Source organism: Antennarius striatus, chromosome 22, assembly GCF_040054535.1.
Source record: "Antennarius striatus isolate MH-2024 chromosome 22, ASM4005453v1, whole genome shotgun sequence".
In the NCBI taxonomy this organism is placed as follows: domain Eukaryota; kingdom Metazoa; phylum Chordata; class Actinopteri; order Lophiiformes; family Antennariidae; genus Antennarius; species Antennarius striatus.
Genome location: NC_090797.1, coordinates 12821119 through 12963666, shown reverse-complemented (window position 1 = coordinate 12963666; position 142548 = coordinate 12821119). Strand labels below are relative to the sequence as shown.

General features: G+C 43.1%; 13 protein-coding genes and 1 non-coding gene across 15 annotated transcripts; 8 read left to right on the top strand and 6 right to left on the bottom strand.

The window, feature by feature from the left end:
- Window positions 1-6224: 6224 nt before the first annotated feature.
- LOC137589072 (neuroepithelial cell-transforming gene 1 protein-like) lies at window positions 6225-12967 on the bottom strand. Its single transcript, XM_068306522.1, has 9 exons — window positions 12688-12967; window positions 10240-10347; window positions 9989-10153; window positions 9439-9501; window positions 9055-9228; window positions 8685-8942; window positions 8421-8591; window positions 8084-8270; window positions 6225-7988 (listed from the first exon to the last, which is right to left on the bottom strand). Exons 1-9 carry the CDS (start codon window positions 12778-12780, stop codon window positions 7519-7521), a joined length of 1689 nt encoding a protein of 562 aa, XP_068162623.1. The 5' UTR covers window positions 12781-12967; the 3' UTR covers window positions 6225-7518.
- Window positions 12968-33751: 20784 nt separating this feature from the next.
- On the bottom strand, window positions 33752-37496 carry asb13a.1 (ankyrin repeat and SOCS box containing 13a, tandem duplicate 1). Its single transcript, XM_068307203.1, has 6 exons — window positions 37432-37496; window positions 36409-36596; window positions 36059-36215; window positions 35836-35970; window positions 34594-34785; window positions 33752-34511 (listed from the first exon to the last, which is right to left on the bottom strand). Exons 1-6 carry the CDS (start codon window positions 37472-37474, stop codon window positions 34363-34365), a joined length of 864 nt encoding a protein of 287 aa, XP_068163304.1. The 5' UTR covers window positions 37475-37496; the 3' UTR covers window positions 33752-34362.
- Window positions 37497-38178: 682 nt separating this feature from the next.
- gdi2 (GDP dissociation inhibitor 2) lies at window positions 38179-49929 on the bottom strand. The gene is made up of 10 exons (XM_068306524.1): window positions 49795-49929; window positions 43867-43974; window positions 42413-42512; window positions 42093-42227; window positions 41648-41846; window positions 41408-41539; window positions 40586-40685; window positions 40251-40422; window positions 39816-40015; window positions 38179-39172 (listed from the first exon to the last, which is right to left on the bottom strand). The coding sequence occupies exons 1-10, from the start codon at window positions 49837-49839 to the stop codon at window positions 39026-39028; spliced, it is 1338 nt and encodes a 445-aa protein (XP_068162625.1). The 5' UTR covers window positions 49840-49929; the 3' UTR covers window positions 38179-39025.
- Window positions 49930-50636: 707 nt separating this feature from the next.
- ankrd16 (ankyrin repeat domain 16) lies at window positions 50637-57094 on the bottom strand. The gene is made up of 7 exons (XM_068307280.1): window positions 56653-57094; window positions 54113-54333; window positions 53738-53780; window positions 53274-53379; window positions 53018-53179; window positions 52315-52393; window positions 50637-51807 (listed from the first exon to the last, which is right to left on the bottom strand). The coding sequence occupies exons 1-7, from the start codon at window positions 56988-56990 to the stop codon at window positions 51653-51655; spliced, it is 1104 nt and encodes a 367-aa protein (XP_068163381.1). The 5' UTR covers window positions 56991-57094; the 3' UTR covers window positions 50637-51652.
- On the bottom strand, window positions 56127-56214 carry trnay-gua (transfer RNA tyrosine (anticodon GUA)). The gene is given in 2 exon segments: window positions 56127-56162; window positions 56178-56214. It is a non-coding gene; the product is annotated as a tRNA-Tyr (tRNA).
- Window positions 57095-57828: 734 nt separating the features above from the next.
- Window positions 57829-65380, top strand: glt8d2 (glycosyltransferase 8 domain containing 2). Of its 2 annotated transcripts, none has more exons than XM_068307281.1 (10): window positions 57829-57951; window positions 59346-59389; window positions 60547-60639; window positions 61658-61856; window positions 62096-62213; window positions 62315-62399; window positions 62971-63083; window positions 63411-63574; window positions 64624-64736; window positions 64865-65380. In XM_068307281.1, exons 2-10 carry the CDS (start codon window positions 59371-59373, stop codon window positions 65029-65031), a joined length of 1071 nt encoding a protein of 356 aa, XP_068163382.1. In that variant the 5' UTR covers window positions 57829-57951; window positions 59346-59370; the 3' UTR covers window positions 65032-65380. The 2 variants fall into 2 exon arrangements, with proteins under 2 accessions (XP_068163382.1, XP_068163383.1); XM_068307282.1 differs by having other exon boundaries at window positions 57874-57951; window positions 60547-60581.
- Window positions 65381-71030: 5650 nt separating this feature from the next.
- LOC137589681 (serine/threonine-protein kinase pim-1-like) lies at window positions 71031-71927 on the top strand. Its single transcript, XM_068307542.1, has one exon. It carries the CDS (start codon window positions 71031-71033, stop codon window positions 71925-71927), a length of 897 nt encoding a protein of 298 aa, XP_068163643.1.
- Window positions 71928-87268: 15341 nt separating this feature from the next.
- On the top strand, window positions 87269-88095 carry LOC137589680 (serine/threonine-protein kinase pim-3-like). The gene is made up of 2 exons (XM_068307541.1): window positions 87269-87356; window positions 87455-88095. The coding sequence occupies exons 1-2, from the start codon at window positions 87269-87271 to the stop codon at window positions 88093-88095; spliced, it is 729 nt and encodes a 242-aa protein (XP_068163642.1).
- Window positions 88096-95105: 7010 nt separating this feature from the next.
- On the top strand, window positions 95106-96020 carry LOC137589679 (serine/threonine-protein kinase pim-1-like). Its single transcript, XM_068307540.1, has one exon. The coding sequence runs from the start codon at window positions 95106-95108 to the stop codon at window positions 96018-96020; it is 915 nt and encodes a 304-aa protein (XP_068163641.1).
- Window positions 96021-104410: 8390 nt separating this feature from the next.
- On the top strand, window positions 104411-105238 carry LOC137589677 (serine/threonine-protein kinase pim-1-like). The gene has a single exon (XM_068307539.1). It carries the CDS (start codon window positions 104411-104413, stop codon window positions 105236-105238), a length of 828 nt encoding a protein of 275 aa, XP_068163640.1.
- A 1612-nt stretch (window positions 105239-106850) lies between these two features.
- On the bottom strand, window positions 106851-119982 carry LOC137589197 (piwi-like protein 1). The gene is made up of 21 exons (XM_068306768.1): window positions 119791-119982; window positions 113954-114035; window positions 112168-112282; window positions 111928-112056; window positions 111612-111826; window positions 111404-111525; window positions 111240-111320; window positions 110130-110327; window positions 109941-110049; window positions 109737-109860; window positions 109535-109652; window positions 109313-109427; window positions 109054-109241; window positions 108889-108961; window positions 108589-108789; window positions 108350-108453; window positions 108074-108144; window positions 107719-107872; window positions 107513-107638; window positions 107165-107312; window positions 106851-106989 (listed from the first exon to the last, which is right to left on the bottom strand). Exons 2-21 carry the CDS (start codon window positions 114020-114022, stop codon window positions 106873-106875), a joined length of 2577 nt encoding a protein of 858 aa, XP_068162869.1. The 5' UTR covers window positions 114023-114035; window positions 119791-119982; the 3' UTR covers window positions 106851-106872.
- On the top strand, window positions 118253-119107 carry LOC137589676 (serine/threonine-protein kinase pim-3-like). The gene has a single exon (XM_068307538.1). The coding sequence runs from the start codon at window positions 118253-118255 to the stop codon at window positions 119105-119107; it is 855 nt and encodes a 284-aa protein (XP_068163639.1).
- A 6139-nt stretch (window positions 119983-126121) lies between the features above and the next one.
- Window positions 126122-126949, top strand: LOC137589675 (serine/threonine-protein kinase pim-1-like). The gene has a single exon (XM_068307537.1). It carries the CDS (start codon window positions 126122-126124, stop codon window positions 126947-126949), a length of 828 nt encoding a protein of 275 aa, XP_068163638.1.
- An 11347-nt stretch (window positions 126950-138296) lies between these two features.
- LOC137589672 (serine/threonine-protein kinase pim-3-like) lies at window positions 138297-139145 on the top strand. Its single transcript, XM_068307533.1, has one exon. The coding sequence runs from the start codon at window positions 138297-138299 to the stop codon at window positions 139143-139145; it is 849 nt and encodes a 282-aa protein (XP_068163634.1).
- The last annotated feature ends 3403 nt before the right edge of the window (window positions 139146-142548 follow it).

Below are 142548 nucleotides of genomic sequence, written 5' to 3'. Positions count from 1 at the left end.
CACAGCTCCACTGAAAGGACTCCAGCTTGCTTTGATATTGGAAAGTGGAGCAGCCGTCTAGCAATGGATCATAAAGTTTATGTAACTCCCAGTCACCTCATTTCACTTAGAGCAGGAGTTAGAGTGGGAGGAAGGGGGGAGGGATGAAGACCATCCAAACACTGGTCTGATCTGTATTCCAGCTGTTCCACCGTCTGATGGTCAGGGGGGAAAACAGGGGACAAAACCTCCCGTGTACCTTTGTCCTTAACGTCATACTTGCATGCTGATAAATACTTTGGTTAAATTATTATTAAATTATTTCAATGTCTTATTCTTATTTTCTCCACACAGAAAGCTTGTCCCCTTACACCAACAAACTGTTTCCTGCTCAAACCGTCCAAACTGAACTGAACCCCATGAGGTGCTGATGGAGACGGACGAGACATTCCGTGTGTCAAAAACAACATGAATCCTCCAGGGCAGGATTCCAGGTGACATGGATCTGTCCTCTAACACCAGCTTGGACTACTGGGTGGTGGTGGGGGGGGGTCACCACAGGGATCACTGCTGATGATGATAATCAGCCCTGTTTTGGTTATAGATCTGGGTGTTTTGAAGGACCACACAGTTTGGAGGAGAAGTATTTTGTAAATTCTAAAATTATGTTCTGGGTTATATAAGATGCCCTTTATTTCCCCACGGACACCATTCGCTTTGCCAGTTTGAACAATCCCTACAAGGAAATGCTTTTCTTTATTCTCACAAACTTGGGTCCTTTTCCAAAAAGATAAGAAATGTCAGCCTCTGCACGAACGGGAGAGGCTGTAGAAGCAAACACGCAGCTCTCGCAGTTTGATCAACATTACCTGGGAGTGTTGCTGCTTTAATTCCCACTGGAGCAATGAAAGAGTATTTATGGAAATCATACTGTGGCAATCATACTGTGATTGTCTCACATGGAAAATGAACTGTGTCCCCTGATGCAGACATGCGGGGGGGGGGGGAATGCCAAACCATTTATGGGTTGTGGTGCAATAAAAAAAAAAAAAAATAGAGAACGAGCTCTGCAATCAGAGATAATCTGAGATTCTCAGGTTTCCACGGGAACAGAGGCCTTTATTTCTCAGCTGATTTCATCTGGAAAATTTGGAGATTTGGAAAGAAAACAGCAAACAAATCCGGTGGCGGATTTTAGAAGGAAGCGCTCAACCGAGCTGCCTTCATACCTGACAGAGTGAGTCAGTCTGACAGCATAGAGATTGGCCAAGCCGCTATTTTCAACTCGACATAATCTGTTAACGTATGATATGTGGAGCAGATTCTTGTTTGATCGCTCTTGTGACTGAGAGAAAGGGGAAAAAAAATCAAAAGCTGAGGCCGTTCTCCTAAATATAACCTGCCTGCGCGCTCGCTCCAAGTAAAATGGAAAAAAAAAAAGCATCCCTTGCATGATCACCATCTCTCTTTGTGAGTTATTACACCATTCTTAGCAGGCCACGAATGCTCAAAGCATCTTTGCTGTCCACTGAACTTTACATAGTCAGCACAGAGGCTGATTACACTCAGCATGAGCACGCAGGAAGAATTTGGCGTCAGTGATGTCCAGTAAAAGCCGTCTGTGTGTCACAGCGCCAAAGCCTCCGGATATCCTCCGCAGGAAATGAAAGCAAACCTGAGCGTCCTTCTGACACAGAGGTTGTATCTGCACTAACACAGAGACACCACAGTTTCACAGACGCATTCTGCTCTCATAGGGATGATTGAAGTACTGTTAGAGGGCTTTTACGTTAGGCTGGCTATAAGGCACACCTTCAATGAATGGCCTATTTTAAACTTTATTCACAAAGAGTTCCCACTGGATTGTAACGCACACTGTCGGTGTTTGAGAAAATTAAAGGCTTTTAGGTGCGGCCTTATAGTGCGGAAAATACTGTACACATCCTATGTGTACTGAGTGGTGCTTCTGTGATTAAACAATGATTAAATCATTATGGAAATGAGGTTTTACGCAGATAAAAAATTGGCACGGAGAACTCAGTTTTTCTTCAGTGAAATACACGTGTGGCTTTTAGGTGCGGCCTTATAGTGCAGAAAATACTGTATTTGCTATATATTGCCGGGAGAGACTCCAGCAACCCCCGTGACCTGCAAAAAGTGGAAAAAGCAGTCAAGAAGATAAATGAATGACTGAATATTGACTAATGAATGAATAATGCTGTAAATTAAAATAATGTCCAGTGATGATTTCACGTTGGAGGATGTGACTTTGTCATTATGTCAGTTTAAAAAACACGCTCCAAATTTTTTGCGACAGACTGAAATGTACCAGCTTGTGTTTTGTTCATAACATCCCCTAAGGGCAAGATTTTGCCATCATCTTTTTTTCAAATACGTGCCTATTGAAATGAGCGTTACTCGCTCTTCAAGTTTTTTTTTTTTTCTTCTTTTCCAGCCTCACGTGTCGTCTCCTCAGGCAAAAGGAAATCCAACAGACGAGGTGCTACTCGCCTGAGAGCAGACAGCTCCTTTCAGCAGCGTGTGAGTGATGACTGAGACTAGTTCCTGGTTTTGTCAGGACAGAGAGAATAGAGTGTATTTTGACAAAAACATGCAGTTGAGCTTTTGATGGCGGCGGGGGGGGGGGGTGCTGTGAACCCATTTGACCTCCAGTCTTCTGATTCCCCCCCCCCCCCCCTCCGAGCATTTACTTTGGTGTCTAGCTTTTGTCTTGAGGGTCGTTCACGTTTTTTTCTTGTGGGTGTGAAAAAGTGATGTTAGATATTTCCAATGCAGGGAGATTCCAAAGCCTCTATAGGATCTCAGCCACCAAGTGATGACAGACTGACACAGAGGAGCTCATATGCATTCACGTGTCGGCATGCTAATCTCACAGACAATCTCTCTGTTCCAGAGTCTCCACTCTGTGTGGGGCTGGGGGGGGGACTTTTCAATGCATAAGACATGAGTGACTGAGTTCATCACCCACTCACTGAGGGCCTTCACCAGTGGCACTAGCCTGTTGTACGACTTTATATGCTGCAAGTGGGTGTTTGTTTTATGTTTTATTGTTCATCTGTCTAGTTATTGCACGCTGACCTTTTTCTCAACAATTTCTTTCACTGGTGACGACGACGCTTTCAGGCAAGTTTAGGCCGGTCGTTGTCTCAGCTGAATTCTTTCTTTTATACTTCCACTAACACCAAGCCTTTTGTGACAAGGCTGAAAAATTGTCTTTCTAATCCTCTACAGGTGTACAGAATGCAGCCAGGTTCTTATTTATATGGTTTTCCATGTTTGAAAATGCTTTCCAAAATGTGCTCACAAGCATTTTGGTAGAAGTTCAATAAGAAGATTGATCCCTTTCTGATGCCAGTATTCTATATATGAAACTAGCCATCAAGCATAGCATTAATATCCATAATCGAGGGTGAAGGCCACCATCCTACGCTAATACGCTTAGAATATTATCGGCCTTTGGATGGCGTTTCCATCTCCATCCTAAATAAATGAAATTTGCTATGAGAAAAGCAAAAAGCGTCTCAAGGGAACACAAAAAAAAAATTTTTGATGAAAATTCAGAAAGTTTCTTCAAATACTTGAACTTTTTCAAATGTGAATACTTCTAATTCGGCAAAAAAGACACAAGACTAACTGTTCTTGGCACATTCTCTCCTATCCGGATTTAGGTGTCACCTCTTTGTACTACAAGCATTCCAAAGAGACTGAGTCAGACCGGTCGGAGAGGTTTTTTTTATAGTTTATGTGATCCTCTCTGGTGACTCTCCTCCATTGGCAGCAGCAGATATTGAAGTTGAAGGCAGGTTGTGGTTGTCGGGGTGAGTTTGTGGAGGTTTGAGGTGGATGGAGATGAGTACGGACAGATGAGGCGGTGAGGGATTTGTGACGGGAGGCTCAGCTGTCTGTGTCCGTCAATAAACTCGTCCCACAATTCTTTGAATAGCACACATGAGCCGCTGAGAGAGATGTTTCTGGTACACTGGTCCTGATGTGTTTGTGTCTGGACTGGTTCTCAGCAAAAAAAAAAGAAGTAAAATTAAATAAATAAATAAAGTTACTGTTCAAAATAGCCACACGCTGTTAAATAAAGACCTCAGAGAGACACTCTGCTCTGTTACAGCAGTTAAATCAACCGGAGCCACTTCATTCGTCTGTAGATGAAGGCAAATAAAAATAACATGAGGTTTAATTTAAGCAGCATGAACTCTCAGCACAGCCCCCCCCCCCCCCCAAATCTGTCATTAGTTCAAGCTTTTTGGTGGTCTCAACAAAAATACTGTAAAGCAAGAGTCCGATGAGCAAACTCTGGGATGAATGTTTCGGAGAGTTGCTGCATGTCTAAAATTGGAGAATTCTCCATGTGATGCTTTCATAATAATCATTGGTGAATAGTTCTGGATGTCAAGGGTTGTGGCTAAAATTGGATTCCCTGTTACATGTCTGTTTGGCAATAGCTCAACCGTTCTCTTCATTTGACTTTTATGCCTCATTGGAGGCTTTTCTACTTTGTCTCCTTTTTTTAAATTGTTACATGATCGTAAATGATCTTTTCTGCTTGTGCTTCATGAACCAATCAATTATTGCTTCTTCTTTAAATATCTTTTTGATCCTGACATTCTGATCCCATATTAGGGAGGTCAACACCTTCTCAATGCTCTCTCATACTTCAGATCATTCCAGAGGATTTCTCTTCCACCCTGTGGTTTTTAGTCTGACCCATCTGTGGTGTAACCGAGGGCAAAAGACGAGCACCATCCAGTGCTGGTCTGTCATTACACCGTCACTCGGCCGCAAATGAATAAAACACATCTGCAGATTTGGAACGCTAAAGCACAAAGGCAGAGAATTCTTTACCTTCAGAGGAGAGGATGAAATCAGCCACCAAATAACAGGTTATTTCGTTGTTAAAGAGCTGCTCTGTGAGCATATTACAGCACCCCCATCAAACAATGTTGATGGGGGTGTTTTAAAAAAAGGGCTTGGGATTAGAGATGGAGGCTGTTACCCATCCAAACTGATGGCTCCTCCTGTTAACATAACACAAATTTAATAGATCACTGTGATTTACTACAACTTAAAGTTTATTCATTTATCTTTTCTGCAGCATTTCAGTCTTTACCAACCGAAAGAAATTGTAGTTAAACCACCATAGCATAAAAATAACTTGAAACCCAATGGTTTAATGTTCGGAAAAATATGTCCAGTAAGTGTTAAATGATCGAGTGCCCAGTGGTTTGTGTCCAGAGTGTTTAACAGCTTCTCTGTTCTGAGGGGGGCTACTTTCCTGCCAATGGAGTTAACAGCTTCCATATCACTGTAAACCTGGTGCATGTTCAAATCCAATGAAAGTAAAAGGAGACTGCATGGAGAGCATGAGCAAATGTTTGGAGAATGCTCTGTTTCTGAGGCTTGAAGCCATTACACACATCTGCCAAGCACACAAAAGGATATCAAAGCCTTTGTTTCACAGTGACGGCTGATAGGAAGCAGTCGCTTCTTTGCTTCTCTCTACGATCTCTTCATTTATCTCGCATCATCACCAAACTGCATACCAGCATGAATGGAGTAGCCTTCTCCCTCCTGAAGCCTTTAAACCCATTGTATGTATTACAACAAGTGAGGAGCTCTTGTGGAACACTCGTCAGGTCTTCCAAATGACCTGACGGGATGAGGTGTCTCCTTCAAAACAGACTCTGATAATTACAGTCGTTCAAACAAGGACCAGGCAGGGATGTTACAGATTTAAAAAAAGCATTCCAACTAATTCCTACATTGGAAATGTTTCTCTTGGCAACTACATGGAACCCACTGTTTAGTTAAGAGCTGAGCATAGCCATAAATCAATGGGTATCTCTTTTTCCTGTCTTCATATGGGACACTCCTGTTTTTAATTCCATGTGAGCCGTATGAGAAAGACACACACACACACACACACACACGCACGCACACACACACAATTTTCCACACTATAAGGCGCACCTAAAAGCCTTTAATTTTCTCAATTTCTTATAATCCAAAGTGTCTTATACATGAAGACAAGTTTTAAAATAGAACATTCATTGAAGAGGAGTTCTCAGATGTTTTTTTAGAATCCAGAGCGCTTTATGTATGAAAAAAAATGTTTTAATAGGCCATTCGTTGAATGTACGCCTTATAGTCCAGTGTGCTTTACAGTGTGGAAAACACTGTAGTCAGGGGAGAAAAAATAACATGAAACTTAAAGGTCAGATGAAAATCTTCCACAGATCTTTATTGTTCTTTTAATTACATACAGTTTGGGACAAACAAGTCACCCTTTATTTTCCATCTTCTTGAAAACACTTACAAAAACTTTGCTCTTCCTCCCTTCCCCTACATACTTATTCCGTACTTTTTACTTGATTTTACCATCTTCTCTGAGCAAGATATCACATCAACTTCTAAGGAAAAGCTGATGGAGTTCCTCATCTTGCATTGACGCTACATTTCAGTTCACTCTCAGCTTTATCCATCATTTGTCTTTCTCTCTTCCACGTTCAACAACTTTCTCTTTATCCACCAGTTTTTCTCGTTCCACGTTTAACTGCCTCGTCCTTCTGGACGAGTGAATACATCCTGTTGCTTCTACTGGTACAAGCAGTGTCCACAACTAAAGCCCCATGCAAGATGCTACACTGAAAAGTGATGTTTCATTCTGAAAAGTCAGCTCTTTTTTTAAAAAAAAAAAAAAACCAACATGGCTCAGTTCAAAATTTTGTTTCAAAACAAAACCCATCTCTTCCGACATCAGATGATTTGCCAACTTTAAACTTCATTGCAATGTCTCTGCTCTTTTAACCGAGAGAAAATACAATCTCATCTGTTTATGGATTTAAATTAATGCCTCTGACTGCAGTATGTGAAAAAATAAAAGCGTTGATCCCAACATCTGTCGTAAAAGGAATGTATAAAAATAAGACGCATTTTTCTGAATGAAAATCTGACTTCAACAGACATTTTTGTCTCTGTGTTATTTGTATGAAAACCTCTGTTTAAGAATTCTTTTCTCAAAACCTGCCTGGATTTTAGAATGACTTCACCAAATAACTAAAACAGTGCTGCTTTATTACACCTAAAAAATACTACAATCATTTTTAGAATATAAAAATGTAAATCTTTTTTTTTTTTCAACCCCCACAAGATCTAAGAAAATAATGCTTAAATATCAATTTACCAGTAAACAAGGTTGAATGCACCACCTCTAGGAAATCAACAAGTTTCTCACACAGATTCTCGTGTGAAAGGTGTTTGTCCCTCGTTTTGCTTCCCTTTTTAGAGGTGGAGGAAGTCGTGCACTCGTCTCCAGAATACTGTGTCTCCGTGGGACACGCTCCGATGGAGGGGTAAAGTAAATAGCTGCCAGAGAGGACAGTAACACAGAACACTGTTGTAATAATAATACGCACTCACGCATAAATAGTCCCAGGCTTCTCTGTGTTGTTATGACACTTATGTACAAAAAAAAGTCTGAACAGGAGTCCGTCCCCCCCCCCCCACAGTTCACACCATCGTCTCTTTTCTCTTCCCTAAAGAATACAGGGACTTCTTGTCCTTTTTGGTTTTGTGTGTCGCGGGCGTGGAGAGTGACGACGATGAAGACGACGTAGACGACGTAGACGACGACGACGACGATGATGGTGATGTTGATGATGATGAGTGGGCTGGGGTGGAGATGGGGGTTGTGCCGCTGCAGGGTGAGCTGGGGGCGGATTGTGAGGTCGGCTGTGGGCAGTTCTCGTCCGCTTCCTCCATGTGGATGATGGCGGAGACGGAAGAAGGGCGGCGCTTGGACCGAGCGTCGCCGCTCGCCGATGGGATGGGGGTGGAAGGCTCGCTGAGGGGCCGGTGGACGGAGATGGCGCTGCGGAGGCAGTTCAGCCATTGTTGCTTGTGGAAAATATCGTTGACCTGCAGCGTATGGGACTGCGTCTGGCTCAGGTCTTGGGATCTCACACGGAAAATGTTCTTTGCTGTGGGCAAAGTGGAAAAAAAGTAGGATGAGCAATCAATACCTTTGACTTTTCTCCATCGGAAACGTCATCAAACACTCAAACACGAGCCTCACCTTTGTCAGCGTTGCTGAAAGCGCCTCTGAAGGAGCCGCCCATTCTGACGTCTCCATCCTGCAGGTCTTCCAAAACCAGCCCCTGCACCGGGATTGGCTGCCGGTAAACCTGGAAGCAATGGCGCTCGTTTCTGGTGACGGGACGGGTCAGAACCAGCAGCTCGGTGAACAGGAACACATGCAGCTTCTAGAAGAGAACAAATAATAGAGACAAAAAAAATATTAAAAAACTGAGGATTTATATTTTACAGAAAACTTTGCTATCAAAGTTGAAGCTGAAAAACGAACCGGCAGCCAAAGGAGGAATGTTTTAATGATAGGAAAGAGTTCTGCTCACCGTGCCGCTCTTGTTTCGGAGTTCTCCGTGACACAGCAGGCTCTTGCACTGCTCGATGAGAGGGTCTCTCTGCCTGTCGTCAAGATACTCCAACTTGTCGATGTAGTACTGGCACTCGGACTCTCCCTTCTTCATGTTGATGTCAGACAGCACTCTGTGGATGATGGCGATCTAAAAAAAACAATCACAGATTGAGCTTCAGCCACTCTTTAAAATCACAAATCAAGATTAAGTTCTGTCCAACGTTAACCAGTTTCAACTTACTGCTTCCTCCAGGCTGGCGGCGTCCGGGTGCTCCGTCGGAGTGTGTTTCAGGATCTCTTTGAGCAGCAGCGGATACTTGACCAGACGAGAGCGTGGGATGTCCAGGAAGCTCCACAAGTCCAGCTTCCTGCTGAAAGGCGACTCCAGACAGCGTTGCAGAAAGTCCTGCACCCGCGGGTCCTGTTTCTTCTGATCCAGGAGCGCCTTGGCTGCTAGCTGGTTGCTGCAGTAGTCTTTGTAGGCGTTAAGCCGAGGCAGCTGCGTGGGAGACGGGACACTTTAACTAATGTTTCCATGCTGTTTTCATACCCATTTATGTTTTAACCACAACCAAAAAACGGTTTGAGATATTTGGAAACGTGACATTTACCCAGCTCACGACAATCTGTCCGATTTGACCAACGGTGCCATCGGGCCCTGTAGCTTTGGAAAGCTTGGACAGGAGGTCCTCATGCAGAGGGATGTAAGCATCCAGGTTTCCAAAGATGTGTGTGAGCTCCTCTTCAGACATAATGGAGAGCTTCAGCATGGGATCGTGGTACGCCTGAGCAGGAGGGAAGAGAAAGAACAGTCAACTAACAACATTCCATCAGTGGTAGATGCTAAGAATAACTATCTTTAAGGGAAAGACACAGAAATAATTCCTGTCTTTTAATAGTTTCTGGCTTGGCTATGTGAAAAGCCTGCCAGAGTTCAATTCAATCTGTTTGCTTTGTATGCACTCCCTCTGCCACATAGATCTGAAAGCACAAACCTTGCGTGCGAGCTGGAGGTCCTCAATCAGGTCCTGTTCTCCACGAGACAGCTCAAATATGGCCTGAAGAAAGGGAGGAACGCGCACGGTAAGATACTGTTTTCAGGATGTCATTACATTTTTACCATTAAAAGTCAATTTAAAACCTTGCGGCTGCAAATCAGTGAGGTAAACTTCTCAAAACTGAAACCTATCTGGATGTATTCTGCCTCTCCTTCTGGCTTTCTGAGATTAAAACTGGACACACTGTTTACAGCGTCAGACCGTCGGCCCAGACATTCTGACACATACAGGATGAGTGGGGTGGGGGCGGGAGAGTTTGTTCATTGGCTTCTCAGCCCTGTGTTAACTTAACCAGACTGGGAAAAGGCCTCTGGATGGCTTTTGGTCCCATTTAGACTACTTGACTCAAATGCTACATGGGTATGTGAGCTAGTCTGTTAGATAGGTGTAATTCACCGCTGTCTGGATTCCTAACACATGACTCTGCAGCTGCGCTGTGCTGACAGCGTCGTCTACGACCGTCTCCTTTCTCTTCGCTGAGTCTCACCTCCTGCCGCTTGATCTCTTTGGTGGAGAAAGTTCCTTTCTGGCGGACGTCTAGTGTTTCAGACCACAGCGTGCTGTTCCTCCTTTTTGGCGGTGTTGGGGCCGCTGCCTTGTTGCAAGGCTTCTGGGGCACGCCCGGCGCCTTGCCATCGCCCCGGAATGAGGCCTGCGGACGAAGAGGACGCCCCAGATGTCAGACATGTTGCAGTTTGAAACCAAGAAGCTGTTTCTCAGGAAATCGCAGGAGCTCACCTGGATGGTTTGGCCGAAGCGCCGGACGGCCCCATTCTTCACCGGTGATATGAGGCTGGCTAGCGACGTCACCCTGCCGAGAGAACGGACACGCTTGTTGCTGGGTTCCTGGAGAAGCAAGAGGGAAAAAATGGACTAGTTAGACAATTTGTCCAAAAAAAAAAAAAAAAGAGAATTCTTATTCTGCAGACCACAACACAGAACAAAATTAGTATGGTTTTCACAGAGACCTCAACAGTGAGTCCAGGCACTTCCTTGTAACAGAACACAACAAATCACATCATAAATCCCCATCATTGACTCTAGTTTAGAGTTGATGGAAAGTTGATGGCGCTTAAGTCAATCCGCCGTCAGACAGACTGGCGGAGCAGCAGACAGACGAGCAGGAAGCAGCTCCAGCAGCTGTTGGCTCCATTATCTGAAGTGTGTTGAGCCAGACTGGCCCACAGAGCACAAAAGAGCCATTCTGGATGTCCATCAGCAGGGGAAAGGGGTCTGGAGGAATGCCAGGAATGCACGAGACCCAGCTCTCAGCTGTTCGACGCCCCTCCCTGCTTCACACCGCTACTATCTCGCCTGACAACAAATACGACTCCAGGATGGATCTGCGTCATCGCTCAACCACCGTACGATGAATGCGTTCTCTCTGCTTTCCTAGATAGATTAAGAAGTACAGACAGTCTGTCAGGACTGAGACGGACAGACAGTCGGAACCTGAGCAGCAGTCGTTCACAAATGTGCTGACTTAGTGCCGTCACAGTGGCTGAACCGCAGTGTTAATGACTGCAAGTCGAAACAGGCTTCAAGCAAACCTGACGTGAGAGCAGCCCTACACCTGGCCAAGGTAACCCCCCTCCCCCAGGGATGGGATGAAGGAGAGAGCAGCTTGGCCTTGAGCCAATCACAACAATTCACACAAAGACAGACAGCTAAAAATCTGAGGTAATGCTTCCAAACAGGATAATAAGGGGTCCATCATGATCAGAATAATGATTTGTAAATTTGCACGAAATCTGAATGAGTTTACAGCAATACAGCCCCCCCCCCCCCCCCAACTAAGGGCTGCTTGTGTTTTCGCCTGACTCAGGCCAAAAGAGATTTTTTGCTTTGGCTCAGCAAATCTGGGAAACAGGGCGGCTTTGAGGCTCCAGGCTCTGCAGACACAGCTGTGGAACAGATCCACACAAGATCGAGTCACATCTCCCCATCGGACCCCAACACCCCGAGTTCCTTGAGATTTTCCTAAGCCCTCTAGTGGCAGGGAGGAGTTAATAGACGCCACATGTTAACTGAGTCCCACATGCACAGACAGACTAGTCTGACTCGGAATTTGTGGTCATGCAAATTTAAATGAAGAATAAAGAAAGAGAAAAAGTTTCCAATGGGGAGTGGGGTTTCCAATGTTGATACTGGAAACCATTGTCACCTTCCTGTCCTTTGAAAACCTGCCTATGAATAACAAAAGAACAGTAGAACCCCGGTTTCTGTTAATCAGTCTGAAAGGGAACAGACAGGGAAAAGTTTCTGTTTCTTGTGGTTTGTAGAGTCTTGTTCACTTCAGGAAACCAGATGGATCCAGGCTCTTATCAGTGGAACAATGACCCCTCGTTGTACTTGTGCAGTGTGCTACTTAAACCTTCTCACAACCTCATAAACATCAAGTGCTTTTTCAGGGACGTGAGTGCGCACGGCTAATGCTCCAAACAAGTCAATAAGATTGAAGGAAAGGACAGCCAGACCTCAAATAATGAAGTCATAGTCATCAGAAAATTCACAGGAATGTCACAAAACCTGTAAAGCTAAAATGGAGTTTCAATTGTGCAATTCAGGGAGAAAAAGGAATGAATTAATCTATAACTTCTCCTTTATTGAGTAGATTACCGTAAAAGGCACCACATGTTCCTGATATCTCCCGAAAGAGAAGCCAAAAAAAGAGAAGCAAACATAGACACACAGGGCAAACTGAGGTTTCAGTACCTGTAACCCCTGAGTTTGCAATTGAAAGAATCCTCTCCTGTTGCTTTTCTGAATTAGCATCAGAGAAAACCTGATTTAACTTCAAATATCAGACGGCAAACAAATACTAGACGAGACTGAACAGAACAGAGGTTGGTTTGTTGACTGGGGGTTCATCGCCTGCTGAGCTACCTGCTGGGATGCATATTTGTCCACAGACGTGCAATACACAAAGACGGTTCACTGTTAACAATGTCATGGGTGCAGTGGAATACAATCATTAACTTTTGCAGGTTAGGCAGTATCACAGACATATTTAGTGCTCAGGAGCGAAGTTCACCGCTGTAAGAAGGTGAGATAAAGACAGGGTTCGGCACTGATTCATTCACTATCTGAAACCAAGGTATGACCTCACCTTAATGAGTTCCTGTCAAATATTTGCTCGAGTACATTGGTAGCAGAAAAACAAAGTAGAATGTTTTCAGATCTTACCTCTGACTCTTTGTTGGCTTGGTTCTGGCAGTCTATCACTTGCAAAGTCCGTTTGATAGGCACCAAGCTACCCAGTTCATCGTAAGCCACCATAGCTTACAATAAAAACACGATATCCTTTTTTTTTAATCCTCGTGAATCAGCTCCAAGTAATCCACAGCAGAGAAAAAAATGTGACCAAAATCAAAGGTTGTGTATGAATAAAGGAAATAAATTCAATAAATAAATACAGTGTCCCACTAGGAGGCTTCTCATTCTCTAGTAGGACTCACACACCCTCTCCTAACTTTGTTCTGAGGTTGAGTGAGGGAGGGAGGGCTTTTATAGCTGTGGGACAGACAGGGAGGGGCGAGCTGGAGATGAGGCGGTATCGGTTTACTTGGAAACCAGCGGAGGCAGCCTGCGGGCTCTGCTGAGTGAAAACAGTAGTGAGAATTTCTAAGATCACCTGCTTCTGAGGTGAGTTGACAGTCAACAGTCAACATTAATGTAAATATTTGTTTGTTAGAATTTAAATCTAAAAATATTATTTTGAAGAAAAGTGATAGATATTGTCTTCAGGATTTTCATTTTTTTGATAACCGGTTCATTGGGAAAAAACCCAACAGTCATTATGTACGATGCTGAATTTTAAGCCTTGTGACAAATAATGGACATAAACAGAAATAAGGACAAAATATGCCTTGACAAGCAGCAAGCACTGACATGTAACATAAGTTATAGCATGTTAAATGTGCCATGAAAGTTCAGGAATCAGTATAAACTTTGATTCTAGTTTTAACAGGTTATTGTGATGATTAAGTTGAAGTACAGTCAAATATAAAAATATTCAAATTGGACTTAATGCTGCAATAACCTAGATTATAAAAAAGTCTAGTCCAATCCAAGTGAAATGAATAAACCAGTTCTGATATCAGGCACCAAACAGTTCAATACACTCTAAAACAACAAACAACTAATTATTAATTTGACATTTCTTCTTAGTTTTGCTTTGTGCTGCAGTGCTTTAGGACCACAGTTTCATGGGGCTGAACTGGGGTGTGTGATCAATTAGAATATCAATAGCAGGGGGGACTGGGACACTTTCAGTCAGATGTTTCAAGTGAAACCTGCATATTGACTCTCGGGGGGGGGACTACCATCAGTATGTTGATTGGTGTTTAATGGGTAACATGTTTGCTAGTTTCAGGGTAGGTGAAGGGCATGTCCTGACTGTTCCTCATGCATGTGTTCAAAGTCACATGAGGGATTCACCCAGACAGGGATATAGGAAACACATGGCTGACGGACAACTACTCCTGACGCTACACACTCTGCACACCTATACAGCTGGTGCAAAGCTGATGGGGCGACTAATGTGGGGGAGACTTCACAACTGGGTGTTCACATTATGATGGTGTTTTAGGGCAAATGGGAAAGCCTGCTTGGGGCTCTACTTAGTCTTCATGGATCCACACAGAAGTGTGAAAATGAACACGTTTCACGCTGTTGCTCGTGTGTGCATGAGAAGACACAAGCTTTTCGACACCTTGTTCTATAAATTCACTGATGGAGCAGTTAAGACTGTCATCTGCTACGACCCCAAGGGGGCACTCAGTGCAAATTACCCCATATGCCCCTAAAAGCAGGGGGTCGTTGATGAAGTCATCCTAGAATCAGAACGAGATGAAAAACTATTCAGACAGAGGAGTCAGAGAGGAGTCTGAGCACTCAGAGGACACAGCCTGAAGTCCTCCTGTTACTCACCCTGAAGTCTAGCTCAGGTACTATAAAAACCAAAGCCAACATGGCTCTGCCTGCCTGGCCCTTCTGCCAATCATCACACTATATTGCAGCTGCAGCACACTCCAGAACACAGACACGCAACAGTCTGCGCTAAGATTGGCGGAGTGTGATGAGTAATGAGCATTAAGGCTTCATTTGACATTTCACACACCCAGAGCCACCCCCTGGTTGCTACCAAACACAGCGAGGTAACAACGACTCAGTCAGACTGCTGCATGATGTTCTGACAACTGATGCTAATACAACGATAGATTGTTCTTCTTGACTCAATTCAATTCAAGACTATAGAATTGAAAACAATGTTTTATCTCATCCTCTTCATTAGTTTGTGTCAGGAAAGGGGTGTCAATGAATCTGGAAAGTTCAAAGAGATATGATTGGATAGCTGGTAAAGAATATCAATAGGAACTGGTGATAACATCATGACTGAAGTGAAAATTATCTAATAGGGCTCGTTTGTTCACAAGAATGAAGTGAGATTCCTCACTTTAATAGTCACATGACTGACTGAAGGATTTGACTGATGGGGCTCAGAAGCACATCACGAAACTTCACTTCGAATCCTTTCTGTGTGGAGTTTCTATTTTTTCCTCATGTCTGTGTGGGTTCTCTCCAGGTTCTCTGGCTTCCTCCCACCTCCCACATGCAGCTGACACCAAATAGGTTTGAGTGTGTGTGTGTGTGTGTGTGTGTGTGTGTGTGTGCTTGTGTGTGTGTGTGTGTGTGTGTGTGTGTGTGTGTGTGTGTGTGTGTGTGTGTGTGTGTGTGTGTGTGTGTGTGTGTGTGTGTGTGTGTGCGTGCGTGCGTGCCTTTTGCACGTAGCCAGCTGGGAAAGGCTCCAGCACACCTGTGAACCGCAAGGCGGATAACGTTCTAAAGACATGACACGATCACAGAGGTGTCGGTTCACCTCCTGAGCACTGCTAGGGTGGGCACTGAACCCCACTTCATCAGCTGTCTCTCTCGTGTGTGTGTGTGTGTGTGTGTGTGTGTGTGTGTGTGTTCCAGCCTGTATGTGTGCAAATGCATAAATATTGAGTAAAAAAGAATTTTCCCACGGGGGACTAATAAAAGAACTTTCGTCTTTCTTCTTCAAGTAGCCACATCTTTTTTGGGGTTTGTCCGTACAAAAAAACGTAAATCTACATAACTTTGTCACGGTGCATTTGTAGAGACTTATGAAACCAGACATGGATATTCTGTCATCACAGCCCAGGGCCGACAGAAGCTCTGTAAGGTCTGACGTTGGAGAACGGTTGACATGCACATCTTTATTTGCCCTCAAAACTCAAGTAGTCGTACTTCTGTTTTCAGCAGGAGGGAAATTTACAAAGGTTTCATTTTCCATTTCTAAGATTTTCAAAGAATTCACGGCTGAGTTGCAACTGAAATGATGAAAGTCAAAATAACATGCGTCATTGAGAGCGAAACTGTTATTGTGACAAACAAACAGCATACGTGACTGACCCGGACCTCGTGAAGCGGGCAGCAGACATGTGACACAGGATGGGTTAGACGGACACACCGTAGAGTACAGGGATATATTGTCACATCATGAGGAGCGACAGACTACATTACATGTCTAATCATAACCACACACAGAAATTTAAAGAACATTTGTTATGGTTTATTGTCTCGGACATCAAGATAAAGCTTTCAATGTTGCATCAATTCCAAACAGTTGTTTCCATACAAACAATTTGGACCAATTTGTATTTTAACCCCCACAGCTAGATATCTTTATTGAAATCCGTCTTTGACCATTTGACTTGTCCATCAAAACAATATTAAATGAAATTATTCACATTCTTGTATTATCATGTACACAATTGAAGGCCCAAGAAACAACGGATATTAGAGTATATAAAAACCTAAACCCGCATGACCTTTCATACTCTGTCCTCACGTTCTTACCAATAAACTTTTAGCACTTTTCAGAGCTAATCAAATTAAACATGAAAAACAACATCATTGCAAAGACCTGATGTCTAAGAGCAGAGGAGGAAGTCAAATGGTTAACAATGGATTTCTACCACGACTGCCTCTGAGTGTGAATGTGTGAGGATTAGTCTGCCTGAAAACAGCTCAATTAGACAAGAAGCTAAAATCAGTGGGGACCTCTGAGGGCTGCTGTGATCCCAGTCAAGGAGTGGCCGCAAAGACTCTCAACGATACAGAGCGAACCTATCCAACTGGTTACAGAGGTCCAGGCCGTGCTGCTCTGCTAAATCCTTCTTATGTGGGCGTAGGACAAAAACAGCTTGCATGGAAACAGCATAGAAGGACTAATTACATACAGTTTGTCTGTTGACGTTAAAATCAGCAAGAGAAGGCATTGGTGTATGAATATTGCAAAGAAGTAAAATAGCCACGCAAAGCAGAGATAGAAAATAAAACTAAAGTGTTGTCAGTGATAAGATCATCCTGCATGCAACGGCACTGACAGAGCTTTGTACGCAAAAATGTAGGTGTGCTCATTTGACACCCACACACCAAAAGAGGTAGACTTTCCAACCCGGCCAGTCCTGCCACTCATGTCTCTGAATCACCCAACACGCTCTGGGGGGGGTAACCTGCAGCAGACGAACGCAGCTTCTACGCTGAACAATAACAGTCTTTATCTGGAAGTGTTTCTCTGATAACTCATTTTGATCTTATGAAGAACCAGAAGAACTCACCGAAGCAACAGATCAGTTCTTCAGTTAACATCAGAAGTTTATGTCACAGCAAACAAAAGCAGCAGAGATAAAGCTATAACAGGCTTGGAATTGCTTTTATTTTACTGTTTGCTATAAAACCTTTACTGTATTGTTGCTGTGTTAAACTAAAATACACTTTATTTATTCTTTTTTGTAATTTTGTAACGGTTTCTGAGTAAACATGCATCAATGTGATGTTTTCAGGCTGCACAGGAGGCTCACACCAAACAAAATGTTCTTTAACAAAAGCATTGGTTGCTCATTCCGTGCTGTGATTCACAGTTGTAAAACACAACTGTACGACTGCAGCCGCTTATTAGTTCAGTAAAATGACTGGATAAGATGATTCTTTTTTTTGTCCTCATTTTAAAAAGCAACAATATAATTAAACCAATAAAAGTTGTGCGTGCGTATGCTTGCGTGTGTGTGTGTGTTTGTGTGATCTGCTCTGTGGATGCACAGGTTCCTGAATGCTACGGTTTAAAAGGTTGTTGCACTGAAGAAGTACTATCATGATATATAAATTTAGTTTGACAGAACAGACACAAAACTGTGTTTTTATTCGTGGTGATCCCACGCTTTGGACTTTTTGTTTTTTCTTGTTTATTGTTTGCCTCAGCATTTTCCTAACTCATTCTATCCTGTAAATGAGGTCAGATTTATCACTTGTTGATAATGGAAGCAGCAACAGGCTTGTATAGAACTAGAATAGTTTCATGTTTTCAAGGCAGACATCTCATCTGATTCCAGCAGAAAAGAAACCAGTTGTCAAACTGCTGTGGGAGTCAGAGATCTGACTGCTGGGTTCATTTGATAAAGTATAAATGTCTGTGATAATAATCCAAACCATAACGTTACTCATTTACTGATGAAGTGACAAGGAGTTCCCATTTTCTAGATTTCAACCACTACTCCATGTCACTGTGTTTACAGGGGCAGGTCAGAAGGGGTGGGGATTGAGCCTTACTGTGCAATCTGCACCTTATGGTGATGATCTTAAGTCATCATGGCACAAAATTATTTGAAAAATCAGGACATAACTCAGATTCAAAATAAAAACATTGATCGCTTGCCAAAGGTGTCAATTAAAATCCATATTTTGTCTCATTCGGTGAGAGCATGGAAATCCAGTTCTGATGAGGTGTGTTACCTTAAAGTCGAAGCTGCACAGGCTGACGGCATCGCTGTCATCCTTCTCTCTGAGCTTCCGTTTCTGTGGAGAAAGGGAAGACATCAGTGGAACACACAAATATAACACATCACATCGGTGATACTGAATGTGAGGGCTCCTCTCAAATATCGGGGTTTACTCAAATCTATACAGAATAGCAGCATAGCCTGAGTCAGACACAAACTGTCTCAGATTGGGGTCTTCATGCCGATACGTGCAGACTTGTGTGAAATTAATACAGAATTAATAAAGTTGTTCTTCTAAAGACTTTCACGTATTCTTTAAGTTTGAAGCAACAATCTGGAGTCCCTCCTGAAAAAAGACTAGTGAGCTCCTGCATAAGAAAACAGTGGATGTTTGCTTTGCTTGGTGTTGTAGTATACGTCCATCTCTGGGGGCCATTATGAACAGGGCTTTGAACTGGAATTGTTTGCCGATCCGTTTGTTTCGAACAGAAACAGAATTATAACGTTTCCTGTTTTACGTTCCACCCATGAACCGGCATTCCTGAATCACTTAGAATAAAAAAACAAAGTTTCCAAACCGGTTAATAACGTTCCTTGTAAGTATAAATAGGTAGGCAGCTTTAGGACTTTTAAATTGGCAATCAAAGCAATTAGTTTTACATACTGTAGATATGTCCCTAAAGTAAACGGAACAACAGCACTGATCCAGTTACGGAATAGAAGATGGAGAATCAGAGGAAGATGGAGAGGCTGCGGCAGCTGATGATGCAACAAAGTTTGTGTGTGTCAGAGCTCACTGGGGAGCGAACACGTGAAGCTATGAACGAAGCATCTTGCGATTGGTCAAGAACAGAAAGAACACCGATAAATGTCTGGAACGTCGGGGGAAAGTCCACCGAAAGAGATTAATTGTCACAAAGCGATGGGAGTACGGGGAACTCTGCTCTGAAAATGACTGGCAGCCAATGAGTTCATGTCTAAATCAAACATGTTTTCAGATTGACAAGACTGCAATGAATATAATCTAGATTGAGAGACTGTCTTTTCCTTGACTGCTGGTGATGTGCCTCATCTGTTCTCTCTCATCACGCATTGAGTGAATGATAGGAAGGGAAACATGAGGTCAGATATTGAGGTCATGAGGTCAGTGTTCCTTCACCTCAAGGAAGAGGGACACTCATTTCAGGATACTGATGTTCAGATCTTGGACGAAGAAGACAGATGGTTTAAGAGAGGAGTGAAAGAAGCCATCTCTGAAGGGGGGGGGGGGTCTGCGACATCACCTTTCGCCCATTTACAATCATGTCCTTTCGAAACTCCCTAAAAAATGTCTCAGCAGATTAACCCAGGTGATGTGTCTCATGCTACTGACCCTCATTATTAAACAAAGGCTCGGTGAAACTCGCATTTCAACGACCCTCCCTTTGACACCCCCTGGCCATCAACCACTATTGAGGAGCCAGACGGGTTTCAACTACAGTTGTTGAAATGTCAATAACACTGACCACATCCCACAGGGTTAATAAGTTGGGACAAGACCAGACACCACCACAACTGAAGAAACTTCTTGGATGAGAGGTGAAATGTCTTCAAGAAACTTTGATAAAGTGCAGTAGATTGACTTAAACAGTTGTGGACAAAAAAAAAAAAATTAACCGGTAACAATTATTTTCTGTTCCCATTTCTGTTCAGGAACATTAAGAAATTTAAAGTTTTTGTTTTTGTTCCTGGCAAAATACCAAAGATTTCTATTTTTTGTTTTCATTCCATGAACCATTTCAAAGCTCTGATTATGAACCAACATTCTGAGAAATTTACAGCCCCTCCATTCAAAGCTACCACTACATTTTGTTAACTGTAACTATTGTAAAGCCACCATAGACATTCTACTGGAAAAGAACCAGATCTATTTGGCAGTCGGGCACTTTGACACCTACGCAGTGACAGTCCATCAGTCAGTCAGCAGGTGAGAACAGAAGTATGGCCTGTTGGCTGGTGGTCTCTGCCCCCTCCCTCCCCCCAGACTAGGTTATGAACCACCAAGGCCAGACTGCTTCTGGCTGGACACAGGTTGTCAAGACCTGACTGACCAGTGAGGTGAGGAGGGCCAAAATGGACACACAATGTCAGGGGTGACTGATAGTGAACGCCTGAGCCGTGTGTTTGTTTGTGTTGAAGCACAGGAATTTCCTATATGGTGGCTGAACCTCTTTGTTTCACCAAGCCCATAAAAATAAAGAGCTATTTGAACAATTCCTACTGAACTACTTAGAATATGTCACCCTGCAGGGATTTTAGGTGTTGTTGTCACTGACTAGTAGAATGAACATAGTATTTGCAAACAGAAAAAGGTAATAATAGTCCATGAACAGATGTGCACATTGAAGTGTAAATAAATGTCCAATAAAGAGAAACAAATCACTTATGAAACATGAACCAGCATTGATAACATGTCAAATTTATCATATTCACAGTCTTTCACAATGTATCTGACTGTTACTACATAAAAAAGGAAATTCTATGACAACCCTGCAATCCATATATTGTACTTCATCATTATGAGTATCACCATCATGACATTCAAAAAATAGGAATAGTGTGCAACACATTTGACCTTTTCTGGGGAGGTTTAAAAAAAAACGTGTCACATGATGCACCTCATGAGAATAATGCTATGATGCTGGAAGCAAGTTTAATTCTCCACTCTGCAGAATAAGTACAACTAGATGACATCATCATTGAGGATCTGTTTAACAACCTGGCAGAAGATGTAGGTACAGTGAAGGAAATATGATATTTTTGTCTGATTATGTGGCCCTATCGTGTGCTGGTGATAAGTCTGGGCGTACTCCGCCTCTCGCCTGTAGTCAGATGGGATAGGGTCCGAAAAAGTTGAGCAAGACGAGATGATTGTGGTTATGTTGTCTTGTGGTATATTACGTTTAGAATATAGGATGTGGTGTCTTTTTAACACATTTTACTACTACAGTCCAGACATGCCTACTCTGGGTAAGCTTCATGCTTTATGTTGGCAGTACATCAATTCCTCACACATCACTGATTGGACTGTGTGTCTGCATGTGTGTGTGTGTGTGTGTGTGTGTGTGTGTGTGTGTGTGTGTGTGCGTGCGTGCGTGCGTGTGTGTGTGCAGATCAGCAGGTCGGCTGAAATCTGCAGCTCATTGTCCGTGGGTGTGCGTGCTAACTGTGAATGCTACGTCCAACTTCAATATTGCCTTAAGCTCTGCTCCTACTCATACGGTAAAAAACATGACACTGGAGTAATCTCTGTGAAAAAAAAACAGACATGACTGGCAACTGAGAGAACAAAATTAGCCTCTCTGTCACTGCCACCTCAGGAAATCCCTCCATCATCAGCGTACAGAATAATAACCCAGTTCAAGCAGTGACTTGTTCAGATGGCGGGCTGGAACCAGCATGAAGACTGACACAACAAACATCACCCCACCTCTGTTACACAAACACACACACACACACACACACACACACACACACACACTGAAGTGATAGAAAGTGGAGCACACTGGGTCTGCACACTTTGTTTCTCACCTGGGGAGACAGATGTACGTTACATAAAAGCTTGATGACGTGTATAAACAACAGACACAGCCATAATAAACAGCTTCTAAAACTACAAATTCCAACACCTAGACAGTAACAAGAGTTTCTGTTTTAAGGACACCGACCTTCAGAATGAGGTTTACTGTGATGTCTTCCAAGATTCAAACAATACAGCAGTTTCACGTAACCATAACATGTTAAAAACACACACCCCCTGATTGGACAAATGGACCATTCCAAGCCAGGCCTCAACTTGATAAGAGCCAAACTAACCAGGAACTATTGTACAGTTTGGTGAAAGGGTGGAACAATATATATTGTATGGACAGGAAGTGGTGGAGGGACAAAGACAGAGATAGAAAATGGAACGGAAAAGCAATCACTTAACTGTAACGGTTAAAACTAGTTTGCTAGTAAATGTGTTTGGCTGTGTAATCTCCATTACAACATCAACATCATATTCACACAGCAGTCGCTGGCTGTGCAGCCTCCACAACAACTTTCCTACTGGAAAAACAAAGTTTGCAGGAACTGCAATAGTCCTCCAACTGCAAATATTTGAGACTAGTTTCATAATTATTTAATATTTCTAGCGTTATGTGATAGTCCAACATTTTTTAAATTTCTATTGATACTTATGATGTTGACCTAGATCTTTTAGCTCAACACTTAGATTGGATAAGATTCATCTTTATTGTCAGTGCACATCACAGGTACAAGGGAACAGGTGTAGTACATGAGGTAAGAGGTCATGAAAAATCTCAATCTAGATAACTCTGAAAAGTACATTCTAATCAAAACCTTCATTTTAAACTGTCAGCTGGTACACTCCAACTTTTATATGGACAACTTCTCACTATAGCCATCAATGTTTGCGTGAAAGCCTGCCATGACTAAACAAATGACATCCATATTAAATCACATCTGATTCAAGCTGGAATGCTCTCTATCAGACAGGTTTCTTTAACACCAGTCTGGAGGCTGACATCTCTGGCCGTCTGAACTTGTTGCTTGAAAAGTCTCCTTCACATTCCACCAAACTACAGTCTGGTTTGATCTGCTCCATCTTGGCATTGGGCTGGAAACCTGACTCACATTCTCGCCATGGCAGAGACCTCGACGCCCCGTACCTGATGCAGTCTGACAGAAATCACTAAACGCCAAAGGAATGCTTGCCTCGCCTGCTTCCAAGGTCGCCCGAGGGCCAACACCCCCTCCATCCATACCTGACCATCACCCAGCCAAGGGATTAAAAAAACTTAATTCATAGCCTTGGCAAAAACTTCAATCCTCCAAGTAGCAGGGTCAAGATAGCAACGAGAAAGAGGGGTTTTTTGCTCATTGTTTGGTAGATTTGTAAATGACATAAAATGGTTAAAGGGGGGAGTAGATTTAAAGACTGAAGATTTAATGAGGTCCACGTGGTTTGGATGACCTCAGCGAGCTATATTTGTGAATCAAAGGCAGTAGGCTGGCATGAGATAAAGAGCTGTTGGCCTTCTCTTTCCAACCCTGCTTTTACTTTTCTTCAGATGAGATTATATTACTTCACGGCTGTAAACCCTGGAATGCCTCCACACTCTTCATTCTGTTCGCTGTTTTCTGTTACTAATCACATCGTCTCATTTAAGGCCTGTAAATTAAAGGCAGCAGCTGTTAGTAGGTTCTCTTAGCGGGGGGGGGGGGGGGGGGGGCAAGAAACTGGATTTCCTTTATCAACATTTGCTTCCTGGAACATGAACCGACTTTGTTTAGTCACATAACAGAAATCACAGTTCCTCTTTGAGGTATCAGATGAAGACATGGGCCTTGAATCTGCCTCGAATGCAGTGTTTACAGTTTTTGATCCATTGAAAGTAGTCTGGAACCAACTTGCAGAGGTCGAGGCTGGTCACGGCTCTGACGGCTGAGAACAAATCTTAAACAGCCATAATTCAAACAATACCACATTTAAATCAGGGCTGCATTTATAGTAACAGACATAGAACATGCAGCGTGGAAAACAACCAAAGCTAGTGTTATGATGTTTACACACTACGAAGAAAATCGACAGGAAAAAGTTGCATTGGCATAATTTGGCTGTGACAGCAGTCAACGGCAGTCAACACACACCTTGTTGAACTCCTTTTAAGTTGTCTGTATATCTTCTTTTGTAAAGGTAATTAAATTATTTTCTCCAACTCCAACATAACCATGTTGGCTCCAATCAGCTGATCGTGTAGCATCAGGTGGAATTCTTTTCACCAGACCTTTTTTCTGCAACACATTTAGATGATCAACTTGTGTTGAAAAAAAAAAAAATATGACAAGATAAAGTAGAAAAATAATTTGGAAATGTGGCTGAGTACAAATCTTCATCAGGACCGTGTGGTGTGATTGGATTGCATTTGAATGATGACACAGGTTAAATATTGTTAAACTGGAATGATACAAGAAGATACAACTCCTTTTTTGGCAAGGGTTGGGCATTGTGAAGAACCCAAATTACATTCAAGTATCTTAAAGGTTTCATGGTATTTAGTGTAATGCTCATTAAGAATATGTGTAAAGCATCAAGAAGCCAAAGAAATGCATCTGTCCTTCAGTCTGGATGGTTCATCTGAGTTTTAGTGGCTGCAGGCCAACAAGAAGCCGCCTCAAATCAGTGAGACAGTGAACAGTGCTGCCGTGTCTGAGACTTTGTTGAAAACTGTGAGGTGAGATTTAAGGCCAGAACACATAGCCATGATGGGAAACGTGGCTCTGTTTGCATGAAGTGTGACAAGTCAGTCAATAGACAGCCTGAAGAAATATACAGATGGTAAATACATGTAAAAACACACAAACCTTGGGAGTAATACCTGTTAAATATAAGGTCAATAAAACGGAGAAGTTGTTTTCAGTCTTTTCTCTGTTTTAGGTTATTGAGATTAGATGTAAACTCTCCAAACTGTGAAAATACAAGGCCTGGACTCACCAGACTGAAGTCCCACTGAGGTCCTGGGGCGAGGAAGGTGAAGGACCTCCGTGTTCGCAGTGACCTGCGAAACGACAATACCAGAGAGGAGAGCCATGATTGCAACAGAACTACAATATATCGTCGGCTACACGGACCATTCAGCATGGAGCACCAAAGAATTTCATTATGCATGCTGATCGCTCAAAATGCACCACTGTGAAGAAACATCAGTCAGAACACCATAGGGTCACGATACTGACATAAACCGCCAGATGCAGAGTAACGCAAATGTACTGATTGTGTGATTCAGGGAATACAAGTGCAGTAGTGGCGTCCTGAGAAACATTCACACCCAGTTACCTACCACAGCCTCAGCATGGCACAGCTGCAGTGACGCCCTCCACCTCAGACCAGGAATGACAGTTAAGGATCCTCACTGTCTGAAACTTGATGGTGACGTGACCCAGGCCCCATCAAACGCTAAGATGTCCATAGACTTTAGACCCTGGTGAGATTTGGAGTAGTCCTTTATCCCACACCTTAACCCCACCCAAAGATTTGGACATGGCCCAAATGTCTCTTTTGTTGTTGATTTTCTGGCAGGAGACAGCTTTGCCTTTTTTGGGACTCCACAAGGGGATTGCCCAGAGAAGACACTCCCCCGAACTGGCAATGTACACCATAAATCCTTCTCATGTCAAACAACTCATCTTCAATCTGTGTGATGAGTATTACAACAAAGTCTGGATAAGGTCACACTCAGGAAACTTACATAACACTCAGAAAGAAGGAAGAAATCAAAGCATCTGTCTCATACCAACAATAAACAAGACTTTTTTTTTATTGAAGCACTATTTCACATTAATGAAATATATCCCAAGTGACATGTTTGTCTACCATATGCTGTACAAGGGTAATTAAACAGCTTTATGAATTTATTTCACAAGACTGCAAACGTTTGCAGATAAAACCATAAAGCTTCAACCTCTAAAAATATTTGATTTGGAGGCTACTAGTTTGAAAAAACTAAACTTCTACTAAATTTAGACATTTAAATGTGTTGAAAACATAAACAATGAAATGTTAAGACAGTATAGAGTGTGTTTAAAGGAACTATCACATAACAATAGTGCATCACACTCAATATACATGACAGGACGTTGAATCAAAACGTCCTGCATAGCTCAGCTTTCACAAATCCAATTTGGGAACTAACCCATGAACATTAATGGTGTCACAACAGTTGATATTAGCGAGGATGAATAGGTAGATGACCAGACCTAAAAAAGGCATCGGCATCCAGAGAATGCTGTGCTAAGTCATTCCAGTCATGCTCGGGTTCTACTACTGTTGCTACAGGTGGCATTTCTGTAGAGACACAATCCATCCATCTAAGTGATCACAGCAGGCAGCTGATGCTAAAGCAAGTCATTTATTAGTCACAAAAATATATCTTTCTATCTTAATTGCCTCCAGTTTAAGTTTCCAAAATGTTAATTGGATTCTTTTCGTACAATGGCTAGATACAAAGAAATCGTAGCCTCCACCCTCAGTGGTTAGCAAGTGATTTATAAATTATGACAAACCAAAGATTTTAAATGATATCGTGGCAGATAAGAAAAAAACAGCAAAAAAACAATCGTTTTGGCTGAACAGCCTGTAAAATTGACATTGACAAGCAGAGGAGAGAAAATAAGTGCAGGCTGCTCCTGTGGAGCTTGATGGACTGAATCAAGTATCAACATAGACTCATTAGTTCGGTTAGGGTTGGAGGCTCTCCCCGACCACCCATGTTGGAAATGTTTGCCCAGATGCTTCTGTAAAGAGTTTTGGATAAACATCATGTGCTGTGGAATACCAACAATAATTACAGACTCTAAATAAGGATAATGAGAAGCTCCCTGGGTGTCTTAGAGTCCAGTCAGGGGTCAGCGCTACACTACAGGTGTTGTTCCAAGTTAACTCGACACTCCTGTACAGCACAGTTTGTCCTGTTAAAGTGCCTCACCCCAACAAACCCACCATTTGGCTACTAGCAAAGAACCTTTGTAAACCTCTAGAGAAGGTGTCAAGATTTTTCTGATTCAGTGTAACAGCATAGAACCTGGTTGCTTCTGAATGTCCCGCAGTTCTTGATAGATCAGGGTAAAAGAACATTTTCCAATTATGCTCCATGGTCACGGAATATCCTTCAAAAGTCTCTCAGGATACAAACACTCATCCCCTTTGAGGAGTTAAAGAGAATCGTAAAGAATGATCTAAAAGAACTTTTTGACTTACATGGCGGCCACCTTGGCCTGGTCTCTCTTGTAAAAGAGATTTTTAATAACAATGGGACCGCCTGGTTACATAAATGGTAAGACAGAAAGAAGAATCTGACGCCCCTCTTCTATCACACTCCCCTTCACTAAAATGACCAACAGATGAGTGTACAGGAAGCAAATATGAGCAGACTGACCAGTAGTGGGAAAAATAGTTAGGTGCACATTGGTGTGGTTCTTATGACAAATATTTTCAAAGGTCAAGATGTATTTATACATATTGTCTGCAGTAACTAAAATCAATGTGGGCTGTTCCACAATGGCTGTGTTCAGACTTGTTGCCAAATTTTTTTAGCTCATCCAGATTTAAAGCTGATGTGTCTTTTGTAGTTTGAACATTCACATATCACATTGAATCAAATTTTTGCAAGATGGATTAAAACCACTTTTGTGAGGTAGTTTCAAATCGGATTTGGACAGATGCCTCTCAGTCTGAACAGCTCTAGACACACCAATCGGTTTTGACTCTCTGTGACGTCATGCTACCCAACGCAAGAGCCAATGCGCCTGAACAAAGAGCATCATGCCTTACGGAGCAGTAAGAAATGGAATTTGAGAATTTCTGAGAATTTCTGTGCCTCTACTAGACAGTGATAACACCAATACACTAAGGTTACCAACCTCCAGGGTTTGTGCTTGCCGTTATCGCCGCTGACGCAATTATATGACCTCACACACTACATGTGCTAGACGAACCCTCCACTCCAATGTTGTTGCTACAACAACCTGTCAGATCGGCCAATAATGTGGCCAAGTCTGAACAGAAGAAGATCCCATTTGGACACTTATTGTCTTCCAGAACCAAATATTGATAACCCTTTCCAGTTATTATGTCATTTGGAATGGCAGCATAGAAGTCAATGAGACTGTCAAGCTTGTATGCGTTTTCCAGAACGTCATATTTCTGTTACTCAAACTGATGAGAAGGCTGGACTTCATAGATGTCGGCAACAAAGGCGTTCTGGAAAAGACAGACTTCTTTAGCATTAGCATACAGTTCACAGAATCGCACATGGAACTCCGCCTTCAGCGTTTCCAGTGCTTCCAGACACCTTTCAGCTGGGAACCGGACTGCTGGGTTCTCTGCAGAGGTTTTGGGTAGCAGAAAGATCGATAAAGTTGTGTTTCTTCACTTGTTCCAAAACCAACACTAGTTTTACCTCACATGCTCTTTGTGAGAATACACGTCGAAAATGAGTTTCCCCCAGTCTTGTAGCTGCAAGTTAAGGCTGTTCAGCATTACTGTCATGTCTATAAAAAATGTGACCTGCCATTTCCATTCTGGATCAATCAGCTCTGGAACTGTTTTTTGGCGGGGGTTAGGGTTCCCCTGCCTCATGCCCTGAGTCAGCTGGGATAGGCTCCAGCTCCGCGCGACAGTGGATGAAGTGGTATAGAAGATGAATGATAAAATGATAAAAACTTCAGGTTATTCAACTTATGGTCTTTTATCAAGAGAATTAGCCCCCTCCCACCGTACAGGAACATTTATTCCCCTTCATGATTGCCGTGAAGCTCATCATTTCCAGACACACTCCAAAAACAGGGGGTGATGGGTGGTGTCACCAGATAGAAACCACCAAAAACATCTCAGCAGATTCCACAGAACAGTGATGAACGGATGCCAAAACAGACGTTGGGTTCCAAAGAACTCTATTTTAGTCCCTGTATGAAACTGCAGACAGGAACTGTTATGACATTAGGAAAAAACAAAACCAAACCGTAATTGGACACTAAGACTAATTATGGACATTAGAAAGTAACATTTGATATTTTTTTGTTATTGTAGTTATAATTTATTTTATTGTAATGGAATTTCCCTCCGGATCAATAAAGTATGTATGTATGTATCTATGTATCTATGTATCTATCTATATATCTATCTCTATCTCTCTATCCCCCCTCCCTCTCTGTCTTTTACAGTAATGTCTCTAGTTCCACAACTTTCCCTTCAGCAACATCAAGCAAATATGTCATTTCAAGGGAGACTCATTCAAGCCCAAGCTCTTGTCCAGATCTCCTAAACTGCTGGAGCAGAGTTTCTTGGCTCCTTTGAGCCCATCATTTACATCAGTTACTAAGTAGATCTTCAATTGTCACAACTGCGTCAATCAACATGAAAGAACCATATGAACAATAATAAAGGCCTGAAACATGACAAATATTACTGAATGCTGTTGACTTCCCAGCTGACAGTAAGCCAATAGCTTCTTTACTAAAGGAGAATTTACAGAGAAGGCGACACTCCTTCTTGTGTAATGATGTGACACTGAAAAATTACCACCTTTGGCAAGATTGTTAACTGTTACATCACCAGGTATTTTTTCACACTGGTGTAAAACCTGAACAATCTGAGTGGAGTTGGAGCTGACACGAATATCTGTAATACTAATGGTTAGAGGAAGTGAGTGCAGCACCAGCTGAACGCTTTGTTTGAGCTGGTGACAAATCTGAGTTATTTTATCACATTAGATTTTCCCCGACAACAGAGCAATATTTATTTCTTTTATTTTATTTTTGCAAGACCACATCATTTTCATGCCTGGGCATTGCTAATCTTTATGCATACATTATAATAATATAGAATCTACACTGTAGATGATATAAAAACATTCATGTAGCCTCACGTTTTTGTGTTTTGTATTTTGAGCGGAGCAACGAAACAGCTGTATCCTTCAAATGCACCTGTAGAAATAAGATAAGAAATAAGAATCAGGTTTTAAAATAACTTCCACATGTTTTTTTCACTGTTGTTCCTCCGCTGTTCATTTTGATGTTATGGGTGTTGTAAATGGCAAGTCTGGTGTAATGTCAAATAAATAAATAAAAAATTCCACAACAGCATTGTTTTAGCACTATGTGTGACCATCATGCAGCAGATGCACGTAACCGGCACAGGACAGACATTCTGAGACTGCTTGGCTGGTCTAAGGTCACACAACAAGAAGCTTCCTGGGGACATCAAATAAGATGGCTGTTTGACATCATATTCCTTGTGACTCATTCAGTAATCTTTTTTGTCAAGTGGGAAAAAGTATGTGTTTGTTTGATTGCATTACTTTACCACGTATGTGCTGAAATGTGGTAACTCTCAGGTACATTATTACGTACTGTAAATGTTGGAAAGATAGTGTATTCCTAATCATATTTCCCACGCCTGTTGAAAGCTGGTAACTCTGTGTATGTAACTACACACTCACCTCTGCCTCTACCCAGGGGGACAAAGGTCCCTTTCTTCTCCTGTTCGGCTTAAGCGCAGAGGGACGTGTAGCTTGTGACTCAGTGGATTATCATACTAGTGTGCCCTGCCCTTGTTTGCTGAAGCTGGGTAACTGAAACTAAACATTTCATTGCCGGCCCCACCTGAGCCCACCATCAGTGTCTTCACTACTGATCCCACTGAAGATCTGCATAAGGACACACAAAAATTACCTTCTTCCTCTTACACTGGAAGTTAAAGCTGCATCCATATGAGAACATCTCACATGGTTCATCTGCACGCTGTTATTACATAAAGTGTTGTATGATATGAAGTCTATTAAATATTCCAGTTTTTGTAGACACAAAATCCTCACCCGACATGTTATTGCCTCTACCTATTAAACCTGATTTGGTAACCAACACAGTCTACGTGCACACTCACACAAAAAGATCAGCAGACAATCTATTATTTAACACCAGTCTCACTTGTGAAATAAAGCCTCATGTTCACTCACTCAACACTCAGGGTTTTTTTTTCCATAAACCTTGTTATGGATGTCAAATATTAGATTTTTCCATGTTTGTCTGCAGAGCCAGTTGGCTATCGGGTGGGCCTGGGGCACATTGGCACAAAGCATGGAAATCCTTTCTAAAGAGTCCAATGCAAACACTCTCCAACATCCATTATCCCAAAACATTCAGCCCGCTATTGTTGCATGCTAGTACCAGGGTGTTAATGGATAAATCTTACTGTATTGATAAAAATGACCCCTGCTACAGTACTCGAGCACTTGTCACATTTATGGCCGACCAACTGAAGACGATTCTTCGAAATACTTCAAAGTACTTGTGTTGCCAGGCTCCAGACCAACAGTGTACATTCCGTGTTCCATATACAAAAGTCAGGCTGGAAAAATCTTACATGAGACACACTCAGGACCATTTAGAGAGCTGATAGGAGGTATTTAAGCCAATTAACACGGTTACAGGTAGTTCTCAACTTTGACTTTTGACTTCCAAGCAAACGCCGCCACATCCAACTATTGTCCTGCAGTTCTGCTTTCTGCCACAACCCCATCGGGGGCAGTACCGCTGCATTCGCACATTTCCAATCCTCTTCTCCCTCTTTTGTTGTTGTTTGTTGTCTCTGTGAACATCTCAGAGTGTCAGTCTTCATACCCACTTGGATACTTTACTGTGTATCATGGTGATGAAGCAAAGGCTAGTTGAGATAGTGCTAATGGTGATAATCTCTCTGATGACAACTCTGACTCTGACCAACATTAATTAAATACCCTTAATAAGTACCCTTAATATTTAGCCCTGCTGTCACTCACAACCCCATCTTCATTGCACAACTGGTGTGATTCAGCGCTTTATAAATAAAGTTGATTTGACTCTGGCTTTTGTTGTTGGACGTGCTTAAAAACTGGTTGAGAGTTCCTTGTATCTTATTCTTCTTCTCCTCAAGGATCAAATTATAAGGCGCAAAAGTTTACCGGAAACTAATCTGAATTCAAGTGACGCTTAACAGTAGATATTGGAACTATACGTATGCATTTTAAATACATTATTAATTTTTATTCTTATTTACTGTACACATTATTGTTACACATACTGTAAATTGTGCTTTTAATGGTTATATAGTGATTTTAAGAGTCCAATATTTGTGGTGGACAGACATTAAGTTGTGTGAAATGACGTAAATTTGTTTATTGTTTTTCTGTGTACTCTTTTAAACATATAATCGAGAATGACTCAAGTCAAGGTGACCATAAAGTGGCGCGCTGGAGCTTTGATTACCAGGAAGTGCGTAAGTGGTGGAATACCTCAGAGGATTCAAGCGTGACTTAGCCTCTTCACCCCTGAGGATAAAATTCAGAAGTAGAGATACACAAGTTACATCATGGTACTACAGTATTTTGTTTCATTTATGTGTTGTTTTTATGTCCTGTAATTGTTTCTGGTCAGTTTTAGCGACTAGCACTTTTGTATTTAGAGTAGTAATGGAATTTAACTACCCTCTCTGAACCAATTATGTTCATACGTTGAGGGCAACCTGTATACCTGGAGGGTTCTGTTGGGTTTCTCTGTCTGTAAAAGTCCTTTGAAATGTCTGTTGATGTGATTAAGCACTTTATAAAATGCTGATTGATTGATACCAAAAACCATGTATTTTGTCTGTAGACAAAAACAATACACTATTTTGAAGAATTCATTTTGCAGCAAAGTTTGGAATCTAAGCAACAAATTAACCCTTTCTTTCTCTTGTCACATGCTAGGTTTGCATGACTGTGATTGTTCATTGTCAGTGTTGTTTGTGATGTGATCCCTTGTATGTAAATTCTAATGTAAGCACAAAGGACTTTGTCCCCCCAAAATTTATCAAATGGATAACACTGAAAAACAGGAACACACAGAAATACAAATTCTATCCATATACTAGAATGTTATAGTAAAACATTTGCACTTGTCTGTATCAATAATGAAATACACGTTGTGACAACACAGACCCAAAAAAAAAAAAAGTTAGCATCGTAGGAGCCAGACCCTCACATCTGGACATTCTTGTCTACCTGAGGAATCATGGTGGCGCTTTGCTGCCACCTTGTGGCACAAAACGCAACCAGCATCATCTTCTGGCAGGTTGTGACACTTATTTGATATATTAATGGTATTTGCTAGCAGTCACAGTATTAGATAAATTCATGTGGCCTTTATAAACCATCTGTAATAATTAACATGGTGTTTACAGTCGCAGTTTCAAAGCTATTACGATTCCAGCTTCCTAGCCACTGTTAGCACAGCTATACTCTTCAACCGGGACTGACAGCCAAGACCGGTTTAACCCAAGTGTTCGCACTTGTTTATTATTATTTTTACGTGGTTTTAGTGAGTTTAATTCAGAATAAGAGGTGAAAATATGGACTTACCGTCTCAAGCTCCCCGTGTTGTAATGGAAGCGAGTGTCATCTTCATCAGCCGTGAGCTTCCTCTCCGGTTGTCTTCTGGTTTGTTCTCCGGTCACAATGGAGGTTTGAGTGTCAGCGCTCTCTCCCATCTGAAACCTTTTCCTCTATTTCCTGTGCATTACGGAGGAGTACACATGTAATAACAACCACTATACTGTAATAGTTAGCGGGTCGAGTCCGCTTTTGAACATGGCGGAAGTCCAAACGTCGACCAATGACGAGAAGGCGCTCGTGGCGGAAGTCAATTATGGACATATATGGTCATAGTCCGGAAGTTCGAGCCTTGGTACTTCAATACTGTATTAGAAGGACTTTGTTATAGTTATATAGCAGTTTATGAAATTTCAATCAATTGATTAACTACCAATAACCTTTCAGTTCAATCAATGGACGTTTATTGATATAATAATATGTCATAATGATATAATCGTGAGAGCCTGTCAATAGAACACAGCTACAGAGATTTCATTTTCACATTTTTGATTACATTTTTTTTGCAATTCAAAATAATGATATTCAAGTAGCCATTATGTAAATACTGGAAAACACTCCCATAGAGTGTAACTTTAATCCCCTTTGATCCAACGTTACTCAGCTGATGCACATCAACATTTGTGGATGTATTCTTTTAAAATGTTTAAAATAAAAATATCATTATTATCATTAAAAACATCTTTTTTTATACATGACTAATTGAATCAACGTCTTGCAGATGGCTAACCACATAATATTGTACATTTTCATAGAGAATAAAGGACAAAAAAAACCACACTTTCCATTAATTAGACCTCTGAATCTAGAAAGGACTAGTTTTAAAGGACAAATAATAAATTATTTTAATTATACATCTCGGGATTTTTTGATAACAAATTACTTCAAATCTTTCATATTTAGAGTTTATAATGGCTTAACAGAACGATTGGCTCCAACAGACAGCAAAATTTAAATAGGACTAGTGATTGGTTATATTGTCCCTGTTATTCTAGCAATGTGGTTGATAAGATATATTTATAAAGCAGATTTTAATGTCAATTTGTGTGTCACTTTAGCGATGTAGGATGATCACTGTACTGGAGGTAGCTGTGGATGCGGTGGGAAATATCCATCTGACTTAAGACATCTGAGGCTCTGGTCCCCAGCATCATCCTCACGGTGATTCTACAAAGCTGCTGCAGACTCAGAGGACAACCTGTTGAAATGAAAATGTTTTAATTAGCCAAGTTAACAGGAACAGACCTCTGGTAGCTCACCGCAGCAGTGCATAAACTCACTCTCATAAAACGTAAGGCAGGAGTGTGCAGGAGATGTTGGAGTTGTGTAGTCTACAGCCTTTTTTCCCACGTTGTCGCTGGCATACACACGAGCACCATACTCCACCAACAGCTCGATCATGGCCACCATATCGACCCGTGCTGCATGATGCAAAGCTGTGTCATGGAACTTAACCGAATTCACATTGGCACCTGCAACAAGATGTGAAACATATTTATTATTATTCACTCATGCATTCGTCTTCATGACCCACTTGTTCTGCTGTTGCAAGTCGAAGGTGCCTATCCCAGTTGGCAGGGGGCGTGTCACTGTGAAAGAACTCTTGCATCGTGCCTGTGCCCAAGAAGAGATGCCCCGCTGAGCTCAATGACTACCAAACGGTCGCTCTTACTTCCCACATGATGGAGACCCTGGAGCGACTGGTCCTGGAGCTCATGCATCCCCAGGTGCAGGGCGTGATGGACCCTCTGCGCTTCACCTATCAAGCCCAAGTTGGGGTTGGATGACGCCATCCTGTACCTCCTCCACCGTGCACTGACCTTCCTGGACGTCGAGAGCTGTGCCTTCAGGGTGCTCTTCTTGGACTCGAGCTTCTTCATTACCATCCAGTCCCGGCTCCTGCTGGAGAAACTGGCTTCCGTGGAGGTGCACCCCTTCCTCGTGAGCTGGATCACCAGACCCCAGCATGGTTTTGTGGAAAACTCCTTGTCATCAGTGGTAACCAGCAGTATGGGGGCGCCACAGGGGACAGTGCTCTCCCTCTGTTCTTCACCCTCTACACCACAGACTTCCAGTATAACTCAACTACATTCTACAGTGCTTCAATGACACTGTCATTGTGGCATGTATCAGGGAGGGGGAGACATCGGCAGTGGACTCCGTGCAGGGGAAAGAGGTGGGGTACAGCCTGGATACGATGCCAGTTCATTGCAGGGCCACACAAAACACAAACAACCACTTATGCACACATCTACTAAAGATTTAGATTGACCTATTCACTTAAGCTGCATGTTTTTGGTGGTGGGAGGAAACCGTAGAACCAGGAGAAAACCCATGTAGACACAGGAAGCACATACAGAGTCCAAACAGAAAAGACTCAAACCGGGAACCTTGTTGCTGTGAGACAACAGTGCTACACCACCCTCCCGCTACCCTTGCGGAAAGACAATCTCCCAGCTGTGGACAAAAACAAAATGGAGCATAGCTGGTGCAAAGGGCGGCCACATATTCTTCACACTGACCTGCGTGGAGCAGCTCCTTGACACAGTCCACATGTCCTTTAGCACATGCGATGTGAAGGGGTGGACCAAAGTGGACGTCATATGCCTCCAGCTGAGCACCGCTGGCTATCATCAACTTGACTATCTCAATATTACCTGTGAGAAAGGTAGATTTTTTTTCTTTAACTGATGTCTAATTAGGTATGACTAGCTGACTGGTGACTTATTGCTGCTGAAGGTAAACCTTTTATGCAGGCTTCATGGAGAGGTGAGGCCGTGAGGGCTGTGAGAGACGGATTCACTTTGGCTCCATAGTCTAAAAGCAACTTGACACACTCCACGCTGCCAGAAGCACAGGCGTTACACAATGGAGTACTGCCATGGATTGTCCGTACATCCACCTGGAAGAACCACAGCAAAAAATTCCAGTTTAATGTTTTCCCACCCTTTTAAGGGCATATTTAAAATGAGAAAAAGTGAAGAGAACTATTTAAGACAATCAGAGTAGCTAGTGGTACAATATATACTCTATTTTGCATTTCATTTTTTTTAATAGCTGAGAGCTGGATGGCAGCACATGTAGGTTCATCTCACCTGGGCTCCAGCCTCCAGCAGCAGCCTGGCGCAGTTAGGATGAGCTTGTATGCAGGCTTCGTGGAGTGGAGTGATGTTGTCCACTGTCACCATGTTGACCGATGCTCCGCTGTCAATCAGCTGTTTGAGCTGCAGGGTCCTGCCATGGGAAGCTGCCTCATGCAAGGCTGTACGGTCTGCCCAGAAACCTTAAACACAGTAACATATAAACAGCACTTCAACATTGTAGTCAGATGCAATAGTATATAACTAACATTCTATATTGGGTTTACTGATGGATATTGACCAAATACTCCATCCACGATTGTTATAACCAAATTACACAAGAATGATGGTGCTTTTTTAATGTATAATGTTATTTATCAGTAAACATTGTCAAGATTAATGTAATTTCCAGACTATTGCGTGCACCTGAATATAAGCAGCACCAACTTTTAAAAGAAAAACTTTGTACATATTGTAACACCCCTGGTGTGGTCTAATGGTGGACAAAGATGACACCCAAGACACTTTCTTTAGCAGGCTTTTTTCGGCTTCCTGCCACAACCACCATAACTCAGAACTCTCCTGTCGGTTCCTGCTCGCTGCTTGTTCACTCACTCACTTAACAGTCACTTAAAGAGGTAAAATGCAAATTTCCTTTGTGTACACAAATTAGTTTTTTTGTGGTAGAATGGTTATTTAACTTGTTTTCTTTCATTTATTATAGACAGACTACCACTGCTGTTTTGTTTCCATTGTTTCATTCCTTTTTGGGGGGGTTTATCTTGTTTGATTGGTTAGTTTAGTTTGTTCTTTTGTTTTTTAATTAGTTCAGTATTATTTTCCTCTGATATTAAATGGACTCTATTGGCTTGGCTTTGATTTATCCTTCTCCCAGACAATAATACTGTACTTGACTGTGGCAACGGTCCTGTTGGTTTTTAACACTTTTTTTTTTTTAAATTGTCTGCAATTATTCTCTGCAATCTAGTGATCGTTAACATTTTCTGCTGTTGGTTGTTGTAAAAATGAACAACTCACCAATGTCGCAAAGGAAAGAACGGCGCGCAGCTGTCATCTCCATGTTTCACCGGTAAACAAGTCGGACCGCACTTGTTTTTTTAAATTATCTTTATTGACAACAAATACATTTACAAACATCTACTCCACCTACTGGAGAGTTAAAGTAAGTCACCGTAATATTGAACGATTATAGACTGTAACTACTGTACTGTATATTCGGGGGAAAAACAAATTTTAATAAAAAATAAGACGAACCTTTCTGTTCGATCTATTTCGAACAGAAATAATAAACACAATAGTCTTATTGCTTGTTTTGCAGTTTAAAAATATTAAGATGTTATACTGTAGTTTAAAAATTCATATAAAAACCTGTAGGGTTTGGAAAACTTTTGATATTTGTGACATCCAGCGTACATAATAAATTTACAATGACGTATTATGTATTATCTCGTTTTGTGTTCAAAATGTTTTGCATTAACTTTTTCCAGAGTACTGTGAAAAGTAAAATATATGCAGTCAAGATTCTGGTTGTTTTATATAAAAATTAATTCAAGCTTTTTAATATTCTATCCTACCCTGGGATCTGGGCGTTGTTGGTCATATCAGGATAGAATCCAGGGATGATTCTTATTCAGCCTCACCATTAACAAAATTCTGCTGTGGGTCTATGTCTCTGTTGCACATTTCCACCAGTACATTAAAATCAAGATTTGATTCAAGGTCAAACTCTACAGGGAAGAAAAAAAAGAATCAAACAATTCAGGGTTCTGACAAAGTTGTTTTTACTTTTCATTCAAGAAATCAAGCTCAAGATGTAATAAAGTTGTTAACAGTGGATATGAAAGAGCTCTCATCAGTTCAATACTGCTGTACACATTTGGTCCTTGAGCTACCAGTCAGCCACATCTTCCATTAATCTGTTCGTGCTCTCAGATCATCTCTCTTTGCATAAAATAACTAATACATCTCTTCTGCTGCATTTAAGTAAACTAACTGTTAACCAGGTTCAGGTGGTTTATTTGTGGAAAATGGTCACAATATGGCTTGTCTTACAGTACAGATATGGCTGTGCTGAGTATTCAACAAGGGCTTCTAAACACAAACACCAAGACCTCTCACCACTTTAATTCCAATGAGTGTGACAGCCGAGGTGCCACCTCACATAATTGTGTGCACTTTTATGCTTCAAAGACACCAAGCTACCCACCCATATGATTTAAGACACACCAAACAGTGACCCCTGTAAATACCTGCAAAGACAAATTAAATTTTTATACAATGGCAAAAATTGGACTGCACAGCCTCAGAGATCCTGTTATTATGAATATCAATAGATTTGGCATCTTTGGATTCTGAATTGTCTTTATTTGATGACCCAGAACAAATCTGGGTTGTATTTATTGGTATAAGTGCAAGAAACATCTGAGATTTGAAAACTTCCTCCCTGAACCCTTTCCAACAACACTATGTGATATGTCTATATATTTATAATGATCTTCCTCAGTAGGCAATCCATATGCGTGATCATCAACCAGCCCACTGGTGTATTCATTTCTCTTTAGGCTTTCTATTTCAGCTGTCGGTAACGTCATCTGATAAACTGAGGCCGGATCTACACGTCACCAACGATGTCCAGCCTCGTGCGCTCCATGTCAGCAAAGTCCAAGTCTACACCCATCATCCTCTTGTAGATGGACTTGATGTCGTCACAGGTCGTCTCAAAGTGAGTCGTAGCATCGTATGAACGAGAGATGAAAATCTACAAATGAAAACAAGAGGGGTTAACAAGACTTGCAAATCAAGTTCTCTCAGTACACACAGGAAATAAACAGAAGATTAGAAATCATGGGTCTGATTATTAAATGATGGCTAAAGGGCAGAAGTGTTGTTCCCACTGTAAAGATACAGTAATCGCTCGCGCATTCACGCATCAACACGCGCAGCTTCACCTCATTGCTGATTTTTATGCAGTCAGCGTGATTCCGTACACACATTCTATTGGCTGATGGCATCCGGAAGTACAGTACATTCCATGAGTCTCGGAACGCAGCGCATCTCCATGAGACACAAAAGTGCTTTAAACAGTCGATAAGAGTGTGGGAAAAGGTCATACAGATAGATGGTGGTTTAATATCGTTATGGGGATAAACGTTTAAATTACTGTAAATAATAGTTTGGCGCTTTATCTCAGAATTCTGTTTTTGCGAGTGGTTCCTGGAATGCACTAACTGTGAGTAACGAAGGATTACTGTATATGCATTTTCTTTAAAATGAAGTTCTACAACATTCTACTACATGCAACATTACTTGAAAGTGAATTGAAACAAACTGCTCCTCAAATGAGGGGAAAAAAGACGTTTGTGCTGGTTAAAACTTGATCCATGTCATCATGCTGATCATACTTTGCTGTCAGTGCCCATGTCAGTGGGCTTATACAGGTCACTGATGCTGATAAACTTTTGCTCAATGGGCTCCAGGAGCTTCAAGGGCACTTGGATCTCTTCCTCTGGCTTGCTTGTCTCCACTGTGGTGCTGACGATGGCAACGTATTTCCCCTTTGCTGCCACACAGTGAGCAAAAGAGATCATGCAAATGTAGATATCTAGAAAGAGGAAAAGCAAAGTTATTGTACTGTGGTTTTTCTGTGGATGTGCAGCACAGCAATGCAAGTTCTGCTTACACGTAAAACATATTTCTGTTGGTGATCACCGCTAATTTAAGATGAAAAAAAAAATTTATTCTAGCTTTCTTTCACCACAATGCTATCCTTGCTGTCTTAAATTTAAGATGCATATCAAGCATTATTAAATGCTCTACAGTCTAACTGATCTGCTCACCATGCTTCCTATTCAGCTGCTCCTGGGGGATGATGATCTGGCAGGACTCGACGTTGCCAGTGTTGTTAATGGGGTGGCTCAAAATGCAGATGGCTCGGATCACCTGACCAGTTTTTTCGACACCATCCATAAAGTAGCTGGGATCACAGATCAGCTGTTTGCAGCGGGCGAGCTACAATGGGAACAAAGTTCATTCATAAAGAAATGGAATAACACAACAGGTGACTACAGACCAGATTAACATGCGTGTGGTGGCTCATAAACTGATGCTCCAATGTTCACAATTTAAAACAATTACAGGGAAATTGCATACATCATAGTCAATAACAGCTCACCTCTCCTTCAGACCTGACTCCCACCACTTTCCCATTCTCCACCACAATCTCCTCTATGGGTTTGTTCAACATGTACGTCCCACCATAGATCGCACTCAGCCTGCAATTGAAACAATGCAAGATTTTCCAATAAAAATCTGTGTTCTGATGGCCCACAATCCTCTGAGGTCTGAGAAATTCAGACAACATGTGGGTCTGTGTGATCTTTTAGCGTGGCCTTATCATAAGGGCAAACGCTTTATAAGAAAACACATCTCATTCCTTTTTAATACGCATATTAGCATCAGTAACAAAGACATTCTCATACTAACAGAAGCTAAAAGGCATCTTTTAAGTATTTCTTCATTGCCACTATTTTAAAAGGTAATTGCCATGGTAGTAACTGATGCAAAAATAAGTTTGCCTGTTGTCTTATCTTGAATCTACAAATGCGGTTAAAAAAACATGTGTCACAACCACCATGAGCCTCCAGGATGAAATATACTGATTCTTCTGTTCAAGGAAATAGGTTCTGTGACAATCTTCAGGTTTATTTTAGCAATCCTTCAGAATCTGAGGCCTTGTACTTTTATAAACAAGTGTCTGACAAATATAGTAGGAACACTGTTGTAATTACTTGAATCATTGAACAAAACTTAACCAATAAAAAATCCCTGAGAATAGTTACATGAATAAATATTCAAACATCAACTACTACAATGGATAACAAGAAGAGCCTTAGTTGCAGTCTTAGAATGAATCAGAGCCATCACAGTTGACACTCATTCCGAAGGTATGACAGTTAGAACTAATATTAGGTACTTGCACACAGGAGTTTCTTACCTGGCAAAACCTTGTGGGAGTTCCCCAAGGCCGTACAGGGGGTATAGGTATGGACTTTTGCCATATCTGGCCAGAGACTCAGTGTAAAGCTTGATCTTGTTTATTGTCTCAATGCAGCTACGATCCAGGTACCTGGGGAGAGCAGGGGGACCCATTTAACACGCAAAACACTGTGCAACTGAAAAAGGAACAACTTTCTACAAAAGTAGCATTCATAATACAACTAGTGGGAATACTGACTCATCTGTGCGATAAAGGGCAAGGGCGTGCCCAGTGAATTCCTGAACTTCACGGCTGAGGCCAAATTTTTTGTACAGGTCCCTCATTGTCGTCTTTATGGGGTCAACATCTTGCTTGGTCTTGGGGTTGCACTCATCAAAATGGGCAATAAATTGCAGGAAACCCTTGAAGCGTCGCTTCTCCAGTAACCCCATCAAATCTTTGGAAGACAGAAAAGCAAAGAGAGTAAGTGAATCCTTGCAATAGCAACATCCATCCAGTCAAACACGAGCTTTACAATGTCAATGCTACATACAATGATGGCGCAAAATGCAACAGACAAGTAAAAAATGGTACGCGAGTGTGTTTCAAATGAAATAAAGACATTTCCTAGATGGATTCAAGCCATTTAATCGTTATGAAAACACCTGCTTAGCCATTTCCACTGCATCCTCACGTAACTTACTTGACGACAGAGCCTCGGTTTCTGTACAAGGGACTTTGTAGACTTTGCCACCCTTGTACACAAAACTGCCTTCTACAACTTTAAATTCCAGATAGCGAGTCACCTGTGCGAGCAGCAGTATGCTGACCAGCTGACCTGAGAAAAGACACAAAGGGGCTCAGAAGGACTTCATTCAAATTTAGATATTATCACAACCTTGTGATGCAGCGTTTGTTCACTTTCAACACAAATTTGTTGCTCACTCTGCAGCAAAAAGTCAAGAGTTTTTTAATATCGAGCTACAGACACATTTAATATTCAGGTGGGTGATCCAAATATACCATTGGCCATTAGGAATTTAGGGATGAGGTCCACATTCCAATCCCGGCCCTTTCCCAGCGACTCAGGAGGTTTGCCAGGAAGCTTAAAGCGCTTGTAGAGCTGTAACCAGAACACAGAACGAAAACTCAAGACAGACACCAGGAGAGCTTAAAAAGTCAACAAACCCACAATGGTTCACACATCAAAGTCTGTTCAGTGTTTCCACCAACATAATAATTTCAAATATTTTAATCCAGAAATGTAAAAAACCACTGGCAAAGACTCACAGATTCCATCATCATAGAGCAGTGGTTCTTAACCTGGGTTCAATCGAACCCGAGGGGTTTGGTGAGTCGGTGTCAGGGGTTCGGCGGACACTGAGGTCAAGACAAAACACCCGACACGATGTGTCGAGTGTTTTTGCCGAACATACACGAATCACTGTGTACGTTTGACACATGTCAATTCGTGATGACACGCCCCCCTTAACCATCACTGGCTGCAGGTGATCACGCTACATCCATTAGCCCTCAGGAAGGAGATACAAGGTATCACCTTTCAAGACAGACTAAAGAAGTCCTTTGTCCATCAATCCACTTTAATGCTCAACCGGAGCAAAACCGGAGATAGGCTGAGTGGAGGACAAGTGCTCTCGACTACTATGTTTCCATGTTGTCAATATGTGTCATGTCAATGTAAGTGATATGTGTGTGATGTATGTTCTTCTTTGTTGCATAAAACGGCTGCTGGGTTGCAAGACAAATTTCAGCACTGCTGACAAATTCATGTTATGTTTTATGTTATGTTAATATTTTAATTCATAGTAACTATGTTGAGCAAAAAAAGACAGTGGTCAGACAAATATGTGCAACGTGAATTTACATGTACTGTATAACAGATCGTGATGGGAGTCAGCGTTCTGCATGAATTGCAATGTCAAGTTGAGCAACTCGCAAAAACAAAGGAACACTTCCTTAAGCTGCATGGAAAACAAAAGAAACAGACTTTGCTGTGAAAACGACAAGAGTAGCACTTGCCAAGGTGAAGCCATGCATATCTGAACTGGTCTCTCAATAACAACAGCAGAAGTCACACTGATTTACAGGTAGGCAATTTCATGTGAGTTCATGCACTGTCTTGGTTTTGTTCTTTGAAAAAGGTGACCTCAATGCACAATTCATTAAATACACCAGTAAAACATGTACTTATGTCTTAAATTTGAAAAAAATAATAATATTTTTTTAACTAAAGAAGGGTTCGGTGAGTGAGCATATGAAACCGGCAGGGTTAGGTACCTCAAACAAGGTTAAGAACCTCTGTCATAGACCAATAGACATCAGATAAATAACTGTGTCATAACCTAAAAGCTTTTGATCAATGGACTTGGTTATGACCCCTAATATCTACTGTACATGTCAGTGTGACCCCAGCAGCAGTACATTGTTATATCAGATGGACAACAAAAAGATCTCACCTCTTCCAGAGGCGTGATGGAGGCACTCTCAGCGCCGTAGTAGGAATTGCGGTCCATGTGCAAAACCTTTTTACCCTTCACTGACATGATGCCAGATAAAATGCATTCCTGTTGGGAGAAAACACAACACAGAAGGAATCAGTGTTTCCATCTCCTTTTAAAAAATACTGCCTTCTCTGCACAATCATTGGATTAATTATACAGATGACTCCCTGAATCTGTTCAAAACATTGAACAAGTCTTTACAAGGTAAAAAACATTTCTAACAAGAGGATTAAAGCTTAACTTTCAAAATAAATGGATGAATGTTGTCCCTGTATGACCTGACTGTCACTTATCCTCTGAACTGTACAGTAAGTTGGTTTGAATGCATGCTGGTCTGCAGGAAGACAGCAAAGCTCACATGCCACTGCTCACAGGATGAACACAATATTCACGTGTCTTTAGATTATTTAACAATTATGAAGATGGTTTTTTCCCCCTGACCCCAATAAAGTAGTATCTAAATTCAGTCTACCAATTCTATTCATGAATGTACAATCTAAACGGAAAAATCTAAACAACCTACATAATGAGAGTATCTAAACTTAACACTAAAAAAGGCTTCACTACTACATGAAACACAGCTCAAACTTGTACAAAGAATAACAATTTACTCATATAACAAAAATAAATTCATCAGAACTTTGATTGAATCTGTCTGATGGCTGCACTCCTGTTGTATTACATGTCTGGGCTTGCGCTAGCTATTCGCCACTTCGCCATAGGAGAAGTAAATTCCATATGGCTACAAGGTTTTTAGCTTGTGTAGCCACAGTGGTGTTCTTATTTTTAGGAAAAAAAGTCTAAAACTTACAACTTTTTTGGACTCGCGAAAATCCCTGAGCAATAACATAAAACAATAGCATGCCGCTATTTCCGAATGCCAACGCAAATAGCCGGAGTGACCCGGACGCTCCCGATCAGATACACACTCGGGTCATGACCGCCTCTCACCCAATAAAAAAAAAAAAACTAGCGATGTCACTTTAACTCGTTAATTAATTAGGCTGCAAATTAACACGCTACAAAAATTAACGCAATTTATCATGAGTGGCAAGTCAATGTGCAAGCATTTTAAATTTGGCCCATTGAGTGACCCGTGCAGCGGCACGTCACTTCCTACCTGCGCCACTAGTCAAAATGAGAGTGACTGACAACAGAGATGGTTGCGACACAGGAGATTTCATGTATAAAGCACACTTAACCAATAAAAATGTGGATTTCAAATCTTCTCGTCTTGGTGCATTCTATTGATTAGTCAAGCACTACAATTTTGTCATGTCCTAGAATTCAAATTCGTTATTTGGGGGCCTTTAGCAGGTATGAGATTAAAAAGCGATTAATTAGATTAATTAATTACAAATCCTGTAATTATTTTTTTTATCACCTGACAACACTAAAAAAAAAAAAAAAAAAAGGATTCTTTTTTTACAAGCTAAACCCGCGAATTGGTGTACGACAAGGCGAGGACGATCGATTGAAAGAAAAAGAGAATAGAGTGTTTTACAGTAGATTTTGCGTTAAAATTCTAATTGAACAACAAATGGTGAATGCTGAGAGGGGGTAGGAGTGGTGACAGACTGATCAGAAGGTAAATGAAAGATATTATCAATACTTTTTGTAGTCTTAGACTTTTGATCTCTATGACAGGCAGGAATAACCAGCGATGCATGTCATGTGTATTCACCTCGCTTGCCATTTTTCATGCCTTTTTAAATTGAAATGAAAAATTATATTATCGAATTCAAAAAAACAACAACTATGGCATACCAATGGTGTTGTTTAAGTCAAAGTTAAAATGTATTCTAGTCCAAGTAAAACTAACAAGTAAACATTGAGTAATATTTTGTATGACTATCTTAACATAGTGAATACAAGTTTTAAATTGCTGACTCTCACATTTATACCTGCATAAAGTAGAATAGAAATAAAGTGTTAAGCTTGAACTGTTGACTTTAGTGCATTTTTGTAGGTAAACTGAACTGAAGTTTTTGCCCTCAGAATGCACCAGAATGCAGGAAAACCCCATTTTCTAAAAAATTTCCCGTGGGGGGCCCCCTGGACCCCCCCTGTGGGGGGTATCCCTCCCACACACCCTACGATGAGTGTGGTTTTACATTCCCAACAATGGAAAACTTGCATTCACCATGTGAAGATACAGTCATTCAAAATATTACTCAATGTTTACTTGTAAGTTTTACTTGGACCAGAAGACATTTTAACTTTGACTTAGACACTTTGGTTTTAATAAATTTGATTTTTGGTATTACTCAATGTTTACTTGTAAGTTTTACTTACTATTATAGCAAGCCGCTGTTTTGGCCACAGAATGTGGCTTTTTGTGGCTTACTAAATTCTTTTACACGGAGCCACAGTGGCTTAGTCATACTACCTCCTAGTGCAAGCCCAGCATTTCTATTTCTTCCTTTCAGTATAGATATTGCTTCATACTTTACATTGTATGAAAACAGGTAATTGGAGGTTAACACAAGCTATCAAACAATTCAGACAACTGAGTGCAATCACTTTTAGGGGTTAAAACAACTGACCACACCTCAAGAGTTTACTGGTGACAGATATATTTACTTGTTGCTAATATGAGTGGTAATGGCTGCCAACTGCCTGCTGCTGTAACACCACAGTGTTTGACCACCAGAAAGAAATGTCAGGGCTGGACAGCTAAGCTTGTAAAAACATTTTGAAAGACTGGGAGGCAGGATAAGCTTTGTTGTAACGGTCACTCTTTCCAAGTAACATGTGACTGGAGACGACGTGCTGCCAATTAATTAAAAAAAACAAAAAAACAAGTTATGACACAGAGCCATGGGCAGCACAGGCCGTGCTGACAGAGGAAAAAGGCAATCCGTGTACAATCAAGCAAGTAGAAATCAGTCGAAAACATGGTGACCATCAGTTCCAGCTAGATGTCAGGCAGACCACTAGAAGCTAGGCAGCAAAGCCTACAGACAACACTAAACCTGCACTGATCTCTCAGTGACAATACCCCAATCAGACAACAGCTTTGACACTTAACATATATATAGTAAATTTCTTTCAAGACCATGAAATCTGTAGAATTTTAATCCACTTAGCTCACAGGATCAACAGAGCTCTAAATATGCCATAATCTTCAAGGTTTTCTCAGGGGATCTGCTCCTTGCCTCCACTTTTATAGAAGTGTAAACCAAGTATCTTTATTGGTTGTACAAAATGAGACATGAGAAGACATCGACCAACACAGACAACTGTATAGTCCCATATTCTATAAGCTTCAGAAACAACAATTTAGTTATTTTAAAAAAATATTAAAATTAATAATATTGCTGTTTATAACTAAGGAATATCACTCACTGCATATTTATGCAGAATGGTTTAGTATGAAAATAAATTGCAGTTTACCACACTAAACATTTTACTGCCTTCCACGCCTGGTCACACAGCGGATTAAAGGTCAACATTTAAAACATGATTTGCTGACTTCAGACTTCAGAGAAATGATTTTTTTCAAGACTACATGAAAGGTATGTTTTTCTAAGTTGGTTTAACTTTATCAGCAGTGCTCTATTTTTTTACACATGCTAATCTTCCTCTCTCATTGTATTGTGAGTGAAAGCAAACTGGTGCCCCGTCAAAATGATGGATTTTTTTTGAAAACGCAACTTTTGAAAAACGCATCGAAAACGATTGGCGTCCACACAACAGCGTTTTCAAAAAAATCTCCGTCCACACGTAAACACATCAGTGCGTTTTCGAAGACGGCTATAAGCATGCCAAACCTTGTGGTGGCAGTATTGAGTCAGATTTTATCCAATAGGAATCCTCCGTGTTTTATCGTCACAAAATGCCTGTCAGAATGCTGCCATCAACAAGGTTCGTACATCCATCATGTTTGTACACACGGGCCCATAAATATGATGTCACAGCGGTTTTCGTCGCAGGCAAGACGTCAGCGTTTCTAAAAAGTTGCGGACACACCATCCACACAACAACGAAGACCCAGCGTTTTTAAAAAAAATCCACCTAGGCCAGCGTTTTCAAAAAGTTGCGTTTTTGTTCCGGATATCAGCATTGTCGTGTGGACGGAAGGCGTAAACGCAACAAAAAAGATGCGTTTTCAAAAAGCTCTGGCATCGTGTGGACGGGGCCTGTGAGTCTATTTCCTTTCTTTTACACTATTTCCTGCTTTAATGAGAAATAAAAAGTGAACACTACCTTACTTCATACTATAGCATGCATGGTGAAGTGAAAAGAATGTTTTTTTGATTATGGTATACAGTATACTTATCAGTGATATTTTTTCATTCATTAGATGAAAGTTTTGTCCATGGCTAACAGTTTCCACACTTCCACTGGTGATTAAGCATCTGTCACTGACAATGGAGTGACATAGAACCATCACTGCTGTAAATTCCTGAACCCACAACATCCTCAACCCCTGAAACACTTCCTTATTCACTTCACTGTTCTTAAAGAAAAAAAGTTGTACATGTTGTCATACAGGTTATAAAATTGACTCATTGAAGCAAAGTTTAATATTTTATTACCAAGCTACTCTGTGTCATAAATGTACCAAAATCCTTTGGATGGCTTCAGGCTAATGATCTCAATGTTGAGTAATTAAGGATGAAATTAATTAACTTGATATTTTGCATGTTACTATACATTGAAAGATTTTAAGACTGATTAGATATTTTAGAACACCATTATTTGAATAAGAACTGCATGACCGCTTGTCACTATTTTAATTATAGGTTTGCTATTAATAGTCTGTTCAGTGGGCGTGGCAGTGTAATATAACTGGATGCTTTCAGGTTTGAAGCACAGAAGCCACAGATTTGAAAACTGGAACCACAATCAGCTTTAACCTGGACTGTTTGGGGTTTTGCATGCAGGTCTGGACCTCAGTTAGCAGGCTTTCACTTCTCCGGTATTAGAGGAACCAGACCCAAATGGAACTAAACCGGCTGCAGGCTGTCCACTAGTTTAACATCTACTTAACAGAAGTGTATAAGAAATGTGCAGAAGTTGAACAAGTGTGTGTGGCGCATAAGACAGTATCAGCATTCAAACTCAAGGGTTTTCTAGCGCTTCACTTTAACCTGACAACAAGACATAAGGTCCGGCTGCTCCGTGGTTTACCCCACCGTGGGACGCTTACCTCGGATACACAAACCCCACGCGTACGGGGAAACTTATAAATCACCTCCTCTCAACAGGTTGCATCATCTTTATGGGGTTTTTTTGTGTTGCTATTATTACCGAAATTAAACTCCCAAGTTATCAAAAGTTCGTCTACACAATCCCATAATGCAAACAAACCCAACAGTCAGTCCGTTATTTAATACCAATGCAAATGTTGTCTTCTTCTAAAGTTACACAGAGACTGAGAACATGTCAACGGTCTAACATAACCATAGAACGAACTAATGTGTTCGTGGACACGTCGTTACTCAGCTGTTAGCACCAGGCTAATTACTTAGTTGTTAGCGTGTTCTAAGGAGGCTAATGTTAGCAAACTAGTTATCTGCGTTTAGTCTGAATTCTTACTGCCCGGACTGACGCAAAACTTCCAAAAAACCTGTTAAAATTGTTAATTAACTGTTCAATAAGGACTGTTTGAACACTAAGCGATGACAGAAGAAGCAGTTTCAACTTGTGGTTCGTTCATGACTATGTCTCGTTAATCCTTCGCTAACGGCACACGTAGCGTTAGCTAGCTTATTCAGACTCCATTAGCACTCGTTGTCGGTTAGCGGCTAAGCTAGCTACTTAGCGCTAGCCCTGTTAATTAGGCCGGTTAGCCCAACGACCGGGCGGCAACTGCGTTAGCTAACAGGTTGCAAAAAAAGTTCAAAACCTTAGACTTTATTGTTTCCCTTTTCTCACCGTGAGTCCGGTGCCCAGGACGATAACATCGTATTCTTCATTCATTTTTCCAAATTTCGACTTCTCAGTTCGTTGACACCGTGGAAGAACAAAATGGAGACCTGCGGAGCTCGAATTGTGAACGGGTGGTGCCCGGTGGTGTGGCCCGGTGGGGGCGGGGATTCCCAGCTGTCAGTCATTTGGGAGAAGGCGCAAAATGTCTGGTTGAAAAGTTCATAAGCGAAAATATTATGAAAGACATTTAAGGGAGCAGACATTACGAATTTACTTATAAGTAATATAACTTTTATGTGAGCTCTCCCCCCCCCTCCGAAACTATTTGGTATGTCTCATAACTTTTCCATATTTGGACCTACAGGTCGTCGCACCATTGGTTGTAGTCTCAAGTCAGTCACGTGCAGGATTGATGGCAGGCTATAAAGGCAGGAGCAGGACATCCGGCAGAGAACAGTACAGTACTATGAGACTGTTTACCTCTTTAGTAGAAACACACATGAAAAAGGGAGATCTTAGAAAAATCCACAGTTTGTTTTAATAAAAAATAATTCCTAATTAATGTTAAGAACAAGCTACAGTTCCCTAAATGTAATGAGGATCTTGTCTGGCCCTAGGTCCCAATCCGCCATAAAGCTTGGTCAAACTCAGTTAATTGGTTTTAGAGTCATTTGTGAAAATGTTATAAAAATGTCTAATTTCACAATATCCAAGAGAACAGACAAAAAAATATGGATCTTTATAGGAATCTCATGAAACGGTGTAAGGGTGGGAAATGAGTGGGAAATGTCCCAAAGACTGGAAACACTGAATTTAAGAGTAGGCCTGGATAAAGTAGTGGATCAATGATTATTTTTTAATTTTCTTTATCTTCACAAGAACCCTGAGGGCCGTCGTACAACACAGAAATCACAGTCATCTTTAAATGAAACTTTAATTCCATACGCATTGTGGGATTCAGAACATTTCATTTAGGGTGGAATCCAGGAAGCAGCGGAAAAAGAAATGCAGGCAGCTGTGGAAATGAGCCGTTTTCCCTGTAAATAAACATTTCTGCAGATCCAAGTTCTATGTGAATGCCTCATGGCGAAAAATCTAAATCTTTCATTTGTTGCCTAGATAGCAGCCCAATCTGAAGGGTGTGGACCACAATGTGCACTGTGGATTGGTAGCTGGACAGATTCCAGTTCACCTTCTGGATTCTGTATGTATGTGAAAATACACTACAGTGAAAAAAAAAATTCCCCAATTGAGGGATCAACAACAAATAATAAGTCATTTGAGACAGAGGAGGTTAGCATGTGGTTGGTCTCCAAACAGGATATTATTCGCATGCAGGACTATGATCATTTGCTACAAACAGCAAGTTATTTTAATGTCATTTATTGCAGTGGAAGCCATGAGCGTAGAGGTCAGGTTTGATGTAAGTATAACAGACCATAGATCTGTCACAAACGCAGACTGACTGTCACCCATGCAAACCAGACTACTTGATTGTATTCACATAAAATGTTCCAGACCGTTTCCTCCACTTTAAGTCTTTGTGTGTGTAATTTTTTTGGCTTGACTTGGTTTGGCTCAGAGCATCAGCCTAGGACAGAATACCTGCATGAATATGACTAAATGACGACACACCATCAGCTACTCTTCTTAAAAATTCCACTTGTTCTCTACTTCTCTGCAGGAGCAGAGAAGAATCCACTATTTCATGTTAATCATGTTTCATTTCGGATAAATTCTTGATACCAAATTATTTTTATTTTGTGAAACATCTATAAAGCAGCAGATCAGGCAATGTTGGGCTAGATAATACTTTATTATACTCTATTTCCACCAGTCTGTCCTCCACAAATGCTTTCATTTGTCACTGTAGACCGCTTTCAAACAGTCGCACTGCATCTGGTTTCTTGGCGAGCTGCTGTGCTGTTGTGCCAGAAGCGTCCTCTGAGTCTTTGAGTCCCAGCTGCATGAGCGCCATGGCTGCATCCACATGCTGCCCGACGGATGCCATATGCAGCGCTGGGAAGAGAAAGGAGGTGGTGGTGAGGGTGGGGGTGGGGGGGGTACCAATCAGCTGACTGACTAGGTTCATTATTCATTTTCATGTACCGCCGCTGTATCCGCTGTAGCGGGTCACGGGAAGCTGGAGCCTATCCCAGCTGACATAGGGCGTGAGGCGGGGGACACTCCAGGCACGACGCCAGTGCACCGCAGAGCCACATACAAAGACATACCACACACACACACACACACTCATTCACTCCTACGGGCAATCTGGGACCAGCCAATCAACATGAAGCGCATGCTTTTAGAGGTGCGAGGAAGCCGGAGAACCCGGAGAGCTGAGAACCCACGCGGAGAGAGCATGCAACCTCCACACAGAGCGGGACTCGAACCCGGACCCGCCGGGTTGTGAGGCGACAACACTGCGCCACCGTGCTGTCCTAGGTTCATCTCACTTTCTATTTTCGCTTGATCCATAATGAGTAATTTGTGTGTGTGTGTGTGTGTGTGTGTGTGTCTTACCACTTCTTCCCTTTCCGTCCCGAGCATGGAGATCAGCCCCCAGCTCCAGCAGTGTTTTTATTGTGGAGGTTTGGCCCTCCTGAAAAACACAGATGGAAATGGGGCAGAACTGACTTTAATTTTTATTTTGTTTTAACCCTGGCTTTAAACACCACTGTAGTTTTATCCTAAATGACTGATAAATTTGTTGCGTAAAGGGGCAGCAAAAACTGCCTCCGTCAGGTACAATGTTAGATTTTTGGAGTTTGCTGAGTTAGCAGATTTCTCTGAAAGGATTTCCTGTTGATCTCTCTTAGCAGGCCAAGTAGACACGCATCCGCCTCAGACGGAGGGGGTTAACTATAGTTTTCAGCTTAGAAAAAGGTTGTAAATAAAATATTTTCATTCTTTTTTTGGCATCTTTGGACATAAAACAAGGAACGCCTCAACAATGCTTTTCTGTAGAGACGCATCATCGGTCTTCCTGTTGGCACGGACGTACATAGATAATGTCTGACTTAATTTTGTGTATTCTACTAAGTTTACTGAATTAATTAAATCATTTATCCACTATTTCTGTCTGACTCTGTGTTCCTTGCTTAGTGGTCTCCACATATTCTCAGTAAGTAGATTTCAGGACTAAACCAGTTAATCAAAAACCTTTGCACTTACCCCCAAGCAGCTGAAATATGCATCCTTTATTGTAGAAATTCCCTCATCTCACCTTTGCTGCATAATGCAGGGCAGTGAGCTGGATGCCGGTCGCCCTCTGGTTCACATCCACCTTTAGTTCTCTCACCAGGAACCGCAACGCCTCGTCCTGGCCGGTGACAGCAGCCTGGTGCACCGGCTGGGCCCCAACATTGTCGGTCGCTGCTGGAGAAACCTACACACACACACACACACACACAAGTCAGATCCGGATAGCACACACGTTCACATCAGCTGAAAAGTTACTGAGCTGAAATGCCATATTTTACCTGGTGCGTCTCCAAAAGCAACCTCGCTACAGAAACGTGTCCATTCCTGATAGCATCCATGAAAGGAGTGACTCCACAGCTGTCGATGCTATCGGGGGGGCAACATCTGGAAGAAGGCCGGCAAATAAGGATCACTAAAACACAGCTGTCTGTGAACTGCAAGTCACCATCGAGCTGAAATGTGTGGACCGATACCTCTACCAAAACAAGAGAAAGTTTCATTATAAGTGCTGGAGGCTGGGAAGTACAACCACAGTTCCAAAAGAAATTAAAACCAGCAAGAAAAATTATTCATTTATTGTCCCTTTTATTATTTCAGAAGATTATTAAGATGGAATTTCCAGGTTAATCTACTTTAATGATGGAAGAAATGCTCCGTAATCTGCATCCTTCTTAAGTGATATGTTCTGTTTCACATTTTCCATAAAAAGAAATTGTATTCTCGGCAAAAAGAAATGATTTACCTCTCAAGCAATATCCTGACAACGTCCTGGCACCCATGCATTGCTGAATGACAAACAGAGAGAGCAGAAGGTGTTACGTGATAATGAATACAAAATGTTTCTCACAGAATACAGCAGTACCTCGAGATACGAGCTGCTCAACATACGAGTTTTCTGAGATAGAAGCTGTTATAACTTTGGCTTTTCTTTTCATACTTTATCAATGTTTACGTAGCTTATATAAAGTATGCTTATCTATTGGTTGATAGAAATTTGTTTTCTGGGGGTTTTATTGCAAGGCTGGAATGGATTAAAATGATTTTAAATGGGGAAAATTTGTTGGAAAAGAATTAAAGAATTAAACTCGTACCTCAAGCATTTAGAGATACATCTTACCTGCAGTGTGCAGCGGTGTCCTGCCGATCTTGCTTTCCGTCCTCCAGATGTCTGGGGCAACATGAAGCAGGTGTTGCACCACCAGAGGATGGCCCTCCCTGCAGGCGATATGGAAGGAGTTCCATCCGTCTTTATTTTTCAGAGCGGGATCGGCACCGTGGGACAGCAGCTCCTGAATCACGTCTAAGTTCCTCCGAGTACAAGACATCATCAGCGGAGTCCTAACAGGGACAACACAACACTGACAGCTACTGATGCTGAAAATCAAATTAAAAGCTTCAAATATACAGTGGTCATTTTTTAATTAGATATCCTAATTTTTAAAAAAAAATAGTAACCATTTTATCATATCATTTATTATCACATGGCTACATAACGCACAACCTCTGTAAACTAGTTTCAACAACCTTTACTTGGTAAACTTTGCCTGTCAATATTATTTGTCTGCAAATAGTTTTTGATCAGGGATGGCAGCAGGAAAATACTTTTTCTGCTGAACTATTAATGTTGAACCAATGATTGGATTGTTTAGAAGGTGTAGCGATTCAGTCATTTAGAACTGATTTATAGTCAAATTATTGACCAGGAAAACAAAAATAGACTTAAAATATGCCAACATAATTAATGAAAGTAACTTTTGAAAATATATTCAGTCACAGTTTTCCTTTAATGTTTTCCTTTGTTCTAATCAGAACTCTTATAAGAAGACTTCATCTATCTTCAGTTGTTTTGTATCTTTAGGTCATATTAACATTTACACTATTTACACTTCGTCTAGTTCAGGGGGGTCAAACTCATTTTTACCAAGGGCCACATGAGCATAATGGCTGTCCTCAAAGGGCCAGATGTAACTTATAAATGTAACTAAATGTAACTCAATGTAATGTAAAATAAATGTAACTACTCCTTGTAACTAACTACTCCTTGAAGTTAAATAACTTAATATTACTTATTCAAGTTGCAAACATTACAGAAAAAAACATGTTTCCTTGTTGCTCTGTTATAACATAAATCATTTTAATTTGTCAGGTTATTAAGCTCACAGAACTCCATCAATCAAGGATCAAACTATCAATGAAAAAAGGAAAAATAACTTTGCTCAAAACGAGTTAAAATGGGCTGAATTATTGTATTATGGTCAAAACACATTTTTGACCTACAGTATTTATTTTTAGACACACTAACCTTTCATGCTCTCGCTGACCATATAAAATGATGTGGGGGGCCACATTTGGCCCCCGGGCCTTGAGTTTGACACGTGTGGTCTAGTTTGACAACTTTCCCTTTCTGCATTAAGTTCTACTAACTTCTGCATTGCCTTCCTCTTTAATTCCTTTTTTTTTGTGGTTACCCTGAACTTGTGAAGTGAAATGCTACGAGGATTCAAATTTGCTTGAATTGTTTAATATTCATCAAATCGCCAATCCGTTAACAAACGTGCTTATGTTATTCATTTTTTTCTGTTTGTGGAAAAGACATTGTAAAATTTAATTGACAAAATTAGTCACAAAATTCACAAAATAAAAGACTTTTCCAAAAACTTTCTTAAAGTCCAGTGAATTGATTTTAACAGCTTTAAATAACCAATCTACAGTATTTTGAAAACATGCTGTTGACTCTTTTAGTAATAAAATAGTAACAAAATAAATAAATAACCATGAATAAAAAATAGTGATGGAGGATATTTTCTTATTTATACACAAATATTGAATTATCACGCATAATATAAAACCTACATTTGACTGATTTTGTTGCTGCTAACTTTAATAGTGCAGCAGACATTGGTACATTTTTCTCTGCGTGGCCCCCCAGGAAAAACATTTTGATCACCCGCTGATGCAGATGAACAACAGATTCTTTTCCACGGATGTACCACGGAAATACATGAATATGTGAGTCCATCCTTTTGAACACATGGATTTAGGTTCTTTTCATTCCTTTTCTTTTCTCTCTTCATTGTGTTGCAGGAGAGCTTCACAGGATCAAGTTAGCGACCGATTGATAAAAAGAATTCTCCTTCGAGCCGGATTCGAACCAGCGACCTAAGGATTTCAGCTGAGCGCCTCTACAGTCCTCCGCTCTACCAACTGAGCTATCGAAGGGAACTGGCAGCACACCGCCACACAGGGTATATGAAGTATCACTGCAGGACTATGGCAACTAACAACCGTCGTCTTATTTAATCACCAACATAAGTTTTCTTTCCTTTTTAAAACTGTCATTTAAACACAGTCATTACCGACTTCACTTAAAGTACCAGAAATAAAACATTAGTCTTTATTCTTCTAGTCCAACAACCACCAACTCTGATCAGGCTGAAAAACATTTAAAGGGGAAAAAAACCCTCAAACTTAACACTAATGACGGGTGTTTTAAATGTCAGTGTGGATAGCAGCGTGTACACGGATTACACAGAATGTTTTCACATATATCACAGCGAGCGCTCTCCCATGTGTACGTAACACTTTCAATTTACTGGAGGTGACGTATTATTAGCAGATAAATCGATAGGAGGGCTGTGATCACGTCCACAATCTCACCAGTCCGCCTTCTTCAGACAGTCCACCGTGGCTCCTCGCTGGAGCAGGCAGCGAACACAACTCTGATGCCCCATGGACGCAGCTTCGTGAAGTGGCCTCTTGTAGTCGTTGTTGTGCACCTCCACATCCATGCCCACCACCCCGACGAGATACTCCACAATGTCCGAGTGTCCCTGTCTGGCGGCGTAGTGCAGCAGCGTGTCTCCGGATCGTCCGAAGTGTGTGATCCTGACGCTCTGCGCTGCAGCCGAGCCGCCTGACGTGATCCGTTTCTCCAGAGAGCTGAATTGTCCTTCCTGAGTCAGCTTCATCAGCTGTTTTAAAGCATTTTCATCCATGCTGGGTGGAGATTAAAGGCAGCTACAGGAACCCTAAAGTACTATATCAGTTTAAAGCACAGATGAAGCGCTCTATGACATGCTACAGATTGTTTACCATGTATTTATAGGGGAAACTTAAGTGGCCAATCATGACCTTTCACTGGAACGGTCTCGTCTACGATATATTCAAGGAAAATATGCTATAAATTTAATTTAAGTGTATTTTGTGTGTTTCACATAAAGACAATAAAAGCCTGACGTATGTGTGCGAAAATACTAAATATAACTCAACGAAACCTTTGTCAAATAAAACAAGACAAAAAATGTTTTATTTCTAACATCTTCTGACAATTAGCTGGTTGGTATTAATAAAAACACATTTCCACAGAGCAATAGTAATAATATCCATAAGAACAAATGAAATCATGTACTGAAGAAATGTGGAGAACCCAAACTTTTGTGGAAGAGTTTTAAAGGGCGTTTTAACCGTCCTTCCAATACATAGACGCCATAAGCATTATGGGTAATGTAGTTCTTTCGTTCGCGATCGCAATTTACAGCAATTTACAATTCATTTGCTCAATATCAACAAATTAAATACAGTTAAATAAAGTTGAAATACACATAACATTCTTTTCCCTGGAAAAAAGTTAGTGTCAAAGTTACTTTAGTTGTTTGTTTTGTCAAACTGAACCGAATACTTCCTTAAAGGGTATGAATTACACGATCACTATGTCTCATTGGTGATCCATTGTCTGGATAAATGACAGAATGATCTGATCGGGGGTGGGTGGGTGTGAGGAAGATGAGTCCCAGCTGGATGGATGGAGGGAGGGAAGGGGGGGGGAGAGAAAGAAGGGATGGGAGAGAGGAGAAGTGGTGGGGCTGTTAGAGAGAGTGGGTCTCAGTGTCCTCACAGGCTTTACAACATGTTTGACTCACAGGAATGACTCACACCACATCAGCACCGCTAAACCTGGTGAGACAGTCTATTCCACACATTTTCAATGTTCTTTTGCATGCACTACACTTTTAAATAAGTGATCATCTATATTACCTGCAGGGGCGCGCCTCTTTACTTTATATCTGTGTTTAAGGCCGTGTTTGCAGTTGATCATGTTTTCGCAGATATGTTCCTGAGTTTTGTGCTATTTGTACCCTCCTGTTCTGTCATTGTTTATCAGAACTGTTTGTCCCACGACACATAGAAAATCACATCTCTTCAAAAAGAAGAGATATGAAGTTTCCTTATTTAAAATGTTTGGACAGTGTCCCAAACAAAAAAAGAAAACGCTGGACAGTTGATTGTTTCAATATGTTTCATGACTCTGCAAGTCATGGTCATAGGTTTGAAATAGTTTATCTGTTTGTTGATTCCAAATATTTATTCCCCAGATATTTAAATCCCAGACTGAAGAACTAACTCTGAAAACCCTTTTTTCTTTTCTTTTTGGTGATGACTTCTGTGGTTCAGACTGGATCCCCACCCCCCACTCACTTCACTTGAAACACACACAGTTACAGCACATGCCCACTTTTTGGAACTTCTTTGGAACTGTGTGTACAAAGTAGTTTCCTAAGTGCCAAATGATCAGAAACCATTCATATAAATCACTTCCTTGAAGAAGATATTTAAGAGAGATTTGTCATACATGTTATCAAAATCAATCATATATATAACATTGTGACACGATATTTCTGATGGTACAGTTCTGCAATCTTCATTGCATTAATAACTGTTGAACAAGCGCATTACATTGTAGTCATGGGTGGATAGCCAGTTGCTCAACTGCAGGCTGGAGACAGTATTTAAGCTGCTCTGCCTTCTGGGAAAAGTATCCGAGCTAAACAGCTCCAGATGTGTTGTGCTGCACCAAACAAGGACAACGACACACCTCAAACAAATGTTCTGCACAGCCTATTCCATTTCAGCTGTCTGTTAATATAGTAGTTAGTGTCAGATGCTGTTCTGTATGTGTAACAACTAACCTGATGAGTAGCTTAAAGCATGTCATTTCCTGCTGAGGCTTATCCACTTCATACCAGAAATGCAAATAACGGGGTCAGTTAAAGCCACCGATGACAATAAGAATAATAAATAGAGTTTGAAGCAGCAAAGAAGTCAAAAGCCATTTAATTGGTTGGCTTGTGAATAAAAATTTGTCATAGTTGGAAAAGCACAATCTTAAACATAATGAATTAAATATGTAAATACACCAGTCAGCTATTATGATCTCCACCCAGAGGTGAAGCGGATATTATCGATCATTTCACTAGAATGGGCATTTATCATGTACTAGTCAGTTGTGTGTCTCTGGTGACAGAATTGAGTGTCTCTTAGGTCTTCTGTTTTCTTCCTGTCTGTTTTTGTAGATGTTGCTGAAAGCAAACATGAAAAATGTCTCTCCTGAGAAAAAGTAAGTGAAAATTAAGTCATATGTAAAGGTGATAATGGTGATTCCAACTTTAGTTTGCATTCTAACCAACTAACCTTTTACAGGTCTCTATACAGGTAGTCCTCAAGATATGAATGTTCGACTTATGAACATTTGTAGATATGAACATGAACGTGCCTCCGTATGCAGAGACTGTAGTTCTCCTTTCTGTCACAACCCCTGCCGAGCAGCGTAACATTAACACCTCATAGATTCAGATTTCACATCACATCAAAATAACTCAGCAGATATCGGACTACGTTAAGCCAGAAATGGAAATATTATATGTGTCATGTGACTTTGAAACACCTCAGGATCCAAGAGGAGTTGGAAAGTGTTGCTGGTGATGGTGATATTGAAAACCATCTTTAGCTTGCTTGTTCTCAAAGTGGCCCTTTATACTATGACTGTGTCCCCTGAGAATCTGCCAAATTCAGTTTCATTGCCTATGCCAAACATCAGTTCTGGAGCCGGTTTTGGCTATCCCCATCAGCATTCCTACATTCTCATCCCAGTACTCCAAAGTTCCTTCAGCAGCATAACCTCACTGCCAATAGTTCCCTGATGCTTCAAGGTCCAAGACTTAGCAGTCAGTGAGCAAGACCAGAGACTGGACAGCAAACTACCTCATGGGTCCCCTGGTGATACGCCTGCCTTAATTTGTTTCAATAAAGATTTTCACAAGTGACAAATTCTTACAAAAATACTCAAATTCATCAAAAGAGGTGATTGATAAGTACACACACCCTTTTTTCCCCCAACATAGTCACCTCTAACATTGCTAATTCTGAGTGACCTTTTTGCAAGAGGAGCTTAAAAGGCAAACATAATGAAATTAATGAATGAATTAATAAATAAACTCATCGTTTCAAACACAGGGTTGTTGAATGTAACAAATTGAGTGAACAGTAATTTACGACATTTGAGACGGATCCAAAATGATAAAAGTATTTTTAACTGGTTGCAGATGAGTACTGGTGTGGCTTTTCTGCAGCCATTATAAGGAAACATGACAACCAAAAATGTCATGTCACATTTTATGCACATTTTTATTTCTGTAGTATATAATTTATCAGCAGAAAATGTAATGAGGGTTTGATTGGCTAACACTAGATGGGCCTCTCTTCCATGTGTTTCAGTTAACCGGATCCTCCTGGTGCTGCTGGTGCTGATGGTGTGTTACCTCATACACAGTACACTGTACCGAGCCCCCCCTCCACCCAAACCACTAGGTACATCGACACAGGTTTCATTCATATCTATAAAACATTAGAGCAGTAAAGTAGGCTTGTCACATGTTTCGCAGTAGATCCCAGGCCTTTGTCCTCTTCTTCTCTAGGTCTCCATTGTACTCTGAAGTTGTGAATCTTCCTGTTATAAATGAGTACTAGAACTGTGCATTACTTCTAGTAATCAAGTAAAGTAATAAAGTCAAACCCATGACATTTACTGTAATGTACGTAATAGTAGCAGCATATCAACATGGATTCTCTCTATCTATCTACAGAGGTATTAAATGTAGTTACTGGGCAGTTTGAGTTTATTTTCACCATATTGTTGCCTTAATACTCAATTCCTTACTGTATTTTATAATTTAACAATTTTACTGCAAATAAAAGTGTAGTTCATTAATGTATTCTTGTGTGTAGTAACATTAACAATAAAGTCTTGTCAATAACATGAAATTTCTGTAATCACATTTTTTTTCATAGATTGTATTGCAGTGTACAGCATAGCACTGTCAAGATCAATATATCAGATCACTTAACCAACTTACATGGAGATTGACTGCAAAGATTTACAGTAGAGGGAATGTATCCTTTATTCGTCAGGAAGTTTAAGAAAAGCTTCTGTAATCCAGCTGTTTTAGTTCACGATGGAGCATTTTTGTAGAAAACCTTTGAAAAAAGAGCTCATCTGTAGGAACCAATGGTGTGAGGCCCATCATTAAGGAATAGATTATTATGTTGCTCATTTAGATTTTCTTTTTTCTGTGGGATTTGTTGTGCAGCAAAGATCGTGTTAGAAATGTTCAGATATTTCCCAGATACGCAAGAATGTCTGTCTGGGTGGCATGAGAGTTCCTAGAATGCATTGGATGTGAACTGAACAATTAATGTTCTATTTCATCACTAAATTCACTTGTAATAATTACCTAAATCTAAATAAATCCTTGTGTGGCCCTGCAAAAAACTGGCAACTTACCCAGGGTGTACCCCGCCTTCTGCCCTGTCCTCTGATTCCTCTCAGGACGCTTGAAGAGTGTCAGGAAAGAAGCACATGTTCCTACGGTGACAGCGCCAAAGGACAACACCATCCCCATCATCATCTGTGCATCAGAGGAACGCATGGGTGCAACCATGGCAACCATCAACAGCATACATAGCAATACAGATGCCAGCGTGTTCTTCTACATTGTTACTCTCCGTGATGCCATCAAACAGACCAGGTTCGTCCTGTTTTTAGGGATTTGATGAATGACATGTCTGCAGGAGTTCTCTTGTTGTGCACATCATCTGTCATTCAATGTACTTTTACTCATTTTTGCATTTACTCCAAATTTAAGGCTTTTTAATATTTTTTAGCATTGTTCTCTGTGATTGTTGAGCACCATTAACATTGAGCCATGATATATTGATAGGTGTGGTTTGACGACTCTTGTGTTCACTCACCTTGACCTCCTTCCAGGCAGTACATAGAGAAGACTAAACTGAAAGGCATCAAGTATAAGATTCTTGAATTTAACCCCATGGTGCTGCGAGGAAAGGTGAAACCAGATTCTTCTCGTCCTGATCTTTTACATCCAGTGAGTTCTGGTTTTGGACCTGTTGTCCTGCTGCAGCTCTAGATTGTGTGACCCCACAGTCTAAATGCATCAGCTAACAGTCAAATGCTTTCGTTCCGCAGCTCAACTTTGCACGCTTTTACTTACCTCTACTTGACATCAACCATAAAAAGGTGATATACTTGGACGATGATGTCATTGTACAAGGTATGTATCTGATTTATTTCATACATCCGCCGGGGTCAATGGAGTGTGTGTGAAACCAACCAAGTCATCAATGACTTCCTAGATCTCACTACATCATTTTCATGTGTGAACTGATCCCAAGAGTAGTTTCATGTGTACCATGTGGGGGTTTTTTTTGTGTCTGCAGCAGACACCACATTGCATTTTGTATATCATTGTTGCAGCAGCACAGGCACAGATTAAGAACTTACTTCCACCAGAGCTAAACACCTGTACATACTATACAGCCACCAAATAGAGATGACAAATACTGTACTGTATCTGACAGTGCGCCTTATAATCCAGCACGCTTTATATATGAAAAGAGATTTAAAGTAGGCCATTTGTTGAAGGTGCACCTTATAATCCAGTGCACCTTATAATGTGGAAAATACTGTAATTGCTTTGATTGAGGAGATGTGGATTATCGTGGTAAAAAGTTCTGCAGTAGAATAAAGTTTTTAAAAAAACAAGAACAGCAATCATCAAAGAAACTAATGGGAACTGGAATGCATGTAAATACGATGCGTTATTCTGTGTTCATGCACTGCAGGTGACATCAAGGATCTGTTTAGTGTCAAACTGAAGTCGGGTCATGCTGCTGCTTTCGCCACTGACTGCGACCTGCCCCCCACGCATGACATGGTGCGCACCATCAGCATGCAGGTGGATTCAGCTTTCTGTCTGTTATCACATCACTGTGTGTTTTCACATGCTTTTTCTGCATACATTCATTTTCATTGAGGTTCGTTGCTGTAAAGTCAGAACAGTCCATTAGTGACACTGGCTCTAAAGGAAACTCAAGGGCTGACTGATTTGTTTTTGGCCTTATTAAACAATAGTTTACTAAGGCCAAAAATAGTCATCATTTATAGTCAGCTGATTTTATACAGGTACAGTACAACACTTCAAATGCAGCCATCAACATTTATGCTATATGTTTCTTTGCTGATCATTGAAACATGGCATCCTCTCCTCTGAGTTTTCCCTTAGACAACCTACATGGGCTTCCTGGACTACAGGAAACAGGAAGTTGTAGATCTGGGCATCCATCCCAAAGATTGTTCTTTCAATCCTGGGGTGTTTGTGGCAGATATTGGTGAATGGAAGAAACAGAAGATTACCAAACAACTGGAGAAATGGATGGAAAATTTCAGGTGTGCACAGTGATCAGCAATTTCTAGAAATGTTCATGACCAACTCATGTCTGATGCTCAGGATAAACTTAAACACAAGTTTACTTGGAAAATTTCTCTGAGGCTTAGCACACAGAACAGAATTTTAATAAGTAGAGTGAGTTGGAGGAGCCGGTGCTATAGAATAGAGATTCCCTGATCCGTTACTCTTCTTTTATCTGAAAAATGTAAAAAATCCTTTGGTTAGCACTCCCTTAGTTTTCTATATGTGGTATTTCAGTCTTTTAAAATGTTAATATTTCATTTTTTAGTCTTTGGCAGTTTTCTTTTCACTGTTAACTATTTTCAATTGGAATGCAATTTAACATTAAAAGCAATCTTTATTGCTATGTAAGACTTTCATGACATCAAGGGGAAAAAATCCCATATTTTGAAAAATCATATTACAAGAAATGAAAAAAGCTCTAAGGCCATGATTTTAGGGGAATAATGTCATATACAAATTCTGTCAGAATAATTTTTAAAGTCATTGCAGGGAAAATATCAGACAAGTTTCAAAATGAAGAACATGGAGTTGACTCTTCATGTTCAGGGTAGGTTTAACACAAATTTTTATATAACATTCCATCTTTAATTTTGACTTCTTTCCCTGTAATCTGTAAGATTTTCTTTACCAAACTATTGGCTTTATTCTCATGATATTGCTTGTCAGAAAAAATAACTGCCATCATTATCGTTTTCTTAATTTTGACCTTGTTTTGCTAATTTAATTTTATGTCTTGGAAATAATTTTTTTCTCAGATTTTTTACTCAGTGTGGTCCTAATACAGTAATTTTCGCATTATAAGGCGCATTGGATTAAAAGGCACAACTTCAACAAATGCCCTATCCTAAAACTTTTTCCATATATAAGGCACACTGGATTATAAGGTGCACTGTCGGTTTTTGAGAAAATTCAAGACTTTTAAGTGCGCCTTATAGTGCGGAAACTGTACTTCAGCATAGTTTGAAGAGCTGCGCAGCAGTCAGAGCTCCACCTGATCAGAAACCCTCTTCCTGTTCTCCACTAGGCTGAACTTATACAGTAGCGCCATGGCTGGAGGTGTAGCCACTCCACCGATGCTCATTGTGTTTCATGACAAGTTCACAACACTGGACCCACTGTGGCACGTCAGACACCTGGGTGAGGTCATCACTGTTAATATGTAGAATCAGTTCAAGCTCTCCAAAGTGGAATGGTTACCACTGATACTTACACAGGTAAAGTCAGATTCTGCAGCACTGACCTCAGCTGAGTTCCTGTTTGTCCAGGATGGGGTCCAGATGCTCGCTATCCAGAGAACTTCATACAGGATGCACAGCTTCTGCACTGGAATGGTCCGTTCAAACCGTGGAATTACCCGGCTGTTCACCTGGATCTGTGGGAGAAGTGGTTCATCCCAGACCCCTCCAAAAAGTTTTCATTGGTACGACCTTAGATCGACCACTGACAACTTTGGAACCTACCATGTTAGACCCACTGGGGATATGAAGCGTGTGAGGGGCAAGACTTTCTTAAACAATAATAAATTATGTAACAAAATATTAATTTTTCATTCACTACAGGAGAATGTTCTTGAGAAGTTGTCGGACAAACTGCTTGAGAAACCATTTGTGCTGTTTGTCAGGTCAATTCAGGAACTGCGACCCTTTCTGTTGTAGCAGATAAAGCCACCACATTTGTACTTGTATGAATGTGCTCCAAGTGAAAAAAACTCCCATCTAGACACATAGACACAAAACTCAAAAGTATTCTGACATGCAAGATTAAACGTGTTTGCACACTGATGTATTTAGTCTGGTTTATTGAGTTGATCAACTGTCTTATTCTTTAGATATAAGTCAAACTTGTCAATTAAACTGTGAATAAACATTTCCACTTACATTCTGTTGCCTACACACCAGATTACCACAGCAAGGTAATGTCTCTACTCAGCGACAGCAGCACTGATGAGACCCTGAAGCACGACCCAACCAGCAGCTACAAAAACAACGTGGTGGAATGCCTACAAATGGAGGAAACTATAAACCACCTGCTATACCATTGCCTGTACCCTGGGGAAGCCATTCCATGCATATATGGGCTCCACAAAATCATAAAGAAGGAGACCCTTCTGCATCACATACGACATCGCCAAGCATGTTGCCACCATCTTGGCCCCATTCGTAAGGAAGAACCACTACCAAATACAGAACTCCATGGACATTGTGGAAAAGGTGAGAGGACTGAGATTGGATACAGATGAGACCATGGCATCCTATGACGTCACCTCCCTGTTCACATGTGTTCATGCAATGGAGGCAGTGGAAGCAGTAAAGCAACGGCTTTCACAGGACAACACCCTCAGCGACAGGACAAACTTCAACCCTGACTAGATCTGCCAACTTCTGGACCTCTGCCTAAACAGCAACTTTTTCCAGTACAGAGGGAGCTTCTATAGGCAGAAACACGGATGTGCCATGGGCTCTCAGGTGTCTCCTGTTGCGTCCAATCTGTACATGGAAGAAGTGGAACACATGGCCCTGACCTCGTTCAAAGGAGCAACACCAAGCCACTGGTTCTGGTACATGGACGACACAAGAGCAAAATCCACGAGGTGCAACCTTTCACCGGACACATCAACTCGGTGGACAGCAACATCAAAGATGACGGAAGTGTGAGTGTTGGGGTATACAGGACTCCAACACAAACAGACCAACACCTGTTTTTTGACTCTCACCATCCATTTGGGCACCAGCTTGGCGCCATCAGGACACTGACAAACAGGCCTGACAAGTCACCAACCAGTACCCAAGACCAGGTGAAAGAACAGGATATCCTGACCGGACCTTTGTGAAGGCTCACAGAAGATCCAGAAGAATAACACAGTGAGGACAGAAGAGAAGGAGAGCAGGCGTAACGGTACAGTGATCCCATGTGTGTCTGGAGTGTCTGAAAAACTGAGGAAGATTTTTGACAAACACCAGATTCTTGTGTATTTTAAGTGTTTTTGGAGACGCTGCCCCTTCATCCAGTGCTGTCCACCCTCCTGTGTGGTGTGGTCCAGGAATCTATTTTCTTACGGTTAGAATCAGGAAATCCACTCAATTTATGCCATTCAGGAGACTTTGACAATATTGACAGGCATTTTTCATCATTTTTGTCAGTATCTTGATTCATCCGTCAACTTTGTGTTCCGCTGATCATGTTAAAAGGAGGCTGGAGAGTTTGGAGCAGGCTGGGCAGGAGGAGTATGGCCTGGACAAGTTGGCAGTTTGTCGTACATGAAGAACAACCAGTCACACTTACATTTATGCCTCTGGGCAAATAAAAGACACCAGTTCATCTTTACACGTGTTTTTGTGGTGACAGGAAGCTGGAGAGATCCGACACCAAACTCTACCTGGAGAAGATTTTTATAGAGACAGAATTATGTTTTAACGCTGTTTTATTTTAATTAGTTAACAGGAGAACCAGTGTGTCTTAATGGAGGAGTGAGTTCTACAGTGTTATTTAGTTTACAGTGAATTAGATAGATAGATAGATAGATAGATAGATAGATAGATAGATAGATAGATAGATAGATAGATAGATAGATAGATAGATAGATAGATAGATAGATAGATAGATAGATAGATAGATAGATAGATAGATAGATAGATAGATAGATAGATAGATAGATACTTCATTAATCCCGGAGGAAATTGCATATATCCACTGCTCAGGCATTAAATAACAAATAATACTGGATAAACACCAGGAGAAAAGGAAACACTGACATCACAGGACATACCACAAGACATACATTACACTAACAGACAGACACATGCAGCACTAACAGGACTTATATACTAAACTATAACTAAAATATAAACAGTATAAAATTTAAAAATATTACAGTATTAAAATATAAACAGTATAAAATAAAATCTAAACAGTATAAAATTGAATTAAAATATAAAACAGTATAAAAAATAAATAAATTATATATATATATATACAACAGTATAAAATTAAATTTAAATTAAATTAAATCCATATTCAACCCCGTGCTGACCTCGCCACCTCCCCCCCGCTCCTCCTGAGAGAGTCATTGTACCCCCTGATGGCACGGGGCACGAAGGAGGACCTCAGCCTCTCTGTGGAGGCGCTGTGTGACAGCAGTCTGCCGCTGAAGGTGCTTCTCTGCTGGGAGAAGGTGGTGTGTAGGGGGTGCCTGGTGTTGTTCATGATGGCCTTAATTTTAGACATGGTCCTGCTCTCCAGAAGCGTCTCCACAGAGTCCAGGCTCAGCCCGACCACTGAGCCTGCTCTGCGGATGAGTCTGTTCAGACGGTCCATATCTCTTTTCCTGGCCCCCCCACCCCAACACACAATGGCGTATGACAGCACACTGGAGACTACGGACTGATAGAACATGAAAAGGAGCTTAGGACAGATGTTGAAGGAGGCCAGCCTCCTTAGGAAGTACATCCTGCTCTGCCCCTTCTTGTACACACAGTTGGAGTTGAGTGACCAGTCCAGTCTGCTGTCTAGCTGCAGTCCCAGGTACTTATAGTTTTCTACCACCTCCACCTCACTGCCTTTGATGATCACCGGCTGTGGAGAGGGAGGTGCCCGCCGGAAATCCAGAACCATCTCCTTTGTCTTGGAGACGTTGAGCTGGAGCTGGTTCTGTTGGCACCACTCCACGAAGTCAGCCACCAATGCCCTGTACCCCCCCTCATCACCCTCCCGGATACATGCCACTATCGCGGTGTCATCGGAGTACTTCTGTATGTGGCATGTATCCGAGTTGTGCTTGAAGTCTGATGTCTGATGTCTGATGTCTGATTAGTAAGAGTTTCTGCCCCCTCCACAGGCAGTAAAGACTGCAGTGAAATGTCCTGTTTGGAGATGAAGTGATGTTTGTGTTGTGGTTCAGTGACTTCACAGCTGGATGTTCACTGACGCGGAGCTGGACAGACAGAACCTGGACAGACAGACAGATGAAGCTGCTGCTCAGTTCTGTCAGACCTTCACCTTCATAAGATTGTCTGACTCATATGACCGGAAAGAACACAGTCCGCTCTGTTTCCTCTGAGTTCATATGAACGGGTCTGAATGGACGGGGCGCCACCTGCAGGCAGGAGGCTGGAAAAACAGTTCAAAACGTAAAGGAATCAAAAACTGCTCAATTCTGTTGCCTGTGGCAACGCTCAAAGACTGCACAAGTCCAGACCACATGTTCCAATACATTTATAGGAATAAAACCTGTAAAATCTGCCTTATCTGTTTGGGTTGTGGGTTATTCAGTCGGCTTAACAAATTTATTCCCAGGTTGCAGACTGTAATTTCATCTGTGCTGTATGTCGTGCATACATGGTACAATTGAAAATAAAGTTGACTATGTTTTTTCAAATATAAATGGGTCTTCTCTGCTGCAGGCACCCATTGTTTTTCATCATACATAATATTCGGAAAATTTCACATTAATTTAAGAAATATTGTACATTATTTCATATCATTAAATATTAATCAATAATGTAGAAAAACAAATCTGCTTTCGTTAAATTGTTATTAATAATTTTTTGTTTGTGCTTTAACGCAAATAATAAACGAGATGAAGCTGCTTGATTTCTACTCAGAATTTGAAGGATCTGGTGTTTAATTCTTATTAAAATGAGAGTCGGAGGCTTTTAAAGTCATATTTGTCGGCTTTTTAATATTTATTTCAGATGCGAAAAACAATGAGCCAAAGTTGCACATGAAGCTGTCAGATAGCGTCACAATGTTAAAGTGTTTCCACAATTTTTATTTTTATCATAAAAAATTTTTTAAAATCATAATTGCCTGATGTAGTATTAAATATTTCCTCATAGTCCTTCGTTTCTGGTCTGAATTATGAGATTATTTTTTTAATTCGGACCCAGCGGGTCCCAAACCGGTTCGTTTTCCAGACAACGGCTGAGTCCATAACGCTGCTGCAGCCGGTGACGTCACAAAGACCCTAACTTCAAAGCCAAACCGCCTCAGGTATCAACACCTGTGTAACGTTACTGAGACAGACCCTCACAGTTACACTACAGTCAGCACCGAGATCCGAGCAGCACTCAACTTGTTTCTGTCATCGATCTGCAGCCATGAAAGGTAAATCCACCAACATTTAATTCAACCCGTGGAAAACTGTTATTCAGTGTTTAATCAAGAAAAAATAGAAACACACGTAGAAAATTCACGTTTGTGGTTCATCATATCAGAGGTGACTTCAGGGATTCGAATCATTATCAAAAAATTTGGATTACAAGTATTGCAAAATGAAATTTGAAAATTGATGATCTCTAATTACATCCCATGAAGCGATGATGTCAGTGTTCGTGTGTCCGTCCTTCCATCCACTAAATATCTTTTATCTTTCTATCTGTTGCAGATAGAAAGATAAAACAAAAAGCACAATCCTCGGGCAACAAAGGGGATGAAAATGAGATGATGACCTTGACCTTGAGAAAACTAGGTCAAGGTCAAATTTCAACTTTTGTTCATTTTTTGCACATATCTTAGGAACCGGATGAGATAGAAAAACGAACCAAAAGGCGTTATATTCAGGGAGGCAAAAGGATAAAAATTAGATCACAACCTTGACCTTGAAAAACTAGGTCAAAGATCAAATTTTTACTTTTATACCATTTTCGGAACACCTCTCTGATACCTGATGAGATTTAATCACAAAACGAAAAGCAACATATTCAGGAAGCCAGAGGCACAAAAATGTGATGATGACCTTCACCTTTGGAAAATTAGGTCAATGTCATACTCGATAGAACATTATAGAAGTCATTGCTGAAAGTAAGGAACATTATGAAAGTCAGGGTAAAATTTTGAATTCAGGGATGTCGGTCTCTGACTGCCTTGTTTAATTTGTCTTTGTCAGCAGTGTCTGTATATTAATAATATACATATAATATAATTGTAATGAGATTTCTACAATGTCTCCGACAGTTTTTAAGCGTTTTTGGAGATTCACAGCTGACTACAGACTTCAGCCTCAGCCTCTTCATCAATGGAAGACCTCTGATGACCTCAGAGACCCCACAAAGATTCAGGGGGCTGAACAACAGACGGGTTTATTTTCAAGTAAGTCTCTGGAAATTTAATCCACTACTGTCTATAACAGGAGCATCACAGTTTGCGAACTTTTGCAAACAAGACAACAAAAAGTTTGTCTTCCTTTCTAACATGAAGTAGAAGTAGCTCAGAATTCCACTTCAGTACAATACATAAGACAAACCTGCTGTCAGCTTAAACCAGTAGTTGTAAAATTAAATTTATAATGTATTTTAAAAACATTTAATTTCGATTTAAATATTTAGTTGCTGCTTTCCTGTGGTTTAACGTAATTTAAAAGCTTTAAATTACATTGTAGAATAGTAACATTGTAATCATGGAGTGAAGGTACTAACTCAGTGTTTTCTGATGCCAATGACAGGACTAAGAACGTTCCTGAGGAAGAAAATCCACACCAGGAGACGTGGGTCTCAATCTCAGTCCATGGAGACACAGGAGCCGGACAAGAAAATCAGTCCAGTGAAGAAGAAGAAGCAGTTTGAGGATAAATATTGTCAACTGTACCGACTCGGTGATGGAGGCCATGGATCTGTGTACATGGGTTACAGGAAGGAAGATTTTGTCCACGTAGCGATCAAGCACATTCCCCAGACCCTTGTTTTCCGTGAAGACGACGACAGGAGCAAGATGCCTCTTGAAGTGCTTTTCATGAAGATGAGTCAACAAGCAGGAGGATCGGTTAGCCAGTCAGCATCCATTTCCCTCCTGGACCACTACGACCTGGAGGAGGAGCTCATCATCGTCATGGAATGTCCATTTCCAGCGGTTGACCTCTTGAATTACAGCAAGTCCAGAGGAGGTACTTTAGAGGAAGAGGAGGCCAGACTCTTCTTCAAGCAGCTGGTGGAAGCTGTCAGAGAACTTGATGCCAACAAGATTTTCCATGCAGACATCAAAATGGAAAATATCTTGGTTGACATCAGCAGCGGTGTTCCACGTTTGAGGATAATTGACTTTGGTCTAAGCATGTTTATCAATGACGGGGACACAATCGAAGGTATATATCGTGGAACCCCTTCCTATTACCCACCAGAGTGGTCCTGGAGTTCAGTGTACAGTAGCAGGCCTGTTACTGTGTGGCAGATGGGAGTGGTTCTCTATAACATGCTGCACCAACACTTTTTGAAGAGCCTCTGCATCAGTCAGAAGTTGTCTCCAAACTGCCAAAACGTGTTGGGTCTGTGTCTGGCTGAGGACCCTCAGCAGCGTCCCACTCTGGAGCAGCTCCTGAGTCATTCCTGGCTGGAATGAACCATAAGTCAACCCCCTGCTGGCCCATCGTCCCTGAGCGAAACTGAATCAGTGCCTGTATCTTTTCTTGTATATAACATGTGTATTTGTTTAGTAAATCTTTTGTCAATAAATTTGTGTGATAATTTTGTGTCCGAGTTCATGTTTTATGTCAGCACAAATACTACATGAGGGATGTTAAAAGCTGATTCAGTAATTTCGGTTGCATGTCATAAAATGATCCAAAGTAGGTTATCATGTCACTCATGAATAATGGGAGAATGAAATCAGGAAGCACACGAACACAAGTACAGCCCACCGTAATGATGGAACTGAAGTGGCTTTTCACTCTGATATAAACCACAAAGGAAAACCACCATGGACCCTGACAGTAAAGGAAAACGTTCCCAGGTGTTGAAAAGTGAAAATATGTAACTAGCATCACTGCCCGCTAGATGGCGCTTCAAGCTAAATCTGAATCAGAATCAGAATCAGCTTTATTGGCCATCGTTTGTAAAAAGCAGACGAGGAATTTGTTTCCGGCAGGTGGTGTCTCAAACTGTTCATTCATAAGTTAACTATTATAAATACTTAAATATTATAAATAACTATACTAAATACAAAATGTAGGAAGCAAAAAGCAGTAGGTGGGGGGGGGACACGATGTACAGGTGCTGAGTGCATGTTGCAGGGGTTTGGAGACAAATAGTTAAAATTTATTGTTCAAGTGTCTTATGGCTTCGGGGAAGAAACTGTTTTTGAGTCTGGTTGTTTTTGAGAGGAGGGCTCTGTAGCGCCTCCCAGAGGGTAGCCTTTTGAATAGACGGTGTCCAGGGTGTGTTGGGTCTGAGATGATCTTCCCTGCCCGACTCCTAATTCTTGAGGAGTACAGCTTTTGGAGGGAGGGCAGGGAGGTCCCAGTGATCTTCTCAGCAGACCTGATTGTCCTTTGTAGTCGTGTCCTGTCCCTTTGGGTGGCAGCACCGAACCAGACTGTGATGGAGGAACACAGAACCGATTCAATGACTGCCGTGTAGAACAGGACCAACAGCTCCTGTGGCAGACCGTACTTCCTTAGCTGCCTAAGAAAGTACATCCTCTGCTGGGCCTTCTTGAGGATGCAGCTGATGTGGAGAGACCACTTCAGGTCCCTGGAAACAGTAGTCCCCAGGAACTTGAAGCTCTCCACAGAGTCCACAGGGCTGTTTGCAATGGTGAGGGGGAGCAGAGGGGAGGGTGACTTCCTAAAGTCCACTGTCATCTCCACAGTCTTGAGCGTGTTCAGCTCCAGGCTGTTGCGACTACACCAGTCCACCAGCTGTCTCACCTCCTGTCGGTATGCGGACTCATCCCCGTCCTGGATGAGTCCAATGACAGTTGTGTCATCTGCAAACTTCAGGAGTTTGACGGCTGGGTGCGTGGATGTGCAGTCGTTGGTGTAGATGGAGAAGAGCAGCGGAGAGAGGACGCAACCCTGGGGGGCACCGGTGCTGACTGTCTGAGTGTCTGAGGTGATCGCCCCCAGCCTCACCTGCTGTGTCCTGTCTGTCAGGAAGCTGGTGATCCACTGACACATGACAGAGGGGACTGTGAGCTGGTGAAGTTTGGAGGATAGCAGCTCAGGGATGATGGTGTTCCTCTTAGCTACTCTGATCTCCTTAGTCAGTGTGTTCCTGGTCTGCCGGTACAGAGCCCTATCCCCAGATCTGTAGGCCTCCTCCTTAGCCAAGCGCAGTTGTCTCAGCTTGGCTGTGAACCATGGCTTGTTGTTGCTGTATGTGCGGAAGGTCTTGGTTGGCACACACAGGTCCTCACAGAAGCTAATGTAGGCTGTCACAGTGTCCGTGTAATCATCCAGGTTGTCCGTAGCAGCTTCAAAAACACTCCAGTCGGTGCAGTCAAAGCATTCCTGCAGTTCCTGCTTTGCCTCGTTGGTCCACTTCTTCACCGTTTTCACCACAGGCCGAGATGTTCTCAGTCTCTACCTGTAGGCTGGGATGAGGTGGACGAGGCAGTGATCGGAGTTTCCCAGAGCTGCGCGGGGGACCGAGCGATAAGCGTCCCTAGTTACCGTGTAGCAGTGATCCAGCGTGTTGTTGTCCCTCGTCGGACAGGTCACATGCTGCCTGTATTTAGGGAGCTCGTTGTTTAGTTCCGCTCTGTTGAAGTCCCCCAGGATGATTAAAAATGAGTCTGGGTGTTTCCTTTCAATGTCCGTGATTTGTTCCACTAATGTATGGAGTGCAGCATCCACATTAGCTTGCGGTGGAATGTAAACACCGACGAACACGAAAGAGGAGAACTCCCGCGGGGAATAAAAGGGCTTGCAGTTGATGCAGAATGTCTCAATGTTCGGTCCACAGAACCTGCTGAGCACTGTGACATCCTTACACCAACCTTCGTTGATGTAGAAACATATTCCACCACCCTTGGTTTTCCCCGACCGCTCCTTGACGCGGTCCGCTCTGTGAAGTTGGAAGTCCGGCAGATGCAGAGCGCCGTCGGGGATCGATTCACTGAGCCAAGTTTCAGTGAAACACAGGGCAGCGGAACGTGCAAAGTCCATATTTTTCCCGCAGAGGAGGTGCAGCTCGTCCAGTTTATTGGGTAGTGAGCGGAGGTTAGCCAGATGTATCGATGGCAGCGGGGTCCTGAATCCCTGCTGGCGGAGTCTCACCAGCGCGCCAGCTCTCTTACCCCGACGTCTGCGTGGCCGCAGCCCATAAAGGGCCGCAGCTCCGCCGATCAAGATCTCCGCAAAACTGCTCGGATCTGACGCAAACTGCGGAATAAAATTACCGGGTAAGAACTGTCTGATGGCCAGCAGTTCCTCAGAGGAGTAGGTGATGGGATAGCACTCAGAAAAAGACGCGAAGGTCGACAAAAAACACAAAATAAAGTAGAAAAAGAGAGAGCTCCGTGCCGAGGCGTCCATCCGCGGCGCCATCGTAAATCTGAACAGAAAGGTTTAAACTTGTGAAGTATCTGCGCCCTAGATGAGGGAGTTTATTACTTGAAGTAAAAAAATATTTCCAATCCTTTCTAACTTTCTAACAGGGACAAAGCGAAAGGTTTTTTTTGTGTTGGCTATGTCAGTCAGAGAAGGTACTCTGATCAGATCTCACCTGTAGATGGAGGCCCCGCCTCCGCGATTCATGTCAAATTAAGTTGAATAAAAACAAACCTTTTGGAGGCCACGCCCAGCAGCAAACTGTCGCCATGGAGATGCACAAAAACAATTGCGTGTAAAATGACATAAATTCTCGAGTGGTGAGACTGACTCGTATTTCAAGCTCGAGTCATTTTTTGTGGTCTCCGTCTCCAGTCACTGAGGACAGAAGTTCTGCTCGATGTGAAGATCCAGAAAGTTCTGCAGACGGTCAGTTTAAAACGACTGTGGTCCGGACACAGGTTCCACCTGAGAACAGGGTCCATGAAGGTTCCACGGTTTCTGGATTCAGACTGAAAAGGAAACAGATCGGAACCTTTGACCCAGAACCAGCTGATCCGGGTCATAACCTCTTCCCCAGTAGTGACCAGTGATAAAGAAAGCTACCTCAGCCCCGCCCCTCCACCCACCTGACATTTAGCCCGGCCAATCAGTCATCCCTGTCTCAGCAAACATGTCCACCTTCATGCTGGTCTGTGAATGTACCGCCCACTGAACACCAGCGTGTGTGTGTGTGTGTGTGTGTGTGTGTGTGTGTGTGTGTGTGTGTGTGTGTGTGTGTGTGTGTGTGTGTGTGTGTGAACCAACCTTCGTCACACCCTGAGGGGTTGTGTGAGTTCTCAGCCTGTTGACTGTTCGTGTGTGTGTGCGCAATATTTTCTAAAATATCTAAATAAATTTGATATTATCTATCAGTTGCGTGACTTTTTTTTAGTCCCGTTCAGGAATCACAAACATTTAAGGGACTTAAAACCTTTTGAATCCGGTGACCAATCAGAACCAGGCATCAACATCTGGACGCAACGGTGAAGCTAACTAAATGTTAGCAGGACAGCTGTCAGAAACAACTTCTTCACACAGATCTTTATGCTGCTGGAACTCTATTTGTCTTTTTAAAGAAGGAAAACAGGACTGAACAAAACCCTGAACAAAAATACTTGAGCGCCCCTAACCCTAAATTGCCAGCGAGAACAGCCGGCAGCAGGAACGTGGGTATTGGGTTTGCGCCGGTCCTCACAGATAGAAGAGGAGGTCATCCAGCTTCATGTTGGGCTCCCTGTGGAGGCTCTGGCCCACCAGGAAGGCCAGCTTGTGGGCGTACTGGCAGGGAGCCGGCACCCGGATCACCCCCTAAAGCACCAGAGGGAACAGGTCAGAACCCCAGACCTCAGTGACCTCTGCTAAGGGGTCAGGTCAGGACCAGGGTTTGTTCTGGTCATGTGATCAAAATCAGTTTACAACAAATGCCACTTCCGACTGATAGAGACTGGTTAGCTTGTGTTTCATGACAAGTTCACAACACTGGACCCACTGTGGCACGTCAGACACCTGGGTGAGGTCATCACTGTTAATATGTAGAATCAGTTCAAGCTCTCCAAAGTGGAATGGTTACCACTGATACTTACACAGGTAAAGTCAGATTCTGCAGCACTGACCTCAGCTGAGTTCCTGTTTGTCCAGGATGGGGTCCAGATGCTCGCTATCCAGAGAACTTCATACAGGATGCACAGCTTCTGCACTGGAATGGTCCGTTCAAACCGTGGAATTACCCGGCTGTTCACCTGGATCTGTGGGAGAAGTGGTTCATCCCAGACCCCTCCAAAAAGTTTTCATTGGTACAACCTTAGATCGACCACTGACAACTTTGGAACCTACCATGTTAGACCCACTGGGGATATGAAGCGTGTGAGGGGCAAGACTTTCTTAAACAATAATAAATTATGTAACAAAATATTAATTTTTCATTCACTACAGGAGAATGTTTTTGAGAAGTTGTCGGACAAACTGCTTGAGAAACCATTTGTGCTGTTTGTCAGGTCAATTCAGGAACTGCGACCCTTTCTGTTGTAGCAGATAAAGCCACCACATTTGTACTTGTATGAATGTGCTCCAAGTGAAAAAAACTCCCATCTAGACACATAGACACAAAACTCAAAAGTATTCTGACATGCAAGATTAAACGTGTTTGCACACTGATGTATTTAGTCTGGTTTATTGAGTTGATCAACTGTCTTATTCTTTAGATATAAGTCAAACTTGTCAATTAAACTGTGAATAAACATTTCCACTTACATTCTGTTGCCTACACACCAGATTACCACAGCAAGGTAATGTCTCTACTCAGCGACAGCAGCACTGATGAGACCCTGAAGCACGACCCAACCAGCAGCTACAAAAACAACGTTGTGGAATGCCTACAAATGGAGGAAACTATAAACCACCTGCTATACCATTGCCTGTACCCTGGGGAAGCCATTCCATGCATATATGGGCTGCACAAAATCATAAAGAAGGAGACCCTTCTGCATCACATACGACATCGCCAAGCATGTTGCCACCATCTTGGCCCCATTCGTAAGGAAGAACCACTACCAAATACAGAACTCCATGGACATTGTGGAAAAGGTGAGAGGACTGAGATTGGATACAGATGAGACCATGGTATCCTATGACGTCACCTCCCTGTTCACATGTGTTCATGCAATGGAGGCAGTGGAAGGAGTAAGGCAACGGCTTTCACAGGACAACACCCTCAGCGACAGGACAAACTTCAACCCTGACCAGATCTGCCAACTTCTGGACCTCTGCCTAAACAGCAACTTTTTCCAGTACAGAGGGAGCTTCTATAGGCAGAAACACGGATGTGCCATGGGCTCTCAGGTGTCTCCTGTTGTGTCCAATCTGTACATGGAAGAAGTGGAACACATGGCCCTGACCTCGTTCAAAGGAGCAACACTGTCACAGTCTCCGACTCTCATTCCCCGCCTGTCACACCCCTGCAGTATTTTTCCACTCTCCCTCACTCTGCTCCACTCTACCTGCCGGCCACGCGTACTGCTTCAGCCCATGCTGCTCACCTGCTTCTGATCACTGCAATCAAGCCTGCATTTAGTCTCTCCAGCACCTTCACTCCTGGCCAGATTGTTCTTCAGCGTCATGCGAGACTTTCCAGCGTTTTTTCCCTGTCTGATTTTCCGGTACCGACTCTGCCTGTCCCTGACCTGCCATCCTCGTCTGCCTCCCGGTAAACCCACCTGCCTTCTGTCCCTGACCTCGTGCTTCGCCTCAGCACCTCTGGTATCTGCCTGCTCGTTTGGTTTCGACTCCTCCGCCTGGCCTCGTCTCTTCTCCTGCCTGTTCCTCAACGGTATCTCTGCCTTCACGGACTGTTCACCTGGCTTCGACCTCCCTGCCTGCCCCGACCTCTCTTCGGCTCACTCCTCGTCGGTCTCAGTTCGTGCTGCCAGCTCTCCAGAACTCAGGGGTTCCTGCCTCGGCTCAAGTAAGCTTCATCTTATCTCCTCTACAAAAGAGTACTGCATTTGGGTCCAAACAACACCCGTTACAGTACAATCTGGCCAGAAATGGACCCAGCAGACCCCACATCCCCCCAGTCTCGCCTAGCCCTCGTGGAGGCAATGCTTCAGCAACATGAGTCTCTGTTAGTCTCCAACGCGGCAGAGGCTCGTCAGTCTGCATCATCCCTGGAACGAGCGCTAACCTCGCTAGCTGCCCAGGTACAGCAGATGGCAGCTTCCATGGCGCAACACGCTGCTTCGGTCCCCGTTCCGGCCCCTCCTGCTCCCACCCCTGTGCCAGCATCAAGTTCCACATCTGAGCCCCGTGTGGGGGCACCAGAGCGCTACGATGGGGATCCTGAGGGTTGCAATCCCTTTTTGACGAACTGCTCAATCCTGTTTGCCCTGCAACCCCATACCTTCGCCACAGAGGGGGCCAGAGTCGCCTTCGCCATCAATCACCTCACTGGTAGAGCACGTCTGTGGGGGACGGCGGAGTGGGAGAGAGGCACGCCTGCCTGCGCCACATTCCAAGCCTTCGGTGAGGAGCTTCGCAAGGTGTTCGGACCCGTTTCCCTGGGTCCTGATGCAGCAGGGGGACTCATGAGTCAGAGGCAGGGAGATCGGACAGTTTCGGATTATGCCATAGACTTCAGAACTCGGGCTCGTCTCAGCGATTGGAATGCTGCTGCCCAATGTGACTCCTTCCTAAATGGGCTGGCTCCTTACGTAAAGGATGAGCTGGTTCCGTTCGACCTTCCCAATTCCCTGGACGGTCTCATTGAGCTGACTACGAGGCTGGACAGGCGGATACAGACGAGGAGGAAGGAACAACGCTGTGAGAGAGGTGATCCCCGGCGTTCTGCTCGTTCACATAGGGTCCCAGTCATTCCTGTTCCCTCTTCTGAACCTATGCACGGGGGGGTGGAACCCATGCAGGTGGGGCGAACCAGCCTTACACCAGAGGAACGAGAACGACGACGCCGGAAAAATCTCTGCCTCTACTGTGGCCAAGCCGGCCATTTTGTCTCCCGGTGTCCAGTAAAAGGGAGGGCTCAGCAGTAGAAGGGGGCATTTTGCTGAGCCGGTCCCAGAACTCTGCCCCTAGCCCACGACCTCTGTTTCATGCCCAGCTCCTGTTGGTAGGGGGGTCCCACACCCTCGCCACCTTCATCGACTCGGGGGCAGACGTCAACCTGATGGATGAGGACCTCGCCCGTCAACTGGACATCAGTCGAGATCCTCTCCCTCGCCCCATGCCAGCCAGCGCTCTGGACGGTCATCTCCTGGGAACTGTCACCCATCAGACTGCCCCCATCTCTATGCTCCTGTCTGGCACACACCGTGAAACCATCCGGTTTCATATCCTGAGGTCTCCCAATCTTCCCCTCATCCTCGGCTACCCCTGGCTTCGACGCCACAACCCCCATATAGACTGGTCCACGGGGTCCATCCTGGGATGGAGTCCCTCCTGTCAGCAGATCTGCCTCAGACCTGTGGGGGCCCCCACGCCGTCTGCCAGCCCCTGTTCCATTCCTGATCTCTCCATGGTGCCTTCTGACTATCACGACTTCCGGGAGGTGTTCAGTAAGGCGAGGGCCACCTCTCTACCTCCTCATCGGCCCTACGACTGCGCCATCGACCTCCTTCCCGGCTCTGTACCCCCCAAGGGCCGTCTCTACTCGCTGTCCGCACCTGAAAGGGAGGCCATGGAGACCTACATCAGCGATGCCCTGGCCGCCGGAATCATTCGACCCTCCTCGTCACCTGCTGGAGCGGGGTTTTTCTTCGTCGACAAGAAGGATGGGTCTCTGAGGCCGTGCATCGACTACCGAGGTCTGAATGACATCACTGTGAAGAACCGCTATCCTCTCCCCCTCATCGCCTCAGCTTTTGAGCTGCTCCAAGGGGCCACCGTGTACACCAAGCTGGATCTCCGCAACGCCTACCATCTGGTGCGGATCCGAGAGGGAGATGAGTGGAAGACGGCCTTTAACACCCCTACAGGACACTACGAATATCTGGTGATGCCGTTTGGGCTCACCAATGCCCCGGCTGTGTTCCAAAACCTCATCAATGATGTGCTGAGAGACATGCTAAACAAGTTTGTGTTTGTCTATCTAGATGATATCCTGATCTTCTCCCGGTCCAAGCAGGAACATATCCTCCATGTCCAGACGGTGCTGCAGCGCCTGCTAGAGAACTCCCTGTTTGTCAAGGCCGAAAAGTGTGAGTTCCATGCCTCCTCCGTGTCCTTCTTAGGTTACATCATTGGCCGGGACCGCATGGAGATGGACCCCGCAAAGGTCTCAGCTGTCGCCTCCTGGCCTGTCCCTGACTCTCGCAAGCAGCTGCAACGCTTTTTGGGGTTCGCCAACTTCTACAGGAGGTTTATCCGGGGCTACAGCACGGTGGCAGCACCTCTCACCGCCCTCACCTCCTCCAAGGTCCCTTTCCACTGGACTTCGGCCGCCGAGGAGGCATTCCAGCTCCTGAAAGGGCGTTTCACCTCGGCCCCCATTCTCCTGATCCCTGACCCTGAGAGACAATTCGTTGTGGAAGTCGACGCCTCTGATGTGGGGGTAGGGGCCATTCTCTCTCAGCGTTCTGCCAAGGATCAAAGACTACACCCTTGTGCTTTCTTCTCCAGGCGTCTGTCCCCAGCAGAAATTAATTATGACATTGGGAACCGAGAACTATTGGCGGTGAAGCTGGCTTTGGAGGAGTGGCGCCACTGGTTGGAGGGAACCAAGACCCCCTTCCTCGTCTGGACTGACCACAAGAATCTGGAGTACATCCGCTCAGCCAAGAGACTGAACTCCCGTCAGGCCCGGTGGGCTCTATTCTTCGCCAGATTCCATTTTACCCTCTCCTACCGGCCAGGCTCCCGCAATGTAAAACCTGACGCCCTATCCCGACAATTCATGGGCGGGGAGGAGGCCCCCTCTAGTCCTGACAACATCCTTCCTGCTTCTCATCTGGTGGCTGCTCTCACCTGGGAGGTGGAGGAGCGCGTGAGAGCTGCTTTGGAGGACCAGCCGGGGCCCAGCTCCTGCCCCCAAAACCGCCTATTCGTTCCCCAGCAGCTAAGGTCTGAGGTTCTACAGTGGGCCCACGCTTCTCGACTCACCTGTCATCCCGGAATACACCGCACCAAGGAGGTTCTGCAGCGGCGGTTCTGGTGGACCTCCATGGATGATGACATCAAAGACTTTGTAAACGCATGTCCAGTCTGCAGTCAGAACAAGGCTCCTCGCCGGGCTCCCGCCGGGCACCTGCATCCTCTGCCTGTGCCCCACCGACCCTGGTCCCATATCTCTTTAGACTTTGTCACCGGGCTGCCACTGTCAGGAGTTTACACCACCATCCTGACAGTAGTGGACCGGTTCACCAAGATGGCCCATTTCGTGCCCCTGGCCAAGCTCCCCTCGGCCAAAGAAACCGCTGAACTGGTCCTGCAGCACGTGTTCCGGCTCCACGGCCTCCCATCCGACGTGGTCTCAGACCGAGGACCCCAGTTCACCTCTGCTTTCTGGAAAGAATTCTGCCGCCTCCTGGGAGCCTCCACCAGCCTGTCCTCCGGGTTTCATCCTCAATCCAACGGCCAGTCCGAGAGGATGAACCAGGAGATGGAGACAGCGCTCCGCTGCATGGCTTCAAAGAATCCTGCCTCCTGGTCCACTCAACTGCTGTGGGTGGAATACGCCCATAACACCCTCATCAGCTCTACCACCGGCCTATCCCCATTTCAGTGCGCCTATGGCTACCAACCACCCCTCTTTCCTGCACAGGAGAAAGAGACGGTCTGCCCCTCCGTGGAGGCCTTCATTCGCCGTTGCCGTCGGACCTGGACGCAGGCTCGGACAGCTCTCCTGCGAGCCATTGACCGGTACACAACAGCCGCCAACCGCCGTCGATCCCAGGCTCCCCCCTACCAGGTGGGACAGAAGGTGTGGCTGTCGACCCGAGACCTTCCGCTGAGGGTGGAGTCCAAGAAATTGGCCCCCAAGTTTATTGGGCCATTCTCCATCGAGAAGGTGGTAAACCCTGTGGCTGTTCGGCTCAAGTTGCCCCGCACCATGCGGATTCACCCCACCTTCCATGTTTCCAGGGTCAAACCGTTCCAGGAAAGTCCCCTGCAACCTGCCTCCCAGCCACCTCCGCCGCCTCGCTTCATTGACGGGGCCCCTGCTTACACAGTGCACCGCCTGCTACGCTCTCGTCGCCGTGGGAGGGGCCTACAATACCTCGTCGACTGGGAGGGGTACGGTCCGGAAGAACGGTCATGGGTCCCGGCCCGTCAGATCCTGGATGCTAGACTCATTAAGGAGTTTCATCGCCTACACCCCGACCAGCCTTCCAACACTGTCTCTGAACGAGGGGGTCCCAGCGGCAACACTCGGTCTCCTCCTGCATCTGGGGCATCTACAGGGGATGACGTCAGCTCAGCCTCGGAGGGGGACAGTTCTCTCTCGGCGGACGACGAGACTAGGACAGAGGCCTCTGAAGAATTCTAGCCCTCCACCTGGCCCCCTCCACCCACCCGGTTCCTCTGCGGCAGTTTTGGGACGTCAGGAGCCGTCCCTTGAGGGGGGGGTTCTGTCACAGTCTCCGACTCTCATTCCCCGCCTGTCACACCCCTGCAGTATTTTTCCACTCTCCCTCACTCTGCTCCACTCTACCTGCCGGCCACGCGTACTGCTTCAGCCCATGCTGCTCACCTGCTTCTGATCACTGCAATCAAGCCTGCATTTAGTCTCTCCAGCACCTTCACTCCTGGCCAGATTGTTCTTCAGCGTCATGCGAGACTTTCCAGCGTTTTTTCCCTGTCTGATTTTCCGGTACCGACTCTGCCTGTCCCTGACCTGCCATCCTCGTCTGCCTCCCGGTAAACCCACCTGCCTTCTGTCCCTGACCTCGTGCTTCGCCTCAGCACCTCTGGTATCTGCCTGCTCGTTTGGTTTCGACTCCTCCGCCTGGCCTCGTCTCTTCTCCTGCCTGTTCCTCAACGGTACCTCTGCCTTCACGGACTGTTCACCTGGCTTCGACCTCCCTGCCTGCCCCGACCTCTCTTCGGCTCACTCCTCGTCGGTCTCAGTTCGTGCTGCCAGCTCTCCAGAACTCAGGGGTTCCTGCCTCGGCTCAAGTAAGCTTCATCTTATCTCCTCTACAAAAGAGTACTGCATTTGGGTCCAAACAACACCCGTTACAAACACCAAGCCACTGGTTCCGGTACATGGACGACACAAGAGCAAAATCCACGAGGTGCAACCTTTCACCGGACACATCAACTCGGTGGACAGCAACATCAAAGATGACGGAAGTCTGAGTGTTGGGGTATACAGGACTCCAACACAAACAGACCAACACCTGTTTTTTGACTCTCACCATCCATTGGGGCACCAGCTTGGCGCCATCAGGACAGTGACAAACAGGCCTGACAAGTCACCAACCAGTACCCAAGACCAGGTGAAAGAACAGGATATCCTGACTGGACCTTTGTGAAGGCTCACAGAAGATCCAGAAGAATAACACAGTGAGGACAGAAGAGAAGGAGAGCAGGCGTAACGGTACAGTGATCCCATGTGTGTCTGGAGTGTCTGAAAAACTGAGGAAGATTTTTGACAAACACCAGATTCTTGTGTATTTTAAGCGTTTTTGGAAACGCTGCCCCTTCATCCAGTGCTGTCCACCCTCCTGTGTGGTGTGGTCCAGGAATCTATTTTCTTACAGTTAGAATCAGGAAATCCACTCAATTTATGCCATTCAGGAGACTTTGACAATATTGACAGGCATTTTTCATCATTTTTGTCAGTATCTTGATTCATCCGTCAACTTTATGTTCCGCTGATCATGTTAAAAGGAGGCTGGAGAGTTTGGAGCAGGCTGGGCAGGAGGAGTATGGCCTGGACAAGTTGGCGGTTTGTCGTACATGAAGAACAACCAGTCACACTTACATTTATGCCTCTGGGCAAATAAAAGACACCAGTTCATCTTTACACGTGTTTTTGTGGTGACAGGAAGCTGGAGAGATCCGACACCAAACTCTACCTGGAGAAGGTTTTTATAGAGACAGAATTATGTTTTAACACTGTTTTATTTTAATTAGTTAACAGGAGAACCAGTGTGTCTTAATGGAGGCGAGAGTTCTACAGTGTTATTTAGTTTACAGTGAATTAGTAAGAGTTTCTGCCCCCTCCACAGGCAGTAAAGACTGCAGTGAAATGTCCTGTTTGGAGATGAAGTGATGTTTGTGTTGTGGTTCAGTGACTTCACAGCTGGATGTTCACTGACGCGGAGCTGGACAGACAGAACCTGGACAGACAGACAGATGAAGCTGCTGCTCAGTTCTGTCAGACCTTCACCTTCATATTATTGTCTGACTCATATGACCGGAAAGAACACAGTCCGCTTTCTTTCCTCTGAGTTCATATGAACAGGTCTGAATGGACGGGGCGCCACCTGCAGGCAGGAGGCTGGAAAAACAGTTCAAAACGTAAAGGAATCAAAAACTGCTCAATTCTGTTGTCTGTGGCAACGCTCAAAGACTGCACAAGTCCAGACCACATGTTCCAATACATTTATAGGAATAAAACCTGTAATCCTTATAAACTCTGCCTAAGCCTGTTCTAATTTTTGGAATGTGGGTTATTCAGTCGGTTTAACAAATTTATTCCCAGGTTGCAGACTGTAATTTCATCTGTGCTGTATGTCGTGCATACGTGGTACAATTGAAAATAAAGTTGACTATGTTTTTTCAAATATAAATGGGTCTTCTCTGCTGTCCAGGCACCCATTGTTTTTCATCATACACAATATTCGGAAATTTCCATATTAATTTAAGAAATATTGTACATTATTTCATATCATAGCATTAAATATTAATCAATAATGTAGAAAAACAAATCTGCTTTTGTTAAATTGTTATTAATAAGTTTTTGTTTGTGCTGTAACGCAAATAATAAACGAGATGAAGCTGCTTGATTTCTGCTCAGGATCTGGTGTTTAATTCTTATTAAAATGAGAGTCGGAGGCTTTTAAAGTCATATTTGTCGGCTTTTTAATATTTATTTCAGATGCGAAAAACAATGAGCCAAAGTTGCACATGAAGCTGTCAGATAGCGTCACAATGTTAAAGTGTTTCCACAATTTTTATTTTTATCATAAAAAAATTTTTTAAATCATAATTGCCTGACGTAGTATTAAATATTTCCTCATAGTCCTTCGATTCTGGTCTGAATTATGAGATTATTTTTTTTAATTCGGACCCAGCGGGTCCCAAACCGGTTCGTTTTCCAGACAACGGCTGAGTCCATAACGCTGCTGCAGCCGGTGACGTCACAAAGACCCTAACTTCAAAGCCAAACCGCCTCAGGTATCAACACCTGTGTAACGTTACTGAGACAGACCCTCACAGTTACACTACAGTCAGCACCGAGATCCGAGCAGCACTCAACTTGTTTCTGTCATCGATCTGCAGCCATGAAAGGTAAATCCACCAACATTTAATTCCACCCGTGGAAAACTGTTATTCAGTGTTTAATCAAGAAAAAATAGAAACACACAGAGAAAATTCACGTTTGTGGTTCATCATATCAGAGGTGACTTCAGGGATTCGAATCATTATCAAAAAATTTGGATTACAAGTATTGCAAAATGAAATTTGAAAATTGATGATCTCTAATTACATCCCATGAAGCGATGATGTCAGTGTTCGTGTGTCCGTCCTTCCATCCACTAAATATCTTTTATCTTTCTATCTGTTGCAGATAGAAAGATAAAACAAAAAGCACAATCCTCGGGCAACAAAGGGGATGAAAATGAGATGATGACCTTGACCTTGAGAAAACTAGGTCAAGGTCAAATTTCAACTTTGGTTCATTTTTTGCACATATCTTAGGAACCGGATGAGATAGAAAAACGAACCAAAAGGCGTTATATTCAGGGAGGCAAAAGGATAAAAATGAGATCAGAACATTGACCTTGAAAAACTAGGTCAAGGTCAAATTTTTACTTTTATACCATTTTCGGAACACCTCTCTGATACCTGATGAGATTTAATCACAAAACGAAAAGCAACATATTCAGGAAGCCAGAGGCACAAAAATGTGATGGTGACCTTCACCTTTGGAAAATTAGGTCAATGTCATACTCGATAGAACATTATAGAAGTCATTGCTGAAAGTAAGGAACATTATGAAAGTAACTCAGGGTAAAATTTTGAATTCAGGGATGTCGCAGTCTCTGACTGCCTTGTTTAATTTGTCTTTGTCAGCAGTGTCTGTATATTAATAATATACATAAAATATAATTGTAATGAGATTTCTACAATGTCTCCGACAGTTTTTAAGCGTTTTTGGAGATTCACAGCTGACTACAGACTTCAGCCTCAGCCTCTTCATCAGTGGAAGACCTCTGATGACCTCAGAGACCCCACAAAGATTCAGGGGGCTGAACAACAGACGGGTTTATTTTCAAGTAAGTCTCTGGAAATTTAATCCACTACTGTCTATAACAGGAGCATCACAGTTTATGTGAAGTTTTGCAAACAAGACAACAAAAAGTTTGTCTTCCTTTCTAACATGAAGTAGAAGTAGCTCAGAATTCCACTTCAGTACAATACATAAGACAAACCTGCTGTCAACTTAAACCAGTAGTTGTAAAATTAAATTTATAATGTATTTTAAAAACATTTAATTTCTATTTAAATATTTAGTTGCTGCTTTCCTGTGGTTTAACGTAATTTAAAAGCTTTAAATTACATAGTAGAATAGTAACATTGTAATCAGGTAGTGAAGGTACTAACTCAGTGTTTTCTGATGCCAATGACAGGACTAAGAACGTTCCTGAGGAAGAAAATCCATACCAGGAGACGTGGGTCTCAATCTCAGTCCATGGAGACACAGGAGCCGGACAAGAAAATCAGTCCAGCGAAGAAGAAGAAGCAGTTTGAGGATAAATATTGTCAACTGTACCGACTCGGTGATGGAGGCCAGGGATCTGTGTACATGGGTTACAGGAAGGAAGATTTTGTCCACGTAGCGATCAAGCCATTCCCCAGACCCTTGTTTTCCGTGAAGACGACGACAGGAGCAAGATGCCTCTTGAAGTGCTTTTCATGAAGATGAGTCAACAAGCAGGAGGATCGGTTAGCCAGTCAGCATCCATTTCCCTCCTGGACCACTACGACCTGGAGGAGGAGCTCATCATCGTCATGGAATGTCCATTTCCAGCGGTTGACCTCTTGAATTACAGCAAGTCCAGAGGAGGTACTTTGGAGGAAGAGGAGGCCAGACTCTTCTTCAAGCAGCTGGTGGAAGCTGTCAGAGAACTTGATGCCAACAAGATTTTCCATGCAGACATCAAAATGGAAAATATCTTGGTTGACATCAGCAGCGGTGTTCCACGTTTGAGGATAATTGACTTTGGTCTAAGCATGTTTATCAATGACGGGGACACAATTGAAGGTATATATCGTGGAACCCCTTCCTATTACCCACCAGAGTGGTCCTGGAGTTCAGTGTACAGTAGCAGGCCTGTTACTGTGTGGCAGATGGGAGTGGTTCTCTATAACATGCTGCACCAACACTTTTTGAAGAGCCTCTGCATCAGTCAGAAGTTGTCTCCAAACTGCCAAAACGTGTTGCGTCTGTGTCTGGCTGAGGACCCTCAGCAGCGTCCCACTCTGGAGCAGCTCCTGAGTCATTCCTGGCTGGAATGAACCATAAGTCAACCCCCTGCTGGCCCATCGTCCCTGAGCGAAACTGAATCAGTGCCTGTATCTTTTCTTGTATATAACATGTGTATTTGTTTAGTAAATCTTTTGTCAATAAATTTGTGTGATAATTTTGTGTCCGAGTTCATGTTTTATATCAGCACAAATACTACATGAGGGATGTTAAAAGCTGATTCAGTAATTTCGGTTGCATGTCATAAAATGATTCAAAGTAGGTTATCATTTGTCACTCATGAATAATGGGAGAATGAAATCAGGAAGCACACGAACACAAGTACAGCCCACCGTAATGATGGAACTGAAGTGGCTTTTCACTCTGATATAAACCACAAAGGAAAACCACCATGGACCCTGACAGTAAAGGAAAACGTTTCCAGGTGCTGAAAAGTGAAAATGTGTAACTAGCATCACTGCCCGCTAGATGGCGCTTCAAGCTAAATCTGAACAGAAAGGTTTAAACTGGTGAAGTATCTGCGCCCTAGATGAGGGAGTTTATTACTTGAAGTAAAAAAATATTTCCAATCCTTTCTAACTTTCTAACAGGGACAAAGCGAAAGGTTTTTTTTTGTGTTGGCTATGTCAGTCAGAGAAGGTACTCTGATCAGATCTCACCTGTAGATGGAGGCCCCGCCTCCGCGATTCATGTCAAATTAAGTTGAATAAAAACAAACCTTTTGGAGGCCACGCCCAGCAGCAAACTGTCGCCATGGAGATGCACAAAAACAATTGCGTGTAAAATGACATAAATTCTCTTGAGTGGTGAGACTGACTCGTATTTCAAGCTCGAGTCATTTTTTCTGGTCTCCGTCTCCAGTCACTGAGGACAGAAGTTCTGCTCGCTGTGAAGATCCAGAAAGTTCTGCAGACGGTCAGTTTAAAACGACTGTGGTCCGGACACAGGTTCCACCTGAGAACAGGGTCCATGAAGGTTCCACGGTTTCTGGATTCAGACTGAAAAGTAAACAGATCGGAACCTTTGACCCAGAACCAGCTGATCCGGGTCATAACCTCTTCCCCAGTAGTGACCAGTGATAAAGAAAGCTACCTCAGCCCCGCCCCTCCACCCACCTGACATTTAGCCCGGCCAATCAGTCATCCCTGTCTCAGCAAACATGTCCACATTCATGCTGGTCTGTGAATGTACCGCCCACTGAACACCAGCGTGTGTATGTGTGTGTGTGTGTGTGTGTGTGTGTGTGTGTGTGTGTGTGTGTGTGTGTGTGTGTGTGTGTGTGTGTGTGTGTGTGAACCAACCTTCGTCACACCCTGAGGGGTTGTGTGAGTTCTCAGCCTGTTGACTGTTCGTGTGTGTGTGCGCAATATTTTCTAAAATATCTAAATAAATTTGATATTATCTATCAGTTGCGTGACTTTTTTTTAGTCCCGTTCAGGAATCACAAACATTTAAGGGACTTAAAACCTTTTGAATCCGGTGACCAATCAGAACCAGGCATCAACATCTGGACGCAACGCTGAAGCTAACTAAACGTTAGCAGGACAGCTGTCAGAAACAACTTCTTCACACAGATCTTTATGCTGCTGGAACTCTATTTGTCTTTTTAAAGAAGGAAAACAGGACTGAACAAAACCCTGAACAAAAATACTTGAGCGCCCCTAACCCTAAATTGCCAGCGAGAACAGCCGGCAGCAGGAACGTGGGTACTGGGTTTGCGCCGGTCCTCACAGATAGAAGAGGAGGTCATCCAGCTTCATGTTGGGCTCCCTGTGGAGGCTCTGGCCCACCAGGAAGGCCAGCTTGTGGGCGTACTGGCAGGGAGCCGGCACCCGGATCACCCCCTAAAGCACCAGAGGGAACAGGTCAGAACCCCAGACCTCAGTGACCTCTGCTAAGGGGTCAGGTCAGGACCAGGGTTTGTTCTGGTCATGTGATCAAAATCAGTTTACAACAAATGCCACTTCCGACTGATAGAGACTGGTTAGCTTGTGTTTCATGACAAGTTCACAACACTGGACCCACTGTGGCACGTCAGACACCTGGGTGAGGTCATCACTGTTAATATGTAGAATCAGTTCAAGCTCTCCAAAGTGGAATGGTTACCACTGATACTTACACAGGTAAAGTCAGATTCTGCAGCACTGACCTCAGCTGAGTTCCTGTTTGTCCAGGATGGGGTCCAGATGCTCGCTATCCAGAGAACTTCATACAGGATGCACAGCTTCTGCACTGGAATGGTCCGTTCAAACCGTGGAATTACCCGGCTGTTCACCTGGATCTGTGGGAGAAGTGGTTCATCCCAGACCCCTCCAAAAAGTTTTCATTGGTACAACCTTAGATCGACCACTGACAACTTTGGAACCTACCATGTTAGACCCACTGGGGATATGAAGCGTGTGAGGGGCAAGACTTTCTTAAACAATAATAAATTATGTAACAAAATATTAATTTTTCATTCACTACAGGAGAATGTTCTTGAGAAGTTGTCGGACAAACTGCTTGAGAAACCATTTGTGCTGTTTGTCAGGTCAATTCAGGAACTGCGACCCTTTCTGTTGTAGCAGATAAAGCCACCACATTTGTACTTGTATGAATGTGCTCCAAGTGAAAAAAACTCCCATCTAGACACATAGACACAAAACTCAAAAGTATTCTGACATGCAAGATTAAACGTGTTTGCACACTGATGTATTTAGTCTGGTTTATTGAGTTGATCAACTGTCTTATTCTTTAGATATAAGTCAAACTTGTCAATTAAACTGTGAATAAACATTTCCACTTACATTCTGTTGCCTACACACCAGATTACCACAGCAAGGTAATGTCTCTACTCAGCGACAGCAGCACTGATGAGACCCTGAAGCACGACCCAACCAGCAGCTACAAAAACAACGTGGTGGAATGCCTACAAATGGAGGAAACTATAAACCACCTGCTATACCATTGCCTGTACCCTGGGGAAGCCATTCCATGCATATATGGGCTCCACAAAATCATAAAGAAGGAGACCCTTCTGCATCACATACGACATCGCCAAGCATGTTGCCACCATCTTGGCCCCATTCGTAAGGAAGAACCACTACCAAATACAGAACTCCATGGACATCGTGGAAAAGGTGAGAGGACTGAGATTGGATACAGATGAGACCATGGCGTCCTACGACATCACCTCCCTGTTCACATGTGTTCATGCAATGGAGGCAGTGGAAGCAGTAAGGCAACGGCTTTCACAGGACAACACCCTCAGCGACAGGACAAACTTCAACCCTGACCAGATCTGCCAACTTCTGGACCTCTGCCTAAACAGCAACTTTTTCCAGTACAGAGGGAGCTTCTATAGGCAGAAACACGGATGTGCCATGGGCTCTCAGGTGTCTCCTGTTGCGTCCAATCTGTACATGGAAGAAGTGGAACACATGGCCCTGACCTCGTTCAAAGGAGCAACACCAAGCCACTGGTTCCGGTACATGGACGACACAAGAGCAAAATCCACGAGGTGCAACCTTTCACCGGACACATCAACTCGGTGGACAGCAACATCAAAGATGACGGAAGTCTGAGTGTTGGGGTATACAGGACTCCAACACAAACAGACCAACACCTGTTTTTTGACTCTCACCATCCATTGGGGCACCAGCTTGGCGCCATCAGGACACTGACAAACAGGCCTGAAAAGTCACCAACCAGTACCCAAGACCAGGTGAAAGAACAGGATATCCTGACTGGACCTTTGTGAAGGCTCACAGAAGATCCAGAAGAATAACACAGTGAGGACAGAAGAGAAGGAGAGCAGGCGTAACGGTACAGTGATCCCATGTGTGTCTGGAGTGTCTGAAAAACTGAGCAAGATTTTTGACAAACACCAGATTCTTGTGTATTTTAAGCGTTTTTGGAAACGCTGCCCCTTCATCCAGTGCTGTCCACCCTCCTGTGTGGTGTGGTCCAGGAATCTATTTTCTTACAGTTAGAATCAGGAAATCCACTCAATTTATGCCATTCAGGAGACTTTGACAATATTGACAGGCATCTTTCATCATTTTTGTCAGTATCTTGATTCATCCGTCAACTTTATGTTCTGCTGATCATGTTAAAAGGAGGCTGGAGAGTTTGGAGCAGGCTGGGCAGGAGGAGTATGGCCTGGACAAGTTGGCAGTTTGTCGTACATGAAGAACAACCAGTCACACTTACATTTATGCCTCTGGGCAAATAAAAGACACCAGTTCATCTTTACACGTGTTTTTGTGGTGACAGGAAGCTGGAGAGATCCGACACCAAACTCTACCTGGAGAAGATTTTTATAGAGACAGAATTATGTTTTAACACTGTTTTATTTTAATTAGTTAACAGGAGAACCAGTGTGTCTTAATGGAGGCGAGAGTTCTACAGTGTTATTTAGTTTACAGTGAATTAGTAAGAGTTTCTGCCCCCTCCACAGGCAGTAAAGACTGCAGTGAAATGTCCTGTTTGGAGATGAAGTGATGTTTGTGTTGTGGTTCAGTGACTTCACAGCTGGATGTTCACTGACGCGGAGCTGGACAGACAGAACCTGGACAGACAGACAGATGAAGCTGCTGCTCAGTTCTGTCAGACCTTCACCTTCATATGATTGTCTGACTCATATGACCGGAAAGAACACAGTCCGCTCTGTTTCCTCTGAGTTCATATGAACGGGTCTGAATGGACGGGGCGCCACCTGCAGGCAGGAGGCTGGAAAAACAGTTCAAAACGTAAAGGAATCAAAAACTGCACAATTCTGTTGCCTGTGGCAACGCTCAAAGACTGCACAAGTCCAGACCACATGTTCCAATACATTTATAGGAATAAAACCTGTAAAATCTGACTTATCTGTTGGGGTTGTGGGTTATTCAGTCGGTTTAACAAATTTATTCCCAGGTTGCAGACTGTAATTTCATCTGTGCTGTATGTCGTGCATACATGGTACAATTGAAAATAAAGTTGACTATGTTTTTTCAAATATAAACGGGTCTTCTCTGCTGTCCAGGCACCCATTGTTTTTCATCATACACAATATTCGGAAATTTCCATATTAATTTAAGAAATATTGTACATTATTTCATATCATAGCATTAAATATTAATCAATAATGTAGAAAAACAAATCTGCTTTTGTTAAATTGTTATTAATAATTTTTTGTTTGTGCTGTAACGCAAATAATAAACGAGATGAAGCTGCTTGATTTCTGCTCAGGATTTGGTGTTTAATTCTTATTAAAATGAGAGTCGGAGGCTTTTAAAGTCATATTTGTCGGCTTTTTCAATATTTATTTCAGATGCGAAAAACAATGAGCCAAAGTTGCACATGAAGCTGTCAGATAGCGTCACAATGTTAAAGTGTTTCCACAATTTTTATTTTTATCATAAAAATTTTTTTTAAATCATAATTGCCTGATGTAGTATTAAATATTTCCTCAGTCCTTCGTTTCTGGTCTGAATTATGAGATTATTTTTTTTAATTCGGACCCAGCGGGTCCCAAACCGGTTCGTTTTCCGGACAACGGCTGAGTCCATAACGCTGCTGCAGCCGGTGACGTCACAAAGACCCTAACTTCAAAGCCAAACCGCCTCAGGTATCAACACCTGTGTAACGTTACTGAGACAGACCCTCACAGTTACACTACAGTCAGCACCGAGATCCGAGCAGCACTCAACTTGTTTCTGTCATCGATCTGCAGCCATGAAAGGTAAATCCACCAACATTTAATTCCACCCGTGGAAAACTGTTATTCACAGTGTTTAATCAAGAAAAAATAGAAACACACGGAGAAAATTCACGTTTGTGGTTCATCATATCAGAGGTGACTTCAGGGATTCGAATCATTATCAAAAAATTTGGATTACAAGTATTGCAAAATGAAATTTGAAAATTGATGATCTCTAATTACATCCCATGAAGCGATGATGTCAGTGTTCGTGTGTTCGTCCTTCCATCCACTAAATATCTTTTATCTTTCTATCTGTTGCAGATAGAAAGATAAAACAAAAAGCACAATCCTCGGGCAACAAAGGGGATGAAAATGAGATGATGACCTTGACCTTGAGAAAACTAGGTCAAGGTCAAATTTCAACTTTTGTTCATTTTTTGCACATATCTTAGGAACCGGATGAGATAGAAAAACGAACCAAAAGGCGTTACATTCAGGGAGGCAAAAGGATAAAAATTAGATCACAACCTTGACCTTGAAAAACTAGGTCAAGACCAAATTTTTACTTTTATACCATTTTCGGAACACCTCTCTGATACCTGATGAGATATAATCACAAAACGAAAAGCAACATATTCAGGAAGCCAGAGGCACAAAAATGTGATGATGACCTTCACCTTTGGAAAATTAGGTCAATGTCATACTCGATAGAACATTATAGAAGTCATTGCTGAAAGTAAGGAACATTATGAAAGTAACTCAGGGTAAAATTTTGAATTCAGGGATGTCGCAGTCTCTGACTGCCTTGTTTAATTTGTCTTTGTCAGCAGTGTCTGTATATTAATAATATACATATAATATAATTGTAATGAGATTTCTACAATGTCTCTGACAGTTTTTAAGCGTTTTTGGAGATTCACAGCTGACTACAGACTTCAGCCTCAGCCTCTTCATCAGTGGAAGACCTCTGATGACCTCAGAGACCCCACAAAGATTCAGGGGGCTGAACAACAGACGGGTTTATTTTCAAGTAAGTCTCTGGAAATTTAATCCACTACTGTCTATAACAGGAGCATCACAGCTTATGTGAACTTTTGCAAACAAGACAACAAAAAGTTTGTCTTCCTTTCTAACATGAAGTAGAAGTAGCTCAGAATTCCACTTCAGTACAATACATAAGACAAACCTGCTGTCAGCTTAAACCAGTAGTTGTAAAATTAAATTTATAATATATTTTAAAAACATTTAATTTCTATTTAAATATTTAGTTGCTGCTTTCCTGTGGTTTAACGTAATTTAAAAGCTTTAAATTACATTGTAGAATAGTAACATTGTAATCAGGTAGTGAAGGTACTAACTCAGTGTTTTCTGATGCCAATGACAGGACTAAGAACGTTCCTGAGGAAGAAAATCCACACCAGGAGACGTGGGTCTCAATCTCAGTCCATGGAGACACAGGAGCCGGACAAGAAAATCAGTCCAGTGAAGAAGAAGAAGCAGTTTGAGGATAAATATTGTCAACTGTACCGACTCGGTGATGGAGGCCAGGGATCTGTGTACATGGGTTACAGGAAGGAAGATTTTGTCCACGTAGCGATCAAGCACATTCCCCAGACCCTTGTTTTCCGTGAAGACGACGACAGGAGCAAGATGCCTCTTGAAGTGCTTTTCATGAAGATGAGTCAACAAGCAGGAGGATCGGTTGGCCAGTCAGCATCCATTTCCCTCCTGGACCACTACGACCTGGAGGAGGAGCTCATCATCGTCATGGAATGTCCATTTCCAGCGGTTGACCTCTTGAATTACAGCAAGTCCAGAGGAGGTACTTTGGAGGAAGAGGAGGCCAGACTCTTCTTCAAGCAGCTGGTGGAAGCTGTCAGAGAACTTGATGCCAACAAGATTTTCCATGCAGACATCAAAATGGAAAATATCTTGGTTGACATCAGCAGCGGTGTTCCACGTTTGAGGATAATTGACTTTGGTCTAAGCATGTTTATCAACGACGGGGACACAATTGAAGATATATTTCCTGGAGCTCCATGCTATGACCCACCAGAGTGGTACTGGAGTTCAGTGTACAGCAGTAGGCCTGTTACTGTGTGGCAGATGGGAGTGGTTCTCCATGACATGCTGCACAGAGACTTTAATACAACGTTTTTCTTGGAGAATGGCCTCCGTATCAGTCAGGAGTTGTCTCCAAACTGCCAAAACGTGTTGCGTCTGTGTCTGGCTGAGGACCCTCAGCAGCGTCCCACTCTGGAGCAGCTCCTGAGTCACTCCTGGCTGGAATGAACCATAAGTCAACCCCCTGCTGGCCCATTGTCCCTGAGGGAAATTGAATCAGTGCCTGTATAATATTTTTTCTTGTATATAACATGTATTGTGAATGCATTTGTTTCGTAAACCATTGTCAATAAACTTGTGTGATTACTTTTAAGTCATTTCATATCAGAGTTCATGTTTTACATCAGCACAAATCCGACATGAGAGATATTAAAGGCTGATTCTGTAATTAACAAAATAACAAAGCAGGTTATTATTTGTCAATGTTAAATAATGCCAGTCAGAAGGTCGGACAGCTGAGCACTTTTGGAGTCCCGAATTTCTTTTTACTCGTAAAACACACAATGGGTGTACAAATTCAGGCACAACACAAAGAGGTTGTACTCAGTCACTTGATTTTAATGTGTTTCATGTGGTTCGGGCATAATATGAAGTACATGTTGTTTTGCCACTGTGTTCATTATGGAGCAAATAGCTACTGTTTGTAAAATTATTATGAGCAAAAATGTAAAATAATTGATTGCGTACACGTGACTGTTACTTTTGAAAAAGTTCTAACTTGAGGTTTAATGTCTCCCTACTGTGACCTGTAGAGGGAAGTAACGTCATGAAATTCCACACAATGAATGGCAAAACTCAGGTTTTCAACCATTGAGATAGATCTGAGAAGATTGGCGTCTTTCTTAACACTGGAAAAATACTACTACTACTACTACTACTACTACTAATAATAATAATAATAATAAAAACAGAAACAACAACAACAACAATAATAATGATAATAATAATAATAATAATATTATTAATAATAATAATAATAATAAGGAGTAATACAATAATAATAATATAATAATACAGTAGCAGGCCTGTTACTGTGTGGCAGATGGGAGTGGTTCTCTATAACATGCTGCACCAACACTTTTTGAAGAGCCTCTGCATCAGTCAGAAGTTGTCTCCAAACTGCCAAAACGTGTTGCGTCTGTGTCTGGCTGAGGACCCTCAGCAGCGTCCCACTCTGGAGCAGCTCCTGAGTCACTCCTGGCTGGAATGAACCATAAGTCAACCCCCTGCTGGCCCATCGTCCCTGAGCGAAACTGAATCAGTGCCTGTATCTTTTCTTGTATATAACATGTGTATTTGTTTAGTAAATCTTTTGTCAATAAATTTGTGTGATAATTTTGTGTCCGAGTTCATGTTTTATATCAGCACAAATACTACATGAGGGATGTTAAAAGCTGATTCAGTAATTTCGGTTGCATGTCATAAAATGATTCAAAGTAGGTTATCATTTGTCACTCATGAATAATGGGAGAATGAAATCAGGAAGCACACGAACACAAGTACAGCCCACCGTAATGATGGAACTGAAGTGGCTTTTCACTCTGATATAAACCACAAAGGAAAACCACCATGGACCCTGACAGTAAAGGGATAACGTTCCCAGGTGTTGAAAAGTGAAAATGTGTAACTAGCATCACTGCCCACTAGATGGCGCTTCAAGCTAAATCTGAAAAGAAAGGTTTAAACTGGTGAAGTATCTGCGCCATAGATGAGGGAGTTTATTACTTTAAGTAAAAAAATATTTCCAATCCTTTCTAACTTTCTAAAAGGGACAAAGCGAAAGGTTTTTTTTTGTGTTGGCTATGTCAGTCAGAGAAGGTACTCTGATCAGATCTCACCTGTAGATGGAGGCCCCGCCTCCGCGATTCATGTCAAATTAAGTTGAATAAAAACAAACCTTTTGGAGGCCACGCCCAGCAGCAAACTGTCGCCATGGAGATGCACAAAAACAATTGCGTGTAAAATGACATAAATTCTCGAGTGGTGAGACTGACTCGTATTTCAAGCTCGAGTCATTTTTTCTGGTCTCCGTCTCCAGTCACTGAGGACAGAAGTTCTGCTCGATGTGAAGATCCAGAAAGTTCTGCAGATGGTGAGTTTAAAACGACTGTGGTCCGGACACAGGTTCCACCTGAGAACAGGGTCCATGAAGGTTCCACGGTTTCTGGATTCAGACTGAAAAGTAAACAGATCGGAACCTTTGACCCAGAACCAGCTGATCCGGGTCATAACCTCTTCCCCAGTAGTGACCAGTGATAAAGAAAGCTACCTCAGCCCCGCCCCTCCACCCACCTGACATTTAGCCCGGCCAATCAGTCATCCCTGTCTCAGCAAACATGTCCACCTTCATGCTGGTCTGTGAATGTACCGCCCACTGAACGCCAGTGTGTGTGTGTGTGTGTGTGTGTGTGTGTGTGTGTGTGTGTGTGTGTGTGTGTGTGTGTGTGTGTGTGTGTGTGAACCAACCTTCGTCACACCCTGAGGGGTTGTGTGAGTTCTCAGCCTGTTGACTGTTCTTTGTGTGTGCAATATTTTCTAAAATATCTAAATAAATTTGATATTATCTATCAGTTGCGTGACTTTTTTTTAGTCCCGTTCAGGAATCACAAACATTTAAGGGACTTAAAACCTTTTGAATCCGGTGACCAATCAGAACCAGGCATCAACATCTGGACGCAACGCTGAAGCTAACTAAACGTTAGCAGGACAGCTGTCAGAAACAACTTCTTCACACAGATCTTTATGCTGCTGGAACTCTATTTGTCTTTTTAAAGAAGGAAAACAGGGCTGAACAAAACCCTGAACAAAAATACTTGAGCGCCCCTAACCCTAAATTGCCAGCGAGAACAGCCGGCAGCAGGAACGTGGGTATTGGGTTTGCGCCGGTCCTCACAGATAGAAGAGGAGGTCATCCAGCTTCATGTTGGGCTCCCTGTGGAGGCTCTGGCCCACCAGGAAGGCCAGCTTGTGGGCGTACTGGCAGGGAGCCGGCACCCGGATCACCCCCTAAAGCACCAGAGGGAACAGGTCAGAACCCCAGACCTCGGTGACCTCTGCTAAGGGGTCAGGTCAGGACCAGGGTTTGTTCTGGTCATGTGATCAAAATCAGTTTACAACAAATGCCACTTCCGACTGATAGAGACTGGTTAGCTTGTGTTTCATGACAAGTTCACAACACTGGACCCACTGTGGCACGTCAGACACCTGGGTGAGGTCATCACTGTTAATATGTAGAATCAGTTCAAGCTCTCCAAAGTGGAATGGTTACCACTGATACTTACACAGGTAAAGTCAGATTCTGCAGCACTGACCTCAGCTGAGTTCCTGTTTGTCCAGGATGGGGTCCAGATGCTCGCTATCCAGAGAACTTCATACAGGATGCACAGCTTCTGCACTGGAATGGTCCGTTCAAACCGTGGAATTACCCGGCTGTTCACCTGGATCTGTGGGAGAAGTGGTTCATCCCAGACCCCTCCAAAAAGTTTTCATTGGTACGACCTTAGATCGACCACTGACAACTTTGGAACCTACCATGTTAGACCCACTGGGGATATGAAGCGTGTGAGGGGCAAGACTTTCTTAAACAATAATAAATTATGTAACAAAATATTAATTTTTCATTCACTACAGGAGAATGTTCTTGAGAAGTTGTTGGACAAACTGCTTGAGAAACCATTTGTGCTGTTTGTCAGGTCAATTCAGGAACTGCGACCCTTTCTGTTGTAGCAGATAAAGCCACCACATTTGTACTTGTATGAATGTGCTCCAAGTGAAAAAAACTCCCATCTAGACACATAGACACAAAACTCAAAAGTATTCTGACATGCAAGATTAAACGTGTTTGCACACTGATGTATTTAGTCTGGTTTATTGAGTTGATCAACTGTCTTATTCTTTAGATATAAGTCAAACTTGTCAATTAAACTGTGAATAAACATTTCCACTTACATTCTGTTGCCTACACACCAGATTACCACAGCAAGGTAATGTCTCTACTCAGCGACAGCAGCACTGATGAGACCCTGAAGCACGACCCAACCAGCAGCTACAAAAACAACGTGGTGGAATGCCTACAAATGGAGGAAACTATAAACCACCTGCTATACCATTGCCTGTACCCTGGGGAAGCCATTCCATGCATATATGGGCTGCACAAAATCATAAAGAAGGAGACCCTTCTGCATCACATACGACATCGCCAAGCATGTTGCCACCATCTTGGCCCCATTCGTAAGGAAGAACCACTACCAAATACAGAACTCCATGGACATTGTGGAAAAGGTGAGAGGACTGAGATTGGATACAGATGAGACCATGGCATCCTATGACGTCACCTCCCTGTTCACATGTGTTCATGCAATGGAGGCAGTGGAAGCAGTAAGGCAACGGCTTTCACAGGACAACACCCTCAGCGACAGGACAAACTTCAACCCTGACCAGATCTGCCAACTTCTGGACCTCTGCCTAAACAGCAACTTTTTCCAGTACAGAGGGAGCTTCTATAGGCAGAAACACGGATGTGCCATGGGCTCTCAGGTGTCTCCTGTTGCGTCCAATCTGTACATGGAAGAAGTGGAACACATGGCCCTGACCTCGTTCAAAGGAGCAACACCAAGCCACTGGTTCCGGTACATGGACGACACAAGAGCAAAATCCACGAGGTGCAACCTTTCACATCAACTCGGTGGACAGCAACATCAAAGATGACGGAAGTGTGAGTGTTGGGGTATACAGGACTCCAACACAAACAGACCAACACCTGTTTTTTGACTCTCACCATCCATTTGGGCACCAGCTTGGCGCCATCAGGACACTGACAAACAGGCCTGACAAGTCACCAACCAGTACCCAAGACCAGGTGAAAGAACAGGATATCCTGACTGGACCTTTGTGAAGGCTCACAGAAGATCCAGAAGAATAACACAGTGAGGACAGAAGAGAAGGAGAGCAGGCGTAACGGTACAGTGATCCCATGTGTGTCTGGAGTGTCTGAAAAACTGAGGAAGATTTTTGACAAACACCAGATTCTTGTGTATTTTAAGTGTTTTTGGAGACACTGCCCCTTCATCCAGTGCTGTCCACCCTCCTGTGTGGTGTGGTCCAGGAATCTATTTTCTTACAGTTAGAATCAGGAAATCCACTCAATTTATGCCATTCAGGAGACTTTGACAATATTGACAGGCATTTTTCATCATTTTTGTCAGTATCTTGATTCATCCATCAACTTTATGTTCCGCTGATCATGTTAAAAGGAGGCTGGAGAGTTTGGAGCAGGCTGGGCAGGAGGAGTATGGCCTGGACAAGTTGGCGGTTTGTCGTACATGAAGAACAACCAGTCACACTTACATTTATGCCTCTGGACAAATAAAAGACACCAGTTCATCTTTACACGTGTTTTTGTGGTGACAGGAAGCTGGAGAGATCCGACACCAAACTCTACCTGGAGAAGGTTTTTATAGAGACAGAACAGAATTATGTTTTAACACTGTTTTATTTTAATTAGTTAACAGGAGAACCAGTGTGTCTTAATGGAGGCGTGAGTTCTACAGTGTTATTTAGTTTACAGTGAATTAGTAAGAGTTTCTGCCCCCTCCACAGGCAGTAAAGACTGCAGTGAAATGTCCTGTTTGGAGATGAAGTGATGTTTGTGTTGTGGTTCAGTGACTTCACAGCTGGATGTTCACTGACGCGGAGCTGGACAGACAGAACCTGGACAGACAGACAGATGAAGCTGCTGCTCAGTTCTGTCAGACCTTCAGCCCGTCCACTGAAGCAGCACACAGACCCACACTGTAGGCAGCGTGTCGTCTGTGAGCCGTCAGTGGTGCAGGTTCTGGTTAATCTGTCTGTAGTCTGTCTGTGTTGGATCAGTGTGTCCTGGTGAATTCATAATGCCATCTAATCTGAGCAGAGAATATTCCTGTGAGCGATGAGCTCACACAGGCTCGACATTCCTGCAAGAAACAAAACAAAAATTTCCAAATATGCAGATGATTTTGGAAGTGTTCCCAGCATGACTCATCATTTATGACCACACAGATGAATGAGTCAGACAATCATATGACCGGAAAGAACACAGTCCGCTCTCTTTGCTCTGAGTTCATATGAACGGGTCTGAATGGACGGGGCGCCACCTGCAGGCAGGAGGCTGGAAAAACAGTTCAAAACGTAAAGGAATCAAAAACTGCTCAATTCTGTTGTCTGTGGCAACGCTCAAAGACTGCACAAGTCCAGCCCACATGTTCCAATACATTTATAGGAATAAAACCTGTAATCCTTATAAACTCTGCCTAAGCCTGTTCTAATTTTTGGAATGTGGGTTATTCAGTCGGTTTAACAAATTTATTCCCAGGTTGCAGACTGTAATTTCATCTGTGCTGTATGTCGTGCATACGTGGTACAATTGAAAATAAAGTTGACTATGTTTTTTCAAATATAAATGGGTCTTCTCTGCTGTCCAGGCACCCATTGTTTTTCATCATACACAATATTCGGAAATTTCCATATTAATTTAAGAAATATTGTACATTATTTCATATCATAGCATTAAATATTAATCAATAATGTAGAAAAACAAATCTGCTTTTGTTAAATTGTTATTAATAATTTTTTGTTTGTGCTGTAACGCAAATAATAAACGAGATGAAGCTACTTGATTTCTGCTCAGGATTTGGTGTTTAATTCTTATTAAAATGAGAGTCGGAGGCTTTTAAAGTCATATTTGTCGGCTTTTTCAATATTTATTTCAGATGCGAAAAACAATGAGCCAAAGTTGCACATGAAGCTGTCAGATAGCGTCACAATGTTAAAGTGTTTCCACAATTTTTATTTTTATCATAAAATTTTTTTTTAAAACATAATTGCCTGACGTAGTATTAAATATTTCCTCATAGTCCTTCGTTTCTGGTCTGAATTATGAGATTATTTTTTTAATTCGGACCCAGCGGGTCCCAAACCGGTTCGTTTTCCAGACAACGGCTGAGTCCATAACGCTGCTGCAGCCGGTGACGTCACAAAGACCCTAACTTCAAAGCCAAACCGCCTCAGGTATCAACACCTGTGTAACGTTACTGAGACAGACCCTCACAGTTACACTACAGTCAGCACCGAGATCCGAGCAGCACTCAACTTGTTTCTGTCATCGATCTGCAGCCATGAAAGGTAAATCCACCAACATTTAATTCCACCCGTGGAAAACTGTTATTCAGTGTTTAATCAAGAAAAAATAGAAACACACGGAGAAAATTCACGTTTGTGGTTCATCATATCAGAGGTGACTTCAGGGATTCGAATCATTATCAAAAAATTTGGATTACAAGTATTGCAAAATGAAATTTGAAAATTGATGATCTCTAATTACATCCCATGAAGCGATGATGTCAGTGTTCGTGTGTTCGTCCTTCCATCCATTAAATATCTTTTATCTTTCTATCTGTTGCAGATAGAAAGATAAAACAAAAAGCACAATCCTCGGGCAACAAAGGGGATGAAAATGAGATGATGACCTTGACCTTGAGAAAACTAGGTCAAGGTCAAATTTCAACTTTTGTTCATTTTTTGCACATATCTTAGGAACCGGATGAGATAGAAAAACGAACCAAAAGGCGTTACATTCAGGGAGGCAAAAGGATAAAAATGAGATCAGAACATTGACCTTGAAAAACTAGGTCAAGGTCAAATTTTTACTTTTATACCATTTTCGGAACACCTCTCTGATACCTGATGAGATTTAATCACAAAACGAAAAGCAACATATTCAGGAAGCCAGAGGCACAAAAATGTGATGGTGACCTTCACCTTTGGAAAATTAGGTCAATGTCATACTCGATAGAACATTATAGAAATCATTGCTGAAAGTAAGGAACATTATGAAAGTCGGTAAAATTTTGAATTCAGGGATGTCGCAGTCTCTGACTGCCTTGTTTAATTTGTCTTTGTCAGCAGTGTCTGTATATTAATAATATACATATTATATAATTGTAATGAGATTTCTACAATGTCTCTGACAGTTTTTAAGCGTTTTTGGAGATTCACAGCTGACTACAGACTTCAGCCTCAGCCTCTTCATCAATGGAAGACCTCTGATGACCTCAGAGACCCCACAAAGATTCAGGGGGCTGAACAACAGACGGGTTTATTTTCAAGTAAGTCTCTGGAAATTTAATCCACTACTGTCTATAACAGGAGCATCACAGTTTGCGAACTTTTGCAAACAAGACAATGAAAAGTTTGTCTTCCTTTCTAACATGAAGTAGAAGTAGCTCAGAATTCCACTTCAGTACAATACATAAGACAAACCTGCTGTCAACTTAAACCAGTAGTTGTAAAATTAAATTTATAATGTATTTTAAAAACATTTAATTTCTATTTAAATATTTAGTTGCTGCTTTCCTGTGGTTTAACGTAATTTAAAAGCTTTAAATTACATAGTAGAATAGTAACATTGTAATCAGGGAGTGAAGGTACTAACTCAGTGTTTTCTGATGCCAATGACAGGACTAAGAACGTTCCTGAGGAAGAAAATCCATACCAGGAGACGTGGGTCTCAATCTCAGTCCATGGAGACACAGGAGCCGGACAAGAAAATCAGTCCAGTGAAAAAGAAGAAGCAGTTTGAGGATAAATATTGTCAACTGTACCGACTCGGTGATGGAGGCCAGGGATCTGTGTACATGGGTTACAGGAAGGAAGATTTTGTCCACGTAGCGATCAAGCACATTCCCCAGACCCTTGTTTTCCGTGAAGACGACGACAGGAGCAAGATGCCTCTTGAAGTGCTTTTCATGAAGATGAGTCAACAAGCAGGAGGATCGGTTGGCCAGTCAGCATCCATTTCCCTCCTGGACCACTACGACCTGGAGGAGGAGCTCATCATCGTCATGGAATGTCCATTTCCAGCGGTTGACCTCTTGAATTACAGTAAGTCCAGAGGAGGTACTTTGGAGGAAGAGGAGGCCAGACTCTTCTTCAAGCAGCTGGTGGAAGCTGTCAGAGAACTTGATGGCAACAAGATTTTCCATGCAGACATCAAAATGGAAAATATCTTGGTTGACATCAGCAGCGGTGTTCCACGTTTGAGGATAATTGACTTTGGTCTAAGCATGTTTATCAATGACGGGGACACAATCGAAGGTATATATCGTGGAACCCCTTCCTATTACCCACCAGAGTGGTCCTGGAGTTCAGTGTACAGTAGCAGGCCTGTTACTGTGTGGCAGATCGGAGTGGTTCTCTATAACATGCTGCACCAACACTTTTTGAAGAGCCTCTGCATCAGTCAGAAGTTGTCTCCAAACTGCCAAAACGTGTTGGGTCTGTGTCTGGCTGAGGACCCTCAGCAGCGTCCCACTCTGGAGCAGCTCCTGAGTCATTCCTGGCTGGAATGAACCATAAGTCAACCCCCTGCTGGCCCATCGTCCCTGAGCGAAACTGAATCAGTGCCTGTATCTTTTCTTGTATATAACATGTGTATTTGTTTAGTAAATCTTTTGTCAATAAATTTGTGTGATAATTTTGTGTCCGAGTTCATGTTTTATGTCAGCACAAATACTACATGAGGGATGTTAAAAGCTGATTCAGTAATTTTGGTTGCATGTCATAAAATGATTCAAAGTAGGTTATCATGTCACTCATGAATAATGGGAGAATGAAATCAGGAAGCACACGAACACAAGTACAGCCCACCGTAATGATGGAACTGAAGTGGCTTTTCACTCTGATATAAACCACAAAGGAAAACCACCATGGACCCTGACAGTAAAGGAAAACGTTTCCAGGTGCTGAAAAGTGAAAATGTGTAACTAGCATCACTGCCCACTAGATGGCGCTTCAAGCTAAATCTGAACAGAAAGGTTTAAACTGGTGAAGTATCTGCGCCCTAGATGAGGGAGTTTATTGAAGTAAAAAAATATTTCCAATCCTTTCTAACTTTCTAACAGGGACAAAGCGAAAGGTAGGTTTTTTTTTGTGTTGGCTATGTCAGTCAGAGAAGGTACTCTGATCAGATCTCACCTGTAGATGGAGGCCCCGCCTCCGCGATTCATGTCAAATTAAGTTGAATAAAAACAAACCTTTTGGAGGCCATGCCCAGCAGCAAACTGTCGCCATGGAGATGCACAAAAACAATTGCGTGTAAAATGACATAAATCCTCTTGAGTGGTGAGACTGACTCGTATTTCAAGCTCGAGTCATTTTTTGTGGTCTCCGTCTCCAGTCACTGAGGACAGAAGTTCTGCTCGCTGTGAAGATCCAGAAAGTTCTGCAGATGGTGAGTTTAAAACGACTGTGGTCCGGACACAGGTTCCACCTGAGAACAGGGTCCATGAAGGTTCCACGGTTTCTGGATTCAGACTGAAAAGTAAACAGATCGGAACCTTTGACCCAGAACCAGCTGATCCGGGTCATAACCTCTTCCCCAGTAGTGACCAGTGATAAAGAAAGCTACCTCAGCCCCGCCCCTCCACCCACCTGACATTTAGCCCGGCCAATCAGTCATCCCTGTCTCAGCAAACATGTCCACCTTCATGCTGGTCTGTGAATGTACCGCCCACTGAACACCAGTGTGTGTGTGTGTTTGTGTGTGTGTGTGTGAACCAACCTTCGTCACACCCTGAGGGGTTGTGTGAGTTCTCAGCCTGTTGACTGTTCTTTGTGTGTGCAATATTTTCTAAAATATCGAAATAAATTTGATATTATCTATCAGTTGCGTGACTTTTTTTTAGTCCCGTTCAGGAATCACAAACATTTAAGGGACTTAAAACCTTTTGAATCCGGTGACCAATCAGAACCAGGCATCAACATCTGGATGCAACGCTGAAGCTAACTAAACGTTAGCAGGACAGCTGTCAGAAACAACTTCTTCACACAGATCTTTATGCTGCTGGAACTCTATTTGTCTTTTTAAAGAAGGAAAACAGGACTGAACAAAACCCTGAACAAAAATACTTGAGCGCCCCTAACCCTAAATTGCCAGCGAGAACAGCCGGCAGCAGGAACGTGGGTATTGGGTTTGCGCCGGTCCTCACAGATAGAAGAGGAGGTCATCCAGCTTCATGTTGGGCTCCCTGTGGAGGCTCTGGCCCACCAGGAAGGCCAGCTTGTGGGCGTACTGGCAGGGAGCCGGCACCCGGATCACCCCCTAAAGCACCAGAGGGAACAGGTCAGAACCCCAGACCTCGGTGACCTCTGCTAAGGGGTCAGGTCAGGACCAGGGTTTGTTCTGGTCATGTGATCAAAATCAGTTTACAAACATCAGCCACTTCCAACTGATAGAGACTGGTTAGCTTAGCGTGCGTTGGCCTCCACTGACTCACCTGCCAGTTGTAATAGAGGTGACACAGCTTGTATGTGAGGCGCTGCATGTAGTCGGGCTTCAGCCCGCTGGAGTCGTACACCACGTTGTAGTGGGTGGGGGACACGCTCCCCATCCGGACCGCCTGGCTCACGATGTAGAAGTCGTACCTGTGAACCAGGACACGGTTAGCCGCCAGTAGCAGCTACTAGCCTGAGCGGCTGAACGACTTCCCACAGATCTGATGGTTCTGGTCTGGTTCAGTCCAGATTCTGTGACTCTCCCTGGACCTGAAACAAGACATTGAACCTGCCTCCTCCCACAGCACGATTCTAACTCTTGCTAATGACTGAACAGATGCTAAACGCACCACTCTGGACGGGTGACCTCCGTGTCCACGACGGTGCCGGGGGGCGGGTTCATCACCTTTCCGTGCATGTGGTCGAAGAACCTGCTGCTGATGCGCTTTGTCACCACCACCACGCTCAGTTTGGGCCTGCAAAGAGGCGGAGTTAGGTGAGTAAGCGTCACGCTAGGATGGCCCCATTCAACTGTCACCATGGAAACCACACTCACACATAGTCCTGCCCCATGGACCTGATGGACTCCTGGATCTGGGCCACCTCGTGGCTGACCACGCTCCCCAGCTGTCCGTCCCCGACCCCGTCCCGGTACACGATGATGCGCGCCGGCAGACAGCCGTTGTACCTCAGGTAGTCGTCCAGCGCCCCTGGAGCAAACACACGCAGCTGATTGGTCATCTGAGAGGCCCCTCCCACACACGTGTGACTTCAATGCTTTCATCTTTGTGGACTCTGAATGATTTGTGACCACTTGTTTGTCTAGTGTCTTAAATCTGGTTTTTACAGTGTGAACGTTCAAACCGGTTCTAACTCAACGCCACTAGAACCACAGAAGGAAAAGTTTTCACCCCTCAAGGCCATCTTCAGTCCATCCATGATCTCTTGACCTTTGTGCTGAAGCACACACTTGGAGTACCACCTGAAAGACAAAGGAAAACGTAGCTTAGCATCGAAAGCATGCTACCTGTGTGAGCTAAAGCTGATTGACACCAGAACAGGCCGTACCATCATTCCATTATAACGTTGTCTATAACGTTATGTCCCGTTATAGATCGGTTATAGGTCCTGATTGAATGCCAGCCCCTGTCCCCGTTCACTAACAGGCTGCAAACACGAGGACTCACCGGCTCATGGTCGAGTTCAGGCTAGCCACCAGAGCGCCGATCGAGCGACTCCCGGCCTGCTTGTCGTGGTAGCAGTCGATGCCGACGATCATCAGGTGTTTGAGCTGCGCAGACGGAAGAAAAACACAAATAGTCTTCAGATTCCATGTCTGCCAACCTTGACCTAACCTCTGACTCCTCCACCACAGTAGGGGCCCCAAGACAAATCGGCCCCGGCTTCATTCGGTGATCAAACTCACAGGGATCTCCACGCTCCATAGCTCTCCTCCCATCTTGCAGGCAATCTGCAGGATGATCTTGGTGGCGACGGTCATCAGACTCCCAGGGCGGCTCAGGGTCCGGCCCACCACACACTGGCTGGGCATGGGGAAGTCCACACACAGGTGCTTCTTGACCATGTCGTACTTGTCCTTCCTGTTGTTGGGGAGGATGACCACCACCTGGCAAACACAAGCCGCCGCTCTCAAACACGTAACCAAGGCGACAACAAAGCGAAGAAGCAGCGAGGAGCGCTTTGTTTCCTGCGTTCAGACACGAACCATCTGAGTCTGGGGTTGCACGTTGCGCTGCAGGGATCTGAGGAGGGCATCGTGGGCATCCTGGTACTCCACCCTGGATCAGAAGGAACAAACCAATCAATGTATTGATCCAGCTGTTCAGGATCCACTGGATCACTGATCACACAGCGTCATGTCACGACTCGCATCACGGGTTTGTGAAGGCGGATCCCCAGCGGGCCAGACACCCTCAGGAGGGTGGTCAGCAGGTCCTGGGCTACGTTGGCATTCTGACGGGTGTAAAACACAACCCAGTCTTCCAGCGGTACGGGGTTGAGCAGAGGGACCCCCCTCATCTCTCTGGACCAGTCCGCTGCTCTCGGGTCGTAGTCGTACTAGAACACAACGATTTGATAAGAAGCCACGGATCCATTTAGTCAATCATACAAGCAGGAGGATTTCACACCGATCTCTGTCCCTGGAAGATCTTCTCCGCTGGGAGGACTCGACCCGTCAGACTGACCAGCTCCTTATCAAATCTGAGCCCCCACTTCTCCAACTCCACATTAGCCTGAGCGTCCCTGCGAACAGAGCCAGGACTTAAACCCGAGCTGGACATGACACCGCCTGCAGAGGAGCTGACCCGGGACAGCAGAACCCTGATATGTGATGAGGACACGTCTCCTACCGATGCACGTTGTTGACAAATCTGTTGAGGCGTCCCTCCCGCTGCTCTGGGTTCAGCCTGGTGTGGGCGGTCAGGTCCTTCATCACGTTGAAGTCTCCTCTCATCTTGTCAGTCAGTCCTGTCAGAAACAAGCGGGTTTCAGGTGAAGTGGAACCCGTACGGAGCCAATCTGTGTCCCACAACCTCTCCATCTGCTGCTCACCTGTTAAGTAGCACAGCTCTGGGATCAGCATGACAGTCGTGGGAGACTGGCTTCCTGGATCACGCCGCTTGATCCTGGTGACCAGCAGCACCTGGGTCAGGTCGGAGACGATGATTCCGTAATTCTGGGAGGAGGAAGCAGACGTGACCGTGAAGAACGCGAATATAGTGTGAGAGCATCCGGTTCTGTTGGGTTCTGTCTCACGTTCTTGTAGTAGTCAATGAAGGACACATCCTTGTCGGCCCGAGTGAAGGTGTTGATGGGGGTGTGATCCCAGGCGATGTCATCAATCCTGTAGGTTTTGTTGTTGTACCTGAATAATTGAGAAGAGTGAAAGGTCATGTGATCCGTGGACCTCTACATGCTGAGGGTAGGGGGGGTGTTAGGTCCTACTTGGTGAGAACAATCAGTCCAATGAGCTCCTTGGTGCAGACGTCTTGGAAGCGGTGGCTTCCACAAGACTGCCTCATGCTGATCATGAAGTCCAGGACGGTCTCGCTACGCAGAACCCGGTGGCTCACGTCGACACACATCATGATGGAGGACTCGTACTGCAGGATGGCGGTGGAGAACCCCGGCCAGATGGTCAGCCTGGAAACGACCGACACACAAGTTTAGACGGAACAACTCACCTGCAGCTTTTCACACAACAACAAGCGTCTATAACACATGTGTCAAACTCAAGGCTCGGGGGCCAAATGTGGCACCGCTGCATCATTTAATGTGGCCTGCAAGAGCATAAAAGGTCAGAGGCCATTTTAACTCTGACAAAAACATTTTGAACAAGGTTAATGTCCTAACTTGTGTTTGATGTCATTTTTCTTTATTTATTGGATAGTTTGATCCTTGATTGATGGAGTTCTGACATTTTTTCTATGCAACTGTAATGTTTGCAACATGAATAAGTAATAAATTCAGTTATTTAACATTAAGCTGTAGTTATTTTACATCTATGTCACATTACATTTAGTTACATCTGGTCCTAGCAGGACAGCTGTTATGCTGATGTGGCCCTCGGTGAAAATGAGTTTCACACCCCCGGTCTATAAGGATGACAGATGTAGCTCCAACACCCGGCACCAAGAAAAACCTTTTTCATCTTCCCTGAGGAAACCATCACGTTCACTCCGCTTCATTCAATCTCCATCCATGGATTCCAACACACAAAGTATCCATTGATCGTTTACAGACTCCAAAAAAACACTGAGTTTCATGGACAGGATTTATTTGGATTCCGCAACGCAAAAAACCCCGGGATGGTGATGAAGATCAGCCCGCTGCAAGAAAAACAGCATCTCCCCATCCTTCAACAGAACTACTGCTGCTAGCATGCTAGCTAGCATTAGAAAGGCAGCTGCTGCTTGGGACCAAAATCAGCAGCTTTCAGACTCCACTGACATCACTTCTAAAAATGTAACATGTTGAAAATCTGATTCTCCACGTGTCACCAGGAGCCACCAACATGGAAACATCCGGCTTCAGGCCAGAAACAGAAGAACATACTTGTGCTGTGGGATGTCCAGGGGGTCCCGGGGGTTGTAGTAGTTGCGTCCGATCTGCTGCATGTTGAGGATCTTCAGGATCCTGCAGGGATTATTAGAACATATGACATACGAACGTGCATCACCATGAATCCCCCACCAGTTCCTGAGGACCAGAAAACGCGCCTTTTGAAGATGAGGTTGTAAAACTGGATGCACACTGGAGACGATGGGGGGAGTTCAGAAACCAGGGTGATGGTTATCTCAACCTTTTCTCCTTCCCTGGTTTCGCTGCAGACAACCGTCTCCTAAACCCCAGGAAGGAAACCAGCAGAAGATTAAATCTGCTTCTGAAATTAAGTTTTCCAGTGACTTTATGAAATTTTCATTTAACCTTGTCTCGCAGCTTGTGGGGCAGAACAAGCATCGCTCCATCGAAGGTCCGCGCTGTGCCGAGCAACTCCTCGTGCTGGAAGAGGAGGGCGGCTCTCAGGCGACGGGCCTCCTTCATCGGATTGTAGGTCACGTGGTATTGGTACAGGACCCACTGCGGGCGGGACAGGATGCGGAAGAAGTTTGCGACCAACGGGATTGGCCGCCCGCTCCTTCCTGAAGAAGTTGACACACAATAGCAGAGAGAGATTTGCAATCACCTGCACTCGTTACAACGGCTGCGTGTGTAAGGAAAAATGTACATTAACGTGACACACCCGTCTTGGATTCCGCCACATGAGTCATCGTCCGTCTGGTTAAAATCCCAGAATCACTAAAATCCCGGCGGCGTCCTCCTCGTTCTCCCAGCTTCACCTGCTGGAACCCAGCTGAGATCTCGACCACAGCTGACAAACCAAGACTGAGGTTACAAACACGCTGCAGACATGTTTCAGTTGCTGGTCAGTCGAGCTGACCCATCGCTCCGGGTCAACTAGGATAATGAGACGTGACCACACCTTCTGAAGAGAACGGTCCCGGGCCTTTCTGCCGACCTCTACCAACTTGCACTGCTTCCTCATCTCCCCTCGGTGGGGCGGGGCAAGGTGCTGGGGCAGCTTCTCGGGTTTGGCTCTTTAACACAGGAAAAAGTTGGAAATGTGTAACAAAGTTTTTGGAATAAAAGAAGTGGTACTGATCCATTTTCAGTTCATCCTACATGCCCACTTAACTGTAAAATCTTTTATTACCAGCTCAAATGGAAATATTGTTCAACCAGAAATCTTCAATTTTAGTAAAAATATTACCGACGTAACGACTGTTTAATTGTCCTTTTAATTTCATTATTAAAAAGAAGTTCATTTAAAATAATGACAGCCTATCGCTATTGGCTTGTGGACCCTAATAAATCGGATCAAAAATATGAATAACTGTACACAAAAAACCTAACAACAATGTCAATTTACTCAATAAAAGTGGGAGGATCTGGGCCCTGTGTAAACCAATCAGACAGCAGCCTCATGTCACCTGCTGACAAAAGGTGAAATACGTTCAGACTTCTTTTCTCTGAGCCCCTAAACCAGGATAAATGGGGTAACACAACAATCCATTCTGTAAAATAAATGTTTGAATACCTGCACGGTTAGCGTGTGTTGCTCAAGTGAGTATTTTTCATTTCATGTTATATACCGTATTTATTCGAGTATAACACGCACACGTGTATAACGCGCATCCCTTATTTTCGATTAAAAATCGGTATAAAATTATTTTTTTCATGGCTCAGCATTGTAAGTGCCAAACATTGTTAAACACGTGCGTCCATTATAAAAATCATTTATTGACAACGTAAACTATGAACACAATACCGAAATAAAATTAACAATATTTACCTGTATTTAAAATCCTTCAAAGTCCGATTCATCATCAGATACACCAGCAATGCTTACCGGTAACTCACGTTTCAGTGTGGCTGAGGCGAGGAAAGGAAATGAAGAGACAAGGCGTAGCTAATAAAATGCTAATCAATAATCAAATATCATATGTCACAGCGGATAATAAGAATTCCCGGAAATGACACCATCCGACAAGGTCTGCTGATGAGGCATTTGATTATTGAATACCATTTCCTTAGATGCGCCTCGCCTCTGCAGGAGTAATGCGCATGAGCCATCATGAATTACCGGTATTTATTTTAGATCGCCCACGCAAATGATTTGGATACTGTTACTAAAAATCGACCATGGACGTTTTGTGGGTCGAGAGATGTGGTTGCATTCAATGTTTTGCGATTGTGGTCAGCGATATCTTCGACAAATAAGTCATTGCGCAAATAATACTGTATACTAATACATCTAAGCGTGTCACCCCAGTCCTCGTTTATAACGCGCACCCAAACTTTGAGTTCTTTTTTAGGTAGAAAATTTTGCGCGTTATACTCGAATAAATACGGTAATTAATTTATGACCATGTGTTTCTGTAGATTTTCTCCTCTAAATATCTGAAGCGCTAGTTTTCACTACTTACTATTAGATATGAATAAATCTGTTTAATTGCGTGGTTTATTTTATTTAGTATTTACATATCATTCAATGACAATGTGCTCTTGATGTAGGATTTTATTTTGACACGCATTTTATTTTGACACAGCCTGGAAACTGTTTCCTGTTGGTTCGCGCCGCGCTGAGACGTCTGAAGAAACTTTCTACCCTTAGAATAAACCTTTAAATAACACCGGACATTGTCTCAGAAGAGGAGAGTTAAAACAAAAGGTTAAAACCACAGGTCACAGCAACCGGAAGTCCTTACCGATCCCGGGGCCACTGCCTCCTGACCGCGTGCCCGGCCTCGTGCTCTGGCTCGTGCCCGACCAGTCATTTTCCTCAGCTAGCTTCAGAAGGGTTAAAAAACACATTTCACTATTTTTAGAAATATTACCAACAAATGAAGTAAATACGTGATCAGGAAAACTACACCGCCCCTCATCCTCACCAGTACGAAATAAAATCTAAATTAAAGTATCGTTTACTCTCGTTTAATTGGTCTAAACAAGATGGCGACTGTAAATGTAGGGTGTGGCTGTGCAATGCCGCTAGTAGCTAATGAGCCACTATTAGCATTAACATAAATTCAATACGTATACATTACTATAATATAACTCCACACAGAATATCCGACTTTCAAGGTAGGGGTTAAAATTACGATACTTTGCGATAGTCCTTAAACTGAACGAGCTAATTAAAATCAGATAACGGTAGAACGACAGTGTCCGAATTGGATAGCTGAGAGGGAGTTTTTTCCTTCAAATCGAAACATCGCGAACAAAGTAAATTTGCATAAAGGAATCATTATTTATCAAATTTTATGACGACTTTAATATTATGCTTACTTTAAATGTTGACTTCTGCTGGCAGTGAACTCTAGACATCACGTACGATGCGTGTCCACAGGTGTTCTGAGTACCACTACGGCAAATTAGTCACGGGCCTCATCACCGAGCGCATTGATACACTTCCTGTATCTCCCGAGACCCTCTAGTCAGCTCAATTCAGGCTGCGTTATGTGTTTGAAGAGCAGGTTGTTCATATTTAACTCAATAAAGAATAGCAATTTAGCAGTGATTGAGGAAAAAAAGTTTTCCAGAAAAGAGGCAGAACTACTTTTCGGAGCGCAGTGATCCGTGTGCTCGAAGGTAATTTACTATTCAGTCCGCTTTCTTTGCTCTGAGTTCATATGAACGGGTCTGAATGGACGGGGCGCCACCTGCAGGCAGGAGGCTGGAAAAACAGTTCAAAACGTAAAGGAATCAAAAACTGCTAAATTCTGTTGTCTGTGGCAACGCTCAAAGACTGCACAAGTCCAAACCACATGTTCCAATACATTTATAGGAATAAAACTTGTAAAATATGCCTTATCTGTTTGGGTTGTGGGTTATTCAGTCGGCTTAACAAATTTATTCCCAGGTTGCAGACTGTAATTTCATCTGTGCTGTATGTCGTGCATACATGGTACAATTGAAAATAAAGTTGACTATGTTTTTTCAAATATAAATGGGTCTTCTCTGCTGCAGGCACCCATTGTTTTTCATCATACATAATATTCGGAAAATTTCACATTAATTTAAGAAATATTGTACATTATTTCATATCATGGCATTAAATATTAATCAATAATGTAGAAAAACAAATCTGCTCTCACGCAATAGGATTTTGTCTATTTTTGTCTAATCTCCACACTTGTTTCTATGTGTGTTACACCTCAACACAAAACCTGCACACCGAACATTAATACAAGCTGACTGGACACTTTTCATGGGTTTAACTTCTCTGAAGGAGTTTAGTGTGAAAATCCTTCCTGACATTTCTAGACTGTAAACAACTCATTGTGTGGAAAATTGTTATTAATAATTTTTTGTTTGTGCTTTAACGCAAATAATAAACGAGATGAAGCTGCTTGATTTCTACTCAGAATTTGAAGGATCTGGTGTTTAATCCATATTAAAATGAGAGTCGGAGGCTTTTAAAGTCATATTTGTCGGCTTTTTAATATTTATTTCAGATGTGAAAAACAATGAGCCAAAGTTGCACATGAAGCTGTCAGATAGCGTCACAATGTTAAAGTGTTTCCACAATTTTTATTTTTATCATAAAAAATTTTTTTTAAACATAATTGCCTGATGTAGTATTAAATATTTCCTCATAGTCCTTCGTTTCTGGTCTGAATTATGAGATTATTTTTTTAATTCGGACCCAGCGGGTCCCAAACCGGTTCGTTTTCCAGACAACGGCTGAGTCCATAACGCTGCTGCAGCCGGTGACGTCACAAAGACCCTAACTTCAAAGCCAAACCGCCTCAGGTATCAACACCTGTGTAACGTTACTGAGACAGACCCTCACAGTTACACTACAGTCAGCACCGAGATCCGAGCAGCACTCAACTTGTTTCTGTCATCGATCTGCAGCCATGAAAGGTAAATCCACCAACATTTAATTCCACCCGTGGAAAACTGTTATTCAGTGTTTAATCAAGAAAAAATAGAAACACACGGAGCAAATTCACGTTTGTGGTTCATCATATCAGAGGTGACTTCAGGGATTCGAATCATTATCAAAAAATTATATTTTTATATTAGACAATATTAGAGATCTAATAACCTGCTGTAATCACAGGAACTGTCTTCAGTTCATTTTCTGTACCAAAGGAAAAAGGGTTATATTGGGGGTTTTTTTTAAACTGTTTTGTATTTTATTTTATTTTATTTTATTTTTTAAATAAATAAGATAAAGCTGATGAGCCATATATTGAGCAGCAGTATATTTCATGTCAAAAGGAGTACTACAAATGCAGTATTTGCTCTGAGGATGTTGATAGAGAAGTACAGAGAAGTCCACAATGACTACAATGTTTGCAGATGACATTGTGATCTGCAGTGAGAGCAGGGAACAGGTGGAGGAGAAGTAAATAATAATATTATTAATATAATACGATGTTTATGTTAAATAATATTTCAAAACTTAGTTAATAAACAAGTGATTTAGTTCATAACATAGTACAAAAACTAGGTAGTTTAGAACCTTATTTGTTCAAAACCTAATGGGTTAGTTAGTAAGTTAGTTATTTAGTTAGTCAGTTAATTGAGAAACTGGTTAGTTAAAATCCTAGTTAGTTGTTTAGTTTGACACCTTAGTTATTTTGTTCAAAAACTACTTTAAACCTAGCTTGTCAGTTTAAAACCTAGTTAATAATTATAATAATTTAACAGTGTAAACATAAACAATTGAATAAACTTAAATAATAATTAAATAATAACATCATTAACATAAATAACATGAATAACATGAATGCACTGTTTATTTTAAATAATAATTCATAACTTAGTGAGTTAGTTCAAAATCTAGTTTCAGGACACCGATGTTCAGATCTTGGACAGGGAAGATAAATGGTTTGAGAGAGGAGTGAAAGAGGCCATCTCTGAACGGGGGGGGGGGGGTCTGCGACATCACCTTTCTCCCATTTACAATCATGTCCTTTCAAAACTCCCAAAAAGATTGTCTCAACAGATTGACCCAGGTGATGGGTCTCATGCTCATGACCCTCATTAGCATACAAAGGTGTAAGTCACATCTCAGTGACCCCCTCTGACACCCCCACCAACAATCGTTGAGGAACCAGATGGGTTTCAATGACGGTCGTTGGAATGTGAATATCACTGACCACACCCCCCAGGGTTAATAATGTGGGACATGATCAGCCACCCTCTGAACTGAAGAAGTCTCTTGGATGAGAGACGAAACGTCTTCAAGAACTTTCTTAACGTCCAGTGGATCGACTCATGACCTGGATGACTGAGAACCTACACAGACCGTTTAAAACCTAGTTAGTTAGTTAGTTAGTTAGTTAGTTAGTTAGTTAGTTAGTTAGTTAGTTCAAAAACTAATTCATTTAAAGCCTATTAGTTAGTTTCTAGTTAGTTGTCTTTGTAGTCTGTGCCTGTATATTAATAATATATATATATGATATAATAGTAATGACATTTCTACAATGTCTCTGACAGTTTTTAAGCGTTTTTGGAGATTCACAGCTGACTACAGACTTCAGCCTCAGCCTCTTCATCAGTGGAAGACCTCTGATGACCTCAGAGACCCCACAAAGATTCAGGGGGCTGAACAACAGACGGGTTTATTTTCAAGTAAGTCTCTGGAAATTTAATCCACTACTGTCTATAACAGGAGCATCACAGCTTATGTGAACTTTTGCAAACAGGACAATGAAAAGTTAGTCTTCCTTTCTAACATGAAGTAGAAGTAGCTCAGAATTCCACTTCAGTACAATACATAAGACAAACCTGCTGTCAGCTTCAACCAGTAGTTATAAAATTAAATTTCTAATAGTATACTTATAATATATTTAATTTCTATTTAAATATTTAGTTGCTGCTTTCCTGTGGTTTAAGGTAATTTAAAAGCTTTAAATTACATAGTAGAATAGTAACATTGTAATCAGGTAGTGAAGGTACTAACTCAGTGTTTTCTGATGCCAATGACAGGACTAAGAACGTTCCTGAGGAAGAAAATCCATACCAGGAGACGTGGGTCTCAATCTCAGTCCATGGAGACACAGGAGCCGGACAAGAAAATCAGTCCAGTGAAGAAGAAGAAGAAGAATCAGTTTGAGGATAAATATTGCCAACTGTACCGACTCGGTGATGGAGGCCATGGATCTGTGTACGTGGGTTACAGGAAAAAAGATTTTCTCCGCGTAGCGATCAAGCACATTCCCCAGGCCTTCGTTTTCCGTGAAGACAACGACAGGAGCAAGATGCCTCTTGAAGTGCTTGTCATGATGAAGATGAGTCAACAAGCAGGAGGATCGGTTGGCCAGTCAGCATCCATTTCCCTCCTGGACCACTACGACCTGGAGGAGGAGCTCATCATCGTCATGGAATGTCCATTTCCAGCGGTTGACCTCTTGAATTACAGGAAGTCCAGAGGAGGTACTTTGGAGGAAGAGGAGGCCAGACTCTTCTTCAAGCAGCTGGTGGAAGCTGTCAGAGAACTTGATGCCAACAAGATTTTCCATGCAGACATCAAAATGGAAAATATCTTGGTTGACATCAGCAGCGGTGTTCCACGTTTGAGGATAATTGACTTTGGTCTAAGCATGTTTATCAACGACGGGGACACAATTGAAGATATATTTCCTGGAGCTCCATGCTATGACCCACCAGAGTGGTACTGGAGTTCAGTGTACAGCAGTAGGCCTGTTACTGTGTGGCAGATGGGAGTGGTTCTCCATGACATGCTGCACAGAGACTTTAATACAACGTTTTTCTTGGAGAATGGCCTCCGTATCAGTCAGGAGTTGTCTCCAAACTGCCAAAACGTGTTGCGTCTGTGTCTGGCTGAGGACCCTCAGCAGCGTCCCACTCTGGAGCAGCTCCTGAGTCATTCCTGGCTGGAATGAACCATAAGTCAACCCCCTGCTGGCCCATTGTCCCTGAGCGAAACTGAATCAGTGCCTGTATCTTTTCTTGTATATAACATGTGTATTTGTTTAGTAAATCTTTTGTCAATAAATTTGTGTGATAATTTTGTGTCCGAGTTCATGTTTTATATCAGCACAAATACTACATGAGGGATGTTAAAAGCTGATTCAGTAATTTTGGTTGCATGTCATAAAATGATTCAAAGTAGGTTATCATTTGTCACTCATGAATAATGGGAGAATGAAATCAGGAAGCACACGAACACAAGTACAGCCCACCGTAATGATGGAACTGAAGTGGCTTTTCACTCTGATATAAACCACAAAGGAAAACCACCATGGACCCTGACAGTAAAGGAAAACGTTCCCAGGTGTTGAAAAGTGAAAATGTGTAACTAGCATCACTGCCCACTAGATGGCGCTTCAAGCTAAATCTGAAAAGAAAGGTTTAAACTGGTGAAGTATCTGCGCCCTAGATGAGGGAGTTTACTTTAAGTAAAAAAATATTTCCAATCCTTTCTAACTTTCTAACAGGGACAAAGCGAAAGCTTTTTTTTTGTGTTGGCTATGTCAGTCAGAGAAGGTACTCTGATCAGATCTCACCTGTAGATGGAGGCCCCGCCTCCGCGATTCATGTCAAATTAAGTTGAATAAAAACAAACCTTTTGGAGGCCACGCCCAGCAGCAAACTGTCGCCATGGAGATGCACAAAAACAATTGCGTGTAAAATGACATAAATCCTCTTGAGTGGTGAGACTGACTCGTATTTCATGCTCGAGTCATTTTTTCTGGTCTCCGTCTCCAGTCACTGAGGACAGAAGTTCTGCTCGCTGTGAAGATCCAGAAAGTTCTGCAGACGGTCAGTTTAAAACGACTGTGGTCCGGACACAGGTTCCGCCTGAGAACAGGGTCCATGAGGGTTCCACGGTTTCTGGATTCAGACTGAAAAGTAAACAGATCGGAACCTTTGACCCAGAACCAGCTGATCTGGGTCATAACCTCTTCCCCAGTAGTGACCAGTGATAAAGAAAGCTACCTCAGCCCCGCCCCTCCACCCACCTGACATTTAGCCCGGCCAATCAGTCATCCCTGTCTCAGCAAACATGTCCACCTTCATGCTGGTCTGTGAATGTACCGCCCACTGAACACCAGTGTGTGTGTGTGTGTGTGTGTGTGAACCAACCTTCGTCACACCCTGAGGGGTTGTGTGAGTTCTCAGCCTGTTGACTGTTCGTGTGTGTGCAATATTTTCTAAAATATCTAAATAAATTTGATATCTATCAGTTGCGTGACTTTTTTTTAGTCCCGTTCAGGAATCACAAACATTTAAGGGACTTAAAACCTTTTGAATCCGGTGACCAATCAAAACCAGGCATCAACATCTGGACGCAACGCTGAAGCTAACTAAACGTTAGCAGGACAGCTGTCAGAAACAACTTCTTCACACAGATCTTTATGCTGCTGGAACTCTATTTGTCTTTTTAAAGAAGGAAAACAGGACTGAACAAAACCCTGAACAAAAATACTTGAGCGCCCCTAACCCTAAATTGCCAGCGAGAACAGCCGGAACGTGGGTATTGGGTTTGCGCCGGTCCTCACAGATAGAAGAGGAGGTCATCCAGCTTCATGTTGGGCTCCCTGTGGAGGCTCTGGCCCACCAGGAAGGCCAGCTTGTGGGCGTACTGGCAGGGAGCCGGCACCCGGATCACCCCCTAAAGCACCAGAGGGAACAGGTCAGAACCCCAGACCTCAGTGACCTCTGCTAAGGGGTCAGGTCAGGACCAGGGTTTGTTCTGGTCATGTGATCAAAATCAGTTTACAACAAATGCCACTTCCGACTGATAGAGACTGGTTAGCTTGTGTTTCATGACAAGTTCACAACACTGGACCCACTGTGGCACGTCAGACACCTGGGTGAGGTCATCACTGTTAATATGTAGAATCAGTTCAAGCTCTCCAAAGTGGAATGGTTACCACTGATACTTACACAGGTAAAGTCAGATTCTGCAGCACTGACCTCAGCTGAGTTCCTGTTTGTCCAGGATGGGGTCCAGATGCTCGCTATCCAGAGAACTTCATACAGGATGCACAGCTTCTGCACTGGAATGGTCCGTTCAAACCGTGGAATTACCCGGCTGTTCACCTGGATCTGTGGGAGAAGTGGTTCATCCCAGACCCCTCCAAAAAGTTTTCATTGGTACGACCTTTGATCGACCACTGACAACTTTGGAACCTACCATGTTAGACCCACTGGGGATATGAAGCGTGTGAGGGGCAAGACTTTCTTAAACAATAATAAATTATGTAACAAAATATTAATTTTTCATTCACTACAGGAGAATGTTCTTGAGAAGTTGTCGGACAAACTGCTTGAGAAACCATTTGTGCTGTTTGTCAGGTCAATTCAGGAACTGCGACCCTTTCTGTTGTAGCAGATAAAGCCACCACATTTGTACTTGTATGAATGTGCTCCAAGTGAAAAAAACTCCCATCTAGACACATAGACACAAAACTCAAAAGTATTCTGACATGCAAGATTAAACGTGTTTGCACACTGATGTATTTAGTCTGGTTTATTGAGTTGATCAACTGTCTTATTCTTTAGATATAAGTCAAACTTGTCAATTAAATTGTGAATAAACATTTCCACTTACATTCTGTTGCCTACACACCAGATTACCACAGCAAGGTAATGTCTCTACTCAGCGACAGCAGCACTGATGAGACCCTGAAGCACGACCCAACCAGCAGCTACAAAAACAACGTTGTGGAATGCCTACAAATGGAGGAAACTATAAACCACCTGCTATACCATTGCCTGTACCCTGGGGAAGCCATTCCATGCATATATGGGCTCCACAAAATCATAAAGAAGGAGACCCTTCTGCATCACATACGACATCGCCAAGCATGTTGCCACCATCTTGGCCCCATTCGTAAGGAAGAACCACTACCAAATACAGAACTCCATGGACATTGTGGAAAAGGTGAGAGGACTGAGATTGGATACAGATGAGACCATGGCGTCCTATGACGTCACCTCCCTGTTCACATGTGTTCATGCAATGGAGGCAGTGGAAGCAGTAAGGCAACGGCTTTCACAGGACAACACCCTCAGCGACAGGACAAACTTCAACCCTGACCAGATCTGCCAACTTCTGGACCTCTACCTAAACAGCAACTTTTTCCAGTACAGAGGGAGCTTCTATAGGCAGAAACACGGATGTGCCATGGGCTCTCAGGTGTCTCCTGTTGTGTCCAATCTGTACATGGAAGAAGTGGAACACATGGCCCTGACCTCGTTCAAAGGAGCAACACCAAGCCACTGGTTCCGGTACATGGACGACACAAGAGCAAAATCCACGAGGTGCAACCTTTCACATCAACTCGGTGGACAGCAACATCAAAGATGACGGAAGTGTGAGTGTTGGGGTATACAGGACTCCAACACAAACAGACCAACACCTGTTTTTTGACTCTCACCATCCATTGGGGCACCAGCTTGGCGCCATCAGGACACTGACAAACAGGCCTGACAAGTCACCAACCAGTACCCAAGACCAGGTGAAAGAACAGGATATCCTGACTGGACCTTTGTGAAGGCTCACAGAAGATCCAGAAGAATAACACAGTGAGGACAGAAGAGAAGGAGAGCAGGCGTAACGGTACAGTGATCCCATGTGTGTCTGGAGTGTCTGAAAAACTGAGGAAGATTTTTGACAAACACCAGATTCTTGTGTATTTTAAGCGTTTTTGGAAACGCTGCCCCTTCATCCAGTGCTGTCCACCCTCCTGTGTGGTGTGGTCCAGGAATCTATTTTCTTACAGTTAGAATCAGGAAATCCACTCAATTTATGCCATTCAGGAGACTTTGACAATATTGACAGGCATTTTTCATCATTTTTGTCAGTATCTTGATTCATCCGTCAACTTTATGTTCCGCTGATCATGTTAAAAGGAGGCTGGAGAGTTTGGAGCAGGCTGGGCAGGAGGAGTATGGCCTGGACAAGTTGGCAGTTTGTCGTACATGAAGAACAACCAGTCACACTTACATTTATGCCTCTGGGCAAATAAAAGACACCAGTTCATCTTTACACGTGTTTTTGTGGTGACAGGAAGCTGGAGAGATCCGACACCAAACTCTACCTGGAGAAGGTTTTTATAGAGACAGAATTATGTTTTAACACTGTTTTATTTTAATTAGTTAACAGGAGAACCAGTGTGTCTTAATGGAGGCGTGAGTTCTACAGTGTTATTTAGTTTACAGTGAATTAGTAAGAGTTTCTGCCCCCTCCACAGGCAGTAAAGACTGCAGTGAAATGTCCTGTTTGGAGATGAAGTGATGTTTGTGTTGTGGTTCAGTGACTTCACAGCTGGATGTTCACTGACGCGGAGCTGGACAGACAGAACCTGGACAGACAGACAGATGAAGCTGCTGCTCAGTTCTGTCAGACCTTCACCTTCATATGATTGTCTGACTCATATGACCGGAAAGAACACAGTCCGCTCTGTTTCCTCTGAGTTCATATGAACGGGTCTGAATGGACGGGGCGCCACCTGCAGGCAGGAGGCTGGAAAAACAGTTCAAAACGTAAAGGAATCAAAAACTGCTCAATTCTGTTGCCTGTGGCAACGCTCAAAGACTGCACAAGTCCAGACCACATGTTCCAATACATTTATAGGAATAAAACCTGTAATCCTTATAAACTCTGCCTAAGCCTGTTCTAATTTTTGGAATGTGGGTTATTCAGTCGGTTTAACAAATTTATTCCCAGGTTGCAGACTGTAATTTCATCTGTGCTGTATGTCGTGCATACATGGTACAATTGAAAATAAAGTTGACTATGTTTTTTCAAATATAAATGGGTCTTCTCTGCTGTCCAGGCACCCATTGTTTTTCATCATACAAAATATTCGGAAATTTCCATATTAATTTAAGAAATATTGTACATTATTTCATATCATAGCATTAAATATTAATCAATAATGTAGAAAAACAAATCTGCTTTTGTTAAATTGTTATTAATAATTTTTTGTTTGTGCTGTAACGCAAATAATAAACGAGATGAAGCTGCTTGATTTCTACTCAGGATTTGGTGTTTAATTCTTATTAAAATGAGAGTCAGAGGCTTTTAAAGTCATATTTGTCGGCTTTTTAATATTTATTTCAGATGCGAAAAACAATGAGCCAAAGTTGCACATGAAGCTGTCAGATAGCGTCACAATGTTAAAGTGTTTCCACAATTTTTATTTTTATTATAATTAATTTTTTTTAATCATAATTGCCTGATGTAGTATTAAATATTTCCTCATAGTCCTTCGTTTCTGGTCTGAATTATGAGATTATTTTTTTTAATTCGGACCCAGCGGGTCCCAAACCGGTTCGTTTTCCGGACAACGGCTGAGTCCATAACGCTGCTGCAGCCGGTGACGTCACAAAGACCCTAACTTCAAAGCCAAACCGCCTCAGGTATCAACACCTGTGTAACGTTACTGAGACAGACCCTCACAGTTACACTACAGTCAGCACCGAGATCCGAGCAGCACTCAACTTGTTTCTGTCATCGATCTGCAGCCATGAAAGGTAAATCCACCAACATTTAATTCCACCCGTGGAAAACTGTTATTCAGTGTTTAATCAAGAAAAAATAGAAACACACGGAGAAAATTCACGTTTGTGGTTCATCATATCAGAGATGACTTCAGGGATTCGAATCATTATCAAAAAATTTGGATTACAAGTATTGCAAAATGAAATTTGAAAATTGATGATCTCTAATTACATCCCATGAAGCGATGATGTCAGTGTTTGTGTGTCCGTCCTTCCATCCATTAAATATCTTTTATCTTTCTATCTGTTGCAGATAGAAAGATAAAACAAAAAGCACAATCCTCGGGCAACAAAGGGGATGAAAATGAGATGATGACCTTGACCTTGAGAAAACTAGGTCAAGGTCAAATTTCAACTTTTGTTCATTTTTTGCACATATCTTAGGAACCGGATGAGATAGAAAAACGAACCAAAAGGCGTTACATTCAGGGAGGCAAAAGGATAAAAATGAGATCAGAACATTGACCTTGAAAAACTAGGTCAAGGTCAAATTTTTACTTTTATACCATTTTCGGAACACCTCTCTGATACCTGATGAGATATAATCACAAAACGAAAAGCAACATATTTAGGAAGCCAGAGGCACAAAAATGTGATGATGACCTTCACCTTTGGAAAATTAGGTCAATGTCATACTCGATAGAACAATATAGAAGAATATAGAAGTCATTGCTGAAAGTAAGGAACATTATGAAAGTAAGTCAGGGTAAAATTTTGAATTCAGGGATGTCGCAGTCTCTGACTGCCTTGTTTAATTTGTCTTTGTCAGCAGTGTCTGTATATTAATAATATACATATTATATAATTGTAATGAGATTTCTACAATGTCTCCGACAGTTTTTAAGCGTTTTTGGAGATTCACAGCTGACTACAGACTTCAGCCTCTTCATCAGTGGAAGACCTCTGATGACCTCAGAGACCCCACAAAGATTCAGGGGGCTGAACAACAGACGGGTTTATTTTCAAGTAAGTCTCTGGAAATTTAATCCACTACTGTCTATAACAGGAGCATCACAGTTTATGTGAACTTTTGCAAACAAGACAACAAAAAGTTAGTCTTCCTTTCTAACATGAAGTAGAAGTAGCTCAGAATTCCACTTCAGTACAATACATAAGACAAACCTGCTGTCAGCTTAAACCAGTAGTTGTAAAATTAAATTTATAATATATTTTAAAAACATTTAATTTCTATTTAAATATTTAGTTGCTGCTTTCCTGTGGTTTAACGTAATTTAAAAGCTTTAAATTACATAGTAGAATAGTAACATTGTAATCAGGTAGTGAAGGTACTAACTCAGTGTTTTCTGATGCCAATGACAGGACTAAGAACGTTCCTGAGGAAGAAAATCCATACCAGGAGACGTGGGTCTCAATCTCAGTCCATGGAGACACAGGAGCCGGACAAGAAAATCAGTCCAGCGAAGAAGAAGAAGCAGTTTGAGGATAAATATTGTCAACTGTACCGACTCGGTGATGGAGGCCAGGGATCTGTGTACATGGGTTACAGGAAGGAAGATTTTGTCCACGTAGCGATCAAGCACATTCCCCAGACCCTTGTTTTCCGTGAAGACGACGACAGGAGCAAGATGCCTCTTGAAGTGCTTTTCATGAAGATGAGTCAACGAGCAGGAGGATCGGTTAGCCAGTCAGCATCCATTTCCCTCCTGGACCACTACGACCTGGAGGAGGAGCTCATCATCGTCATGGAATGTCCATTTCCAGCGGTTGACCTCTTGAATTACAGTAAATCCAGAGGAGGTATTTTGGAGGAAGAGGAGGCCAGACTCTTCTTCAAGCAGCTGGTGGAAGCTGTCAGAGAACTTGATGCCAACAAGATTTTCCATGCAGACATCAAAATGGAAAATATCTTGGTTGACATCAGCAGCGGTGTTCCACGTTTGAGGATAATTGACTTTGGTCTAAGCATGTTTATCAATGACGGGGACACAATCGAAGGTATATATCGTGGAACCCCTTCCTATTACCCACCAGAGTGGTCCTGGAGTTCAGTGTACAGTAGCAGGCCTGTTACTGTGTGGCAGATGGGAGTGGTTCTCTATAACATGCTGCACCAACACTTTTTGAAGAGCCTCTGCATCAGTCAGAAGTTGTCTCCAAACTGCCAAAACGTGTTGCGTCTGTGTCTGGCTGAGGACCCTCAGCAGCGTCCCACTCTGGAGCAGCTCCTGAGTCATTCCTGGCTGGAATGAACCATAAGTCAACCCCCTGCTGGCCCATCGTCCCTGAGCGAAACTGAATCACTGCCTGTATCTTTTCTTGTATATAACATGTGTATTTGTTTAGTAAATCTTTTGTCAATAAATTTGTGTGATAATTTTGTGTCCGAGTTCATGTTTTATGTCAGCACAAATACTACATGAGGGATGTTAAAAGCTGATTCAGTAATTTTGGTTGCATGTCATAAAATGATTCGAACAAAGTAGGTTATCATTTGTCACTCATGAATAATGGGAGAATGAAATCAGGAAGCACACGAACACAAGTACAGCCCACCGTAATGATGGAACTGAAGTGGCTTTTCACTCTGATATAAACCACAAAGGAAAACCACCATGGACCCTGACAGTAAAGGGATAACGTTCCCAGGTGTTGAAAAGTGAAAATGTGTAATTAGCATCACTGCCCACTAGATGGCGCTTCAAGCTAAATCTGAAAAGAAAGGTTTAAACTGGTGAAGTATCTGCGCCCTAGATGAGGGAGTTTATTACTTGAAGTAAAAAAATATTTCCAATCCTTTCTAACTTTCTAACAGGGACAAAGCGAAAGGTGTTTTTTTTGTGTTGGCTATGTCAGTCAGAGAAGGTACTCTGATCAGATCTCACCTGTAGATGGAGGCCCCGCCTCCGCGATTCATGTCAAATTAAGTTGAATAAAAACAAACCTTTTGGAGGCCACGCCCAGCAGCAAACTGTCGCCATGGAGACACAAAAACAATTGCGTGTAAAATGACATAAATTCTCGAGTGGTGAGACTGACTCGTATTTCAAGCTCGAGTCATTTTTTCTGGTCTCCGTCTCCAGTCACTGAGGACAGAAGTTCTGCTCGCTGTGAAGATCCAGAAAGTTCTGCAGACGGTGAGTTTAAAACGACTGTGGTCCGGACACAGGTTCCGCCTGAGAACAGGGTCCATGAAGGTTCCACGGTTTCTGGATTCAGACTGAAAAGTAAAGAGATCGGAACCTTTGACCCAGAACCAGCTGATCCGGGTCATAACCTCTTCCCCAGTAGTGACCAGTGATAAAGAAAGCTACCTCAGCCCCGCCCCTCCACCCACCTGACATTTAGCCCGGCCAATCAGTCATCCCTGTCTCAGCAAACATGTCCACATTCATGCTGGTCTGTGAATGTACCGCCCACTGAACACCAGTGTGTGTGTGTGTGTGTGTGTGTGAACCAACCTTCGTCACACCCTGAGGGGTTGTGTGAGTTCTCAGCCTGTTGACTGTTCTTTGTGTGTGCAATATTTTCTAAAATATCTAAATAAATTTGATATCTATCAGTTGCGTGACTTTTTTTTAGTCCCGTTCAGGAATCACAAACATTTAAGGGACTTAAAACCTTTTGAATCCGGTGACCAATCAAAACCAGGCATCAACATCTGGACGCAACGCTGAAGCTAACTAAACGTTAGCAGGACAGCTGTCAGAAACAACTTCTTCACACAGATCTTTATGCTGCTGGAACTCTATTTGTCTTTTTAAAGAAGGAAAACAGGACTGAACAAAACCCTGAACAAAAATACTTGAGCGCCCCTAACCCTAAATTGCCAGCGAGAACAGCCGGCAGCAGGAACGTGGGTATTGGGTTTGCGCCGGTCCTCACAGATAGAAGAGGAGGTCATCCAGCTTCATGTTGGGCTCCCTGTGGAGGCTCTGGCCCACCAGGAAGGCCAGCTTGTGGGCGTACTGGCAGGGAGCCGGCACCCGGATCACCCCCTAAAGCACCAGAGGGAACAGGTCAGAACCCCAGACCTCGGTGACCTCTGCTAAGGGGTCAGGTCAGGACCAGGGTTTGTTCTGGTCATGTGATCAAAATCAGTTTACAAACATCAGCCACTTCCGACTGATAGAGACTGGTTAGCTTGTGTTTCATGACAAGTTCACAACACTGGACCCACTGTGGCACGTCAGACACCTGGGTGAGGTCATCACTGTTAATATGTAGAATCAGTTCAAGCTCTCCAAAGTGGAATGGTTACCACTGATACTTACACAGGTAAAGTCAGATTCTGCAGCACTGACCTCAGCTGAGTTCCTGTTTGTCCAGGATGGGGTCCAGATGCTCGCTATCCAGAGAACTTCATACAGGATGCACAGCTTCTGCACTGGAATGGTCCGTTCAAACCGTGGAATTACCCGGCTGTTCACCTGGATCTGTGGGAGAAGTGGTTCATCCCAGACCCCTCCAAAAAGTTTTCATTGGTACGACCTTAGATCGACCACTGACAACTTTGGAACCTACCATGTTAGACCCACTGGGGATATGAAGCGTGTGAGGGGCAAGACTTTCTTAAACAATAATAAATTATGTAACAAAATATTAATTTTTCATTCACTACAGGAGAATGTTCTTGAGAAGTTGTCGGACAAACTGCTTGAGAAACCATTTGTGCTGTTTGTCAGGTCAATTCAGGAACTGCGACCCTTTCTGTTGTAGCAGATAAAGCCACCACATTTGTACTTGTATGAATGTGCTCCAAGTGAAAAAAACTCCCATCTAGACACATAGACACAAAACTCAAAAGTATTCTGACATGCAAGATTAAACGTGTTTGCACACTGATGTATTTAGTCTGGTTTATTGAGTTGATCAACTGTCTTATTCTTTAGATATAAGTCAAACTTGTCAATTAAACTGTGAATAAACATTTCCACTTACATTCTGTTGCCTACACACCAGATTACCACAGCAAGGTAATGTCTCTACTCAGCGACAGCAGCACTGATGAGACCCTGAAGCACGACCCAACCAGCAGCTACAAAAACAACGTTGTGGAATGCCTACAAATGGAGGAAACTATAAACCACCTGCTATACCATTGCCTGTACCCTGGGGAAGCCATTCCATGCATATATGGGCTCCACAAAATCATAAAGAAGGAGACCCTTCTGCATCACATACGACATCGCCAAGCATGTTGCCACCATCTTGGCCCCATTCGTAAGGAAGAACCACTACCAAATACAGAACTCCATGGACATTGTGGAAAAGGTGAGAGGACTGAGATTGGATACAGATGAGACCATGGTATCCTATGACGTCACCTCCCTGTTCACATGTGTTCATGCAATGGAGGCAGTGGAAGGAGTAAGGCAACGGCTTTCACAGGACAACACCCTCAGCGACAGGACAAACTTCAACCCTGACCAGATCTGCCAACTTCTGGACCTCTGCCTAAACAGCAACTTTTTCCAGTACAGAGGGAGCTTCTATAGGCAGAAACACGGATGTGCCATGGGCTCTCAGGTGTCTCCTGTTGTGTCCAATCTGTACATGGAAGAAGTGGAACACATGGCCCTGACCTCGTTCAAAGGAGCAACACCAAGCCACTGGTTCCGGTACATGGACGACACAAGAGCAAAATCCACGAGGTGCAACCTTTCACATCAACTCGGTGGACAGCAACATCAAAGATGACGGAAGTGTGAGTGTTGGGGTATACAGGACTCCAACACAAACAGACCAACACCTGTTTTTTGACTCTCACCATCCATTGGGGCACCAGCTTGGCGCCATCAGGACACTGACAAACAGGCCTGAAAAGTCACCAACCAGTACCCAAGACCAGGTGAAAGAACAGGATATCCTGACTGGACCTTTGTGAAGGCTCACAGAAGATCCAGAAGAATAACACAGTGAGGACAGAAGAGAAGGAGAGCAGGCGTAACGGTACAGTGATCCCATGTGTGTCTGGAGTGTCTGAAAAACTGAGGAAGATTTTTGACAAACACCAGATTCTTGTGTATTTTAACCGTTTTTGGAAACGCTGCCCCTTCATCCAGTGCTGTCCACCCTCCTGTGTGGTGTGGTCCAGGAATCTATTTTCTTACAGTTAGAATCAGGAAATCCACTCAATCTCAATGTCTTCTGCGCATGCGCGAGCAGGCTGCAGTTTCCTCTGCTCAGAGCGAGTTTGTTTGCATAATTTTGCGTTTTTTTTCTATGTTTCTGCGTGTATTTTTCTAACGTAAAATTATATAATGTATAGTGATATGCTAGTGTACTCCAGGGAGGAGTTGATGTCTCTGAGGGTCAAAGGAGACCCAGCAACACGCGATCTCATCCCCGCTGAGCTCCGACGGAGATATCGCGGATGCCGAGCGGGTCGAGTTGAAAGGACTAGACTAACAGCTAGAGCCGCTAACCGGAGGAGAGTCAAGCCCTCCGTCCCCTCCGTCATCATGGGGAACGTGAACTCTCTACCCAACAAGTTGGACGAACTGACGGCGCTGTGCAGGACTGATCATCGCTACCGGGAGACCAGCTTGTTGGTGTTCTCTGAGACGTGGCTAACTGGAGACGTGCCGGACGCTAACGTCCGACTAACCGGCTTCTCCTCCGTCCGAGCGGACCGGGACACGAACACCGCCGGTAAGAAGAAAGGAGGTGGATTAATCATTTATACCAACGATAGATGGTGCCATCCGGGACATGTGACGGTGAAATCAACACTGTGTAACCGCGACCTGGAGCTAACAGCTGTTAGCATCAGACCCTACTACCTGGCGCGTGAATTCTCACACGTCATCGTCCTCTCCGTCTACATCCCTCCACGTGCGGACCCTGAGGCGGCACGAGAGACCATCTGTGGGACCACCTCTGCTCTTCGGACCCGGCACCCGGAGGCGCTCGTCATCATCACCGGTGACTTTAACCACGTCACCTTGGACTCATCTCTCCCCACAATGGTCCAGTGTGTAGACTGTCCCACACGGAAGAACAGAACCATCGATCTGTTCTACGCTAATGCTAAGGAGGCATACACCGCCACCCCCCTCCCTCCACTAGGTAAATCAGACCACAACCTAGTGTACCTACAGCCCACCTACATCCCGCTGGTGAAACGGCTGCCAGCAACAACACGACAGGTCAGGAGGTGGTCCCCGGAAACAGAGGAGATGCTGAGGAACTGCTTCCAGATCACCGATTGGGATGTTATTGTGGGCTCACATGGGGAAGACATTGAGGGGGCAGCTCAGTGTTTTACAGACTACATAAACTTCTGTGTGGACACCGTGGCCCCTGTCAGGACAATCAGGTGTTACCCCAACAACAAACCATGGGTAACCAAGGAAGTCAAGGCTGTCCTGAACAGGATGAAGCGGGCGTTCAGGAGCAAGAACGAGGAGGAGATGAGGAAGGCCCAGAAGGAAGTGAGACTCTGCCTGAGGGAGGCCAAGGAGGCGTACAGGAGGAAGCTGGAGAAGCAGCTGGGGCGCAACCAAGTGCGGGAGGTCTGGAATGGGATGAGAACCATCACCGGACACGGGAAAGGGCGCAGCACTGTGGAGGGGAATATTGAACGAGCGAATGAACTTAACAGCTTTTTCAATCGGTTCAGCTCCCCCACCACTCCCGGCTCCTCGTCCCAGGCCTCTCCTGGCCTACAGGCCTCTCCTGGCCCTACAGACCGCTCCACTGATGCTCCCTCCTCCTGTGCTTCCTCTCCTTCCACCCCTGGCACTTCTCCCGAGCCCACTCCAAAAACTGCGGAGCTCAACGGCCCCACCTCAACCACTGGACTTCCAACCTCGCCACAACCTCCTGCTCCCACCACGACCGAGACCATCATCACTGCAGACCTGGTGACGACAACGCTGAGGAGGCTCCGTCCCTACAAGGCGGCTGGACCAGATAAGGTCTCCCCAAGACTCCTCCGAGCCTGTGCTTCGGAACTAGGGGACCCCCTGCAACAATTGTTCAACCTCAGTCTGCGGCTGGGGAGGGTCCCGTCACTGTGGAAGACCTCCTGCATTGTCCCTGTACCCAAGAAAGGACGCCCTACTGAGCTCAACGACCACCGACCGGTCGCTCTTACCTCCCACGTAATGAAGACCCTAGAGCGACTGGTCCTGGAGCTCATGCGTCCACAGGTGCAGGGTGCTATGGACCCTCTCCAGTTTGCCTATCAGGCCAAGGTTGGGGTTGACGATGCTGTCATGTACCTCCTCCATCGCACACTCTCCTACCTGGACGCCGGGGGCTGTGCCGTCAGAGTGCTCTTCTTCGACTTTTCGAGTGCCTTCAACACCATCCAGCCCCAGCTCCTGCAGGATAAACTGACCTCCATGGCTGTGGACCCCTACCTCGTGAGCTGGATTACGGACTACCTAACGGACAGACCCCAGTACGTCCGTATGGGGGACTGCTTGTCTTCTATGGTGACCAGCAGCACGGGGGCGCCACAGGGGACCGTTCTATCCCCCATTCTCTTCACCCTCTACACATCAGACTTCAAGCACAACTCGGATACATGCCACATACAGAAGTACTCCGATGACACCGCGATAGTGGCATGTATCCGGGAGGGTGATGAGGGGGGGTACAGGGCATTGGTGGCTGACTTCGTGGAGTGGTGCCAACAGAACCAGCTCCAGCTCAACGTCTCCAAGACAAAGGAGATGGTTCTGGATTTCCGGCGGGCACCTCCCTCTCCACAGCCGGTGATCATCAATGGCAGTGAGGTGGAGGTGGTAGAAAACTATAAGTACCTGGGACTGCAGCTAGACAGCAGACTGGACTGGTCACTCAACTCCAACTGTGTGCACAAGAAGGGGCAGAGCAGGATGTACTTCCTAAGGAGGCTGGCCTCCTTCAACATCTGTCCTAAGCTCCTTTTCATGTTCTATCAGTCCGTAGTCTCCAGTGTGCTGTCATACGCCATTGTGTGTTGGGGTGGGGGGGCCAGGAAAAGAGATATGGACCGTCTGAACAGACTCATCCGCAGAGCGGGCTCAGTGGTCGGGCTGAGCCTGGACTCTGTGGATATGCTTCTGGAGAGCAGGACCATGTCTAAAATTAAGGCCATCATGAACAACACCAGGCACCCCCTACACACCACCTTCTCCCAGCAGAGAAGCACCTTCAGCGGCAGACTGCTGTCACACAGCGCCTCCACAGAGAGGCTGAGGTCCTCCTTCGTGCCCCGTGCCATCAGGGGGTACAATGACTCTCTCAGGAGGAGCGGGGGGGAGGTGGCGAGGTCAGCACGGGGTTGAAAATGGATTTAATTTAATTTAAATTTAATTTTATACTGTTGTATATATATATATATATATATAAAATTTATTTATTTTTTATACTGTTTTTATATTTTAATTCAATTTTATACTGTTTAGATTTTATTTTATACTGTTTATATTTTAATACTGTAATATTTTTAAATTTTATACCGTTTATATTTTTAGCTATAGTTTAGTATATAAGTCCTGTTAGTGCTGCATGTGCCTGTCTGTTAGTGTAATGTATGTCTTGTGGTATGTCCTGTGATGTCAGTGTTTCCTTTTCTCCTGGTGTTTATCCAGTATTATTTGTTAAGTAATGCCTGAGCAGTGGATATATGCAATTTCCTCCGGGATTAATAAAGTATCTATCTATCTATCTATCTATCTATCTATCTATCTATCTATCTATCTATCTATCTATCTATCTATCTATCTATCTATCTATCTATCTATCAATTTATGCCATTCAGGAGACTTTGACAATATTGACAGGCATTTTTCATCATTTTTGTCAGTATCTTGATTCATCCATCAACTTTATGTTCCGCTGATCATGTTAAAAGGAGGCTGGAGAGTTTGGAGCAGGCTGGGCAGGAGGAGTATGGCCTGGACAAGTTGGCAGTTTGTCGTACATGAAGAACAACCAGTCACACTTACATTTATGCCTCTGGGCAAATAAAAGACACCAGTTCATCTTTACACGTGTTTTTGTGGTGACAGGAAGCTGGAGAGATCCGACACCAAACTCTACCTGGAGAAGATTTTTATAGAGACAGAATTATGTTTTAACACTGTTTTATTTTAATTAGTTAACAGGAGAACCAGTGTGTCTTAATGGAGGCGTGAGTTCTACAGTGTTATTTAGTTTACAGTGAATTAGTAAGAGTTTCTGCCCCCTCCACAGGCAGTAAAGACTGCAGTGAAATGTCCTGTTTGGAGATGAAGTGATGTTTGTGTTGTGGTTCAGTGACTTCACAGCTGGATGTTCACTGACGCGGAGCTGGACAGAACCTGGACAGACAGACAGATGAAGCTGCTGCTCAGTTCTGTCAGACCTTCACCTTCATATGATTGTCTGACTCATATGACCGGAAAGAACACAGTCCGCTCTGTTTCCTCTGAGTTCATATGAACAGGTCTGAATGGACGGGGCGCCACCTGCAGGCAGGAGGCTGGAAAAACAGTTCAAAACGTAAAGGAATCAAAAACTGCTCAATTCTGTTGCCTGTGGCAACGCTCAAAGACTGCACAAGTCCAGACCACATGTTCCAATACATTTATAGGAATAAAACCTGTAATCCTTATAAACTCTGCCTAAGCCTGTTCTAATTTTTGGAATGTGGGTTATTCAGTCGGTTTAACAAATTTATTCCCAGGTTGCAGACTGTAATTTCATCTGTGCTGTATGTCGTGCATACGTGGTACAATTGAAAATAAAGTTGACTATGTTTTTTCAAATATAAATGGGTCTTCTCTGCTGTCCAGGCACCCATTGTTTTTCATCATACACAATATTCGGAAATTTCCATATTAATTTAAGAAATATTGTACATTATTTCATATCATAGCATTAAATATTAATCAATAATGTAGAAAAACAAATCTGCTTTTGTTAAATTGTTATTAATAATTTTTTGTTTGTGCTTTAACGCAAATAATAAACGAGATGAAGCTGCTTGATTTCTGCTCAGGATCTGGTGTTTAATTCTTATTAAAATGAGAGTCGGAGGCTTTTAAAGTCATATTTGTCGGCTTTTTAATATTTATTTCAGATGCGAAAAACAATGAGCCAAAGTTGCACATGAAGCTGTCAGATAGCGTCACAATGTTAAAGTGTTTCCACAATTTTTATTTTTATCATAAAAATTTTTTTTAAAACATAATTGCCTGACGTAGTATTAAATATTTCCTCATAGTCCTTCGTTTCTGGTCTGAATTATGAGATAATTTTTTTAATTCGGACCCAGCGGGTCCCAAACCGGTTCGTTTTCCAGACAACGGCTGAGTCCATAACGCTGCTGCAGCCGGTGACGTCACAAAGACCCTAACTTCAAAGCCAAACCGCCTCAGGTATCAACACCTGTGTAACGTTACTGAGACAGACCCTCACAGTTACACTACAGTCAGCACCGAGATCCGAGCAGCACTCAACTTGTTTCTGTCATCGATCTGCAGCCATGAAAGGTAAATCCACCAACATTTAATTCCACCCGTGGAAAACTGTTATTCAGTGTTTAATCAAGAAAAAATAGAAACACACGGAGAAAATTCACGTTTGTGGTTCATCATATCAGAGGTGACTTCAGGGATTCGAATCATTATCAAAAAATTATATTTTTATATTAGACAATATTAGAGATCTAATAACCTGCTGTAATCACAGGAACTGTCTTCATTTCATTTTCTGTACCAAAGGAAAAAGGGTTATATTGGGGGTTTTTTTTTAACTGTTTTGTATTTTATTTTATTTTATTTTTTTTTAAAAAATAAATAAGATAAAGCTGATGAGCCATATATTGAGCAGCAGTATATTTCATGTCAAAAGGAGTACTACAAATGCAGTATTTGCTCTGAGGATGTTGATAGAGAAGTACAGAGAAGTCCACAATGACTACAATGTTTGCAGATGACATTGTGATCTGCAGTGAGAGCAGGGAACAGGTGGAGGAGAAATAAATAATAATATTATTAATATAATACGATGTTTATGTTAAATAATATTTCAAAACTTAGTTAATAAACAGGTGATTTAGTTCATAACATAGTACAAAAACTAGGTAGTTTAGAACCTTATTTGTTCAAAACCTAATGGGTTAGTTAGTAAGTTAGTTATTTAGTTAGTTAGTCAGTTAATTGAGAAACTGGTTAGTTAAAATCCTAGTTAGTTGTTTAGTTTGACACCTTAGTTATTTTGTTCAAAAACTAGTTTAAACCTAGCTTGTCAGTTTAAAACCTAGTTAATAATTATAATAATTTAACAGTGTGAACATAAACAATTGAATAAACTTAAATAATAATTAAATAATAACATCATTAACATAAATAACATAAATAACATGAATGCACTGTTTATTTTAAATGATAATTCATAACTTAGTGAGTTAGTTCAAAATCTAGTTTCAGGACACCAATGTTCAGATCTTGGACTGAGAAGATAAATGGTTTGAGAGAGGAGTGAAAGAGGCCATCTCTGAGCGGGGGGGGGGTCTGCGACATCACCTTTCTCCCATTTATAATCATGTCCTTTCAAAACTCCCAAAAAGATTGTCTCAACAGATTGACCCAGGTGATGGGTCTCATGCTCATGACCCTCATTAGCATACAAAGGTGTAAGTCACATCTCAGTGACCCCCTCTGACACCCCCACCAACAATCGTTGAGGAACCAGACGGGTTTCAATGACGGTCGTTGGAATGTGAATATCACTGACCACACCCCCCAGGGTTAATAATGTGGGACATGATCAGCCACCCTCTGAACTGAAGAAGTCTCTTGGATGAGAGACGAAACGTCTTCAAGAACTTTCTTAACGTCCAGTGGATCGACTCATGACCTGGATGACTGAGAACCTACACAGACCGTTTAAAACCTAGTTAGTTAGTTAGTTAGTTAGTTAGTTAGTTAGTTAGTTCAAAAACTAATTCATTTAAAGCCTATTAGTTAGTTTCTAGTTAGTTGTCTTTGTAGTCTGTGCCTTTATATTAATAATATATATATATGATATAATAGTAATGACATTTCTACGATGTCTCTGACAGTTTTTAAGCGTTTTTGGAGATTCACAGCTGACTACAGACTTCAGCCTCAGCCTCTTCATCAGTGGAAGACCTCTGATGACCTCAGAGACCCCACAAAGATTCAGGGGGCTGAACAACAGACGGGTTTATTTTCAAGTAAGTCTCTGGAAATTTAATCCACTACTGTCTATAACAGGAGCATCACAGCTTATGTGAAGTTTTGCAAACAAGACAATGAAAAGTTTGTCTTCCTTTCTAACATGAAGTAGAAGTAGCTCAGAATTCCACTTCAGTACAATACATAAGACAAACCTGCTGTCAGCTTCAACCAGTAGTTGTAAAATTAAATTTCTAATAGTATACTTATAATATATTTAATTTCTATTTAAATATTTAGTTGCTGCTTTCCTGTGGTTTAACGTAATTTAAAAGCTTTAAATTACATAGTAGAATAGTAACATTGTAATCAGGGAGTGAAGGTACTAACTCAGTGTTTTCTGATGCCAATGACAGGACTAAGAACGTTCCTGAGGAAGAAAATCCATACCAGGAGACGTGGGTCTCAATCTCAGTCCATGGAGACACAGGAGCCGGACAAGAAAATCAGTCCAGTGAAGAAGAAGAAGAAGAATCAGTTTGAGGATAAATATTGCCAACTGTACCGACTCGGTGATGGAGGCCATGGATCTGTGTACGTCGGTTACAGGAAAAAAGATTTTCTCCGCGTAGCGATCAAGCACATTCCCCAGACCCTTGTTTTCCGTGAAGACGACGACAGGAGCAAGATGCCTCTTGAAGTGCTTGTCATGATGAAGATGAGTCAACAAGCAGGAGTTGGCCAGTCAGCATCCATTTCCCTCCTGGACCACTACGACCTGGAGAAGGAGCTCATCATCGTCATGGAATGTCCATTTCCAGCGGTTGACCTCTTGAATTACAGCAAGTCCAGAGGAGGTACTTTGGAGGAAGAGGAGGCCAGACTCTTCTTCAAGCAGCTGGTGGAAGCTGTCAGAGAACTTGATGCCAACAAGATTTTCCATGCAGACATCAAAATGGAAAATATCTTGGTTGACATCAGCAGCGGTGTTCCACGTTTGAGGATAATTGACTTTGGTCTAAGCATGTTTATCAACGATGGGGACACAATTGAAGATATATTTCCTGGAGCTCCGTGCTATGACCCACCAGAGTGGTACTGGAGTTCAGTGTACAGCAGTAGGCCTGTTACTGTGTGGCAGATGGGAGTGGTTCTCCATGACATGCTGCACAGACACTTTAATACAACGTTTTTCTTGGAGAATGGCCTCCGTATCAGTCAGGAGTTGTCTCCAAACTGCCAAAACGTGTTGCGTCTGTGTCTGGCTGAGGACCCTCAGCAGCGTCCCACTCTGGAGCAGCTCCTGAGTCATTCCTGGCTGGAATGAACCATAAGTCAACCCCCTGCTGGCCCATCGTCCCTGAGGGAAACTGAATCAGTGCCTGTATAATATTTTTTCTTGTATATAACATGTATTGTGAATGCATTTGTTTCGTAAACCATTGTCAATAAACTTGTGTGATTACTTTTAAGTCATTTCATATCAGAGTTCATGTTTTACATCAGCACAAATCCGACATGAGAGATATTAAAGGCTGATTCAGTAATTAACAAAATAACAAAGCAGGTTATTATTTGTCAATGTTAAATAATGCCAGTCAGAAGGTCGGACAGCTGAGCACTTTTGGAGTCCCGAATTTCTTTTTACTCGTAAAACACACAATGGGTGTACAAATTCAGGCACAACACAAAGAGGTTGTACTCAGTCACTTGATTTTAATGTGTTTCATGTGGTTCGGGCATAATATGAAGTACATGTTGTTTTGCCACTGTGTTCATTATGGAGCAAATAGCTACTGTTTGTAAAATTATAATGAGCAAAAATGTAAAATAATTGATTGCGTACACGTGACTGTTACTTTTGAAAAAGTTCTAACTTGAGGTTTAATGTCTCCCTACTGTGACCTGTAGAGGGAAGTAACGTCATGAAATTCCACACAATGAATGGCAAAACTCAGGTTTTCAACCATTGAGATAGATCTGAGAAGATTGGCGTCTTTCTTAACACTGGAAAAATACTACTACTACTACTACTACTACTACTAATAATAATAATAAAAACAGAAACAACAACAACAATAATAATAATGATAATAATAATAATATTAATAATAATAATAATAATAAGGAGTAATACAATAATAATAATATAATAATACAGTAGCAGGCCTGTTACTGTGTGGCAGATGGGAGTGGTTCTCTATAACATGCTGCACCAACACTTTTTGAAGAGCCTCTGCATCAGTCAGAAGTTGTCTCCAAACTGCCAAAACGTGTTGCGTCTGTGTCTGGCTGAGGACCCTCAGCAGCGTCCCACTCTGGAGCAGCTCCTGAGTCATTCCTGGCTGGAATGAACCACAAGTCAACCCCCTGCTGGCCCATCGTCCCTGAGCGAAACTGAATCACTGCCTGTATCTTTTCTTGTATATAACATGTGTATTTGTTTAGTAAATCTTTTGTCAATAAATTTGTGTGATCATTTTGTGTCCGAGTTCATGTTTTATATCAGCAATATTACTACATGAGGGATGTTAAAAGCTGATTCAGTAATTTTGGTTTGCTTGTCATAAAATGATTCGAACAAAGTAGGTTATCATTTGTCACTCATGAATAATGGGAGAATGAAATCAGGAAGCACACGAACACAAGTACAGCCCACCGTAATGATGGAACTGAAGTGGCTTTTCACTCTGATATAAACCACAAAGGAAAACCACCATGGACCCTGACAGTAAAGGGATAACGTTCCCAGGTGTTGAAAAGTGAAAATGTGTAACTAGCATCACTGCCCGCTAGATGGCGCTTCAAGCTAAATCTGAATCAGAATCAGAATCAGCTTTATTGGCCATCGTTTGTAAAAAGCAGACGAGGAATTTGTTTCCGGCAGTTGGTGTCTCAAACTGTTCATTCATAAGTTAACTATTCTAAATACTTAAATATTATAAATAACTATACTAAATACAAAATGTAGGAAGCAAAAAGCAGTAGGTGGGGGGGGGGGGGGGACACGATGTACAGGTGCTGAGTGCATGTTGCAGGGGTTTGGAGACAAATAGTTAAAATTTATTGTTCAAGTGTCTTATGGCTTCGGGGAAGAAACTGTTTTTGAGTCTGGTTGTTTTTGAGAGGAGGGCTCTGTAGCGCCTCCCAGAGGGTAGCCTTTTGAATAGACGGTGTCCAGGGTGTGTTGGGTCTGAGATGATCTTCCCTGCCCGACTCCTAATTCTTGAGGAGTACAGCTTTTGGAGGGAGGGCAGGGAGGTCCCAGTGATCTTCTCAGCAGACCTGATTGTCCTTTGTAGTCGTGTCCTGTCCCTTTGGGTGGCAGCACCGAACCAGACTGTGATGGAGGAACACAGAACCGATTCAATGACTGCCGTGTAGAACAGGACCAACAGCTCCTGTGGCAGACCGTGCTTCCTTAGCTGCCTGAGAAAGTACATCCTCTGCTGGGCCTTCTTGAGGATGCAGCTGATGTGGAGAGACCACTTCAGGTCCCTGGAAACAGTAGTCCCCAGGAACTTGAAGCTCTCCACAGAGTCCACAGGGCTGTTTGCAATGGTGAGGGGGAGCAGAGGGGAGGGTGACTTCCTAAAGTCCACTGTCATCTCCACAGTCTTGAGCGTGTTCAGCTCCAGGCTGTTGCGACTACACCAGTCCACCAGCTGTCTCACCTCCTGTCGGTATGCGGACTCATCCCCGTCCTGGATGAGTCCAATGACAGTTGTGTCATCTGCAAACTTCAGGAGTTTGACGGCTGGGTGCGTGGATGTGCAGTCGTTGGTGTAGATGGAGAAGAGCAGCGGAGAGAGGACGCAACCCTGGGGGGCACCGGTGCTGACTGTCTGAGTGTCTGAGGTGATCGCCCCCAGCCTCACCTGCTGTGTCCTGTCTGTCAGGAAGCTGGTGATCCACTGACACATGACAGAGAGGACTGTGAGCTGGTGAAGTTTGGAGGATAGCAGCTCAGGGATGATGGTGTTCCTCTTAGCTACTCTGATCTCCTTAGTCAGTGTGTTCCTGGTCTGCCGGTACAGAGCCCTATCCCCAGATCTGTAAGCCTCCTCCTTAGCCAAGCGCAGTTGTCTCAGCTTGGCTGTGAACCATGGCTTGTTGTTGCTGTATGTGCGGAAGGTCTTGGTTGGCACACACAGGTCCTCACAGAAGCTAATGTAGGCTGTCACAGTGTCCGTGTAATCATCCAGGTTGTCCGTAGCAGCTTCAAAAACACTCCAGTCGGTGCAGTCAAAGCATTCCTGCAGTTCCTGCTTTGCCTCGTTGGTCCATTTCTTCACCGTTTTCACCACAGGCCGAGATGTTCTCAGTCTCTGCCTGTAGGCTGGGATGAGGTGGACGAGGCAGTGATCGGAGTTTCCCAGAGCTGCGCGGGGGACCGAGCGATAAGCGTCCCTAGTTACCGTGTAGCAGTGATCCAGCGTGTTGTTGTCCCTCGTCGGACAGGTCACATGCTGCCTGTATTTAGGGAGCTCGTTGTTTAGTTCCGCTCTGTTGAAGTCCCCCAGGATGATTAAAAATGAGTCTGGGTGTTTCCTTTCAATGTCCGTGATTTTTTCCGCTAATGTATGGAGTGCAGCATCCACATTAGCTTGCGGTGGAATGTAAACACCGACGAACACGAAAGAGGAGAACTCCCGCGGGGAATAAAAGGGCTTGCAGTTGATGCAGAATGTCTCAATGTTCGGTCCACAGAACCTGCTGAGCACTGTGAC

Bases quoted from the DNA above. Each gene is read 5' to 3' on its own strand.
- LOC137589072 (XM_068306522.1), bottom strand. From the start codon at position 12,780: ATGGTGGCTTACGATGAACTGGGTAGCTTGGTGCCTATCAAACGGACT. The intron at 9,229-9,438 runs GTTTGTGCTTTC...CCTCCTGCTCAG, and splicing joins ACCTCCAGCTCGCACGCAAG to GCGTACCACGATCCCATGCT. The intron at 8,592-8,684 runs GTAAGTTGAAAC...TGTTTTTTTTAG, and splicing joins CCGCCAGCCTGGAGGAAGCA to ATCGCCATCATCCACAGAGT.
- asb13a.1 (XM_068307203.1), bottom strand. From the start codon at position 37,474: ATGGAGATGACAGCTGCGCGCCGTTCTTTCCTTTGCGACATTG. The intron at 36,597-37,431 runs GTGAGTTGTTCA...ACTGTGTTTAAG, and splicing joins TTCTTTCCTTTGCGACATTG to GTTTCTGGGCAGACCGTACA. The intron at 35,971-36,058 runs GTTTACCTTCAG...CCTTTCTCACAG, and splicing joins CCATGAAGCCTGCATAAAAG to GTAATATTGAGATAGTCAAG.
- gdi2 (XM_068306524.1), bottom strand. From the start codon at position 49,839: ATGAATGAAGAATACGATGTTATCGTCCTGGGCACCGGACTCACG. The intron at 42,228-42,412 runs GTATATTTGGAT...GTCTTTTCTCAG, and splicing joins TAAATTCCTAATGGCCAATG to GTCAGCTGGTCAGCATACTG. The intron at 40,423-40,585 runs GTGAGCTGTTAT...TTCCCATTGTAG, and splicing joins GAGTCAGGTCTGAAGGAGAG to CTCGCCCGCTGCAAACAGCT.
- ankrd16 (XM_068307280.1), bottom strand. From the start codon at position 56,990: ATGGATGAAAATGCTTTAAAACAGCTGATGAAGCTGACTCAGGAAGGA. The intron at 53,781-54,112 runs GTAAGATGTATC...TTTGTCATTCAG, and splicing joins GACACCGCTGCACACTGCAG to CAATGCATGGGTGCCAGGAC. The intron at 52,394-53,017 runs GTGAGATGAGGG...TGTGTTTTTCAG, and splicing joins CCCTGCATTATGCAGCAAAG to GAGGGCCAAACCTCCACAAT.
- glt8d2 (XM_068307281.1), top strand. The intron at 61,857-62,095 runs GTTCGTCCTGTT...ACCTCCTTCCAG, and splicing joins GATGCCATCAAACAGACCAG to GCAGTACATAGAGAAGACTA. The intron at 63,084-63,410 runs GTGGATTCAGCT...GTTTTCCCTTAG, and splicing joins TGCGCACCATCAGCATGCAG to ACAACCTACATGGGCTTCCT.
- LOC137589681 (XM_068307542.1), top strand. From the start codon at position 71,031: ATGACAGGACTAAGAACGTTCCTGAGGAAGAAAATCCACACCAGGAGA.
- LOC137589680 (XM_068307541.1), top strand. From the start codon at position 87,269: ATGGAGACACAGGAGCCGGACAAGAAAATCAGTCCAGCGAAGAAGAAG. The intron at 87,357-87,454 runs GTGATGGAGGCC...TTTTCCGTGAAG, and splicing joins TTGTCAACTGTACCGACTCG to ACGACGACAGGAGCAAGATG.
- LOC137589679 (XM_068307540.1), top strand. From the start codon at position 95,106: ATGACAGGACTAAGAACGTTCCTGAGGAAGAAAATCCACACCAGGAGA.
- LOC137589677 (XM_068307539.1), top strand. From the start codon at position 104,411: ATGGAGACACAGGAGCCGGACAAGAAAATCAGTCCAGTGAAAAAGAAG.
- LOC137589197 (XM_068306768.1), bottom strand. From the start codon at position 114,022: ATGACTGGTCGGGCACGAGCCAGAGCACGAGGCCGGGCACGCGGTCAG. The intron at 111,827-111,927 runs GTGTGTCACGTT...CAACTTCTTCAG, and splicing joins TGTGGCGGAATCCAAGACGG to GAAGGAGCGGGCGGCCAATC. The intron at 106,990-107,164 runs GTGAGTCAGTGG...CTGGTGCTTTAG, and splicing joins ACCTCTATTACAACTGGCAG to GGGGTGATCCGGGTGCCGGC.
- LOC137589676 (XM_068307538.1), top strand. From the start codon at position 118,253: ATGGAGACACAGGAGCCGGACAAGAAAATCAGTCCAGTGAAGAAGAAG.
- LOC137589675 (XM_068307537.1), top strand. From the start codon at position 126,122: ATGGAGACACAGGAGCCGGACAAGAAAATCAGTCCAGCGAAGAAGAAG.
- LOC137589672 (XM_068307533.1), top strand. From the start codon at position 138,297: ATGGAGACACAGGAGCCGGACAAGAAAATCAGTCCAGTGAAGAAGAAG.